Source organism: Liolophura sinensis, chromosome 6 (assembly GCF_032854445.1).
Source record: "Liolophura sinensis isolate JHLJ2023 chromosome 6, CUHK_Ljap_v2, whole genome shotgun sequence".
NCBI lineage: Eukaryota > Metazoa > Mollusca > Polyplacophora > Chitonida > Chitonidae > Liolophura > Liolophura sinensis.
In genome coordinates this window covers 59,596,765-59,740,943 of record NC_088300.1, presented here as the reverse complement: position 1 = coordinate 59,740,943, position 144,179 = coordinate 59,596,765, and the positions used below count along the sequence as shown (strand labels likewise).

General features: G+C 39.7%; 5 protein-coding genes and 1 long non-coding RNA gene across 6 annotated transcripts; 2 read left to right on the top strand and 4 right to left on the bottom strand.

The window, feature by feature from the left end:
- Window positions 1-41,231: 41,231 nt before the first annotated feature.
- On the bottom strand, window positions 41,232-45,512 carry LOC135468703 (lysozyme-like). The gene is made up of 5 exons (XM_064747098.1): window positions 45,453-45,512; window positions 44,999-45,054; window positions 44,662-44,696; window positions 42,109-42,220; window positions 41,232-41,533 (listed from the first exon to the last, which is right to left on the bottom strand). The coding sequence occupies exons 2-5, from the start codon at window positions 45,048-45,050 to the stop codon at window positions 41,322-41,324; spliced, it is 411 nt and encodes a 136-aa protein (XP_064603168.1). The 5' UTR covers window positions 45,051-45,054; window positions 45,453-45,512; the 3' UTR covers window positions 41,232-41,321.
- Window positions 45,513-48,285: 2,773 nt separating this feature from the next.
- On the bottom strand, window positions 48,286-51,285 carry LOC135467399 (lysozyme 3-like). The gene is given in 5 exon segments (XM_064745173.1): window positions 48,286-48,393; window positions 48,396-48,477; window positions 48,896-49,014; window positions 49,904-49,933; window positions 51,244-51,285. Coding segments are annotated over 5 exon segments (381 nt in total).
- Window positions 51,286-54,768: 3,483 nt separating this feature from the next.
- LOC135467658 (zinc finger protein Helios-like) lies at window positions 54,769-61,003 on the top strand. Its single transcript, XM_064745450.1, has 3 exons — window positions 54,769-54,894; window positions 55,882-56,257; window positions 56,398-61,003. The coding sequence occupies exons 2-3, from the start codon at window positions 55,885-55,887 to the stop codon at window positions 57,753-57,755; spliced, it is 1,731 nt and encodes a 576-aa protein (XP_064601520.1). The 5' UTR covers window positions 54,769-54,894; window positions 55,882-55,884; the 3' UTR covers window positions 57,756-61,003.
- A 2,959-nt stretch (window positions 61,004-63,962) lies between these two features.
- Window positions 63,963-71,215, bottom strand: LOC135468722 (uncharacterized). Its single transcript, XM_064747120.1, has 2 exons — window positions 70,687-71,215; window positions 63,963-66,128 (listed from the first exon to the last, which is right to left on the bottom strand). The coding sequence occupies exons 1-2, from the start codon at window positions 71,074-71,076 to the stop codon at window positions 65,838-65,840; spliced, it is 681 nt and encodes a 226-aa protein (XP_064603190.1). The 5' UTR covers window positions 71,077-71,215; the 3' UTR covers window positions 63,963-65,837.
- A 6,399-nt stretch (window positions 71,216-77,614) lies between these two features.
- Window positions 77,615-107,245, bottom strand: LOC135469191 (atrial natriuretic peptide receptor 1-like). Its single transcript, XM_064747735.1, is given in 6 exon segments — window positions 77,615-77,699; window positions 80,991-81,082; window positions 81,895-81,979; window positions 81,981-81,994; window positions 83,560-83,774; window positions 106,877-107,245. Coding segments are annotated over 6 exon segments (804 nt in total). The 5' UTR covers window positions 107,221-107,245; the 3' UTR covers window positions 77,615-77,645.
- Window positions 107,246-128,262: 21,017 nt separating this feature from the next.
- Window positions 128,263-129,745, top strand: LOC135468434 (uncharacterized). Its single transcript, XR_010444224.1, has 3 exons — window positions 128,263-128,301; window positions 128,780-128,880; window positions 129,715-129,745. It is a non-coding gene; the product is annotated as an uncharacterized LOC135468434 (long non-coding RNA).
- Window positions 129,746-144,179: the final 14,434 nt, after the last annotated feature.

Sequence of the window (144,179 nt, the reverse complement as noted above, 5' to 3'; positions counted from 1 at the left end):
CTTGACAGAATTAGAGCCGTGTATAACATCAATAAAGAGGTTTTATCTGCCCGCTCCCCCCCCCCCCCCCACCCAATGAAGTTCCAGAAATGGATCGCATTAAATAAAAGGCCTTAGTACATTTAACAACTATTTGATCAATATGGTTAGACCAGGTCAGAAACTTGTCTAACCACACTCCTAAGCACTTAAATGCAGGTGATAAGTTCCAGAAATGGATCGCATTAAATAAAAGGCCTTAGTACATTTAACAACTATTTGATCAATATGGTTAGACCAGGTCAGAAACTTGTCTAACCACACTCCTAAGCACTTAAATGCAGGTGATATTTTTATGGCATCATTACCCAACACAAGTGGAGAGTTCGAAATTATGCGTTTACGAGTAAATATCATACCTTTGGATTTAACAGGAGAAAATTTAAACCCCCACTTTTTCCCCCAGAGAAAAATAGAGTTTAGGCTCTTTTGGAGGTACTTATGAGCCAGTTTAAAACTTTTGGACGATGCCCATACGGCTTTGTCATCTGCAAAAAGACCACATTTAGTTTAAGGATGAACAACACTAGGAAGATCATTTATCATGACATTGAACAATAACGGTAAAATGACACTTCCCTGAGGGGTACCATTCTCCGTAGTAATAGGGTCTGAAAATTCTTTACCTACACGAACAGATATTTGTGTATTAGACAAAAACTTTCTCAGCCATGCCAATATCTTTCCCCCAAACCCATGTCTGCCATTTTCTTCAGCACCCCTCTTCTCCACACCATATCGTACGCCTTCTCGACATCTAAAAAAACTGCTAAAAGATATTCCTTATTTAACAACCCATTCTTAATATCAAATTCTAGCCTAACAACATGTTTTGTTGTCTGTCGGTTACGTCTAAACCCACTCTGTAATGAGGAAAGAAGGCCTTTACTTTCAAGATGCCACCTTAGGCGAGCATTGACCATACGCTCCATCAATTTACAGAAATTACTGGTGAGTGAGATGGGTCTATACGATAATGGATTAGATGGGGGCTTCCGGGCTTGAGAACAGGCGCCACAATCGCTTTACCCCAGGCCAGGAGTAGTGTACGTTTTGCACTGTTTTTAGCTTTCTTGCGAGCTTTGATGGCTTCCTCACATTCTTCATTCCACCAGGGTACAGGAGGTTTTGGGCAAGGTCTTCCTGATGATTTCGGCATACTGCTTTCGGCAGCTCTGGAAATGTAACCTAAAACTGCATCATTAAACTCATCCAAATTTTCACTAAGTACATCAGTTTCCGAAACTTTGCTTACTGAATGCTTAAAAGAGCTCCAGTCTGCATCTTCAGTTTTCCATCTTGATAGCCTACCAGTGGAGTTGTTACATAACGGCTTACCAATGCGAACATGCACGAGATAATGGTCGCTGGCACAAGGTGACAGCTGATCCACAGACCAAGAAAAGCCAGCACTTATATTAGCAGAACAAAATGTAAGATGCAGGCATGATATATTACCAGTACGAATATCAATTCGTGTCCGCGCGCCAGTATTCAAAAAAACAAAACCATTCGTATCAATAAAATCTGGAACAATTCTACATTTACATCAGAATCAACACTACCCCATATGCGATTATGAGCATTAAAGTCACCACAAATAACTTTTGGTCAACTTACAGACTCCAACACAGTTGTTAGTCCGTTATCAATTAAGCAAGGGTTGTAAATGTTTATAACATTAACACACTTACCAAACTTAAGAGCTAAACACACACATTGACATTCAAATGAGGTTACATTAGGCAACTTAATTTCAGAGTACGAGACATTATCTCGGATTAATGTAAGCAGGCCACCCCCTCGGCCTTCCCGATCCTTCCTAACTGCCGTGAATTCGGACAGCTTGAACTGATAAGGCTCATTGAGAAAGGTCTCCTGCAAACATATAATATCTGGTAATTCGGGTAAGTTAAAGACATACTTTTTCAATTCTGGACCATGTGCATACAAAATTTTGATGAAGTAGATAAAAAGTCACGATAGTAAATAAATAGTACACACCATTATCCATGAGTAGCGGTTGGGCTACTGGATCTTAATACTGCCATTAGTTTGGGTAAAGAAATTCCATCTTCTCCAAGATAGCGACTTGCAGAAGAAATTATTTGCTGCAGGTTATCCCCCTTTTCTCTACTTTCAGAAACACAAAAACAATTTCTGTTATAAAAGCGATCAGCTTTACCAGTAAGTCACCTGACTCAATAGAAGTTACTTGACTGTCTTTGTTTTCACCTCTAGCCTCCAGTGTAGGTCTCCTAATAGCTTGGCTAATAGGTCGCGAGGTCCTCGGAGATGGGGCGGGGTAGGGGGAGGTAGGGGCAATTGGTTCAGTGGGGTAAGGCACAGCTGTTTGTGTTACAGGACGGCTATACTGGGCTGTCGCCTCTCTAACTGCAGGTTCTGAAATGTTTTGTGCTTTCCTGGAATCTGTTTTGACAATACTTAAAACTTCGTGCAAAGGAACCGACAGTGAGCCATTAGTTAGCCTACGGACTATTAGTTTTGCCGTGAAGCGACTCACAGCCAAAGGCGTGGGCGACAGAAGCCCGTGTTAGTAGTGCTGAAAACACAGTGCATGTACAATCAAAACAGCCTGCCTCTTTTTAACCCCTACGCTAACAAATACAATGTAAATTTAAAAAAAAAAACAAACTCCGAATTATGACAGAGGAAATTACAACTTCCTCTTTTAAGGTCTTGGGTGTGACTCGACCCAGGATTGACCCTGAATCTACCGCTCCCGGGGCGGACGCTCTACTAACTGTACTATCGGGGCCGGTCCCATGTTGCCGAAAATCATGAAAACGAAAAACAAATATTACTTTATCCAAACGGAGATGTGGAATGCCACTCCCAAAAACTGAAATGTTGGTTCTTTATATAATGCAACTTAGACTAAACGAAATGAAAATAGTCAGGTTTCTTGTTCTTGTCTCTGTATGTCTGTATGTAAATTGATCTTGATGTAACACGGCCTTACGAGATGTGTTACTGTGTTAGGAGTCATTTTGCATTCATCATATATGTCGACCCTCAGTGACATGCAAACAATGCAAACTTTTACATATTAGGACCTGAAAAAGAAATTTTATTTGGGTATATATTGTCGATAGTGTGGGTTGAGTCAAAACTAATGGTGTCGATATAACGCCAGAAGGCCTCTGTTTTAACTAAGTGATTTGCCTCGAAGAGCCATTAGGCGAATATTCTTTATTTCATGATTAGAGTTGAGTAAACTCCCAGTTACATCTATCCATTACGGTTAATTGCTCTTAAATATTCTCTGGGTGTTTTCCAAACCACATGTTGACTCTGGTTTGCAATTATGGACATCCACTCAACATTATTCTTACCCACGCATTTTATGTATTTACACAGGCAACTTCTCACATTTACACATCATTTCTACAAAGCAGAATGTAGTTAACTACAGAGAAACAGCTAAACGGGTTTCACAAAGGAATTATTGCACAGCGGATAAGATTTGGATGTTTGCCAGTTTCAGCTTTCCACTCTTTTAATCGTAGTTTATGTAGTGACAACTACAACCTCATTATTTGGTTTGGTGACTAACGCCTTGCTGATTTACTCCGTCTTACACCAGCCCAGTTTCGAAAGAGAGAGATAAACAAAATGGCTTGTTTAAACAGTAAGGCTCCATAAAATTTTTTGAAGAAAAATGTGAGGCAACTTTTGTTGCCAATAATTTACCGATCACCTGTCCCACTTTGTCCCAGAGGCAGGAGTGACACCTCTTCCCTTTTTGGGAACTTGCAAGTTTGCAAATATTCAGCTCCTCAATTTTCGTCTTCGCTAAGAGACAGTTGCCTAAGATTCTCGACAGACATTTTTACAGCGATGAAAGCTCGAACTCGAAACTTCCCTATTATCGTTGTTTACTGGACAAGTCGCCTACTGATCCTATTCTGTATCTTAGTCAAGCCATTAGTCGCAATGAAGCATTTGGCCGGTAAAATCCCCATGATTACTTGCGTTATAATATGGACCATTGCTCTGAATTTCAGTTTACCGCTAATCCTTCAGTTAAGAATGCTGTTTTTCAACACGAGTTTCAACTCTACAATACCAATATATATCTTTAATACGCTCTTATCAACTCAATGGCTGGTGGCATTCATAGTAAAAAACTGGATTTTTAACCCAATAACCATTATTCCAGCATTCCATATAGCTATGGAGTGTCAGCTACGTAACCGTATTGTCAAGTCAAATGATGGATGTCGCACCAAGCAAGTGTCTGTTAGAATCATTGCCAGTATTTGGACAACGTTTGTTGTTACTTGCCTCCCACATTTTATTCTTTTTGGTATGTTTTTATTCATAATTCCAGTTCTCGAAGTAACAAGGATAATGCACCACAAGTCCCAAGGGAATCGAAGTCATTTTTTTAGCATAAATGTATATACTCTACGGCGAAACACACGATGTCGTTCCTGAAAGAAAACAAAGACACGCTTCTATATACTTTAAGTATTGAGTGACAATCTTGCCATTCTACGCAGGGCGAAAAGGTTACGTAGATACATATAAGTGAAGTACCTCGATTACTTGGTATTATTGTGAAGGGGCCTCCTTGGCTCAGTTGATTAGCGCGCTAGCGCAGCGTAATGACCCAGGAGTCTCTCACCAATGCGGTCGCTGTGAGTTCAAGTCCAGCTCATGCTGGTTTCCTCTCCGGCCGTACGTGGGAAGGTCTGCCAGCAACCTGCGGATGGTCGTGGGTTTTCCCCGGGCTGTGCCCGGTTTCCACCTACCATAATGCTGGCCGCCGTCGTATAAGTGAAATATTCTTGAGTACGGCGTAAAACACCAATCAAAAAATCAAAAATATTGTTGTGATGACTGTGATCCCAGTCAAACAGTGTTAAATGCGACGCTTAGCAATAAGTGAGCACTAAATTTATTTTTTTATTTGATTGGTGCTTTACGCCGTACTCAAGAATATTTCACTTATACGACGGTGGCCAGCATTATGGTGGGAGGACATCGGGCAGAGCCCGGGGGAAACCCACGACCATCCGCAGGTTGCTGCCAGACCGTGAGCACTAAATGATTTATATTTAGAAACTGTATCACAAATTCAAAAGTACAATAGATAATGTTAAAACTGCTAAAATGTGATAATTCCATTATGAAACGAGGAAATTAGACACATTCACCTGAGAACGTTTACAATTTTTAGAACGGCATGGTTTAGCTAGAGAGCAAAGTGCCTGGATCTATATTTGTACAAAGACCGAAACGTATTCCTCTCTTGTAGACGCGAATGGCGTGTAGCATTTGTTAGATCCTGCGTGTTATGTGACGATTTCATTCAACGTCACAAGGTATTATTGCAAAAACTATTGTCTCAAGATATTCTTCAAGTTTCTTAAGCCTTACAATGAGAATAATTCTCTTGTAAGTAAATATGAACAGAATGTCCAGATTCTCCGGCGCTCTGCTTGATGATTGTGTCTAATTCCTCTTCAAACGGGGCTAGGGGAGGTATATTCGTCGTCATGAATAATACCGCCACGTTGGATATCTGGACAATTGCAATCAAAGCGCAATTAAGATACATATTTTGTTATCGATAATTGATATTTTAGTATGGTACACGATTTGAATACTGATTTCACTCAGTCGCCTAGAGCATACTGTGCGTCCATCCAACATCAGTGAAAACTGTTGACTGCTTCTCTTTGCATGATTTCGTCTTAATTTCGAACTTGATATACTTTCTTAGTTCTTTGGTGGTTTCTGTCTTACTTCGTTTTGGTAATTGCCCTTGCGATTATTGTTTCTACGCATAGATTTGTAGCACATAAGCAGAATCATCCCTGGACTCATTTTTGTGCAAAAAGTAAACTCGGCGTGTATCAATAAACCCTCTATTGCTTGGTATTTCTACACACAGATTATTCGTTAGACGAAGAGAGAGTGAGTGGTGGCCTTCCCTTCCAATCGCTAGTACAATGCTTGCTAATCTTACCTGGGAGATGGGACCAAATGCTTTAAATTATGCGAGTATATAGCATCTTCTGTTTCTGAAATTACCAGGATACCATCCGTAGAACGTAATGTTTTAAGGACGAGTTAAAAAGATGTGCTTTTCCTGAAGAACAAAAGGAATGCAACATTGCAGATGGAACAGGATGCTTTTAATGTTGATATATACAAGGTCTAATGATTTATCACAAGTCTCCAAGAATATTTCACTTATACGATGGCGTGATAAATATAGTTTTCTCGAAAATACTGGAAAAAGACATACTGGAAGAATATTTCTTCCACTGCTTGAACTGTTGATACAGTAGACCCACTATATCATTTACAAGGAACTCCAGCGGTTGTGACACCCTAATAAATGTTTACACAATTACAAGAGGATTGTAGTAGAACTAGATTCATGTTCAGTTCTGAAACAAATTGAATTAAGTCTAAGCACCACTGAGGCTGATCTAGGTATTCGACTGTCGCTGGATTTTATACTTCAATATTGTACCGGTGGCGTCTAAGAGGAAAGGAGTGCTGACCTAGTCATCGCGGACGTCATCTCGGTTTGAACATGGCGTTTTAATAATTTTACTGCATTTTATAAAAGAAAACAGAAAAAAAACTATCCCTTGTATGCTAGAAAGACGATGGAGCAAAATTCAAATTCTTCCGTTGGACCGTCATAATTCTTCAGTCGAACCGAAAGAAATTGTATGATAAGATTTAACCTGTCTGGTGAGATGTCGTTTTCTCATTCCTGTAAACCTTCCTCACCCCTAATGAATTTTGTACTGACCTGATATTTGTTATTTACAAAGTGCTGACTAAATGTTAAAATGTAGCAAATGTATTTGGAGAGATGAATGTAGTTTGGACGAGACGGCGTGCTACTCTCTGACATAATTTGTGATACGGTCGTTGAATATTACACGGCTTGTAAATCAACTGACTTTACATCTGTGGGTGTCTGTAAATGATAAAGACCTGCCCACAACATTTTGTGAAATGGCCCTTCGACTACATGTAACTAAATCGTTGTAAACGATCTCAAAATGATGTCTTATGCAGCAGTTCTGTGTTATCATATGTCACTGCATGGAATGACTGGGCAAAGGCTACGTCACAGCTTAGGCCGCGCAATCTGATATCAACGTGTTTGATTGGATAAAATTCTCAAGATGGCTACCTTGACTCACACCAGCCATTTGTGCAGTATTGTCATTTTGTTCTTCATGTTATTCGGTGAAATCTTATTACAATAATGAGGTATCATATTTTTTAGAAAGTTTGAGAGTCTTGCTTTCGATTGAAATATGTTTTAATCAGGTGCTGTCTTGTCCTTTAAAATATATATGCTAGTGTATGTACTACAGTATATGCCACTGTATGTACTAAAGTCTTGAACAATAATATTTATCTACAGTGGGAGGAAACCCACGAATATCCGCAGCTTGCTGACATACCTTCCTACGTAAGACAAATTGTATTCAAATGATACATTCAAATATATGCACATTATTTAAAAAACCTGGTGTACTGTTGACAGCAAACACGTTGTGGCACGAACATGTCCATTCAATGTATAACAAATCTTTGCTCAGCAGTTTTTGCTTGCAGTCCATTAGTGCACCCGGGTGTTCAAAAGTATATGAACGCGGGACTTGACGCTTACATTTTAATAGTTAACATTTAATCGATCCCAATATCGTAATACACGATTGAAAACCAAATAGTCCTTATCCCGAACTAACACCAGTAGCTGTATAGATTTATCTTGTATTCACCATTACACAACTGGGGCATTAGACAACTGGGGCATCACAAAACTAGGACATTACATAAATGAGGCATTACACAACTGGGACATTACACAACTGGGGCATCACAAAACTAGGACATTACATAAATGAGGCATTACACAACCGGGACATTATATAACTGAGGCATCACATAACTGGGACATTATATAACTGAGGCATCACACAACTGGGGCATTATACAACTGGGGCATTACACAACTGGGGCATTACACAACTGGGGCATTATACAACTGGGGCATTACACAACTGGGGCATTACACAAGTGGGCCATCACATAACTGGGACATTACATAAATGAGCATTACACAACTGAGACATTACACAACTGGGCCATCACACAACTGGGGCTTCACACAACTGGGGCATTACACAACTGGGCCATTATACAACTGGGGCATTATACAACTGGGGCGTTACACAACTGGGGCATCACAAAACTAGGACATTACATAAATGAGGCATTACACAACTGAGGCATTACACAACTGGGCCATCACATAACTGGGACATTATATAACTGAGGCATCACACAACTGGGGCATTACACAACTGGGGCATTATACAACTGGGGCATTACACAACTGTGGCATTACACGAGTGGGCCATCACATAACTGGGACATTACATAAATGAGGCATTACACAACTGGGGCATTACACAACTGGGGCATTATAAAACTGGGGCATTACACAACTGGGCCATCACATAACTGGGACATTATATAACTGAGGCATCACACAGCTGGGGCATTACACAACTGGGGCATTACACAACTGGGGCATTACACAACTGGGCCTTCACATAACTGGGACATTATATAACTGAGGCATCACACAGCTGGGGCATTACACAACTGGGGCATTATAAAACTGGGGCATTATACAACTTGGGCATTACGCAAGTGGGCCATCACATAACTGGGACATTACATAAATGAGGCATTACACAACTGGGACATTACACAACTGGGCCATCACACAACTGGGGCATCACACAACTGGGGCATTACACAACTGGGGAATTATACAACTGGGGCATTACACAACTGGGGCATTACACAACTGTGGCATTATACAACTGGGGCATTACACAACTGGGGCATTATACAACTGAGGCATTACACAACTGGGGCATTACACAACTGGGACATCACAAAACTGGGACATTACATAACTGAGGCATTGCACGACTGAGGCATTGCACAACTGAAGTATAACATAGCTGGGGCATTATACAACTGGGGCATTACACAACTGAGGCATTACACAACTGGGGCATCACAAAACTGGGACATTACATAACTGAGGCATTGCACAACTGAGGCATTGCACAACTGAAATATAGCATAGCTGGGGCATTATACAACTTGGGCATTACACAACTGGGACATTGCCGTAATTGTCGTATTACTGGGTACTGTCCTGCCCAGGTTAAATACCGCACGCGTCCTCTGAATATGATATTACTGAGGTGCATTCGTTATACAGAAAATTTTGCACATTTTAAATGCTTGTATGTTCCGGGCGAAGTCAAACAGGTCGCTGGTTTTGAGGATGGTTATTTTTGTAGTGAGATTTATCAGTTAATTCAGTATCTGGGAGATTGACATCACCATATTGACACCGGCAACAACAAACGTTTCTCCGAAGACGGTTCGAAAAGAAAAAGTAAAGCAACGGGTCTATGGCATTGTTCATGTAGGTGAAGGATCCTAGAACATATCCCAGTGCTAACATATCCAGTGACAATTCATTCGTGTGCATATAACATAGCCAATATATCCAGTTAGGAAGGGACGTAACTCCCAATGATATAAGAATTCCCACCACAACTTTTATTGATACCTGACTTCCTTGACTTTCCAGTGGTCTGACAATGCGTTTTCTCAGTTGACACACTTTGGCTATGTGGAAAAAGGCTACCAAAGCCATCGGAATAAATCCAACAAGGACTACCATGGACACAAAAAATGGCCATGCACTGTGCGTGAGCGAACATAGCGACACTGTTGTGTTGTTAGTTACATTGAATAACATCATTTCAACATTAGGAACGACAAATGAACCGACAGCCAAAGATTCCATCCATATCAGCGCACAGGCGATCATGACAGTTTTCGTCTTAGTGAGGTGCTTCAATGAGAAGACAGGTTTCACCAAAACCATGTATCGTAACACAGAAAACGCTGTTAGATGATGAGCACAAGAACAGACAGCAGTAACCCCTGTATACATAAACAACGTGCAGGACAATTGGCTTGGTCCTGTCGTATAGAGCATTGTGAGCAACACCGATGATGTTATCAGCGAAAAGCTGTCTGATGTGGCCAAACTGACGAGGGTTACATAGGTAGGAGAACGCCGCAGACTGGGTTGACGCAAGACGGAGTAAATCATTAGTCCATTGGCCACCAACCCAAATACTGACAGAAACATTACTGCTACAGAGGTAAAGATAAGGACATTTCCCATGACGGAGTGGTTAAAACGCAGTATATACATCATGATTGTTACTATGCTCACGAGGGTATCAATGTTCTGTTCAATGTTAAGTGTCCTAATAGTGTCTGAAATCTAGATTTAGAGGCGTTTGTTCTGTTTAAACACTAGTCCATGGGCCGTCACAACATGCGATCTGTGTAAATATGCATGCTGTAAATATTGGCTTATTGGTAATGGCGTCCACACCTTTGCTTCCTAATGGACAGGAATAACCGATCAATGGCCCTCTATAAAAATGACATCTATATGCCCAAAAGGTCGAAAAGCAAACATGATTTGGTAGGTAGAAAATGCTGTGAGGAGCTCATATTAGTGTGATACAGTCCCTGGAGGCCAAAGCTCGAAAAAAGTTTTCCGTCTTTCAGTTTAATATTTTCTACTGAAAAGTTCCACTTAAAGTGTTTATAAACTGATTAAACTCAAAATGTGCCACAGTAATGATTTGCGTATACAGGGATTTTGGCACATTTAACTGGTTGCTCGTACTGGCACCGCCTGGCTCCGTAGATAAATGTACCAGTCACAGCGGGAAAATCAATGCGTGATAGCTCGTTGAGGTCGTGGCGACGGCGTCTCAGAACAAAGTCGTCCATAGCACCAGACATTTCCTCTAAGACGATAGGAAAAGAAGAAGTAGAAAAACGGGCTGATGGCGTGGTTAAAGTAGGTAAATCATCCCAGCACGATGTTAACAGCAATCTCCTTGACGGACACGTTATCTTCCCAAAGGACAACTGCAGAAAATATACTGTGGGGAACGGAGGTAACAGCTAATGATATTGGGATGCTTATCACAAGTTAAATTTCAACCTGGTTTCCATGGTTTTCTTTCTGTAGAAAGCAACGCCTACGGAGTTGACACACTTTGGCTATGTGAATCCCAGATATCAGAATCATGGATGTAAAGACAGGTAAAGGCGCTGGAGTGCAGTGCCTTGATCAGAAACACGGAATTTTAATGTGATTCGGTTATGATGCGTAACAACGTGTTGCAGCTTTAATAAAGAACAATGTACATGTGTCACAGCTTTCTTCGATCATTGTATCTGTGTAAATATACATAAATGCACATATTTACACATACTTTATTTCATTAAATGTAACTATAGCTACCTATCCGCAATCAATTTCAGTGAATATAATTTTCATAGATGACTGGAATATGTGGTTACACGTGATGAAATTGCACGTGACATAGGCATTACTTCGATGTTTTATATTGAAGCGTGTTGGATAACAATATGTCCTCTAAGAAATGGTGCGGGTTTTCACGCAATAGTGCCTGAAAAAGTAAGGTAAAATATTTGATGTAAATGGACTATTTTACGGTTCGATAATGATGAAATATTATTAATATCATTCCAAACGCAAAATATCAAAGGATGGTAATGGATAAACGGTTATAACGGTAGTAGAAAGTAATCGGGTATAATCATACGGCGATGTAGTCATTTACATAAATTTTCATCAAAAAATTCACAGGTGTGTATCACAGAATCAAAATATGTTATTGTGGAACATGGACTAATCCTTAGGGAGAATAGTGTGGCCGTAAGTCTGCTCAACCTCTGAAATGCCTGCACATGTGGCATACGGTGACGTAAATATAGATACTTAAAATTATTCTGGGCGACCAGTGGAGACGATCGTACTATCTGTGGCGGGAAGTCGTAAACTGTAAATTACAGTTAACATATGCAGATATTTATAGCTTACGACAATGATGCGATTCAATGGCCACACAAAAAGGAAATGAAAATATTCTGTCGATTTCACGGTATACTGTAAAAGACCACCTCTCTTCCATCAATGTGGAATGCAAGTCTGAAAGTAAGCTAGCAACTTGTCTCAGTTTTCCTGCTCATTTCCTCAAATTCGTGTTCTTTATACGTCATATTACTTTCGCCAGTTCTGGGTTGATGATGAATATTAATGAAGACACACACCCATTTCAACCAATGAAAATTTGTAGTCTTTTTCTCTTACGGAGCGTTCATTGGCTAACACTGATTACATTACCGTCTACTTGTATCAGAATATGCGGGTATTTCGACAGAGCGAACAACTGTCAGTGGATTAGGACGATATGGCGTGGAGAAAGTAAACACAGTCGTGCTTATTGACACTGATTAGGGTCCAGAGTGTAACTGTCACTTGGGAAATTAGTTCATTGCCAACTAACCATTAATCCTTGTTTATTTTATGACCAGTATACATGAACGCAGTCTTGTGATATATGTATCTGTACTTGAATCGTAATAAAAGTACCAGGCACTCGGATGCTGTCAACGGACAAAGTTAACACACACACACACACACAGGGAATGTGATACCCTGAGCAGTGTCTGTGCCATTGGAAGTCCAACGTGCATGCCCTGAAAAAGATGGCTTCATGTGTTGACTTGAAAATGAACCGAACGACGGAACACTAGGCGTTCATTTTGGAGCTTACTGGATGATGGTTTTCCACAAACATGAGTTACACTGAGATGTTTGGCCAATCACCATTGACTACTGTATTCACGGCAACCACAATCGTATTTTTCTGTCTCGGATTTTTGGGATTGCTGGCCAACGCCTTGCTGATTTACTCCGTCTTACGTCAGTCCAGTCTCCGGTGTTCTCCCACTTACGTGACTCTTGTTAGTTTGGCTTCATCCGACTGCCTTTCTTTAATGGCGCTACTGTTATACCTTCTCATTGTCAATACCACAGCACTTCACCCAGTTTTGTGCACATTTCTGATGTATACAGGATTAGCCGCCATTTGCTCCAGTACTAATCACCTCGTGCTCTTTTCCGTGTTGCGTTACATTATTCTAGTCAAACCGTTGTTTGCTATGAAGCATCTGACTGTTAAAACCAGCGTACTGTCGTGTGTTACAGTATGGATATTGTCTTTGGCATTTGGGGTATCCACCATATTTGAAATAGACCTGCTGCCTTTCAACACAAGCTCTAATACAACGGTGCACTTATGCCTATATGATATGTCTTCTAATTTGTTCATTGTGTCTTCCATGGCTGTGGTTGTATTCATACCATACCTCCTTATTTTGGCGTTCCACATAGCCAAGGTGTGTCAACTGCGTAAACGTTTGATCCAACCCGAGAATGGGTTACATGGAGCTCAAGTTTCAGTGAAAATAGTCACAGGTATATTGATAGCTTTTGGTGTTTCTTCTCTTCCCAATATCATATACTGGTCAATCCTCCCGGCGCCACAAGATCTTTCGTTGGATGAAGTTGCCCTTGGATATTCATTTGCTACGGTCTGCTTCATTAACAATGTGATCAACCCATTTTTCTACTTTTTCTTTTCCAAAAATGCTGGAAAGAATATTCTCTGTTGTAAACGAAACTTAGGCAATAATCACAATAAACAACCACCTCAGCGGCTCCAAGGTGGTGTGCGACTTACACAGATATCGTAGATTGAAGAGCCAACTCATTAGACTTCCAGTCTGATTGTATAGCGTTTGTTGTAATTCCCTAACTTTCGGTCGTTTTCTGTGATTTCCTATAATTAGAAACACCATCTTTGTCCTAATTATAGACGAAGAGTTTTAATGAAGTCATCCACTTTCCTCGCTACCACGGAGAAAGTTAGGAGAACAGACATGCGTAGAGAGTACTGATGACAGCCATTAGCGCGAGGAATGAAACGCTGGTGGAAATGGCCGAGACACCGTCACAGATTTCTTCAAAACTGCATTCTTCCGCAAAATCTTCAATCATTTTCATGAGATTGTCCATTGAACAGAAAGTGGCATAACCCCTATATTTAGATACACTATCTTTGTCCTAATTACATGTTTGCTCCATCTTTTGGTCCGGTTAGATACTCGATCATTGTGTGCTGCAGCGTGCTGTTCAATCAATGAAGTTAATACTTGAGAGAACAGCGTGTGTCTCCATGCGTACTTGGGAAATATTCTGACCTACAGTGTAACGCTAAGAGAGATGTTGAGATTCAGCTTTTATGAATATTAAAAGACACCCAGTGACAGTCCATCATTCGAGTGCAGTTGATAAAGTTTATTCTTTTTTTAACAACATCGTGTGTCTCCTTGCGCACATGAGAGGCATTCAATCTCGACCGAAAGTCTGGAGGTGGACGATGTGTTTCTTTAACTCGCAACACTGTACCGAATCTGAGCACAATTTTTCTGTTCTGTTTCGAAATGTACTGGTGGCTTTGTACCCGTGCAATTGCATATTATCTCTTTGTGATATCCAGGCGTTTTCTATTTATTCTAGAGAAATTAAAGTATTTTATTCAGGAAGACTGAAAATAACTTTACCATATGACAGCACTCTGAGTAGGGCTGAATTCACCTGTCTCTTTTCTAGATTGTCCATATAATATAAATATATACATATAGATATATGCTCACGTAAATATATTTCTATCCTCGGTATTTTTATTACTATATGTATCTCTCTATTATTGCTTGTATGTACCGATAAATCACTGCATTTGTCCTTATTTTAATACATTGTTTGATCTGAGCCGTCTGGTGATGCTGTGCTTTTGTCTGACTATTTCTTAAACCAACCACCTCATTTGTACGTCTTACTCCTATACCTGGTTATTATCAGCGGGTGTTTTTGTACATTCGCTATTACCAATGTTGTTGCCGTTTTGGAACAGAATCCGTGGACCACGAAGTTGAAATCATTTTGGATATTGTGCTTTATGCAGAATATCACTTTGCTTTTAGCGCCATCATTCAGATTCATCATTTCTCTCCCACGTGACACCAAGATATTTCACAAAAACTTCTCTTTACGCTTCTTTTGAAAATAGTTACATCCGGTACGTTGGTTATAAATGCTCCTGTTCGGTTGACTGTCTGCGTACGGATATGCAGATTCCCCACCGTTTCACCTCAGTTGGCATGAAAAGATAAGATAACAGAAACATCTAGTAAGTTATTTGTTAAATATGATTTTAATAGTTATCAACTTCAAGGGGATAAACTTTGTATGCGTACAGCAACATGCCATAAGCACTAAAAGTGACAAAAACCGTTTGTTGCAAATTTCGAGTTTCGAACCTAACAGTTCAGGCAACCACTAAAGAGTTACTTCCACTGAAAATACGTACTCCTTACATCATATGTGCCACACCTACGCTTATTTTGCGTCACTGCTTCTAAACTAGACAAGCTCGCCCTATGTAGCCTTTGCGACAAATGTAGGCTTGCTATTTAATCATCAGTCATCAATTTTATAAACTTGTCTGAGGTGTTCGTTGGAATCACGGTTGTCATACTTTAGATAACGCGAATGGGTATGTTTAAAATATTATTGAAAGCAATGTCTGAAACAGAGTTTTTATGTTTTTTTTGACGTCACTTCCTGCCTCATCACCGTGACGCCAGTCTTTGTTCAAGTACAAAATTTGCTCTAGTGGTGAAAGAGATGTAAAGCGAACGAGAGCGGTGCCTCTGCTGTAAGGGGTAAGCCAATATTAGTGAATATTAGAAACTGTGAGGCCTGGAAAGTAAACTTGAATTGTGTGTGTATTGTTCATAGCGGTGGTTCGGCCGGAGTTAATGGTTAGTTTCGATATAACGCCAGAAAGCCTTTGTTGATCTTGACAAAACGATTTGCCTCGAGCCATTACGCGAATATGCTCTATTATATTTTAAGAGTAAAGTAAACCCCAAGTCACATGTATGCATTACAGTTAATCATTAATAAATGTTCTCTGTGTGTGTTTCCTAATCACGTGTTGACTCGGGCTTACGATCATGGAGATTCTCCGAATATCATTCTCACCCACAAGAACTAGAGAAACGAGAAAGGCATTAACGGGCTTCATATTGGAATTATTGCAAGAACAGCGGCAAGGATGGATTTTTTTGGAATGCTTTCCAGTTTTCCGCTTTCCACTCTTTTAATCGTAGTTTATGTAGTGACAACTACAACCTCATTATTTGGTTTGGTGGCTAACGTCTTGCTGATTTACTCCGTCTTACGTCAGCCCAGTCTCCGGCGTTCCCCCACTTACATGACTCTTGTCAGTTTGGCTACGTCAGACGCGCTGTGTCTTCTCTCTCTCTTGCTGTTCGAATGGTTTGTATATACAGTGGGAATCAATCAACCTTTGTGCCAATTTTTGATGTTTACCGGACAAGCTGCCCTGAGCTCCAGTACTTACCATCTTGTGGGATTTTCCATTTTAAGGTACCTCATCTTAGTCAAGCCATTAGTCTCAATGAAGCATTTGACCGCTAAAATCACCATGATTATGTGCGCTGTAATATGGACCATTGCTCTGACTTTCAGTTTACCGCTAACATTCCAGATGAGACTGGTATTTTTTAACACAAGTTTCAACTCTACAGTGCCAATATGTGTCTTTAATCCGTCTTCTTCAACTCCTTGGCTGGTGACATCCATGATAACAACTGGATTTGTCCCAATATTCATCATTCCAGCTTTCCATGTGGCTAAGGTGTGCCAACTACGTAACCGTCCTGCTCTGTCAAACACGGAATGTCGCACCAAGCAAGTTTCTGTCAGAATCATTGCCAGTATTTCGATAACGTTTGTTGTTACATGCCTTCCGAATTTGATCTACTGGTCTCTCTTCTTAAATAACTCCAAGCCCACACCCGAAGTATTTTCACTTGGATCTGCTTTCACTGCTTTTTGCTTTGTTAATAACTCTGTGGACCCACTATTTTACTTTTTCTTTTCGGAGAATGCCCGCAAAAGTATTCCGTGTTGTGGGAAACGCAGTTATTCCACCGAAGTGAGACAATAGCCAGTTGAGTTGACAGGTTTGAGGGTAACTGAAGGGGCGAACATTGATGATGGGGGACAAGTGCTCGAGGAATCGAAGCAAATTTTTCCACCAATGAATATACCCTAGGGCGGAGCACACATTATGCACTTATTGGGAGAGGTGCCTTGACCGCTGTCAATTGTGGTGATTGTGATCCCACTGTGACGATTTTGAAAGCGAAGACGAAGACTATGTAAACACTAAATGATTCATTTTTGGAGACTTTGTACATAGTACAAATGTGCAATAGATTATGTTGAAACTTTAATAAACTGTGATAATTCTATTGTGAGACAAGAAAATTAAACACATTCGACCGGGAAATGTAACGTTTAGAGTTCCAGTAAATTTCATTTTCGACATTTTTCACCTTAAAATGAAAGAAAATGCTCAGCTTAGTATAATAATTGAAACCCCGTTGTTTAGCTATTATTCATGTAGCAACAAGTTTATATCTTTTGCAATACCTTGTTAAAACACTAACTACATGGCTTCAAAGATTTATTTATTTATTTATTTATTTATTTAATTGGTGTTGTACGCCACACTCAAGAATATTTCACTTATACGACGGCGGCCAGCATTATGGTGGGAGGAAACCGGGCACAGCCCGGAGATAACCCAGGACCATCCGCAGGTTGCTGCCAGACCTTCCCACTTACGGCGGGAGAGAAAGTTAATAGAATATAAATATTCCGATGCGTACGAAATGTATTCTCCGTCTGCCATCTGTTCTCTTAGGAATATGTCACGTAAATAAATACATAAATCATGATTATGACTGTATGCAGATATCATCTTTATACATGATCTGCGATCATACATGTTACATGATCTATAAACCGCTAGTAGGCCTAGCATGCGGGCTTTATTCAGTGTCACACAATTCCAAATTTCCAGGCCATAATGTAGGTAATTTAACGCATGGAAATTTTAACTAAATATCCTCATATATGAACTGGTGGGACCATGGTTATACATTTACCTTTCTGAACGCATTAGGAAACATGTATGTTGTCGAAATGTTTTCGAGAAACGATAAAACGCTGGACTCTTAGGGATTGCCGCTGTAGACACCCCCAACACATAATGTGGAATTTACGAGCAATGGAGTAATGGCCAGTAATCACCAAGAGGCTTTTCATGCTTTGAGATACTCATTCGGTTAAATGGACGGTCAGTCAATTGATCACCAGCAGAACATACTAAGTGTGCAAATTTTCCAGATGTCCAAGGCCATTAAGCTAGCAAATCAGCCAATATAGATCATATTTGCTTTGCTCCATATCTTGAAGACTGCAAACGTTGTACAAACGTGAAATAATTTTTCAAAAGTCTTGATTGCTTGAGACCGCTTTTGTAGATTTTTTGAAGGCGTAGTGTAATGAAAAATTTACGGCCTTTGTAAATTAAACCATAAGAAATGAAAATATGTTTAAGCGGATATATGAGGAATAGCCAGAGCAGTAGTCACTCAGCAATCGAACGGCCCCTAACCATCTGTCGTATACTAGAATCCAGCCCATGCTTGTGCTGTTGGGCTCTGTTGCTGTGTAACCTCTGCACCTTACTGGACATATACTGAATTATTCTTAGTCGCAATGACTGGATGCTCCCAATGGTGATATATACATCTAACGTTTTTCCAAAAACCGTGATTGAGCGGAACGTTCCTAATGATAAAACACACAGTAGCGAACAATAAGGCAGTTTCTAAGAAAGGAGACACAAGTGAAGAAGCGTGTGAGGATTGGATAAGTGTCAGTTATTTTCATCATCTGCTCGATTAGTCAGTCTTAAACAATACTGTATCCAAGTTCCCTGGATCAAACAAAGAAGAACACATTAGAGGTGTTATTTATTCGTCATCCACTATTTACATTGTACTACAGCAGAGACCACCATTAAGCTAATGTGTTGAAAGGTTTGTGAGAACCAATATAATTTAATGTACGGCTCTATAGGGGAAACGACTGACAGAAACTGTATAGACTTCGGATCAGTATCGGATCACTCATTGATGGCGCACTTGGATCTAGGTGGGAAGTCTGGCCCAGGTATAACATTCATCGCTGTGTATGCTTTACTTACTTGTGTTGTCGTCTGCGGTTTTCTGGCTAACGCCTTGCTCATTTACTCCGTCTTACGTCTGCCCAGTCTCCGGCGTTCCCCGACCTACCTGACTCTCGTCAGTTTGGCCGTATCGGACATTTTCTCGCTACTAACCGGATTATTAAATTTCTGGAATTTTTACACATTGCAGTCTAACCGATATTTCTGTGCTTTTATTTGTTTTTCAGTGAGTGTAGGAATTTCTTCGAGCACCTATCATCTCATGACTTTTTCCGTGTTACGGTACATTATTTTGGTCAAACCGCTGTTCGCCATGAAACACTTGACTGTGAAAACCAGCGTTCTCGTTTGTATAGTTGTATGGATTGTGGCTGGGATTCTAAGTTTGCCGTCAGCTTTTTTCAGTCGTGTTGTTCCTCTGAACACAACCCAAAATTCCAGCTCCTCCATATGTATTGAGGAAAGTAGTTCTAACGCCCACGCGATTTCTACGGTGACTTCAATGGTGTTTCTTCCCATGGTTTTGACAATGGGATTCCATCTGAGCAAAGTTTGCCACCTGCGCAGGCGTCTACAGCACGGTAACGGACGCCATATTTCGTCCAAAATTGTCATCAGCATATTGATAACTTTTTGGGTTACGAACGTTCCAGGTTGTATTTACTGGATTATTTCTTACAACTTGGAAACGGAGGACGATGCTCTACAAAAATATACAGTACCAGCAATTTTGTTTGGTTTGTGTAACATAAACAGTGCGGTAGATCCACTGTTTTACTTTTATTTTTCTAAACGCATTCGGAAAGACATATGTTGTTGTCGAAATGGTTTCGACGAGCGACAAATGCCAATAAATGTGACACCAGGTAACAATCCGGCAATTATCAAGAACGATCATTCATTAGAGCAGGTTTTGGGACATCAATCTCCACGTGAAAAGATATCAGCAAAAAACAATGGTCTGGTGAGTTCTGAGAAACAGCAGGAAGATAAGTCACTTAGTGTCAGCTCGAGCCCATATCATGTTAAGGTGACACAAATGTGAGAGTTCTTATTACTGGAGTTTGCCATACTTGTTCTCATTACCAACGTTTACAATTAACTTTTGCAAGAAACAAGAGTGAAGAGTTGGGTAAAACGGCGGACATGAATTTGAGAATCAAGTTGCCATTGCTACAAAAACTGTATACTGTGTGTATTTCACGGTAATTTCGTGTACATGTAGGTAGGATATTATTATACCCTGTAGGGTTTGTAGATTTAATTATTGTCAACATCTTAACATGCAGTTTAAATCAAACAAACAGTATGTTTGAGAGCCCTCATTTCTTGAATATGAATAAAAACTCACATGACAAATGAAACAAATTTGCAACATTGTATTCTTTCTGCTAGCTACTAAACTGTCAGCAGTAGATGAAACGTACTATACAATTAGCACCGGTAATAGGCCGATTGCACGTTCTACCCAGCAGTCTCAGGTTCAAATCCAGTTTATATTCATTCTTTCTATTTTTTTTTTTTATTTTTTTTTTGTGCCAGAGTACCAGAAATGATAACACATTAATAGGGTGGGCCCAAGCATGCTGTTAGTTATCAGCTTAATTTTTTGATGAACCGGTAGCCACAAGCTATGACTGATGCTGCGATTGAGGCAACATCCGCTCCAAGTCGTTTCTTTCGTCCTAGTTAACAGACCTAGTTAACAGTTAACAGATATTGAGATCACGTACAAAAATCAGGACACGACAAACGTTTGTAGTTGTCGTATTCACTTTTGGTCTAGGACCGACGTCCCTGATGGTAAGGACTGCTGAATCTATGGGGTCTTCAGCTTAGTATACTAAGACTGGTTTGTGGAAGCATTCTACACAAAACGGAGCCGTGTCTGTGACAACTGCACAGAAAAAAAAAAAAATATATATATATATATATATATATATATATATATATATATATATATATATATATATATATATATATATATATATATATATATATATATATATATATATGCTTGGGGTTTAACGTTATACCAGGACTAATATACACAACAGTGCGTGGTTGGTCATGAGATTAACGGACCCTTTTGCTGATTCTTACTCGGGATCTGTCTTATTTATCGCTCAGGTTTCCGTCCTCTGCACCATAACCTGTGGTTTGGTGGCTAACATTTATTCCGTTCTACGTCAGTTCCGTCCCCAACACTCGCCCTCTTACTTGATCCTGGTGCGTCTGGCCGCCTCAGACGTTTTCGGACTGGGAAGAGGACTCCTGTTTATGGGTTTTCTATACACCTCGGAACCAAATCGTGCTTTGTGCTTGCCACTTGTCTACACTGGAACGGCTGCACTCTGCACCAGCACTTACAATCTTATGGCTTTTTCTGTATTAGGATATATTATCCTCGTCAAACCGCTCTTTAGAATGAAATATCTGACAACTAAAACCAGCGCAGTAATATGCTTTGGCCTTGACAATCAGTTGCCCATTTCTCATGATTGCGCATCTGGCATCCTTCAACACAACAACCAATGAAACGGGCTACTTCAACGATATGTATGATCTCTGCAGGAATTCTAATGGCATTTTCCCCCATGACGGCTATGGCTGGGTTTCATATAGTAAAGATTTGGGCAACTGCACAAGTCTACAGTTGAATCCAAAGACGCTAAATGACGCCATGTTTCAGCGAAAATTACCGTTAGTGTATTGACGACCTTCGCAGTGATTTCCCTTCCCAAGGTGGTATTTTGGTCGATTCCACTGACGATACCGGACATATCATTAGGTATGCCCTCGGATACATACTGTCCGATATCAGCAAAATAAACTTTGCTGTGTATCCACTGTTTTACTTTGTCTTCTTCACGCGTGCACGGGTGGGTATTTTCTGTTGCCTTCGACTTTGCGATGATGGAAAGTTGGCTAATACTGAGATTAAAAACATAAGCAGCTTGACAGATATCAACAGTCAAGACTCACGTAATAAAACTCATGGTTTATGAAGAGAAACAAGTCACATTATTATCGTTATATTTGAAAACAGGAGGATATTGCATCTGTTAATGAAATATAGTTCGGAAGGGAGATATAATTTATTCGTTTGTTCCAGATTTGATGTCTTGTAAAAGTACGAATGAGTATTATTTCTGCACGAGTGGTTCAAAGGCCTTTAACGTTTGGAACAAAGCAGAAATCAAACAAAATAATTAAAGTAGAAGCTTACTAATCATTTTCAATGGAATTAAAAGTGAAGAAAAGTTCATTCACCAACCAAACTTTGCCCTTAAAGAGCATTAAGAGTTAAATGATATACACGAGAAAATGCTGATTGTGTAATGTAACGTGTTATACGTCACGACATCACGTGACGGGCCTGGAAAATAAAGAATCAAGGCTCCAGCGCGAACACTTGTTGTTAGTTAATCTATTTATTTATTTGATTGGTGTTTTACGTCGTACTCAAGAACATGTCACTTATACGACGACGGCCAGCATTATCGTGGGAGGAAACCGGGCAGAGCCCGGGGGAAACCCACGACCATCCGCAGGTTGCTAGAAGACCTTCCCGCGTACTCGTTGTCTGTAGATAATAACATAACATGGTGCTTTTAGTTTAACTGCAAGATATGCATTTTTTTCTTTCCTCTTTCGGTAAAAATATTTTCTACCGCTTCCATTTTTTCTGACCGAACGACACGCATCAACTCATGACGTTACAAATGGGGCCACCACTGTCAGTTAACTAGGTTTTATTTTGTGAATAGCTGTTATATTACACGAGAGTCTCCCCAGCGACAAGACATAATACATACTAATTCCTGCTTAGAACTGTAGTTTTATGCAGTGGGGAGGGATACTGTTATGTTATTCATCTGTTGTCATAATGTACAATAATCGGTATGAAGATGTCATAGTGACCCTCATCATCAAAATCAACATTTGACAATATACGTAATGTTGTTATTGTTTTCGTTGTATAATTAAGTTGTTTCATCGTTTGATTTGAATTAGTTTTGTTGATACAACCACCTTCAGAGTCACCACATAAATTAAGTATTGGGGAATATTGAATCTATTGGTCAATTTCCACAATAGCATACCAGTCGTAGGCCTTGCACGGTTATGCCGTTCAATATATGCCTGGTTACAATGTTCACTATGTACATGTTAACTGGATTTGGACAGACAACTAGTCGATGAGAGTGTATCCTGACTGACTTTAATCTGGAAAAACGGTACAATGTTCCTTGGAGTCATCATATGTGTTCTCACTTATTAGGCCCTAATGGATCAGTAATAATCAAAATTACACATGCACGTACGACAGGTAATGTTTATTTGAAGTTCTAGAGATGTATGTTTATGATGATTATTACGGATTAATATATTTGCTAAGTTGCTGCTGGATGTGTGCACATTGTTTAGTTACGCGCAGGATTCCTTTGAGTTGATGTTTATAAAGATCTACATAATGGGCGTGTCAGCACCGTCTATGCCTTTACTCCTGTTCTGTTCACTGTAAGTTTAATTCTGATTGCGTATATTTGCTGAGAACCTGAATTCTGCATCCACATCATTCCCATTAAAAGAACTGAAAGAATCAATGAAGCTGTAAAATCATTCCCACTAAATCTCCAGAATAAAATTGCCATATAATTAACCTAAAGGAGATGAAAAACTAAAAACATGACACTATAGGCTGAAAAGAGCACATTTTTTTCTATCTTGTGGTGCCTGCTGCATAATTTTGCCATTTTTCCTTCCCATACACGTAAAGCCTGAAAACGGCAAAGCTGGCATAAATCGCTGAGTCCATCGCGTCCTCCATCTTTAACACCCAGTAATTTATGCTGGGGGTGTGTTGCCTCCAACATTCCGGTTTCTCGATCGTCAAGCGGAAAACAAACTGTGCTGTTCGTTACCTTCTGGGAAGAAGAGTTCTACCGGAAATGTACGAACTGCACTTCGGTGGTTTCCGACGGCAATTCTTCTCTTAACACAGAAGACTTCAGGACTAGTTCGTAGGCAAAATGGAGTTGCCCACAGCGGATTTTGGCACTGACTTTAATTATATTTTATCAACTTGAGGCACATATTGGAATTTTTTATGGCATGCACCTGCGAGGAAAAACATACTCTTTTCAATGGTATTTGATTGACATTTAAATTTTCTTCTCCTTTAACCTTTCTGTTTGATTCAGCCGCTTCAGGCATTTCTGGATCGTCTATAACGATACTTTGAAAACCAACAGAAGTGTTAAACCCAGCAAACCACAAATGCAGAGCCAGCATGGCTTTTGCATATGTTTCACAATTGGCTTCGTACGCGTTTATACTACTGTCTTGTAATTTGATGAGGTTTTTGTCTTGTTTATGCTGTTAACGCCACAGTCAAGAATTTCTCACTTTTTACATAGCAGTCAGGTTTGTATGGTGCAAACCGAAGAGAGTCCTACAAAAGATGAGAGCGGCGAAGATAAAGAAATGTCCAGTCCAAGACCGGTATTGATCCCAAACCTCGTGTGCCAAGTACTTGGGAGTCGTGCATACAAGATGCACAGGACATACCCCACACATAATTTAATTATTCTTCATGCAAGTTTTGTCATGGCAACAAGGCATACTTTTTAGCACTATTTGTACCTCTTGATAAATAAAAATGTCAGCCAGTTATTATGATAAGCGCCAGAAATTGAAAGCAAATTACTAATTAAAGGATTCAAACATTGTGTTCAAACTGAGAAATGGTGTAGAAATATAGGTGTAGAAATATACATCTATCAGAATTCAACACTGCGGTGGAGAAAGAATGTAAGATATAATGACTCAAAAATTTCCACACAGTGATGAATGGGGCGGAAATTGAGTAAAAAAAAACATCTGAAAAAATACACCAATCAACATATACAAAGTATATTCGAGAAATATATGTTTATGTAGTTTCTTACTATTCAAGCCGATACCAGCGTGAAACCAGGAACCTCACCGAACAAGTATACATGTTCCGGCGTACAGGAACTAACGCGAAATCTTGGGTGACTTTCCCAAACCGCTCTATAAGTTCCAAATACCCGGACATCAATCGCTGGAAAGCGGTAAACGCAACCCCCTGCAGGGGGCTGTTTCTCAGAGTGGTCTTAAGTAACAGCATCGTAGGCTTTACATCCAAACTTTCCGAGACGGATCACAAATAAAACTCCAGACCAAGTACCGCCAGGCAATACGACGCAACGCGACGTATGACGCAACAAGGAGAGATTATAGGAATAGTAATCTTAGGGGGATTTCTAAGGAAATGTACCGTAAACGTTCTCAAAGAATAATCGGACAAGAGTTTGTTGTTGAAAACCAGTTAACTTTGTTAACTTCGGCTGTCTTTCAGATATTTTGACTTCGAAACAGGTTGTCAACGAGTTAGCAAGTCAACAATTATTATGTCCCTTCAGAATGCTTTCACAGTTTCAGAACAGCCCTAACTTGCATACATGAGGATATCGGTACGCAATTGACACACAAGCATCCATGTTTATTCTCGGGATATAGGCAGGTCTTGCAAGACCAGAATGTTTATAGTCACAGAGCGACCGCATTGTTGAGAGACGCCGTGCTCACTACTCGCGCTGGCATGCTATAACCACCTCGACTAAGGAGGTACCCAGATCTTTCAAGCAAACTGGGCTCAGTACTATTGCTGACCAATTTAATTATGTTGGTGCCTCACTGGAACGCCATTCTGAGGACAGCAGATGGGAGAAGGACCCAGCAGCGATCTCCCGCTTAAAAAGCGAACACTATAACCAGTGAGTAATTGATGAGCGGCTTCTGTTGATTTTAATTCGGTAATAACTAGTGTACCCATATAACCCGGGATATTCCAGCTGAAAGATGTGTGTAAATTAGCGAAGCGTACAGTCTAATGTATATTTGCACAGATCTCTTCCTGCAGGAGATAATGGGTTCATATCTGGTCTGACAGCCCATGATGAAATACAAAGCTGGATTTAACACCTTTGTTTATACAGTCAAACAGCGATGGCTTTGATTATAAAAGTTAATCATCACCAAACACATACATGATTTTACCACAGATAAAGTAGGAGCTGTTCCTGTAGCTGAAATCCATCATCAGTAAAATTGTGAATCACTGGAGGATTTGGGAGATGTCAACGCTTGTCCGCGCGATAGTGACCCTTGTTACTGTTCTCTCTGGAGCTGTGGCGGCTTTTGGTCTAGTCGCTAACGCCTTGCTGATTTACTCCGTCTTACGTCAGCCCAATCTCCGGCGTTCTCCCACCTATGTTACTCTCGTCAGTTTGGCCATATCTGATTTTCTTGCCTTACTTTTCTCTGGATTCTTTATAGAGATGGTGTATACTGAAAGAGTGTATTCTATCTTCTGTTCGTTATTTATGTACACGACACAGTTGGCTGTAAGTTCCAGCGCTCATCACTTGATGGCGTTTTCTGTTTTACGATACATTATTCTTGTCAAACCATTGTTCTCCATGAGACACCTCAATGTTAGGACTACCATTATGATGTGTGGGGTGATTTGGGCTGTGAATGTAACATTGGCCGTGTATTCCGCGTTTGAAGTAGGCGTCGTTTCATATAACTCCAGTTACAATTCCACCATTTCAATATGTATGATTGAGCCTTCCTCTCTGGGCTATTTGTTTTGTATGTTGACCGTCATTGGATTTATTCCCATGACAACCATGATAATATTCCACGTGGCCAAAGTGTATCAACTGCGTCGGCGTTCTGCGCAGCTTGAAGAGATGCCAGGGATACAAGTCTCAATCAAAGTGGTCGCTGGTATACTGATAGCTTTCTTCGTGAACTCAATTCCACCAAGCATCTACTGGATGAGCCTCTCTCTAGTACAGGAACTCTCTTTGGACATGCTTTCCTTTGCATACCTGTTTTCAGCTTGGGGTTATCTTAACCATGCGATTAATCCCCTGTTTTACTTTTTCTTCTCTGATCGTGTTCGTAATGATATTTGGTGTTGCCGACGACTTGGGGATGGTGGTAACTGTCAGACCCGCCCACAACAAAGAGTTTCCAACGTTGGTAAGGTAAATGAAAACGTCTGCTGAACTTATCATAGTGAATGAAAAAGAAGAGCTGGTAAATGTTGTTGTAACAGCTGAATTCACTTCAATCATATTATTACCATAATACAAGTCATCGAGTGTCAAATATTCTTGAATTTGGCTTGAAACAAGAATTATGTAAGTAATGAAGTAAGTTCAAATAGATTATTAGATTACATCACGGCTATAGGATAATGCAGTTGACTTAAGCTTAGAACGCAGATCAAGTCTTAACTTTAGAACTGTCTTGTTGTGTGAAATTTGTGACCTGTTAAATGTGTCCTTTTGACAAACAAGCTGCTAAGCTGAAGCTGCAAAAAATTTTTGCATTAAAATGAAAAAGTTGTTTGTGAAGGAGTAGGAAAACTTAGCCTACAATAGACAAAATGTTGTATGGGTCATTTGGCCATCTAGAAATTCTTTACAGAAAAATAACATTGGTTAACATCATGTGTAGTATAAATGAAAAAAGTCTCTTATGGTGCACTCTGAAGATGTTAATTCATTCCATGCAGGCGATGTTTTTAATTTGTAATACCTGATCTTGGAATATACACTGAATCAAGCAATGGCATTGCTCTACATAGGACAAGAAATCAGCTGAAAGGACCTAGTATGTTAAGGCGGGGAATCGGCCAGATAGCAGGAATGTGCACCTCAAGAAACGAAACTGACTATAGCCGTGAGTGACAGCCGTTGACTCACTCGTAAGGCCACTTCTTTTTTCAGTTCTGTTTTACTCTTCTTTCCCTTTATATGACAAGCATGCGACTTCTTAGGCCCAAAAAAGCACTGTAGCGGTCAAAGAATCGAAAACTGGTATTCTGCTCCAGTCACATTGAAATAAATTTTTTTGCGTTAGACACTGCAGAGTGGGGAAAATCCTTGCATGACAATGGTAACTTTCTGAAAAATTCCTGAGTTATGCACCAATCAATTATAAAATATATATATAAATATAAATGTAACTGCTAGCCCTATAGTTCCGCTACACGACCACAAGTGCTCTCAACAAGGATTCGCGTGCGATTTCACTATTTGTTGCCACACGTTACGTAATATCATGACATATATTTGTACTCACAAAAAGTGTGCTTCCAAACAAACAAAGAAATATTTATTTATTTATTTATTTGATTGGTGTTTTACGCCGTACTCAAGAATATTTCACTTATACGACGGCGGCCAGCATTATGGTGGGAGGAAACTGTGCAGAGCCTGGGGGAAACCCACGACCATCCGCAGGTTGCTGGCAGACCTTCCCGACCGCATTGGTGAGAGGCTTCTGGGTCATTACGCTGCGCTAGCGCGCTAACCGACTGAGCCACGGAGGCCCCTACAAAGAAATATAAAGAACCACAAAGATTCTAAATATACCTAGAGGTGCAAACTATTCTCCATAGTGATTTCGTTCGTTCACTGTGCTATAAAGGATGCCTGACAGACTAGGGCAGATCCATGGATTTTAAACTGATCAAAGTATGACAAAACTGATCACATTATTAAGTTTATGTTTTACATATGAAGACGAATGTCAACCAAAGCGAAACTTTGACAATATCTGGAAGTACACACATGAAAGTTTCAATAAAAATATTTTCTGGTTTCCATAACCATCTCTTTTATGATCATATAAGTTTTATGGGTGCTTCGACCAAGTTTTATACTTCTAATTCGTAAATTCACAGAATTGGGCTGGGATTTTGAAATTTGCACTTTCCTATCGTACCTATCTGGTTTCGATTCTTTGCCTTACCGTACCAGGTCCTTTTTCTATTTGATTAGTGTTTTTCGTCGTACTCAAGAATATTTCACTTATGCGACGGCGGCCACCATTATGGTGGGAGGAAACCAGGCAGAGCGTGGGGGAAACCCACGACCATGAAATGAATATTTAACAATGGCTAACCTTCGGAGATCAGAAATCACTTAATGTAACTTTACTCTAGTTCAAGGAGTGAGATTTATTGATCACAGTTTTCAATTTTATTATGGATTAATGAATGCACTGGTTAACATTTTGCTATAAAAAGGATTAATTCGTTCATCACCGTATTAATGGAATCTAGATTTTAGCTTGAGAGCACATTAAACACATTCATACGGGAATCATTTGTCAGCAAGCCTTTATTTTGAACTCACCCAGGACAATTTGCGCATGGGCTCGTCGGGTATATGTGCTCTCCTAGACTTGGTTGCAGCAGAATATAGTGACATCATTTGTTTAAAAAAAAAATAAAACATCAATCATTTATACACCAAGCATGGCTTGTTGACTTGGTTGTATTGAGCTCTTTGTCAACGGTTCGAATTTAGACATGTAGTCGGGAAAACCATCCCTGACAATCAGATAGCCTCTGGCCTCGCTTCGTTACTCTTTACACTATACAATAAAGAGAAAACGCGTCCGAGCACTTAGTGACAGAGAGACCACTGTCGCGTTTTGATTAATAGAGAAACAACAATGATGCAAACTCAGGTTTGACAAATAAAAAAAAGCACGAAGCGTGTCAACAGGGAATGGGACATTAATTTTAGACACTCAAGCTGGAGATAATCGACTCTTCTTAACAATGCTATCCTAAAATGTTTTGAGATCATCACCAGGAAAACTGGTGTAATCAATATGGAAGCTTACCACAGACGTCTGATCAGTCAAATCAGTAATTTCGGAAACATGGGATGAGAGTTAAATTTATTGTACCATGTGGAAAGCGAACCTATACCGACAAGGATACTTGCCAGGGAAGCCGTCTTGCAGCCGTAAATCCAGCGTTACCATCATTTAAAATTAGAGGAAACTGTGTACTCGTTGGTGTAATCAAGCGGATCACCAGTTGTGTCAGCCCAGTAAGAGGGACATTTCTGAGGAGAAAAGGTTGAAAGTGGGAACAACAAAATCATTTGACAGTCAAGTTCGCACCCTTCGAATTATGTGTAACGTATGGAAGAAGAAAAAAATCTACAGCTGTCGCCTAGGGGTTATACTCGTGTTTTCAGCGCTTCATGATTCATCAAAAAATACCGGACAGAAGTGATAAATCCTAGTGGTATCTGTACTACTTCAACCAGTGGACATTTTAAATGGAACACATAACTTTGCCTGGTTTTTCTCGTCACATAGGGGACATTTTGGTCAAAAGTGTTATTGTTGTCTTCGCTTGCATTGGGTTATTTGGATTAGGGGCAAACGTGTTATTAATTACCTCAATTCTTCGCCGTTCCGAGCTAAGAACCTCACCCACATATCTTACACTGGCCAGTTTGGGGGCTGCAGATTTTGCAGTTTTACTTTTTCTGCCATATTTCTTGTACGTCTTTTACACGGCGAACATTGATGATTTTTACTGTACCTTACTCTTATATGGTATTTTCGCTTCTCAAGGAATAAGCACCTATCACCTTGTATTATTCTCCATATTACGTTACATCATTTTGATCAAACCTTTATGTGCTGTCAAATATGTGACAGTGAAGTCGATTGCCGTGGCGTGCGTGTCTGTATGGTTGTTTACCCTTTGTGTAAGTGCACTGGCTATTCCCATTACCGGCCTTCGACAGTTTACCTCAAGTTTCAGCAATCACACTGTTTCTCTGTGTGTTGTCAACACTTCGTCTAACCCCTACCTCATTACCACGTTTGGTCTAATTGGACTTTTTCCGTGCATTCTGGTAATATCATTCCACGTTACCAAGGCATGTAAACTTCAAAGATCAACACAGGTGTTGACGAACACAGAAAACCGCCGCCATGTCGCCACCAGTGTGATTCTGGGTATTGTAATATCTTTCACTCTCTCCACAATCCCGGCAGGAATTGGCTGGTTTATTGTGCTGAACAGCGACAAGGATCCTGACCTAGAGACTGTCATTGGTGTGTACTCTCTTACATCGTTCACGTTTATCAACAGCGTGACTGATCCTCTCTTGTATTTTTTCTTCTCTAATCAGGGTAAATGTCTCCGCGTAGTTTCATGCTGGAAGGTAACGCCTTAGACAGGATAACATTCCTTATGTTATGTCTTGGAAAAAACTGGAAAAAGACTGTTCCTTGCGGTATTAACACAGTAATTTTCAATAATTCTCGTGATTTATGTATTAAATTCGTCTAGTTTTCATCAAGTGGTTATGAATTTCATCAAGTTTGGAAGAAGTGCTGCTGTTCTAGCTCTCTTCCTGACCCAGCAATGACTACTTTTTAGGCCATGACTGTCATTCCCTTGCGTTAGTGTTCGCCTGACAAATAATACCTCACAAAAAAGGGCGTTTTCCGGCATTTATCTCTAAACAACATTTTACTGCAAAATTGCATAAATTTCACCAAAATTGTATTAATTTGTTGCGTTTTTAATTCACTCCTTTTCAAAACGAACAAGCGTTCATCCTTACACTCATAAACATACCCAACCAAGTCGGGGTGTGGATGAGGGCGATTTCGATGTGAAACACGAGCGTGGAAGGCATGTTTTGAGAGATGAGAATGTCTTACTTAAATCTTCGAACCGTACCTTTCTGTTAAACGCTTTATTGCGGACTCTACTTTGACAACTAAGTGTGAGTCGTCTAACATGGATATGATGTCCCAGGAGCAAGTTTGGGCAAAATGTTAACAAGCGTAAAACGCTTTGTCAAATGCTATCTGTCTGTCTGTCGTATATTTTCTATGCTAAAGAATGAAAAGTTATGTTAGAATGCAAAATAAATTTCACGACCTGGATTTCACGACAGAACTGCTTAGGTCCATATATATGTTTACCAGCTTATATTTTTATCAGGAACTGTACGTTTTCTCTTTCTGATACAAACTGCTATTGACAGGAAGTCAAATATATCACTGTATATACAACTATATACAATTACAAAGAAAGCATTAGATCAAATACACTAGGGACAAACTAATATGCATGGATTGAGTGATTTATTCATCAACCGTTGATTAACATCATATCGGAGAGTTTTTTTATATACAGTGACGGTCAGTGGGTGAGGAAAATCCAAATGCTTAAACCAAACCACCAGTTTTTAAGCATTTGCTTAAAGCAAGTTACTTAACGACTTTACCACGTGTGATACGCAATCAAACATGCCATATTCCTAAAAGACAAGTGATCTTGAACGAACATTGAATAGCGCCTACCAGCGCCGTCGATCGGCTTACGGTCAATAGGGCTTGTATGAACAGTATGAGGGGGGTGAATGTACAAATTTTCCGCTCAGCGAAAGGACCCCCCCCCCCCACAGAGCTGTTGTGCCTCGTGGCTAAAAGTCAAGCACCTTACATCCTAATCCTAACATACAGAGAATTTAGAAGTGAAATCTGGGATTGCCTCGCTCCTCCTATACAATAAGAGTTACTACACATAGTCTATCACTTGAGTAACAGATCTCGGATGATATGTCATGTGTCAGTAACCAATGGTGACAATAGCCTTATGTACAAATACCGAGTGATAAAGCAGATGTATCTAGACACGTGTCTATTAGATACACCGATGCCTTAATAAAAAGCCTGCTAATACTTCATTTCTATTGGATCTTTACAAGGCTTCAGCGAGATTTATTTGCTAGCCTGGTCTCCTCCTCAATATATATATATGTTAACGTGAAGCTGTTCTCTCACCTGAAACAACCACTGGCAGCCAATTACAACTCCGACCTCTGCAGAACATATACTGAAAGATGGGATACGATAGATTTGTTGAAAACTCGGATATGTTGCGAATTCTCATCCCTACATCTGCTGTTTTCACCATTGCCATAACCACCTTGGGGTTGGCCGCCAACATTCTGCTGATAGTGTCTATTCTACGCAAGGTAACTCTGAGAGTATCGCCCACCTACCTCATGTTACTGAGCCTGGCTGGATCAGATACCCTCGTGCTTGGATGCAAGCCGCTTTTTGTCTACTTTCTGTACACTGGAGGCATTTACAAAGCCCTGTGCCAAATATTTCTCTATTTCGATTTGGCTTCCGTTACCTTAAGTACATACCACCTAGTCGCCTTCGCCGTTATGAGATACCTGATGCTAACGAAGCCTTTGTCAGCCACCAAGTACATCACAACAAAATCAACAATAATGACATGTGTGCTTATCTGGGCCTTCTCACTCGGTATTCCGGTTTCTTCAGTTTTCTTCACGGGCGTAACAACCTTCAACGTCAGCAAAAACCACACGGTTGGCATCTGTCTTGTAAACTTTGACGCCAAACCATTTTCCGCGTTTTTACTTATAGTACTAACAATTGTTCCGATTATGTTCCTGGCAGTGTTTCACACCGTCAAATTTTTCCAGGTAAAGAAGAACACTCTTTCATCTCTGACTGGAACACGACGTCGACAAGTTTCTATGAAGGTTGTAATTGGGATCATTATGGCTTTTGCTGTCAGCTCATTACCGTCTGGGATATTTTGGACAATTATACTGATGAATCCTGACATAGCCACGATAAAATTAGTCATAATAGCCTACATCTTAACGCTGTTAAACTACCTCAACAGCGCCATCAACCCATTGATGTATTTCTTTTTTTCACAGCAAGCGAAAACGATTATTTGTTGTAACCACAAACCTAAAGCGCCTATAGTGGTGTCTAAAATTGCTGAACGTCAAACAGGTTGTGCTAAATCTGTGACTCGATCAGGACCAAAATCTGCTTGTGTGTGAAAAATTAGCTTAAACGGAAAAAAATATTACCTACCCTATTTCTTCTAAAATTTGGGACACCTGGACTTTTCATTTTAGCCAATATATATGTAATTCTAACAAGAATATTGAGTTTCTTTTTTTCTCAGATGGTTAGATCATCTAATGAACAACACACTCATATCTTTACTTTTTCAAAAAGCTGGTAAAGAAATCTAGAAATCTCAACACTACTAATATCTACCCCAAAATTCCTGTTCAAGCAGGAGGTTGAAGTCTGTATTAGAAGTTTCCCATTTTCTTATTTCAATGACTTCTTTAAATGCAGAGAAAAATCGTGCTGAATTAGTGTGTATAATCGTCTGGATTTTGTGTATGAACGTCAAGCCTGATGCAGACGAAATGAATGGTGTGAAACCAACCGACGTGGTGTAACCACAAGAAATGATAATAAATGAAAAATGATAACCGTGCAAGGTTACGTGTTAGAGTGCTGTGTATTGTAATAGCCTAAAGCGGTGGGGGATGGGAACTATTAAGTGGTTACGGAGTTCGTTGCCTGTTTCAGAAAAGGCATGTTTCATGAACTATATCATCAGCAAACAATCACCTTGCAGACTTCGATGCACATATCTGGATACGTACAAAAGTAATGTAAAATACGTGGCGCATATTAAAGCATGCGAAAGGATCCTCAAACACGAACGAGTTGCTAAATAATCGTAAGAAGCCTATAGAAAATGTAGTTGGTGATAACCACCGAAACCAGCGATTGACAAGGGCAGCCATTTCATCCGGTGTACTATTTTTATTTCTAGGTTAATACAGCGCAATACGTCTTGATTTATTAACATGCTCTACGCTGATGTTTTAACCTATGCTCTTTTATATCACGGAAGTCGAGTTCTCGGCTTGAAGAAGCAGGGCACCAGAAGGACACCGCTGGCAAAACTTCACTGACCGCAAACTCTCGTTGTTCAAGGGTTTGGCAGGTAACTGACAAACTGTGCTGGTTTTCCAAGGAGTCCATCTGGTTTTCACCACATACCAAATACAGTTAGCACAGTGTTAACGCCAAAAATAAATAAATGAATAAAATCCTAAAATTTTTACGAACAGCTATCTATTCTTTCATTTAGACAATTCAGACAATTAAGACAATTTTAAGTAATTCAATAAAAAATCATGAAAAAATTGAGGTGAAAAAATTCCCGAAAACATGAATGATTTTGTAACTCACTCAGTCATAAAATCAAAATACAATGTTCAACCCATTGTCTTCTACATAGCCAAACATTTTGGGCTTGATTTTTGTCTTTCTCAGCATTTTCACACATTTGAGGCTTATTTGCAGAAGGATGGTTTTCTGAGCATGATTTCTTGGCATCTGTTTGTAGAGTGTTTTAAGTAAAGCTGCTATACATTAAGTACTGGTTGATGGCAAAAGCGTTTAAAACTGAGAGCATTTCGCCCCATGCTATTATCCCTGACGCGTTATTAATTCAGGATGCAAACTTGAATAAACATCTGTACAGCTGATTGCGCACCACTCAGCGCAGGTCTAAATCTATGACTGATATCTCCCTGCATAAATATATAACGAAACAGTGAGCTGGGTGCATCTGTTTGTGGCTAACCATTGGCAGTCATATCTTGTTTCACCTCACCGTCTACACTCGTTCCTCAAAGAATCACGACAATGGGTTATGAACGGTTTGTACAGAGTTCTGACCTGTTGCGGACGCTAATTCCACTTCTAACGACAGTAATCATTGGCTTTGTCATATTCGGGTTGGTTGCGAACGCGCTCTTGATGACGTCCATTTTGAGGCAGAGAGCGTTACGAGAATCTCCAACCTACCTAATGCTACTGAGTCTTGCTGGATCCGATGTATTTGTTCTGTTATGTATGCCGTTGTATACATACTTTATATATACAGGCGGTTTGTATAAGTCACTTTGTCAAGTGTTTTTGTACACTTCTTTTGCCTCGATAACTTCAAGTACTTACCATCTTGTGGCATTCGCCATTCTCAGGTTTATCCTGTTGACAAAGCCTCTGTTCGCCGCCAAGCATGTCACTACAAAATGTATCATAATTCAGTGTATGGTGATCTGGATATTGTCACTTGGCGTCCCGACGACATCTGTTATATTCACAGGCTTAACAACGTTCAACATCAGTGAAAACAATACGGTGGACATTTGCCTTGTTAACTTGGACGCCCGTCCATTTACCATGACCCTGTTGGTTGTCATGACAATCCTGCCTATTGTGTGCATGCTGGTGTTTCACGTGATCAAGGCTGTTCGTGTGAAGGCCACCATGTCCCCATCCGTGACTAGAACACATCGTCGCCAGTTGTCCATCAAAGTTATAATTGGGATTTTGATGGTATTTAGCATCACTACCTTACCATCAGGAATACTTTGGAATTTTGTTCTCCTCAACAAAAACCTAACCACACTTAAAATGGTCATAATTGCCTACGCATTAACTTCGCTGGGTTATCTTAACAGCGCCGTTAATCCACTCATGTACTTCTTCTTCTCTAACAAAGCCAAAGGAACCCTTTGTGTGTGTACTGAAGCCAACAACGACGGTTACAGCGACTGGGCCCACAAGAATACAGAAGAGGGCAGTGCCTCTACTACGTCGGTGGGAGGGTCGGTGCAGAATAGCGTGTAATTTCGCTAAATATGGACAAATTAATGTTATTTCCTAAACATACAATATTTTTTAAAACTGTTATGGTTTGTTTTAAGTGCTATTATCAAATTAATATTGTGTTGTGTATTTAAACTTTGAAATTTAAGACTGGTTCCTTAGTTGCTTAACCGAGATATGGCAGTTCAAAGTAAGCAAAATTTTGGCTTTGTGCCATTTGTCGCATGTGATTATACGATACGAGTGACGCGACAGTGTTTCCAGTGTCTTTAACATGACATATCCTATGGCTTGTCACAAAAACTGCCTCTGCTCGTTTAGGTCTGTTTACATCCCTCTTCTTATATAGCTAACTAATGGTTATGTTATTTTTGTCTTTTCTGTTAACGATTTAGTGCTTTTCGCGTGTTGCTGGTGGACATGTTTTCCTGGTGCTTTAGTATTGGTAAAACAAATACAATTTATGATTCCAAGGTTCACATTGTTTGCCACGATAGAAGACAAGTTTACTTAACGAATACAGATGTGTTAAGCTGAAAACCACAGTCGTCAAATAATTAGGTCTAATATCCAACGAACTATTATATAACTACTTTATTGATTAATTAACTATAAACTATGACGTACAAGGCACATTTCTTCCTGCGAACATTGCAACTGTAAAAACCTCACGAGAAGAAACCTAGTAAAAGCTATATAATTCCAACTCACCTTTAAAATATCTGCTATTTGGTTATTTGTTTTACTGCCTTTGGGATCTCTGCTAGTATATCATCACTAGAGTATATCAATGTTTATATGTACCTTCATGTGTAAACCTATATAACAATTAAATGTACACATTCACTCACTACCGCAATATTATGCATGTCTTTCCTGCCCGTGAATTGTAAAGGATCGTGTACAACTTCAAACTGGGTCCGATCCTGTTCGGTTGCACCACTAAAGATCAACGTGCACTAAAGATCAACTAGTGCACAAAATTCATCAAAAGTCGCTGACACAAAGATAGACCAAAAGACCGTCATTTTTATGACAGGCAAGGCAAGCAGCCAATCAAAACAAAACTTTCAAAGTAGCGAAGTAATATTCTGACGTAGATTATGCCTTCAATCCCACAAAGCAATGGTAATTGGCTAACGTCATAAAGTCTTAACGTAACCACGTTTAATATCTGGGGCTAGTTTTATGCAAAGTAGCAGGCCTTGACTTTTCCAGTCAGTCCCAACTTCGGCAATCCCTTTACACGCTGTATTCCTCATTAGGCGACGAGCTTTCGCTTAAAACTTGAACATAGTTAGTGTTTTCCCCACTGATTCGAGGACTGAAAACACTACTTTATCTGAAATTTGCGGATTTTAGAAGGAAAATTCAAAAGTTCAAGATGGTCATAGTGAATCAGTGATGTACTGTTTTCAAAACCACAGATCTGAGTTCACAAAAAAACCCAAAAAAACAGACACATGAAAAACAACTTTTTGTGTTAGTAGCTAGTGTGTTATTCATTGACAGTGTTTAAAACCATTTTCAACCGAAAAAATCTTTTAAAATAGAAAATGTAAAAATACTGTTTGAAGGGTTCTTCTTTCATAAAAAATGCATTACATTTGTATTGGTATTCATGTTTCTTTAGATATATCGGGGTAACTCAGATGTTGGAAGTTCCATCACCTATAAACATACATTTTAACTTAGAACCTGTATGCGAGATTTTTTGGGAGATAACTAGTAATGAATCCTTTAAAGCTAATTGAATTGTAGAGATACTACATTACAGAAAATGTGATTTTTATCTTGGCCCCCTATACATACATGTACATGCTTGAGTGTCCATACAGCAGATATGGTGTTATTTATATGGTGTTATTTTTGGATGCTTTCGCTGTGTGCTACTTTAGTAGGCCTTTTGTGCTGAATTTTGGTGTCTTTATAGCCTCTGGCTTTGTTATATCCTATCTCCACCGAGCACTTGTTCAGTCTGAACTTGTATATTTAATTTGTGCTCTTGTGCACACAGTGCTTATTAGTACACGGACCCTGTCTGTGGAATTTTGTGTATATTTCGTCATACACTCAGTTATACTGTGGATTTTCCCTCTTATGAATATTGCCTCTGTGCAATTTTTAAGCATTGTGGAATATATGTGTCCGTTTGGACTTGGCACCGTTGTACATGTAAGTACTTTAGTATTTGTATAGATACTGCTATCCTTTCTTGTTAAACTTAAGTACTTTAGTATTTGTCTTGTTATCTTTTCTTGTTAAACCTAATAAATTGTTGTAAAATAAAATCTGCTGGTTTTGGTTACTTTGTTGTGCGGCTATGTGTTTCGAACAAGCCATCTCTTAATAATACAGACAGTTTGGGTCGTAACAGTGTCAAGAAATCTACAAAGTTTACAATCACACACAGTTTCGGTAAGTAAAGCACTGCTGTTGTTACTCGCAGTTTTGACCGCGCATCTTTTCAAACAAGTCTTAAGCCATTTTGGTCTAGTGATAACTTTCTGCGTGTGAATGTTTTAACGTGTGGTTATTTCCTTTCACTGTCTTTACGGCTGCTCGCCGTTATTGCCATTGTGTTTGTAAAACTAATGATATGCACTCGACAAGAACTTGCTTTCGCTAACTCCGACTTATACTGCTACCGATTACCGGTGCAAGCCAGCTCAGCGAGTGCGCATGTACACAACTGCGTGAATGATCTTCCAAGAAATTGAAAAGCTACTTTTTAAAGCAGTCTATAGGTATAAATAATGTTACGGTCAACCTCTAGTCAAAATATATGTTTCAAGAGATAGAATAGAAACAGTTGATCGGTCAGGACGCCGAAAGACAAATATTTCGAGTTAGAATAAAATTTTAACGTCTCAGTTTTATTACTGAGAAATAGTACTCATGCTCCTTTTATACCCGAATTCACGCGCCAAAACGTTCCCTCTTACGTATGCTAGCCAGATACTCTCTAGTGCAAACGAGGTTGGCTGTTTACAAAAGCTTCTATCATTTACAGAAATGTCAACACACAGTTTATTAATATATAACCTACAGAGGAAAATGGTAATATAATACTTGCAAAGAATTCTCTGTAGCGGGTCTCGAAATCATTGAAACATTTGTTAACCAGAGCATGGCCTGTTGGTGCAATTCAAAATGGCCGCCTTCGTAAAATTCTACTGCTTCAAAATGCGAATAAGTAGAAGACAAAACGAGATCGATGTAAGTACAATATGCTGAACGTTTCAAATTAGTTAAATACTTCAGGTTTATTACATTAAATTACAAAACAACAAAGAAATGGCAAATAACACAGCTGAAAATTATTTCTGGGTGTAGGCTCGTCTCAATAATATGCTTTCGAATAAAACGGCACATTTCTTTTACTTTTCAGCTATAACTATTAGTCATCGAGAGGCTTGTTTTGTGTGGCCTATGTTAAGTTTCGTAATGTTTATGTCTTTTCAAACGATAAAAAGGCCTCTGATGTCATGATATTCATGACTTTGCCACTCTTACCATGGGGCTTAAGTGCCACATTTACTTTATACGGAGAGTGCCACACTTAGCACACGGTAAGTAAATGAAAAACTGTGGAACCAATAAAGGTCCAAACTTTGTGAAACGCCCTAAATAACACTATATATATATAGGGTGCAGTGAGGACGTGTGCATGCGTGTGCTTGTTTGTATACTGTTTCAGCAACAACATTTATAATATAGTCGAATATATTAATATTCGATTGGTGATTATAAGATTACTGGGCTAATTATCTCACGGAATAGATTGGCTAGTCATCCATGATGTGTATTTTGACTTGTGGTGGAATAAGTAAGCTTAATATTCCCGTCTGATCAACACTAATGTCTTTCACGACAAATAGTGTGGTACAGGTGCCTACAGAACAGATTGTTTTTTACGCGGTACTCAAGAATATTTAACTTACACGACGGCGGCCAGCATTACGGTGGGAGGAAACCCGGCACTTCCCGAGGAAAACCCACGATCATCCGCAGGTTACTGGAAGACCTTCTCCTGTACGGCCCCAGAGGAAGCTGGCATGAACCATGGCTAGAAATTATCAGTAGGACGACACTAGCGTGTCATTAGCGTGCCTTGAGCAGGCTTCGACTTGTCCTCTGCTATTTCACCAGCTTCCCTCTGCTGAGTTACTGCAGTGAACTGTTGAGATGCTGAGTGCACAACTTGCGACAACCAGTCTACTACTTTCCCACTAAAGTACTCTGCATTTCTGTCTTTCTTGTCAGAAACTTAAAACAATATTCTTGGACCCGGAATCCGCACCAACACAAAATTGAATGGATTGATCCTTACAGCCCAAAGCCATACCTTTTTCAGAAAACTTGCTCATAAAGAGGCAGGTAAATAAACACCTGGATACCCCTTGGCGGGTGTAACTAGTAAATGTTATCCGAGAGAACTTATGCTTTTTTTTTCTCTTTTCAGTCGGTCACCCAGTTATTATGTGTTGCATTATTGAGCGATGTAAAGGGCTGGTAAGAATAAAGGAACATCAACAATTTATGATATATTGTCAAAAAGACTAGATGCCACAAGAGTGACGTTAACCTCACTTGCTTTATTTTCTTTGAACATAGTTACACGCGAAGACCATGACATACACCGATGTGGTATAACAACAAACCAGCTTACTTCTTGCCTCTGCTCAGGCAAGCCTGCACCTTCTGCCAGTAGCCAAGAGTGTTAGAGTGTCTACAGCCGTATGGTCCGCCATTGTGAACTCTGGCGTAGTCCTCGCATGTGGGAGTCCGGCCTCCAGTACAGTACGTCCCATATCGGGCCATGTAGTTCCTCACACACTGGTCAGCGCAAGACTTGCTAGAGGAACATGACTGCCAGCCTAGAAATAACCAGGAAATCATAACTGTACCAACCCTCAACGCTTAGTTTAATATGTATAGAGATCACCGTCACAAAACTTCAAATGACATGGCCTTACAGCATTTTGATTTATTTATTTTATCGTATATGTTAACAGAACATTTAATACTGCTCCATCGCCACGATATGGCTCCAATATTAGAGACCTGTAGTTAAAAGTTAGAAGTTCAACTTGTAACTTCAAACTAGAACAAGGACACTAACTCTAATCTGAAGTTGCAAGTTAGAAGTTGAGACCTTATTACAAGGAGTGTAGGTCTCTACTGACGCATTAGTACTAAACTCTAATCTCTCATTCTTAAATGTTTACCTAAGGTATTAAAGCTAATTCTTGAAGCTGTTTAAGACTCTGGTTCTTCTGAGAAATCAAAAAAAAACATTACAAATAAAGCAGATATTAATTTTATTTAGTGAGTTTTCTGAAATGCTTAGGGAGGTAAGAACACCTTGACTGATAATGTGATCCAGATGACTACAGTCAGTGAACCCACCGGGTACCATGGTGTTTGGAATGCCGTGGGGGAGGGTACTTACCGGAACCAGGGGAGTGGCAGTCGCTGTAGTACGCTGATTTGATCTGGTAATATCCACAGGACAAAGATCCCACATCCATACGACACGACAACGCCCTACAGTTGGACTCCACCTGTTCGACACACCAAAGCGGGCAACAATGTGTATATTGTCTCACTGAAGTAACTTTTCTCACAAATAAATCATAATTTACATAAAAAGAATGCACGTGAATGACATCTTGATATATTTGTGGTTACATAACAGCCTATTTCTTACACAGACATTAGAACCACTAGCCTATTGTGTTGCTACTGGCTTGCTTCCAGCTTCTAAGCCACAATATAAAGACGAAAATGCATATGTTACAACATATTATTTCTATATGAGTGTGAAGTAAATGAAATAAATCACTTTGAATGTGATCGAATTTCAAACAATGTTTGTAGTCAAATAGCTCTTCTTCGAGTTTCGTCTTTGGTAAGTTTATTCAAACGACAGACAATAAACCGTGTTAACACTGACGGCCATGTTGTCTACCTTACGTAGACATCTGTCAAAATTGTGTTGATGACTTGATTGCAAAATACATAAATGTTTCAATTTATTCTTGAAAACTTTTTTCCTAAAATTGACGATTTGAAGAGTTTTCCAAATTTCGAGTTGATTTTGGCATATATGTACAGCTCTAATTGACATGAAGAAACGTGTTTGTCTTTAAGAAATTATTGCAAATTGTTAGGAAATACCCTAGCAAACTGGGAAATACCTTACACGTTGAACTTTAGCCCTCTATTTAAATCCTTCCTCTTCATTTTCTAATGTTTCCCCCTTCCCCAGCTACAAACCGTGACCGATAAAACAAGATAATCAGGTGCCATGTGATATATGATATATATTTTTTTCTCCTTGTCTTTTTTTTTTATGCGTGCGCGCGCGCGCGTGTGTATGTGTGTTTGTTCCTTTTTTCTTTTTTTTTTCGAAAGACAGAATTACCTGTTGTTGGCTTTTGCTGTCACATGGAGCTTTGGAGAGTAGTTAGATTTGTAATAGCATGTACAGGGACTGCTGTACGCCTATGAGCTCTCATAAACTGTCACTGTGAGGAGTGTGGAAACATCCTTAGTCATGACCTACTGCTGATAAAGGTTCTGTTGTGTTTTTCCCACAGGCATTTCTGTTTTAGTATCAACTTTGAGAAAGTGTATGCATGACGAGATTCCGGCCGTGCAAAAGGGATCGGTTCCTGTGAACTAAACGCGTCAGCTTATCAGAGCACAGATGTTTGCAGATGACATGTCAAGGTCAGAGTCGCCCAAGGCCTGATTGGCAGGTGCCATTTTCTAAGCATGAGTACTTCAAAAAATATCAAGGACGACATAAAATAAATAATTTAAATTTAATGTCATCTGTGGCCCTATAAAACTAAACATTTAAAGTTATTCTTTTATTTGACAGTTGTTTCAGGAATATTTCACTTATACGACGGCAAGCATTACTGCGAGAGAAAACCGTGACAAAGATCTAAATATTCTGTGGTTCATTATAGTTTTCTGTTAAACAAGATTAAACCTCATGCGAACAATAACTGTTTCACATCAGTTTTTCACTGATATAAGTGAACAATCACAAACCTGTTTTGTCTACGCGTGGGTATAACTGAAGAAAACAAAATGTATACGCAGACAGACCAAAAAGAAAAACTCCAACTATTTGTCCAATCCGATTTTCAGTTAAATGTGCTTAAATTTCACATAAACAACCCTATACATTTAAATCAGAAAAGTGGACAGGCCTTCACTGTGGAATAACACAGGTTCTTGGCTTTAGGATATGACGCCTTATAGAACGGGTGGAATTCAAATTCCTCTATACAGGTCGCGTTGGCGCGTTTGGCTTCATGAAAATGTTATTTTATAAATGATTTCCTGGAATCCACCACAGTATAAAGTTAATCATTCACGGATTGTGCCATATGATACAAAGTCTAATAAAAAAAATTTTCAATGTAAAAATGTCCCCAAGGATTTTTTTAATTTATTTACTACATTTTGATCAATCCATTACAGATTAATTCTCTTTCTTATTTCTGATGATTTTCAAACGACAAAAACTGTTGTAAAAAGCATGGTGATAAATCATTATCATTACAAACAAGGTTTTTAAATATGTTGTTCATTATATCAGAGCTATATTTGTTTTCATGAACGAGGTTATTTAATTTTAACGCAGATCTTGCGGGCGAGTTTTAATCCTATGCACTACTATATTAAATATCCATGTTCAAGACAGATTTTGTGAAGTTCTATGTTCAAAGCATGCGTAAGTATTACATATCACACGCAATCAATGCAAATGTATTGTTGGAAAACAAGTGGTCTTCATATAACGTCAGATTAATTATTGTCTCCAAATCCCCCATAAGCAGTGAGAGCCAGGAATGCACAAATTACGTCGAACTCTCACCACCTGTGGCCCATGCGTGCGACTGAAAGGCAAGAATACCGTTAACCAGGAGATCACGGATCGTTGTCTGTCGTAATGCAAAACTTATCAAGTTCTTTTTGTACTCACCTCGCAGATGCAGGCAAGACAAGAAGAGCTGATGGCTGTGGAAAAGAATGAAGTGTGATATATTTAAACAAGGAACCTTAAAAAACAGTTTATACAAAAAATGAGAAAATGGAAAAACTGTTTAATCTGAAGCGAGATGAGAGTCTTTGTGGGCACTTTGATATTTAAGGACCAGGAATGTGAACCTGACCTAGACTTTCACGATTTAGGCTACATGGTTATACCCTGCAGTAGTTTAAGACATCATTGCTGGAGTTATAGTGAACACAGATAAGACCATTTGTGCATGATACATAGGTCGTTAATGATAAATAGGTACAGAGGAGCTTCAACCTACCAGCCGATGCGTAGGCCACGCAAGCAAACAGAGCTACAAGTTTCAGAATCATAGTGCTGCCAAAATAAAACATTAATCAATTTTATTGATACCGTCACTATGACAAATTTTCAAGGAATTATGTCCAGCTAACAATAAACGCATTAAAAAGACCCTGAAAATTGTGTTTGGCGGCGCTCATTTAAGAAGGAACAATTAGGAAGTATGAGGTGAATCTTACGTCATTCACATTATGTGTCATATACGTTAAATAAAAACTGTTTAATGAAATTAATTAAATTTCAAAATATTTCTATCCAGATACCAATATTTCAGTCAAGATCCAAATATTTCAACCAAGACATGCCTTACATTTTTAAGTTTTACTATCCATCAACTAACACTTTTAGAATAATTTTAGAAAAAAGTTAGACTTGCGAAATAAACAAGAGAAATGGCAGTCGTTCAAAAGTACCTGCTTAGAATGTGCTCTGTCCTGTGATAACCCGCCTATATCAAATCAGCAAATAAATACCTGGTAGTGTATCTGTGACGACAGTAAACCACCTGGTGGCCCTCCCATGGCGACTTATCTTATCTCTGTGGCCTTTTCATGATCAAAAAAAATGGTGTAAAGAACTTAAATTTATCGTCTTGACTCCTTGTGATTAGAAACTTTTACTGAAACAGATATGAGACAGAACTCCCACGCGTGTGTATATATGTGCAGTCAATACCCTTTGATGCGGGGTCGTTGACCTTAAAACTAAATTTTAGCGAAATATACAAACACTCTGTTCATTTGTTATGTCCCGTTTTAATCTAGATGCCAATCAACTTTTTTTATTTTATGTATTCCGAAAACCGTGGTTCACATTATTTGCTGGAAAACTGAAACTGTATACGTCGATAATTGGTTATACCTGCTTTTGGGAGCTACATCCCGTTGTACAGATTTCTGTCCTATAAACTCTCGTTCATAAACCTTGGAAAACATGCTAAAAAGTCGTTATTATCAAGAAGAAAATTCTATCCAAACAGTATTAAAAAAAAATCTTTGAAGCCAGCGGCGACGAAAAGTCTTCCCAATGATGTTTAGCAGCGTTATCGTGTGGGGTAGGTGCACTTCCGCTTGAAGAACAGTTCTCAGTATAGGACAGTAGTACATAAAATATGGTCCGATGAATTTAAATAGTGCAAAGAATGCATCAAGTCGTTCAATGACATGACTTCTTCGTTTGATATTTCACACAGTTGCTTTGAATATTTCACCTCTTGGTGGATAACATGCGCATGGATAAATCAAATTTTGCACAGTTTTAGAAAGAGTAAGGTGAATGAATATTTTGTCATTGGCCTTTCCATTTGATATTATGTATAATTTTTTAAAATGCCTAAAATGCTATCTTGTTCCTTGTCATAGCATCTGGTTATCAGAAAATTTGATAATCTGCTATAAACTTCGTAATCCAGCTTGCTTGACGATACAAAAGCTACTCTTTCGACAGCCAATGACATGTCGTCCTATGTACTTCAGTCAGGGAATTTTCAGCCGGTCTCGTATGTTATAAGTGTGTAATTCAGTCCAGTACGGGGATCCTTGTTACCTCCCCTGTTCATACACTTTCATGCCAATCTGATCGAGTGTCCGGACAACCCCAGACGGGATTAGACTTTAAAAGACATGCATGTTGATTGGGAATTTCGCCCTTGACACTACACCCGACAACAATAAGCAGCTGTAGCGATAGTGAAGGAGGCCAACCATCCAATGGCACTGATGTTATTTTGCTGCTAATACACCTCAGAAATACCACCTATGTATGCAGTGAGTAATTTTTGGTACTTAAGCATTTTCTCTAATTTTTTCCATACACCTCATACTTGTCACTAGCGCCACTATCCAGTACCCTGTTTTGCATCTCTTTGCTGTTCAGGCCAACACTAACCCCCACATTCCCGTCCAACCAGTGTTTGTGCGTGATTGCCTTTGTCGGCTAACGATCGTCGGCACATATGAGAGGTTAATCCGACCTTCTGTGACCGAGAGGATTAGCACGCTAGCACGACGCAATGACCCAGAAGCCTCACAACAATGCGGTTGCTGTAAGTTCAAGCTCAGCTCATGCTGGCTTCCACTCCGGCCACATGTGGGAAGATCTTTCAGCAACCTGCGGATGGTCGTGGGTTTCCTCCCACCGTAATGCTGACCGTCGTCGTATAAGTGAAATATTCTTGAGTAGGCCCCTCGACAAACACCGGTCTAAAAAATAAATAAATAAATAAGATATTAATGTAAGACGATCAGTTATATGACAAGTGAAGCATCGAATACGCACATATTTTTTTATGATTTAAACTAATGCTGTAAACATTTCGTTAATATGTCAAAAAATATTGTGTTAAAACTAACGCCTCACATTTTCAACTTCATATACAATGAAATTTAAGTCTGATTTGACGTAAAAGGGCAAAAACTCGATTTATATAATAAAGCCCTGCTTGGTCACAGTTGGACTGGAATGGCATGGGATTTACTGACCCCACAAAACATGACTTAGCTCAAGTCTGGGACCTCTGTGACAACAGCGACGCTTTAAGCACCTAACACACCTACGGTCGTTCAAGTAAGGTAAACTACGACACCAGTGTTATTTATTTAATTTACCACTACTATTTATTTGATTTACTTGATTGTTACATTACTCCATACCCGAGAGTTCTTCACTTTATATACGATATAGGTCAGCTTTAGGGGTGGAGGAAAACTTGAGTTTAAGGGTAAACCACGGATTTCTTGCAATGAACGTTTGACGAACATGCTTCATAAAGAGTGGCACGCCATGCTGGTGGGAGACAAATTGTCTTGAATAGACTGCGCAAAATGCAATATGAACGTTTTCAGCTCTTAAATCGTAACCAAGCTCCACGAACACTGACAGCGAGGGAATCTATAAATCCGCTAGCCAAGGTCGGACTTGAAAACTCGTGTGGTCCAGTTCTTCACATCGGAATTACACGTCTTATATTTTCCCATTCAACCTTCATCAAATTGTTCTTCTCTTGAAATAAGTGACACATCAGACACATAGGCCTTAATAGATGCAGAGAGTTTGTTAGTCTTCTTTACAGTCTTAAAATAATTTTGATAATGTTTACTATATTGTTGCCTAATTTAGCACGTACTGTATGCTATTCGTATTGCAGTTTTGATATAGAATGGAGAGATTTAGCTTATCCGAGAAGTGTTATGTTGAAGTGCTTGTGCAAATGTTTCAAGCGACTGGTGGTAGCGGTCTTCACATACTTCACAACGAGGCAAGACAAGCCTTGACCTTTGACCAGTAGGAGAGAGTTGCAGATGACTGACAGCCTCCCGGTCCTCCGTTGTAGATCCTGGCGTAGGGGCATGTCCTCCAGTGCAGTACTTACTATACCGGCCCATGTACTTCCTCACACACGTTTCGGCACAAGCCAAATTGGAGGCGCAAGGCTTCCAGCTTGATTGATAAAGTAAACAGATGCATTTACATATTTGCATTCCAGAAAAATGATACATGGTTATTGTGATTTGTGATGGAACATGGCATATAGTAGTGTAAGTTCAGGCCAAAATGTTGGCCTGTCAGGTGCCAATACACTGTATCGGGGTAGAGCGTGTGGTGTCTTCAGCACAGTGTTCCACTGAGGCAGCACTGTAAATATGTGTGCACTGGCTTGTTCTAAGAAAGAACTTTGCAATATCACCGAAACAATAATGGAAGTGTCCTTATGCCAATAAAAAACAAAAGCAAGCAAATGGTGAGAAAGAATTTTTTTCCATTACCGAGTTATTCCTAGTTTTTTGTTGAAAACTGCAAGTGATATCCATTGTCAAGACCAGTGATTTGTAGCTATTTACGGATACACATTTAGTACCACTTACCACTGCCTGGCTTCCCACAATCTGTGTAATACGGATTCTTAATTTGATAGTATCCACAAGACAGTGAGTTCACGTCGAATGTACATCCGACATCCTTGTAATTAGATTCCACCTGCAAATTATGCACATATATAAAAAAATATTGTACTATCAGTAATATTCAGCAAATCAAAACTGAAGAGATTTAGCGCAAATCCTGGTGGGGATTTGAACCCGCAAACTGACCAACGGCCATCTTGTTACTGATATCTGAGCCCATATTTATCAAGCGTCTTAAAACTTAAATCTATCTGGGCCCATATTTATCAAGCGTCTTAAAACTCAAATCTAAAGCTGAAAACAGCTACGAATGAAATGTTTTGTTGTAGGAAGTTCAAAATTTATACGCTGGCTCTTAAGAGCAGAAGAATGCATTAACCACAATTTGAATGACTTCTCCCTTTTCACTTTGGTTTTATAACCACTTGTAATTTCTGACCTTATAGTCTTAAGTAGCTCAGTAAATACGTGCCCAGGGTATCAGTGACGCTGAGCTCGATATTTTTGCATTATAGCGGTGGCCTTTATGCTTCTAATTTTCTTCATCAATATCCAAAATTTTATTATACACCAAATTGACCGCTTCGGTGTCCTAAGGGTTAGAGCTTACGCCTCACAGTAGGCAGACTACGAGATCAAACCCACATCGGGCCATACTAAAGACTTTAAAGATGATACTTATCAACTCCTCTCTTGGCGCTCAGCACTGAGAGGTTAGAGTAAGGAAACATGGCTGGTCGGTCGGCCCGGTGTCAGTATAATGTGACTGGGTGGGGTGTTTTAGGTTTACTACTTTCGGTGGCGACAGCACTTTGGCGGCATGGACTTGCAGTGCCACAGAAGACTAATTGTATGTACACACACGCTATAACTCCTCGTCGTCATATGACTGAAAGTACGACGTTGAACTCCAAGCATACATATTAAATATACACCAAACAAAAATCATGTTTATTACTCACCTGACAAATGCACATTAAGCACTTCGATGCCTGTGGACAGAAAATTGAACATTGAAACAGGATATAAGGAATACAGAAGGCCGAGTGGAATTTAATGCCCTAAAATGATTCATGATGTGTGAAAATTGCATTTGTACATTGCGAATACTCTTAATGACAACACCTAATCGATGATTTAGGTTGGCCCGTGACTGTGTATTATAGTTTGAACATATTACTACTTCGCAATGGGACTGCCATGACCGAGGTGGTAAGGGGAAAACGACCCACGGGCCTCTCACTAATGCGGTCGCTGTGAGTTCAAGTGGGAAGGTCTTGCAGCAATATACGGATGTTCGTCGGTTCTCTCCGGCCTCCGCCCGGCTTCCTCGGAACATAATATTGGCAGACGCCGTATAAGTGATATACTTACTCTCCACACACAACGCTCTATCTTTTATAAGTATTCGCCTGTTTATTAATTATTATTTTAGCCTTGTATCTGTTTGTTTATTTAGAGACACAGAACTCAATTGAGAAACAGGTGGTTGTATATCTACCTTGTCGATTTTTTAGTTTTAGTACAGCCAAGGTTAAATATCAAAGGACATGCGTTGCAGCATTGGTAATAAATAGTTTTTAGCTAAATTTTAATAAGCAGGTAACCGTTTGATATAAAGGCGTGATTAATAGAAATTATCCATTTACATAAACCAAAGAATTTGAAGGCAAAACATGTCTAGATTTTGTTTTTTTAAAATTATATCATACTTTGTTTGGCATTGGTAATATTTATCCAAAATAAGTGCATCGTCCTTTTTTAATGCAAAAATATCCGTTTGGGGCACCATTTTCGCAAAATTTCTGACGTGTAACGAATCCGACCTACGGTCCAGCAGACGGCATAGCCTCCAGGTTCTGAGCTGACCACTTATTTGAATGAAATGGAATGAAGCAAACATATTCAGTTCGCCAGCCAGGCGAACTAGACATGGTAGTAATTCTAGACAATACCAATGCCACAACGGCAATATGGGATAAAATGTGGAGAACACCAACGACAATTTGGTCATAATGACCATGCTTGGTTATACATAGTTGGCTGATGGATTATTTATTTATTTGATTGGTGTTTTACGCCGTACAAGAATATTTCACTTATGCGACGGCGGCCAGCATTATGGTGGGTGGGTGGGTGGAAACCGGGCACAGCCCGGGGGGAAACCCACGACCATCCGCAGGTTGCTGGAGGACCTTCCCATTTACGGCCGGAAAGGAAGCCAGCATGAGCTGGACTTGAACTCACAGCGACCGCATTGTTGAGAGACTCCTGGGTCATTACGCTGCGCTAGCGCGCTAACCAACTGAGCCACGGAGGCCCCGCATGATGGATTAAGGTCCATCACTAGACAGGTTTACATGTCAGGTAATTTCAGGGGTCACGTAAATCGATTATGATATGATCTGGATGAAATGAGATTCAAAAGAAACATCCTCAATCAAAGCGCCGGTTGGTATCAGACTGGCGATAGCATTACAAAATGTAATTGTTGATAGGGTTCATGGTGGTTTCCAGAAGCACAAGCTATATAGATAATGTGATATGAGAGGGTGAATGAGGCAGTAACATCTGCAATCAAATCGATATGTGGGGGGTCTCCATAGCAGAGGGGGGGTCCACTCCAGCCCGGTGTGAATTCAAGTCCAGCTCTGCTGGCTTCCCGTCCTGCTGTAAGTACGGATGGTCGCAGCCTTGCGGATGGTTGTGGTTTTCCCCCGGGCTCTGCCCTGTTTGATAATGTTGGCCTCCGCCGTACATAAGTGAAATGTGCTTGAGTACGGCGCAAAACATCAATCAAATAAATAAAAAAATCAAACTGATATATTGTGACCTACGCTTATGTTTTGGAAAATGTTTTTCAGAAACATACAGATTTAGATTCAGAATACTTTCAAAAACAGTTATTAAAACCCTAACTGAGGTAAGTTGACTAGAGGCCGTATTTCATCGGTTGTTTGGGACAGTTTTGCCAACTATCACGCTGCAGTCGCTGCTGTGGTGCTCTGGGTTTACTCTCCCTGCAGTCTTTTATATTATATTGTCCTTGTTAATACATGTTGGGATTCTTTGCCTGACATAGTGTAGCTTCCATCCCACCAGGTGTGTGTCCGGACACTAGCCTGCGTGCATTTGAACCGTATATAGGCTCTATAAAAAATTCCCAGCCTAGTGACACGCTCATAGTGGACACTGTGACAACAAATCTGATTTCATTTAAATTTAACGCTTAAAGAAATTTTACTTATACTGCAGCGAGGCATTAACTTAGTCGGTGGAGCGAACTTAAGTGCCCGGAGAAATACTACCTATATAACTTTACCCATTACGGTGAAATACATATCTCTGAGATCGGTTGGTCAGTTTCATAGCCCAGTTTTTATCCGATCTGAATCGTTACATTCACTGACTTGGATCTCGCCTGCCCTGTCCTCAAAATGTCAAAGCTGTTCGCGACGAAAACATATTTTCCGTGATCTTAAAGTACCTGTAATTCTGAATTCACATTACACCTCACTGTGCGGGAATAATGAAGCTTACAATTAAAATAAACATATAAGGTGATCTTAGACTGGAAACAACAGGTTAATCCTCCTGTATTCATTAAAGGCAAAAATGGATTGAGAGAATCCTCAAACTGTTCACACCAGTCATCAGCTGAGACAGAAAGACATTGAGTTTGTGTCCTCGCAGGTAGTCCTGCGGGACATCTATTGTTTTGTTTTGGATTATTATCATTATTCCACTAATTTTGTGTTACACCTACAACTCAAACTGTTCGACCGATTAACCTGACATTTTTTTTCTACTTCACGTGGTTTGGTGGCCATATTGGATCTTATATGAAATCGTTTAAACATCTTCTGCTCAAGAACCAGCTAACGGATTTTTCTGAAATTTGATATGTAGGTAGACCGTTGATAGTTACAATACATTTGAAAAAATCGTTGACTCCCAGTAAAAACTGTGGAAGCTCGCTATTGGTCGAAGTTATGACGTAACTAGTTTTGAAATTTCATTTTTTTTCACGCATAAATGGTGTATTTCGTAGCGCTGATTCCGAATCTAATGTCAAAATAGTTGCACCAAGTCGTGCGCTTAGATATAGCTATGGCGTGTCCCATTTGACAGTATAAATGGTAACTCCGACATCAAACGACGTTTGCCCGGGCCGAAACTGCTTTGCAGCTCTAATTTAACGTAATTTGGTATCAGTACTTATGATCAGGTTAAAATGAATTATTTCTCAATGCAAAGTTATGACCACAACCATACCTTGGCAGGTTAGAAACCGTCACTGATAGGCTTAGGCCTATAGCGAAAATGATAATAGCGGAGAGTACAAGTACATTGAGTATAACGAACATCACTGTCCCGAGATAGGCCGACCACTGTTATCATTTTGGTAGCATGATCTCGGCCATCAGTGTATTAAGCAGTGTAGTTTCCCCAAATGTCAATAACTGGATCTAACGAAGCATGTGTATGTGGTGCTCATACAAAAAAAAAAAACAATCTTCAGCTGGGTTGGACATAAGACACTTACAATATTATAGCGCGGATACATAGAAAAATTAAAATAAGACGCCAAATGTTGTCAGAAAAGAATACATGGATGTATAGTGCAGTGATTTTAGTTGAGAACTGAAGACGCACGTACATGTATCTGGCAATGGTTGTATAAGATTATGGATGGCCTTTAAACTTTTAATATATGTTCATTAGGCCTACCGATATTCCAAAGACTAAGAAACCAAGTTGATATATCAGCATAATATCACTGCATGCTAAGAAGACACTTGTGATTCAGGCAAATTTACGTGGGAAGGTCTGCCAACAACCAGCGGATGGTCGTGGGTTTGCCCCGGGCTCTGCCCGGTTTCCTCCAACCGTGCTGGCTGCCGTCGTATAAGTGAAATATTCTTGAGTACGGCGTAAAACACCAATCAAATAAATAAATTAATAAATTCAGGCAAATTTGGAAAAATACAGTCATACTTAAACCTCGAATACCTTCCAGAAATTGAATTTATTAATTTTCAACCCAGTGCAACATATCTTGAAGCACGAATAAATGTCTGAAGTACTATTCTAACTTTAAACTGCGTCTTGTGTAGGCCTACAGTAAGTAGTGTTAATTTGTTTATTTCTCTCCACTAATCAATCGCATAAACATCCAACCTCCCCCGCATCCTGACCCCAGCCCCCCCCCCCCCCCCCCACGCTCCTTTAGGCCTACATAGCCACATACAGTGTTCCTAAAACTTGTGATTATACTTCAAGTTCGCTTTCACCAAAATCAAAGTCTCAGTCGCCAGGTTACAGATAAGGCTAGGGTTCAAAATAAAAGGTTAAATTAAACCCTCGATGTCTGCTATAGCCCTCCATTTTCGTAGAAAGGACCCCCGGCGTGAATATAATCATGGTCGTTCCATGGATAGGTTCCCCTATTGCACTGGATAATTTAACACATGTCTTTTTGGAAATCGATCCTATGTCTCTATGAGTTAAATTTTCCTTCAGTCAGTTTTGCTCACATTTTGCGTATATTTCCGTGCCCATGTTATCTGTACCTTGGGGCTGTGGTTCGTCTTACGATTTTAGGCTATGTAGGCCAACGTCCATGGAAAGATAGCCAGTACAGCCTGTGCGCAGAACGTTGATTTTTATTTTATTTTAAAACGAAGCAAATTAGGCTGCCACAGTAAAGATGAAGGTCCTTTGTACTGGCATTCTACCACACAAAAAGAGGTATAACAAGAGCAGATAACTCTGAATTTCCTGTAACTCTCTAGTACTCGAAGGTAAAAAGAATGTATAAAAGGACGTACGCCATAATGCCAGAAGATTTTGATGACGATAATTTTTCTTTCAGAAATGAGAATAATCTGTCGCTGTTCGCCTTCTTGATAGATGTGTCATAGCGACCGTTGGGGGAGAATCAAACCTGAAGGTAACTATCGCTGTAATATGTGTGTTAAACGTCAAAATGTTGCTGTGTGGAAACCAGGTCACGCTGTCTGCATTCGTTTGGTGTTTCGCATTTTTTATGAATGTCACTTCTGCATCTTTTGTGTGTATTTGTTGGAGCCATTTAGCCGTGAAATTATGTTTGCTGTTGCTTTTAGTCGAATTTTATTTCGGAACGCGTTTATATGGTCACATTTTCTTTCAGAATACTGATGAGCTTCGGTGAGTTTCACGTGTCGTCAGTTTGGGTATAATGAACCAAGGGCAGATAATTTGTTAGAGCAGCCTGGTTTTCTCCCTTTTAGTTTTGGTTGTTGCAGAACTTAACGAACGATGAAACAGAAACCTCAACAGTAATCGATGCTTTACATCACATTCCAAGTCTCTTAGGGTAAATGTATGTACAACTAATTAATTGCTCTTTTTGGAAAAAAGAAGTACTGGTAAACCAGGTTAAAAAAATCGAAGATGTATAACCCACCACGAAAATGGAATATAGGTTGTTGAGATAGACAACAACCTATGAGTCTCTTATCAGAACACTGCTTACTGCAGATAGCACATCAACAATCATACCAGGTTAGGGTGTTAGCAAAACAACATTAAGACTTCATTTATTTATGTATTTATTTGATTGGTGTTTTACGCCGTACTCAAGAATATTTTGTACGATGTCGGCTATTATTATGGTGGGAGGAAACCTGGCACAGCCTGGCGGAAACAGTCTGTGCCCCTATGTGGAACTCCTGAGAGCTTGTATCTCTCATAGATCCTATTACCATTTATTTCTCATGCAAAGCCAGGTCTGTATAATTAAGATGTAGGCTAATTGTGCAAATTTAAAGATAAAAGGAACTGCAAACTTAATATAAACCAATGTTTTGTAGTTTTACAAAATAGTTTTTATCAGTCAAACTACATATGGATTCAAAGTTCTGTTTTAATGCTGCTATTGTCTTATACTTGTCAGGAGATGTCAGAAGAAGACGGTAGTAAATCTCCGTCACATGATAAGGATGGTGAAGAAGAGACTATTGACGTTGGTACAACAGCCGAGCCACATGTTTTGGTATCTGACTCGCTGGAGCAGACAATTGACTCATCTGGGAGCAGTGAAGAATCCAGCTCACGGGACATGTCTGTCAGCCAGTCTCTGCCAGCCGATACCGACCCAGTAGATGGCTCTGATGGCCTAATGTGTGTGTCTGTGGCCAACACCAATGTCTCCATGCACAACCTAGCTGACAAGTCACCTAACACACATCAAGAATTAAGCTCACCTCTTCCTGATGATTTTGTCAGTTCACCCACAGATGCCTCAAATCCCCTCTCTGACTCCTACCAAGGTAACTTTTGTCATTAAATAAATGAAATATTTTTGAGTACAGTTTAAAACACCAATGAAATAAATCAAATTAAACATTTTTGTATGAAATGACCATTATATTCATTAATTCCCAATGATATCTTATCTATTTTATTATAGGTCAGAAGTCATTAATTTGCACCTTGTGCGATTATTCAACTAATGATCGGAGCAACTTCAAACGTCACAAAAGACTTCATATTCGCTCCAACCCTGTGAATGTCCTTAAGTGTGGAAAGTGTTCCTACACAACAATTTTACCTCGGAAGATCCGAGAACATTATCGGCAGCAACACAACATTGTGTATACTTGTAGGCAGTCGGAGTGTTTGGATGCTCCAGCTTCACTGTACAGTGGACATAGACCGCCAGACATGCCTGTCACTTTTCAGAATTTAGAGATGACTTCAAGGCAGCCCCCTGGAAATAGAACTGTGTCTGTAGCCCCGAGTGCCCTACACTCCCTACTGACCTCAGTTGGTCCAGAAAGGCTGGAGTATGGGAGGATTCATAACCCAAACCTGCCTCAGTATGAACCGTACGAGTCCCACTCACAACCCCTGCCCCGGGTCCAGGAACCACACATGGCATCAAATTATTTGCGGTCCATTGTTTCTACAGTGCTACCACCCAATCCCCTTCATCGTGTGGCAGCAACTAGTACCATCACATCATCCAGTTACTATTTAAATACAGCAGATGTATCAAATCATCGTCACGTATCGGGCAGTGCCCTTCAAAACCCCAGCCTGGCTGGCATGCAGGCCATGGACTTGCAGCTTGATCCGGCGGTGAAGGTAAAACAGGAACCAGTGGACATGGTCATGGACACTGTGTCCAGTTCTGGAGTGGGTTCCCGTACCCCTGAACCCAGCAGGCAGTACGAAAACCACCCTGTCCGCCTGCAGAGGCATATGGATCCTCCAGACAGCATCTCCTACATGCCCATGGACAGAGGCAATGAGGCTGTGCCTCTCACCTTCCCCAGTCAACCTGGCCCCTCCGACGAGCGGAGACGAGAAAGTAGGCGAGAAAGTCGATACCAAGAGGAACCTTGTGGCTCACAGCCTCACATTAAAATGGAAACTTCTAGTATTGGGGTCCAGTGTGCCATGCCTGTGGTGAAAGCAGAACCAGTGGAACGCACTGTTTCTGAGAACAAGCGTCGGATGAGGGGAACACTGTTGATGATTGAGCGTGGTACTCAGTGTGAACTGATCCAGTGCAGCAGGGGTAGCTCACAACAGGGCATCCAGTCGTACGGCAGTGACTCAGAAGGCAGTGACCAACAGGCACCCTCTCATAGGCAATGCTCAAAGTGTCTTCACTGTGGAGTCACATTTGATGATGAAGTTCTCTATTCCATCCACATTGGCTGCCACAGCCATACTGATCCTTATGTGTGCAATGTGTGTGGCAAACACTGTCATAATAAGTACGGCTTTTATTCACATATCATGAGAGGCCACCAGTGCTGAAAGAACAGACATTTTTGCTGTACATGTATATCATTGCTTTCATGTAGAGAGAATAATATCATTGAAAACATGACATAATTTGGACTTGTGATCTGAGGTGTACTGTACTGAAGCCAGCACACCTCAGATCAAGAGGTCTAGAGTTTACTATTTATATATTAATAACCATGTGCTCAATATTAAGAGAGGACATTTTCTCCCAATTCTTGGGGATTATTTTTGATTAAGTATATATTATTGTAGTGTAAATGATATCTGTTAGAGGTTAATCAAGTTACGAAATGATGATGGTATACAAGTTTATATTTGTGTGCCGTAAGCCCCATTTTGTGATAGTCTCTGTGTAAAGTGTAGTATTTTTAGTGTAAATTAGATATAACATGTTATATTGAACCAGTCAAGAGCTCTACCACCTATTATTTCGAATTAATAAATGTTGGATCTGGTGTTTCTTCTTAAATGTTTTTGACTTTAAGACAGAACAACTTTAAGACAGATACAAATACTAACTACATATGTAATATACAAGCAGGGCGAGATACTTCTACTATACCATTAAAGTACTGCTTGTAAATGTGATAAAGTAGTAACAGAAAAATACCGGTAAGACCTAGATAGCATCTTGTAATGGCATTTATTAGGGTTAAAGTTATTGCAGTTGCATGAGTGGGATAGATTGTCAAATGGTTCAGTTTCTGTTTTCTTGTACAGTGTGTTATTTTTTGGGCATTAGGAACTGTAAATCAGTTTGTGAATAATTTTGGGAAAGTGAAATTCTGCTTTTTTATGTATTTTGACCATCACATCAGTTTTGCTTGTTGTTGCTGTGGAATGTTGAGTGCTTCGACTACTCCTTTAGGCTGATTTGTTTACACAATTTTTGTCGTGTCACTTAGTTTATATCATAAAGCTTTACTTTTGTTACTTTGTTACTTGTGTATTATCTTCTGGTATTACACTATTTAATGTAAACATGAGCATTGGTTTTCCTTCCATTCTCTTAATAGGGCTTTGCGAAATTGCTGTGCAAAGGTTTTTGATTTTCTAGTCAATTGAGTCAGTGCCTTTAATTCATGTTTCAACTTGCTCATTTAACTTATTACAACTTCATTTGAGCTCTTCTGGTGCTTTACATTTTGCAGTGTAATAGGCAGCAATTTTGTCAACATACCATTTGTTGTGTACATCCTAATTTATTTCACTGTTATTTTTTGTGGTGAAATCTCAATCCCTTTTTACTAGGAGTATGTCTCTCTTCCTACAGTGGAATACACATATTTCAGTTTTTACTACATTGTTTATGGTGATTGGTACAAGATATGCAATATAATTATTTTGTTATTTATTTTACTCATGCAATTTCATTAATTTTAAAGTGCAGCACCTCACACTAACACATGTACATCGGTACAATTTTCTACTAATGTTGTACTTGTACATAAGACCTATTAAGTTTCTGTTTTACTTTTTCTTCCCAAATGTTATATTTGTTGCTATATTATCTCGTTGTCCTGTCTGAAAACATGCTCCCATCTTACTGGTGTCATAAAGTCAAATGGTTATAACATTACACGGGAAATAACCCTTTACTGTCTCTCTCTTTCTCCTTCGTCTGCATCGGGATACAAATATTTTGTCCTGCATTCTTTCTTCCAATTACTGTGTCCTCCCTTTGTTATATAATTTTCATTCCTAATTCATTTCCGTTCTCCCTCTAGGTTAACAACTTTGCCAACTGTGTCACTCTATTCCTTATCATTATCGTCTTCCCTATGTATCCAAACAGTATCTCTATCTATCCCCTCACACTTCCTTGCCAGTCCCTCCATACCTTACTCTATTCCTCTTCCCTCCATTTATATGGTTCATCGTTTCCCATACTGTCTATGCATTATTGCTTTCCAGTATCACCGGTCTTCACTTATTATATCTCCATTTGAGCCTGTCACAGTTTCTTTTCCTTTCTTAGTGCCTATCCTGTACTCCATTGTTGTGATCACCTTCTTCCCTTATCATCTCTCCATTTGAGCTTTCCACAATTTCTTTTCCTCCTTTCAATATACTGTTGTCCATTATTGTGATTCCTTTCTTTCCCTATCTCTCCATTTGAGCCTTCCACTCTTTCTTGTCCTTCCTTAATGTCTTTCCTTTTTTTACATCGCTGTGACTCCATTCTTCCATTTCGGTCATGTATTTCTCTTCCTGGCACATTTTATTTTCCTTCCATTCTTTTATGACCTCTCACTGTTCCTGCCTTGACGCATCCCTCTTCAATTCTGTCTTTTTTTTTCGTCGACTTTATGACTGGTATATAGCTCACATCCAGATAGGGTTTGCATTCTTGTGATGACATCATCAGGCTTTTCATTCAGAATCGGAGGTCAGAGTTCAAAACTAGGCGGCTGAATTGAAAATAATTATGTCACAATTACTATTGACTCAGATAGTAAGAATATTCAAAGTAGACGACTACGGGGACGGCAGCCACTCATTTAGCTGTATGTCTGCTGCTTGCACTTTTTCAACACCCTGCATCATAACAGGGTGTTTGTAGAAGCAGATTTTATCGCATAAACATAAAGTTACTGGATTTACGAGAAAAATTATGAAAAGCAGGATTTGGCGGGCACACAGGAAATACAGTATGGGGCAGTTGTATAGGGAATAGTTAGAAGTCTATGTATATTTTTAGCTGAATTAACATGGATGTATGTCTCCTTTCCCTTTAAATGGATTTGCTGCGTTTAAAGGTTGTAGCACGACAAAAATGATGTTGCACATCGCTATTCTCAATTTTGTTTAGGTCCGCTTTATAAAGACATTTACAATAGAAATTCTGAAAAGACTGCTGAGGTATATATGCTGTTGGTTTGTCGGATGACCCCGGTGCAGTCAACCATAAAGGAGTTGGGAAGTGCATCGTGTAAATTTACCGGACATAATGTTCTGTTTCTCTCATGATCAGACACGTCTTTTCACAACAATTCTTTGTTTTACAATTAAACTGAAGCGATGTCTGTAATATATGCAAGTCTCGGTGTTGCTGATATGTTTTTTTTTTTTTTTTTTTACCATTGGTTAGTAATTATCTATCGCTTGCAGTCTGATTTTACTCCAATGGCGTTGATCCGGAAGCAAAACGCACAAAAAGCGAAATTAATAAAGCGCCTTCGTGTCTATTTTTGTATGTAGCATTTGCTGTCTTCATCTCACCTAACTCTTGTACTACCCTGCTGCCAATGGTCGTGTTGTATGTCATAACAGCTTCATGCGATAGATTATATGTGTCTGTATGTAACTTTATATGTATATACTTCTGCACATAACTAAATCATTGAAATAGTATGTATCTTTACGTATATATATATATATATATATATATATATATATATATATATATATAAATTCACAATTTTTGCTTTCTGTTGGTTTGTGTGAGCGATAGTAGGAGTTAGACTGTAATTGTTAAATCGTTTTTAGTTATATATAAATGTGTTACGAAATACATCAAAAGCGTGTTCAACCTAAGTTATTTGTCCTTTCTTCGTTTCCATCAAAAATCGAGTGCACTAGGCAATCATGTTTTAATCTTAAAGTGAACATAAAGTAAACCACTAAAGCTGAATGAATTATTAAAGTAGTATTCCAGAAATGTTTTAAAATTCTCCACTGCTTATCAACAAAATAAAAGCAAACAATCGTCAGTACCTAGCCACTCATTTAGTGACGCCATTTTGTCATGTTGTAATGCAAAGAGTGAGAAAATACAAGCAAAAACATGTGATACACAACCAAATATATCAACTCTGTTCCGTGTTCAAAGGGCCGCTGTTTCTTTTAGTTTGACGCTTGGTTGGGACTATTTGTGTACACAAGCGTCGTGTTTTAGCGGCCCTGCTCTTCCTCGTCCTGCATGGGTGTCAGCATTTGGCCTAGCTGGCTGTACCGACTTCAGGAAGTTTACCGAACATAGCAGGACCTTCTGACTGATAACAGACTCTTTCATTCAGATTTTGGGTAGATATTTTCGTAATAAATCTAACTCTGCTAAAGAAAAATAATCTCCGGAGGCGGTTTTCTCGCCAGCTCATTCTGACAAGTCACTGCAGTATCCTGCCCGTCACGTGAGCTTTGTGACATGGTCAGCCGTTCTCATTTCCCTGCTCAAAAATATGTGGTCCAAAATAGCCACAGACCCCCATTAGTTTTCCATAAGCGACAATGTTAACGTTTAGCGCTGTAGCTCAGTCCCAAACATTCCGAGGCCAATAAGCTTTGGTGCATACCTGGCCCAGCCTGTGAGAAAGAAGCTGTAAAAATCTTGACATAGGTTGACCGTCAAAATCTGGACCTTTCCATGCCGGCAGCTGGGCGGGGTGCCTAGCAACGCCAAGGGGACGTCACTCGCAGCCTCATCACCACCTGTCTCCTTGTGTCCTCTCGCCCAGAATTTCAAACTTTCACCATTAAAACTCATACCTGCCCAAAGCTTAGACAATTTCCATCATTTTGATACCAAGCATGCACCTGTACACCAAAAACGGCAGGCTGGCAGCAAAAAAAGACTTTACACCCTAAAATACACAGAACTGCAATCGGAAGTTGTAATGGGGGTCTGTGTCCAAATGCATCAGTTTAACACTTAAGATAACCGCAAAATCCAATTTATTGCATCAGTATCTGTCTATCCACTATTAGAAACCACAGTGACAATCGAGTGCTACTAGGTCTATTGACGTGACAGCAAGTTATGGCATCACGCTTTCAGCGCTTGTGATTGGCCAAGTTCATAAGGGCTTCTGCAACATGGCTGTTTGGAGTGAATTGTCCGTCAGTGCCATATCCCCAATGCTGAACTTGCCTTATCGGCTTTATAGAATTTTTTACATATTTTTCTCTGATAACTGTGTCCTATATAATTTATATAGTGGCAGACTTCATGTTCACTTTACAGTTTCTCAGTTTAAAATGAACAGATATTTGCACGTATGCAAGAACAATATCCAGCTGTTTGTTTGTTAACACACTGACACAGTAACTGTCTCAGTGGTAACTAAAACTTTTGTGGCCAACAGATACAAATTTTTTTCCTTGGAAATTCCTTGTTTCCGTGCGTGACACCTGTTCGATCACAACTCTCTGAAGCCTTGATTTAAATTAAGATGCACTTACTTTTGCTGTTAAACAACCATTGTATTGTCTCGAAAGGGCAAGTCAACGATACCCTAATTATCATAATGTCCATCCAGACGGCGCTCCTGACTGGTTTAATAGGCCTTTAGTGCAGTGTCCAAGACTACACATTCTGGAGCCATGCAAGTACAAACTTATTTTATGCCCACTGCAGGATTTATTCCAGACATTTTGTAAAAATCATCTAATGGGTTTCGCTTGCAAACTCTCAACTTTGCAGACCTTGACAAATGCGGCCACGACAAAACGCTTTCCAGATGCATATCCATAGGACGTGATGTTCCTGTCTCTGTAACCGGCCTCCCTCACTTCTTGTCCCAAAAAGGAACAGGACGGTATTTGAACACAATTATACACCAATCGAATTAATAAATACTATGAATCTTGGGGAAATTCTGAGCTTAATTATTTTGATTTCAATCTGAACCTTCATCAAATGTCGCTCTTTTTATGTGATTTAGAAATAAGTTTTCCTTATTGACCTTACAAATTAACTGAATACAAAAAAAGTACTTTTCCAAAGTTGTCCCTATTGCTAAAAGAGTAAATGCGGAGACCTATTAGTCAAAGGCGGGGGGCCTCTGTGACTCAGTTGGTTAGCTCGGGAGCGCACCGTGATGACCCAGCAGCCTCTCACGAATACGGTCGCTGTGAGTTCAAGTCCAGCTCGAGCTAACTTCCTCTCCGGCCGTAAGTAGGGAGGTCTGCCGGCAATCTGTGGATGGTCGTGGGTTTCCTCCGGGCTCTGCCCGGTTTCCTCCCACCATAATACTGGCCGCCGTCGTATAAGTGAAATATTCTTGAGTACGGCGTAAAACACAAATCAAATAAATCAATCAATCAATCAAACGCGATTTATCCATTCGCGACTAAACCATGTATTTGAAGGTTCTTCTTGCGCTTTGAAGTTCTCGGTATAATTAGGAACCTGGAAAACATTTCTGCTTTTTTGTCGTTCCGTACAGATTGTAATCACATAACAAAGGCTACACACAACACCAGTTTTGACACGAATTCGTTATATTTTTTAATAAACATTTCCTCAAGGCTGTATTATTTAAGCCGGTGAACTCATCTATACTCCTATTGCACATTTGACTTGAGAAAGAGTTCATATAATTTAATAAACATATCAAGTGTACCAATTAAGTATTGTGCAATTAAAAACCAAAACATAAATTGTGTCCAGCTACATGAAGTCTTATGTGTACTTAACAACTCCAAGACCATACAGGTGACGAAAAATCCTGGGCTGGGACCCACATTGATTAATTCGTCCATTCTTAACGAAACAGCCCTTTTGCGAAAATCACGGTGCGCTCTTCTCATTACAGCAGTAACCTTCTTATAATAGTAGAGACTAATTTCAATGCAGTGTTTAATGAGGATTGCAAAACAGCTGATACCGGACCGGACTGCCTTTCATATGGTCACATGTACCATATTCTCTTAGTACCCCATGCGAAAGTTTCCACGAAAGACCTGGGTGCCATAAGACTGGTATGCTTGTATGAAGACCCCATAATAAACTCAGAAAGTTTATATCTTTGTCTGTCTTTTAGTGTATGGCCAAGGCGACTTTTGAGCTCTTCACTCTCGTGTAGACCACATGGCTCCACGTGCATAGACACATGGTAATAAACGACAGAAGAACAAATGGCAGTTGAACTCATAGTTCATAGTCCATATAAAAGCGAGCTTAACATTCACCGGCACCATATAAATCACCCGAATCACTATATCTGCAACTTAAACAGTTTTCACCTTGAAAGTAACGTCTAAACTGAATTACATATACATACATGAACTGACACAGTATATCAGCCAAATGGCACCTATACATTCCCAGGTGCAGATACACTCCCCCTGAAAGCGACATGCTATTCTAGAATTATAATAAAATCATCATAAAACTTTACAAACACCGCGGCCAATTCTCAGATATAAAATTAACAACGTCTTACAGCAATATTTGGAGGCGTCTTACTGGTGATGAATATCTCTGGCAATCAAACTTACACTTTTGTGTAACATCACAGATTTAGATTTACTTATTAAATAATATTAAATATATTACTTATTTACTTATTACTTATTAAATAATATTAAAATATATTTATGAACAGTTTATCATTCTATATTAATTGTTCACAATGTCATAATCCTTGTCTTCGTACACATAACAATATGATCACAGATTTCTCACCCTAAAATACTCCGTACAGCGGGTGTTAAGGATTGGTGCACTTACCTATGACGTACTGGCGCTGTAAGCGTTTCAAGATTCAAATTTACAGGGTGCAGTTCATTACAGGCAAGATGGCCATCTGTGAGTGTGTATAGCGCATTGGCGAAAAAATTACTATGAATGTCAGTTCAACAAAACCTGGCAGTTCTGTTTATAGTTACCGATTAAAAGTTAGGCCTACGTCGCTGAGAGAAACCAGTGAGTGCCGAATGTAAATAACGCAGATTAAGCCAGTATTGATCCTGGCCATGCAGGAACAGGCTTGGTCAGTAACAGCAAAGTGATACTGTATTTAAATGACATGTGGTTATCTTGATCTTTACTGCAAAAATGGAAATCTTAAGCGCATGAGGTTACAAAACCGTTACAGAGCAGACATGACTTGTCTCCCATAGATTGTTCCTGTTGGATGGGGTAAGTGAACGTGAGACCCAGAACCAGTTATTACTGCCTGATTGAATTAGACTAGATCCAGCTCCATAAAATTCTACCACATCAGAATCAACTGACGCAAACCCACCCTACAAGCCTCAAACGAACACGGGTAATGTACCTGTTTGTTAATCATGTGTCTGCTATGTTGGATTTTGTATGTTCTGGACTGGGAACAGTTTTGTTCAGATGGCCACACTGTTTGGAAATCATAGTCGGATAAGTTGCTCGAGGATGTTTGCGCCTAACAGCGCCACGCAAGATTTCCACGACCTGACTCCCGTCGGCACGTACGTCTGATTGAGGCTGTCCATGCTGAACGCCCTCTGCAGGATCTTGCCGACGGTGACTGAGTGATCCACCTCTGCGGGCGTTTCTCCGCCATTATCCACACAGTCTTTCGCTTTCATGGTGGACGATCTGGCCAGGGTTGGGATCAGGCTCCTGGGGATAGCGACGAGAGCCGAGTCCAAACCGATGTCCGTTTGCGTTGAGAATTCCTTTTAGAGAAAAAAAAATAAAGGCTCTGCTAAGTGGGTTGAATAAGGTTGCGACATGCAGCACAGCATGTGGCGTAATGCCTAGTAATTCGCCACTTGCTGTGTCCCATGAAAATATACGACTTATTGCCACAAACCTAACGGAGAAGAAAAGGGCTTCATATTGCCATGGCCTTTTATATTAGAGTTACCTTTGTTGAAACTCCCTTGATGATTTGTCGAATGGCTGTAGGCAATCTTCATCCCACAGAAGTATTTATTTGTAAATGTATCGCCACAGTAACAGAGGTTTTCGTGACACCTTTAGACCATACTCATTATGTCAGCGATATTACATTCGTGAATCGACTTTAGCAATTTACCTAAATATAGGTAACTGCTGACAGACGTGGTATTCAGTATATTGTGTGTGGAGGTAAAATACATACAAACACTTGGTCCATCCAGCCAACAGCTGTGTTACATTATCACAAATAAGATCGATTTCCAATGTCGGCACAAAGTCTAGTTATGTGTATGAGACGATCCCAGACTGGAGATACAGACCATGGTGTCGTGGACACGTAGTCTAGCCAGATCTGAACAACCTGTATCTTCCTAGATAGCTGATCTGTTGCACGTACTTCGTCTGCGATAATAGATCGCACTAACTGCTTAAATTTGTCACCGCGGTGAAACATTTCCACAAAGATCCTTGCCGTGACAATGTTGCTAAGACTACATACATCAAATGTCCCCTTAAGTTATGTGTTTGCTGTTCATGGCGTTTTCAGATGACTGTGCTTTAACTGTTTCAAGACAGACTGATTCACTATAGTATTTTGGGGCAAACTAATAAAACTGAATGTGTATGAAACATTTGAATGTTGAATTGATTGCTTAACTGACTGATTGATTGGTGTTAATCTATGCATCAGTTTGTGCACTTAGTGACACAGGTGAATCATACATGATTTGACGTTCTCTGTCATTAACATATACCAAGTATTTTATAAGATTTATACATCGCTAAAGGGAAAGACAAACATCAAGTTTAATTGATGTCGGCGAGACGTATTACTAAGTAACCATCTCTTTTATTGCCATGTGACTTTTATGGGTGTTTCAACCATGTCATATACTTTTGATTCCAAAGTTTACAGAATTGTGCTGGGATTTTGAAATTTGCACTTTCTTATCGTACCTCTCTGGGACCGATTCCCCGGCTTACCTTACCAGGCCCTTTGACATGGGGAGACTAATGATAGTCTTCGGATTTGTCAGTCATTCATTAATCACAGATATTTAGACAATTCTTCAATAGAGGTCTAAAGTCATCATCAGAATAGGAAGTACGTATGTAAGTATGCATTCGCTTTTACGTCGTACTTAACAATTTTCCAGCCATATGACAACAAAGAATCATTAGGTGTATGCGCATATACTATCTCTCTTCAGTACCATTCAAGTCCAGCTCATGCTGGCTTCCTCTCCGGCCGTACGTGGGAAGGTCCTCCAGCAACCTGCGGATGGTCCTGGGTTCCCTCGGGCTCTGCCCAGTTTTCTCCCACCATAATAATGGCCGCCGTCGTATAAGTGAAATATTCTTGAGTACGGCGTAAAACACAAATCAAATAAATAAATAGATAAATATATTGAGACCGGGCCAACCAGTCTTGTTTTCATGCTTTAACCTCTCAGTGCTGAGCGCCAAGGGAGACAGCATTATGTACCATTTTTAAAGTCTTTGGTATGAGCCGACCCGGATTTGGCCAGGGTCACCCTACGTCGAGGTGGACGCTCTCACCATCAGGCCACCAAAGCGGCGGAATAGGAAAGAGTTTAAAACTTAGACGTTTTTAACAGTGTGTAAGATACAAGTTTTCAAAATGTGACAGACGTGTATTTCAAGCCAAATATGAGAACATGTTTTGGGGAACCGGAGGACGATTTATACCGTACACTTGTTGATAAATGCACTAGCTGCTGCTAATACGCTTGATTTATTTATTTGATTGGTGTTTTACGCCGTGCTCAAGAATATTTCACTTATACGACGGCGGCCAGCATTATGGTGTGAGGAAACCGGGCAGAGCCCGGGGGAAACCCACGACCATCCGCAGGTTGCTGAAAGACCTTCCCATGTACGGCCGGAGAGGAAGCCAGCATGACATGGACTTGAACTCACAGCGGCTAATACGCTTCAGTTTTTATGTCTGAAGCTTTGTTGTGCATGGCAAAGGGTAATGAATTCCGGTCGGGTTTCACCCATCCATAAAACTAACCGCTGCCCTTAATCAGTAAGTTAGATTTAACTTTACGTATTCCTATAATCGTGTCACATTCGCCATGGGATGTTTCTGTTCCTCAAGTGATTACAACTTAATCGGTTTAAATTTCCTGATAACCAGCGTTTGGAAATTCCTTTGTGTGAATGTTTTACATTTCATTAGGATTCTCCTTTAAATTTCACGATATGGAGAATGTTAATAAAATAACGACCCCAAAACGTTCTGACGCTGAAATAACAGGTGACATTAATTGTTAATGAAGATCTGCAATAGCAGGTTATTAGTATCAGTTATTTGTTGTCTGACAGTTGCTCGCAAGCACCTGTATCTAAATTATTTTTTTGAGATATGCCTTAATGATAGACGAGACAAAGCCCTTCCGTCGAACAACAAACGTTAATGTCGCTTCAGCATGGGACATGAAGAGTCATTGGAGAGCAGGTGATTGAATATCAGGGCTATACAGATAAGAAACCGTTATCCGGTAATGGGAAAGAATTAATGCCATAAGCACATCGCTTGCTGCATGTACATGTGTTATCCTGTCCTCTGCACTGAATATTGATCTGGGTGGTAATGAACTGTTAATATGCATAGTGTAGATCTGTAAGTGTGTACAACAACACAGCCTGCAGCAGATGGCGCCTAATCCTGTCTGTGGCACAGGGCACCTACGATCAGCTATATGACGAGTAGCTTTGCACTGTACTCGGCTGCATGGGCGACTTATAAATACAATGAAATTATACTGTGGACTGACGTGTGCTATGTATTCGTAATAACTGGGTTATGTTTATGTATATATGGACTGTAATCAGTTATGCCATGTAATCAGTCTCCGCAGTTATGTTTATTTATTTATTTATTTATTTATTTAATTGGCATTTTACGTCGTTCTCAAAAATATTTCACTTATATGATGGCGGCCAGCATTATGGTGGGAAGAAACCGGGAAGAGCCCGGGGGAAATCCATGGCCATCCGCAAGACCCCGCAGTTATAAACAACGCCGCAGCGATTTGTAGACCTGTTGCCTGAACATAGTGCCAAGAATCGAAACACCAGTCTGTTGAAATATGTCCACTACAGACTACATGTCTGAAATCGATCTTAAGCACAGCCAGAAGTCATACTTGGTAATCCATCTTTATGCACCAAATGTGGCTCTATTACAATATATACATGGATTTAGTTTCCGTGATTCTGAACACGGCGGTACATTGTTTGGCCGGTATACGTGAACAACTGTGGGCCATTTAATAAATGGTGAAAGGAAAGTGTCAATGGTTAAATTTAGGGGCTTTATACGGACACTACAGACGTTATAACATATAAACAAACATACGTAACGGTGGTTGTTGAGGTACGAAGACAGCTTTGTTTCCATATAATGGCAAAACACTGTGGGAAATCTAACCATGAAAGCAAAAATAAAAGCGTTACAGCGGGCTGTAAATTGGAAGAAATAAAACAATAGGTGATGAAAATGTGTATGGAAATGTAAACTGCGTATATATAAATAAGCAATAAATGTCAAGACGACAATATTTTGTACACAAGGGTGTTTGGACAAGATTTATTTATTTATTTATTTGATCGGTGTTTTACGCCGTACTCAAAAATAATTCACTTATAAGACGGCGGCCAGTATTATGATGGGAGAAAACCGGGCAGAGCCTAGGGAAAACCCACGACCATCCGCAGGTTGCTGCCAGACCTTCCCACGTACGGCCGGAGAGGAAGCCAGTGTGAGCTGGACTTGAACTCACAGCGACCGCATTGGTGAGAGGCTCCTGGGTCATTACGCTGCGCTAGCGCACTAACAAACTGAGCCACGGATGCCCCGGTTTGGGCAAGAGGTTTGACAGGATCAACAAAAGTATCCGCGGTAAAAAAAAACCGAAATGAAATCATTAATTCGATTAATGATCAACTTATATAATGTGCCTATATCAAGACCATGCCTGATTTGGTAGCCAATATATGTGTCCGAAGACGTGAGCACTATATATACGTGTAGATGCATTCTACAAATGACGTCAAAGTTGTCTATGTTTACAGGAAAAACATGACAAAAAATCAATGTGTTTAATCGGTGATCTAGACAACATGGAGCGCATGCGCTGCAACCAGTCTGTACTTTATAATATACTCTATTAGCACCGCTTTGGACGTTGTCATGAGATTTTATGCTTCAAAACAACCGATTACCATGACAAAGCAGGAAATCTGATATTGGACGTAGTACTGTATGCATAATTGATTTGTTAGAGAATGACAGCGACCTACCCTCTGCTCCCGGCCGTGGCGTTTGAAGGCGGCCACCAGGTCTTGGACAGTACGGTTCCTCAGTGCCCAGCGGGACAGGTTCATCAGCTTCATACTGTATTGACAGTCCAGATCTGGGCACTCAAACGTGATGCCGGTGCCATAAGCGCCGTTAGGGTCAGGAAAACTACTATTGTAGACAGGCTTGAAGAGAGGCGATTGTCTACCGGTTCTAATTAAGTTGTCTCTCAGCTCGTTAAGACAGTCGCCACAGAAAGTATGCCCACACGGTAAGATGCGAGGCTTTCGGAACAGTTCCTGACATAAACCACAGCGGAGAGGGAGCAGCCATTCTGAGCAACACACCTGAGTGACTGACGCCATTTTGGTACCAGGTGTAGTACAGGGCATTTTGACCGAGCTGGTTAAAGTACCGTTATGTCACAGTCATACCAAACCTTCGCTTGTAAGATTAAACCGCTTAAAACCGTGTTCATTTATCCCGTCGGTCGTGTTGTACTGCACGCCGAGTTAGGCTTCAGATTCGATCCGTTTGAATTAGGACGGTCGCGTATACAAGAACGGACTCAGCAGCAGTGCTCCGCCATTACCAGTAGAGAGCCGTAAAGCTGCGGGTCACAGTGACGTGAATTATTGATAGTCAACAGGTGATTTGTTTACGGTGAACAGCTCCCTAGAGAGATCGATACCGGTTTACAGCACAAATGTAAACTCCTCTCCAGGGGCCTCTGGGAATTCTCCAGCTAATTAACGATTCACAGACGACTGTACTGATTAGCACATCGAGTCAGAACAGATTGTTTCCTTTGTCACTGGCTTTGTCAAATTACTACATAGCTGGGTTAAACCAAAACCATGTAAGATTATAATAGACTCTGCTTGACATGTAACAGGACAAATTATATAATTTCACATATCACTGATAAGGGAAATTACAGTCGGTATGGTCATTTTCCTAAAGTGAAGTTTTAATGCAAACCCAAAGACCGTAATGCTTCTCTATCATAGACCGACAGTTGTTTAATATTCAAGAAAATTGCTTTGGCATCCGCGCTAATTCTTCTTTTATGAATTCCAAACTAAAAATGTTTTACTATACATGGCCATAAACGTAATCCCGGTTTTCGTTTTTTACATCATACATTGTTCACTCACTGTTTTATGTTTACCACAGTTTACCTGTCTACCACAGTTTGCCTGAAATCAATCGAACTCTAGGAGCGAATGAATGAATGCATGGGCGTGTGATTAGGCTTTTACGCTACATTTGGCTGCTTTTCAACCATGTCGTCGTTAGAACCGGGGAATAGTTTGAGTTATTCAAATAAAGATCGTAAAATAGCGTGCATGTGCTGACTGGGTTGTTTGTCGTCAGCTCAGCAAGGTCAGATCAATTTAGCCAGAGTCATGTACCGTGCGATACACTTAAAATGGCTTTCATCAATGATGCCTGTAGGATGTTGATTTGCATCTTGCGTTTTAAGCTTCTATCTACGACATGAGAACAGAGAGTGGTATATAACTGTGTATATGTAGGATGAGAAAAGGGGTGGCTTTGTTGATCCTGTCCATATTGAACATTATATGTCGTTTGTTCATATTTTGCTTCAAAGGAACATAACTAAAGAGTATTGCCTGTGGTTGTTTTGTCTGTTTTCTGTGCATGGGAGTAGGTATCATACGGTAATTTGTTTAAAGAACAGAGGAAAAATATTAAAAAATACCAACCCTTACTGGACTAAAATGATTTTTCCAAACTACTAATTAGACTAATCACATTCTGCCACCGTTTAATCTTCAGTAAAATTTCCGTTTCCCGCCTTGGAGACATGCGCCAAATTGCTTTCTTCCTCATTCCGAGAAATCCACACTCCAGCAGATCGGCAATATTGAAGAACCTTTCCTGCTTAAAGTAATTCGGACTAAAGTAAAATCTGTGTAGTTTCTTGTTCCTTCCCAAATTTCAGATGACGATTTGTGGGTAAATTCGTAACATAGTGCTTATGTGTAGTACAAGAGAATTTTATGGCCAATCCAGTTTTGACCAGAGTTGCCACTGTGCTGGATTATATGCCTTAATCTAGGGTAGTTTTGGGTATGGATCGATTTTACAATGTTAGTTATAAACAATAAGAGAAAAAGCACCTTGTACTTGGTTGTTTTACTAACAAAAATAAAATCATTAATAATAAAACAATTCAAAGTGTTTTCGTCGTGTTGTTTACGGTATCTCGTTCGCGGGTAATTTAATTAGTGACGGGAATGTATAGCAACACAACGTTTCATAAACACGATCAACAACTAATTAAGCCACTAATTACAGTATAGTGTCTATAATATATCCTTGTCATTTGAAACAGTTATAATAGATGTCCAAATCATCGGATATTTAAAGCCTCAAGATTGATTCCATACTGGTGAACTACATTCTGGACAAAGCCGACAACTCTGTCCTAACGTTTTGCCCCATGGCTGAGCTAAGGTAATATTTCACGCTAGTGTCACCTGAGACATAGTGTATTTATTGAAACCTGAAGACATCAAAAAAGCTATCATCAATTCATTTGAGTCATAAAAAGATCCTGTGATTGCTCATTCATGATATGTGTATCACATTAACTAAAAATACAGCATAACAGATTTCCCAGGAATTCTAAATTTAACCCACACGTAAAATTAACACAGCTGTAAACAAGACTATCAGGTCTATCGGTTATAGGATACTTATTATGTGCGCAGATTGTTGGCTTCTCTTGTCTGCTTTGATTAGTCTGAATGTAAGTTTCGCATTACGCCTATGCTCCATGACACCGTACACCAACTTAATAACTTATCAGTCGTTATTCAAGCCTCCCTTGTCAAACTGTATGAAATGTTGTTCACGTGTGTGGTATTTCCCACTTGTCAGACTTCATGAAATGTTGTTCACGTGTGTGATATTTGACACTTGTCAGAATATGTGTCATATTGTTCACCTGTGTGCTATTTGCCGCTTTTCAGACTATATGAAATGGTGTTCACATGTGTGATGTTTGCCGCTGGTCAGACAACGTGAAATATTGTTCACCTGTGTGATGTGATATATGCCTCTTGTCAAACTATATGAAATGTTGTTCACGTGTGTGATATTTGTCGCTTGTCAGAATATGTTACATAATGTTCACCTGTGTGATATTTGCCGCTTGTCAGGCAACATGAAATGTTGTTCACCTGTGTGATGTGATATATGCCGCTTGTCGACCTATATGAAATGTTGTTCACGTGTGTGATATTTGCCGCTTGTCAGATTATATGAAATGTTCTTCACGTGTGCATAGCCGCTTGTCACACTATATTAAATGTCGTTTATTTTCATATATTTAATTTCTGCAGGTCACGCTGAATAAAGCTTTAATCTATGTCTGATATTTCTCACGCCCAGAGCCGTTTTACTGGACACGCGAAACCGTGAAGATAAATTTGTTTCATTTGCCTCCCTTTTTTCTCTTTAGTTCAGGAAAACATTTGTGGTTTCCTGAAGACAGAATCCGGAAGACGGAACCTGGAGGAAGGATTGTGTGACTCTCGTAACATGCTGTCATTTCAGCCATCCCATGCAAGGTTGATTCCCGATGTTAGCTTCTATAATATACACCGGGCAGTACAGATAGCATATTGGTCTGAGCCCTTCAAATTATGGAATTGTAGGATGTTGAGTTTCTACATTTCATTCAAAGCATTTCGTGAAACGAACACTGAGAGAATCTTTGTGCTTCCCGTTACTATGACAACTGTTTCGTAAATAAGTCAGTTTAATGCGCACTTAACTTAATGCGTCATAAAAAAAATATCTAGCTTTTCATGCATTGAATGGTCATTTTTTTCCACAATTTTGATTAGCAAAACACAATGCTAGTTTGTCAAGGAACGTTAAGTCTATAGATATACATGTCTGCGATATTGGTTCCAACTTCAACAAAGAAGCGAAGCTGTCAGTTATCATTAAAGTTAACAAAAATATATAACTGGTGTCAAAAATCAATCTACCAACCACACAAACAAACACGCCCAGGATTCAAGCGCTAAAATATATTAATTCAGCCAGTGAGCTATCCCAGAGGAAATCCTATTCAGGTTTCATAGATACATCGTCAAGGACTGCATGATGGGATACCAAATTGTCCGTGCCACTATTGAGTATATAATACATATCCTGTAATTAATATCTGTTTTTGATAAATCAGTGACTACAGTGATTCTGTTCAGGTTCAACAAACGGTTTGTTTCCTATGAAACAACACTTATAATTGAGTCACTTTCATAAAAGACATTTTTGGCCCACATATTTAATCTTTTTAAAATATCAGAATCTCAGTGCTAAAACTTTGCCGAAATTTTACTTATACAACATAGAATTAGGAGTTCAAATCTATTGTCTATTTCGTGAATATATTTAAGTTTGATTTGGATTACAATTTTTTGCTAAATCCCGAAATCTGTGGAACGCCCAGGTATAGTCCGGTACAGAAATATTTAAGTATTGGGCGAGATCGCTCAACATTTCCCACCTACACAAACCGATTCCAAGTTGTGTAAAAACACATTATTCTCCGCCATTACGTTGCAGTGCTGGCTAATTACTTCTTTGCTTTACGAGCAGAGCTACACAAAAAATGTGACGTACTGCAGAAAAGAACAATCGAGTACACAGTTTGAACCGACATGTTTTAGGCGGACAATGTTCCAGTTAGGTTTATTTACCAAAAAAAAATGATTAACCACAAACTATTTCTAAACATATAGAAATGTTAGAAATGCCTTCCCACCTGTAAGCAATAACTATTCCCTGGTATCACGGCATAATGATCAACTGCACACATCCACAATTACATATTTTATTCTTTATTCTTTTAAGGCACATGCTGACGGGACAGGAAGCATATACTTCTTACAAAGCACAAATGATGATTTATTTATATATTTGGGACACCCTTGGACATTCACGACCATCTGCAGATTGCTGGCAGACCTTCCCACATACAACTGGGAGGAAGCAAGCATGAGCAGGACTTTCGGTTATGGGTTTGAACATGACTGAGAGGTAATGTTTTGTGGGCTCTCTTGTACGCATATGTAAGCACGAATGATACTGTGGTAATAATGTGCATACGGATGGACATCAGTCATGAATAATGTTTGGAGGTAACATGTGAGTGGCCATGACTCGGGACACGACTAGACTCATAAATTATTGATTGAACGCGTGAAACTTACTCATGATGATGGCACATGTGGACATCAGGCATGAGCAATGGTTTGGTGACAGGAGTGGGCACGATTTATGATAGTACGTGTGGACATTGATGGTGATATGGACATAAGGTATAAACAATGTTTTGACGCTATAAATACCAGGGCTTATGATAGGGATAAACTGTGGATATGGAAGATGGTTATCTGATGGTTTACCACATCAGCGACTAGAAGAATAAGCCATGTTTTAATAGATAAGCCATAAGAAATGATTTCGTAAGGCCTTTGAGTGAGTGAGTGAGTGAGTGAGTGCTTGGGGTTTAACGTCGTACTCAACAATTTTTCAGTCACATGACAACGAAGGAATCCTTAGAGTGTATGTAATGTGCCTCCTTGTCGCAGGGCGGATTTCCACCGCTCTTTTATCTAGTGCTACTTCACTGAGACAACTTACCGAAGGCAAGTAAGCAGCCCCGCCCCAGCCATTACACTGATAAGGGTCAACCAGTCGATGCCCTATCCCGTTCATGCTGAATGCCCAGCGAGGCAGGCCTTTGAAATATGAATAAAAGAAGAGCAATACATCTTTGCCTTCTCTTAGTTTCTAATATGACTCATTGATAAATACGCTAAAAATAAAGTAATAGTCATGATTTGGACGTTTCTTTTTGGTCCTGGATATAAACAGAATGTTGATAAAGTCCTCAGAACTGAAGCATTTCTAGCAACAGCATGAACACCTGTTTGCCATGTTGGCCTTCAACTCTTCTCCATGGTCTCAGGCAATTACAAGCAACAGCATGAACACCTATTTGCGATGTTGCCTTCAACTCTTCTGCACGTCTCAGGCTTTACAAGCAACAACATGAACACCTATTTGCGATGTTGCCTTCAACTCTTCTCCACGTCTCAGGCATTACAAGCAACAACATGAACACATATATGAAATGCTGCGTGTTGAAAACGTCTTCAGGACTGAGGCATTACTAGCAACAGCATCAACCTAGCTGTGATGTTGTTTGTCGAACACGTCTCCAGGACCAACTCATTATTAGCAAAGCGACGAAAACCTTTTTGTTATATTGCCTCTTGAACACGTCTCCAGGGACCAATGCATTATTAGCAACAGCATTAACACTTATCTAAGTTGTTGCCTTCAACTTGTGTCCACGTCTCAGGCATTACCAGCAACAACATGAACACCTACCTGTGAGGTTGCTTCCTGAATACGTCCTCCGGACTGAGGTAATATTAGCAAACAGTATGAACACCTATTTGAGACGTTGCCAGTGGTTTAGTAATCCTTGTGAATATCAAATCCTGGTCATTAGTCTGAGTCATTTATCGGTCATTTCTCTATAGTTCAAAAAGGATTTGGGCAGAATTGTTCGGGGAATGATGAGCGATGTTCCCGTCGTTCGTTGTACCTGTTTTCCACAGGGAGTCGGTCTAATGAGCCTGACGGAGCGTATTTTCCATTTGATATGTGTTCAATTTAAGCGCTGATGAGTAGACAGTCTACAATGGAGTTAATTTATTGCCTTTCCGATGATGTTTCGTAGGGTTTCCTTCCAAAAATTCAGCGCTTTAACCGTCTGTGCTTCTTGTATGCATGCTGTTCACTGATTCGATTCATGAGCGGTGAAATTCACACACCTAATCCTGCGTCATTCCATCAACCTGCCGTCAGGTCAAGCGAGACATGCCCGGGAATCTTCACTGAGCCGTCAACCGTTTGCGCAACGGCCAGTAAGCCAGTATGTGCGCATGATGCCTTTACCCTGATGAGGAAAACAACATGAAATGTAGTACAGTAAGTACAATAAAAAGTTAGATGAACTATCACCATTAATCCACTTATCTGCTTCATCGATCGTCAGTAAAGAAGTTCAATCCGCCCATTAAGGCTAATGCTCATTCCATGCCAAATGCACCAACAGTTTTATGGTGATAGCGCAACGCTGTGTTGGGTATCCTGTTTTTGCTTGATAAACGAATACCACTTTTGATCAAAGTGGTATTCTGAATAAAGATTCCACACTAATGCATTGGTAGTATGTACTGAAAAAAAAACACATCATAACCTAAATCTGACGCAAAGGATTTATCTAACCAACTGAATTAGACTAGGAAATCTTATAAATCAGGACGGTCTCCGATAGTCGGGCATACCAGGAAGACAACTAGGGCTACAGAATGACGAGCGCAGTTCTAAATGCGCGAAGATTCACGACAGTTATTTCCTACCGCGTTGTTCACTAAACACATGAACCATATCACAAGCCACCATTAATCAGTAGTATATACTAGTGTAAATTGCTACTTTTACCAAAAGTAGCTTTCCCTCAACACACATTCACCAGCCACCAAAACCCCTACCCCCCACCTCCGCTTTTCGCCCCCAGGGAGACTTCCTCAAAAAAATATAATTAAGAAAACTACCCCATTTTGGCCCCGAGGATGATGAGATCAATAGATCATAGAAAAGAGCCTTTCGTCAATCATCTTGTGATGCTTTGCTTCTCGAAGGGTCAAGGAATCACAGTTTGCTCCGAACGTTTATGTGAGAACCAATATTCCTCCTGGCACAAAGATATGTACTATTCGAGACTGATAGCATTCACTCATTGGCTACTGCTGCTTTTGAATTGGATTGAATTTAACAAAAAGTCTCGCTTGAATGGAAAATGTTCCACAAAACAAAACCTTTGGTCTTTTTGTTTAGCCAGCGGATTAAACATTAAAATTACCCAGCTTAGTTGCTAGATTACAATTTTTGTAGCAATACCACAATATTCCTCCTGAGTACGTCTCTTGTAAATAATCCACAATGCTTCAGTGAAAAAACCGTGTTTAATATGCGTATATTTGTCTATATTTTTTTATATTTTATGCGTTTTAGAAATTCCTAGACCGTCTGCTTCTGCAGTCAGACTTTTTGATTATGTTTTGAACATGTTTGGCATTCTGACCTGAAAAAGAGGGATTACTCGTACAGCTTGAAAAATGTTAATGCACAATGGGAAAATTGTGTTTTGTTTTGTTTTTTTTTATTTTTTTTGTTTTTTTTTTGCATTTACGTTATAAATACAAAATAATCTCCTCGACTAAAGTCGATCAGTTGCAGTTAAATATCATACTTAGGAGAGATCTTTAGGCTTTGGGGAACGTGCGTCAAAATGCGTTCACGGCATGAGAGATGTTATGGTTGGCCCACTAAAGTCCAACCAAAAGACATTTATTGTGGGCAGTGACAAAGCTATTTAAAAATAGAACACTATTTACGTTATGGCAAACATAAATAGTATCAAGACACAAGAGTATAACTGCAAGACGGTCATCAGTGCTACGAATGCGGATGGGGTCTAATATTAATGCAAATCCCCTCTGATGTCAAAAAGTGCTAAGGACGATGAAAATGTCTTCACCGACGATCATACTGAGTTATTACCGAGTGGTAATAATGATGGGAATCTCCAGGGCTTCAGATGCTAATAGTGAGGCAAATCCCTTCAAATGCTATGGCAAGCTAAGAATGACGCAAATCCCTTCAGATGCTATGGCATGCAAATAATTACGAGAGGGCCTCCGTGGCTCAGTTGGTTAGCGCGCTAGCGCAGCGTAATGACCCAGGAGTCTCTCACCCAATGCGGTCGCTGTGAGTTCAAATCCAACTCATGCTGGCTTCCTCTCCGGCCGCACGTGGGAAGGTCTGACAGCAACCTGCGGATGGTCGTGGGATTCCACCGGGCTCTGCCCGGTTTCCTCACACCATAATGCTGGCCGCCGTCGTATAAGTGAAATATTCTTGAGTACGGCGTAAAACACCAATCAAATAAATAAATAAATAATAATTACGAAAATCTCCTCAGATTGCTATGGCATGCTAATAATGATGAAAATCCTCTCAAGAGTGTTTCAGATGATGAAACACTAATAATGGTGGATATCCAATCGGTAGTGGTTCAGATTAAAGGCGGGCCAATAATGATGAAAAGTTCCTTACTAGCGCACCCGTGCTTTAGATGCGAAGGAGTGCTGACGGAGATGCGAATCCCCTGAAAAATACTAGAAATCCCCGTACCATTGCCTCTGATGCTAAATCGTGCTTGCCAGAGCTTCATATGGCACTGTGCGCAGATGATCATGGAGATGTAAAAAAGAGTGGTCACCTTAGGCCTACGTGTAATTTACAAGGAACTGAATACATCAACAGTTTATCTACAATGGTTTGTCGTAACATATCAGGATCATTGTGACAGTATGGTATCAGTATGCATCATTAGACTTGTGCTAAGCCACCAGAAAGTTGTATCAAATACAAATTGTTTTACTTTGACGCCGATATACCGTTGATTCAATTGATTTTTTTTTTTTGTTTTTTTTTTTTGGATTGTTGTTTTACGCCGTACTCAAGAATATTTCACTTATGCGATGGCGGCCAGCCCACGGTGGTGGGTGGAAACCGGGCAGATCCCGGGGAAACCCACGGCCACCCGCAGGTTGCTGACAGACCTTCCTAGGGACGGCCGGAGAGGTAGACTGCATAAGCTGGTCTTGAACTCACAGCGACCGCATTGATGAGAGGCTTCTGGGTCACTACGCTGCGCTAGCGCGCTAACCGACTGAGCCACGGAGTGATTCAGTTGATCCATATACGGTATGTAATAGCAATAACTGCACATTCCGTATGTCTGACCACTGTGTCACACAATTTAGACACCGTATTTCAACAGAATATTTCTCAGAGCGTACAGTTACGGGGGTTTTGTTTGTTTTGTTTCTTTTTGGGGGGGGGGGGTATTTTAGTTTGTGTCATTTTCAAGAACATTTCACTTAAATGACGGCGACCAGCAATAAGGAGAGAGGAAACCGGACAGAGGCAGGTCACTGGCAGACCTTACCACACATGACCGGAGAGGAAGCCAGCATGAGCTGGCCTTGAACTTGCAGCAACCGCATTGGTGAAAGCCTCCTAGGTCGTTGTACTCTAGTAGCAAGTTAATCACTCGGCCTCGTAGACCCCCGAAGGTACAGTTACTTATCGCACAGATCCTACTGAGAACACTTACCTTTATATTTACATCCCCTCTTAATACACACTGATATCCACCCACACTATCCAACAACGTCTTCGTTGCTTCACTTATATGAATCTGCTGAGCTATGTCAAAGAGAATGTTTTATAACGTATGTAAAATTCATTCAGAACTTTAAGCAGTATTACAACAAGTGATCATGAGAACAGAAGAAACTGTTCCCTGGAAATCCCGTAATCCTTCCATTATTAAAATGAATGGAGATACAAATAAACAACTTAGGTTAGTCTTATTCACGGGTAAATCATTATTTCATCACAAGAACACCTCGGGTGGATCACTTTCACCTATGGCAAAGATATAGTCGTAAATATTGCATGATATAGCACAAATATTCGTTCATAATTATGAGATCCACCATTGCCATTAGGCATCAGAGATCTACCTTTGAAAAATGATGTTCCCGCTGAATTTTGATTTATACATTCATCACACATTTCTCCTGGAGAAATTAGTTAATGATTTGGTCAAAAATGTCTGTGTTTTTGTTTCACGCAGTTCATTAAATTGTTTAAGTCGCCTTTTTATTTTATTTTATTTTTCTCTTTTTATTATTATCCAGTTTGAAGTGTTTCTCGAAAAACAAAAATAGCCAAACACAAGTGTGGTATACCGATTCACATATCCATTTCTCATTTACCGTCAGTCAAAATTTCAAGCTTATTTTTGGGCTTTCGAAATAATGCTCACTTCATCAATGGTTATCTCCACACCAACATTTCCAAATTTCCACCAATTTTGACTTAAATCAGAAACTACTTTGTGGAATCGGCCTATGTTGCTTATCCAAAACACTTAAGAAGTTTCCTTACACTGGGCTATGTTTTTTTCTCGTTTTTCAGCCATACGCACTTGCTTTTTGTTTCTACCTACTTACCGACACCTGAGGATTCCATTCTGGAGGCCGTGTTCACAGTATCACCAAACAAACAGTATCTAGGCATCTTCACCCCAACAACCCCCAGCCACACACGGACCTGCAAGAGACGATTGAGATGAAAGGCTCATTAACAGAGAGACGACGGGTGGCACTGCCCTGGAGGTCCGATAAATGGCATGTATAGGTGCTGAGGATTGGTTTGATTAACATTTCGTTTGTCAATTAAGATATCGTTTGCTCTTCAGGGTAGATGGGGAAAAATACCGGCATATTCCAGCAAACTAAATGTATTAAATTGGATACATTTCCGGGTGTCTACCTCCAAACAGCGCAAACACATCCATTAGACAGTCAGGCAACGTACCAATAATGCATGTAGATATGACATGGTCAACAAGTTAATCCGGATGGAGTACAATGTATTTATATATGATACCCTTCTTTGTTTTATATTTGGTTATTCAAGTACCTAGCTTATTCTGTTTACAATATTTACAGCAGTGCAAACATACTTTTCGAGAAGTTGATTTCCATGAAAATAAAATTTGATGAATACAAATGGTACAAATGCAAACGGCTTATCGGGGAGCACATCTATATGCACAAATGGGTAGATTGAGAGTTAATCAGTCGATTTTTGTTATATTCTCAGATCTAGTTCCATTCCAAAATTATGGAAGCGGATGTGAGAATGAGAAATATAAATTTTCATTATGACGTCAATTAGGTTCCGTGTTTTTTTGTTTTTTTTTTGATCAGCTTGTGGAGATCTTTTTAGAGAGAAAAAATTAGTTTAAACCACAGTTTTTTTAGGTTCTAGCAGTCAGTCAGAAATTAAATAGCCTGCTTTGGTAACGTTAACGGTGACAGCTGTAAAAACAACGCTGCGTGTGTGGAGAAGAGGAGCCCGAATTGGGGCGCTAAACTTGTCCTGCGTTCCCAATATATTCATCGTTAAAGTCATCTCCGAGTACTTCCGATCATTGACGTTAATATGCATAAAACAATGGGGTGATTAGGAAATAAGAAATATACCTCAAATTTTTTTTCTCATACTTTTGACATATCTTTCTTGTAATTATCTAGAAGCAAGAGTTTTTCATAACATTTGCAGTAATTCAATTTTATGGGTGTTTTACGCCGCACTCACGAATACTTCAGTTGCACGACATCGGCCACCATTAAGGTGAAAGGAAACGTGGCAGTGTCTGGAAGAAAATCTGGACCATTCGCAGGTTGCTGAAAGACCGTCCCAAGTATGGATATATTAAATACCAAAAGCTATATCACATCAAAAGACAATAAAGGAGAAATTAACTACAGCTTATCTAAGGAAACGAAACGTAAGCAAGCCAGGTGACAATAGTGAGCGTAATAATGTAACAATTTTATCGCGAGATCTGCAATATCTGTCGAGTTCGCGACGGATATCATCAAAAGTTACGCAATCATGGCGAGTGTCAGTAGGTAGTATAAGCAGGTAGTAATTAAATCACAAGATCTCCAGACAACAAACGACGAGTTCACCATTGTTACAACCCATAGGAACAGAACGTAATCATATAGGGTGACAATACTACAGGCCTAAGCGCATTACAAAATATTGATTAAATCACATGCAAGATCAACAGACTAATAAACCAGAAATCCACCACAGCTCACCTGAATGAATGCCTATCCTAATCCTTAACTTTTGCTGTGGCAGGTGAGGTATAGTAAAGTGTTGCACAGACTGTACAATGTCTAGCGACATGGAGCAGATCTCGATCACGTGACGTTCTCCGTTTCTCTCCGGTAGTCCGCTGACCACCATGTAAGCGTCCCCGATTGTCTCTACTTTGTACACGTCATACTGGTCAATCCAAGAGTCAAACAGACTGAAGTAAAACACAAAGACAATAACTAAACAACAACATTCCTGATTATGAAAAGACGGTGACTGATTAATTGTCAGAAAATTCTTACATTCAAATTTTCCTGTGCCGAGATTTGATTGATGGAAAACAAAAATATTATTAATTGATCGCCCGATTTGAAATTAATTTTTCAATACCTGATCAGTGATCCGGAAGAATAAGATTGAAACCAGACTGATCCAGCGGAATGGCTTCATCCTGAATACGATTTGTTGATTGGATAAAATTTTGATCTAAACAATTGTTTCATTACTTTTCAAAGGATTTCTGCTTTTCTAAAGTCTGTTTAAACAGAGCCTGCGAATTATTTTGGCCGCCATATAGAGTCACTGTGACGATTTAATCAATTCTAACCAACAAAACATTATACGAACAATCAAAAGCTAGCAGCCATAAAGTATAACCTCACGTGATATCGGTAATCAGACATGATGGACTTAATTACTGGCCAAAAGTGGGTCAAATATCCTTATACATCCATATACATATGCACAAAAATCGAAGTACTAGATTTTGCTCTTACTGAGTTATCACATAACAGCAAATCTTAAATATGTATATTATTGAGACATATAACAGAATACTTTGGCTGCTTGGGCCCGTTTCACCAAACTTATGTAGCCGTCTAAGATCTGTCAGTAGGCTAAGGGTTATTAGGCGACTATCGTAAGACGCCTAAGAAAAAACTTGACTGGGTAGTTTCACAAACGTAAAACTGTCTAAAGCTTGGAAGGAATGCCGTAACCGGCTATGTGGGCGCCTGGAAGCAATCTGATTGGTAGATTTCCTGATGATTGTTTCTTCTTCATATTAGTTTCTAGTAAAGTCTGCCAAGGAAGGGATAAAATGCAAAAAAGAACAAAAACATTTTCATTTGCTGACAGAAGCTGATTTATTCTTATTTTTCTCCAATCAATAAATAAACCTTCAAGAAAGGCACTCATAACACTTGAAATGCCGAATTTGATTCCTTCGGGCGTGAATGAGGGTTTGGGGCTCTCTTTCTACATTTAAGACAAAAGAATTTAGTCCATAAGCAAAAAGTTTTTTTCTGAAACAGGTTAGACAAAATTGTTAGTCCAAATTAGCCGTCTAAGCCAACCCTTTAGGCTTTTTACGAAACGGGCTCCAAAATACATAAACATTCGGAACCAAACCGACAACACAAGGAAAGTGCTACAAGCCTGATAACAGGTTTGTATGAACACAAAATAATGAGGAATATGAAATTATATGAACAGCAGGCCTCGTCAATCTCGTAATAAGAGCTCTTAACCGCTGATTATACACACCGCCCGTGTAAATGTTTATTTTCATAGTAAAATCCTTCCTGAGTATGATAATACCGCAATCCCGACTGGAATGAGCTGCGGACAAGCTCTTCTAAACACACAGGAAGGAAAGCTATCGTATCCTCGTTGGTAAAAGGGAGCTGTGCATTACGCCATCGCTAAGAAGTGATGTGTGTTTGCAGTGCAAACAAAAACAGAGTTCTGAAAGCCACTTATAGACATGTTTGTCCATTTTCTAAGACACACGTCATATTATATAGATGTTATTAAGAGCACTGCCATGGAAACTGTGTTCTTAAGTGGAATCAGGGACGATCGTTAAATCGGAAAAATGGGAATTTTCCGAAAATCGAACGTCGAAATTTTTAAATTCTTGATGACGGACACAGACAAATAAACTTCCGACAAGGTCCTAATATATTAGTAGCCCCACGAAATTTCGACGACTGTGTGTCTTCTGTGACTGTTTAGTCTTCTAAACTCTTTACAAGAGATAAGCTAAACCCATTCAGCTCTTTATGGTATATTCATGATAGTATAGGCCATTTCTGTTTTCCATGCTGACAAAACATTCTTCAACTGTTCAGCCAGAAATTTCTGGCTCCAAATATTGATCTTTAATGCTTATGTGACAATTTGTGAATCTATACCTCGAAGAATACCGGCAGTCTAATAAAATAGGCGTTCCAGGTCAATAATTGCAAGGCCAATTTCCAAAACGATGTTCGACACAACTAACCACAGAACTGAAAAAGTTTATAAAGTACGATACTAAGGTGGAATCGGGCAAAGATAAGCAGTCAGTAGTTTTTTAGTGATGTTGGAAAGACACAAAGAATGTCTGGGCGACTGTGTGAAATCAGTAGTCAAATCGTGTACCATGATAGTATATAAGTTGTCGATAATCAGATATGTATCTCAACTGATTTATTTATTTGATTATTTGATTGGTGTTTTACGCCGTACTCAAGAATATTTCACTTATACGACGGCGGCCAGAATTGTGGTGGGAGGAAACCGGGCAGAGCCTGGGGGAAACCCACGACCATCCGCAGGTTGCTGGTAGACCTTCCCACGTGCGGCCGGAGGGGAAGCCAGCATGAGCTGGACTTGAACTCACAGCGACCGCATTGGTGAGAGACTCCTGGGCCATTACGCTGCGCTAGCGCGCTAACAGACTGAGCCACGGAGGCCCCATCTCAACCGAGCTTTCATTCCTACCGTTCATATATCCAACGTGCAGGAACTTTTCATTTGACAGCAACGGTCATGTGTATAATTTCGTATCCTTCAGCTACGTCATATGTGTCTGTTGAGCCTTTGTTTGTTTGATCACATCACTAAAGCGAGTTGCATATATATCAGTCTTTTGCGCTGAACTGATGGATCTTTTGCAGGATAAATTCGTTACATTTTCACTCAGTGGTAGGATATGGAAATATATGGCGCCAATAGCCTTCATATTGTGCGAGGCATCAGCCTCATTTGTTATTAACTAATAATGTCACAACTGAAACTATCACTCTTATCGCAAAGTCAGCTAGGGAGGAAATCGTTTTGATCTTTGAATAGGCCCAGAAAAGATGTACCATCTAGGGTCTGCGGTTTTCTATAAATCCAGGAAATGTGGATATATATTGTTTAAAGTTAGGAGATCATCAATGTGCGGTTTAGTGACTGAGAAAGATCTGCCTTGGAGAGGATTACTGTTTAATGGTTTCTGCATATTGTCGTATTCAGACGAGAAAAGGTGTAGGTCAAGGGAGGGAGGGACAATTTATGATACTAATGATTATAACAGGGTGAGCTAACTTTAGGCAATACGGTTTCCTCTATCCATAAAACTAACCGGCTGTATATTAATAAAATACTCTTGAATGCAGACTTAAACACCAATCAATCAACCAGATTAAAAACTAAATTAAATGTCCAGAATTTCATGATGTTTGCTGGTAAACAAAGTACTTATATAAACAAATTTAATTACTTTCTGAGACTAGAAACTCACAATGGCTTAAGAACCGACACTTACATATTGGTTTTGTGACGCCTATGCACTGTTGGTAAGTGTGTGTCACTAAGGTGTGGCGTGCTTTCGTTAACTACTCTTTTTCATGATTTATACAATTGTGTCGAACCAATTACGTCCAGGACCATTATTGTTCTTTTGCATCTCCACACGGCTTCAGTCATTTATGAGCATGGGGTAATTAGTCATTGAAACAGACAGAGGACCAATGTCTGACGCCTAGCCTTTGCTGAAACCAGACAAGGTACATTACTGACTGACAAGAATACATTCAAAACATCTTTTTATGGCAGACGTCAACTAGGGTCTGACTGAATATTTTAACGGCAGAAAATGACAAAAAACCCTGGAGGGATAAATGAGGAGGAAGACAACGCTGACTAGACGGAAAATCATCAAAACATTAATGTACTATGGGACAAAGGATGGTCAGTGTGAGTAAATTTGACAATCTGTATCCGGTTAGACATTATAGACTCTACCACATAAACAAGCTATCCATTGTAGAAACCACCACCCACTTACACCCTAATTTTTTCTTCAATCCCACTTATTTTAAATAGAAACATTTCAAAACTACACAAGAGGAGATCAAAGGCAGGAAGGTCACACAAATCTAGTTACTGTCACGGCAAAATTAATGAATGATTACAAATTGTGATGCCTTCCTCCATATTAGCACATCAGAGTAAATATATCCGCAGATTAAACATTCTAATATCATCAATACGTCTTGTTTACCGATGAAAGCATTCATCATAGCCAAAGGCCGTTGACTCACAAATCTTTTTCTATGTACAGCGTAAGATCCTTGAGTTTGAGATCATAGGACCTGTGTCACAAAGCGGGCCCGTAACTACCATAGCAACCAGTAGCAACGGCGTCACCACGGTGGTAACCTGCACGTAATTACTAAAGCAACAAATAGTGAAGACGTGCCCGTAACTAGCACACTACTAGCTGTAGTGAAGACTTGGCGTCGCTATGATGGTAACGTACATGTAGCTGGCATAGCAACAAGTATATGCAAGACATGTGGACGTAGCCACCATAGTTACGAGTAGTGAAGACACGGCGTTGCCATGACAGAAGGTCTTGATGCAATGCTCACCTCACACGGGAATTTTCATTTCCCCACTGGTGTTGAAATCTTGGTGGCGATATGCGACTGTGTAGCTGGTCCTACATGAAATTTATGAGAAATTTCGTGCTTTCCACGAATGTGGCATAAATACTGTGCTCGGCCTTCGAGTGAACGTCTTTCGAGTCACACGTGGGCACGTTCATCAGTTACTCGTCGAATACTCTTCGGACACTCCGTTTTGCCTACTCATGAAACTAACCGCCGTCGTGTAAGTGAAATACTCTTTTGATGCGGCGTTGAACACCAATCTGGCAGTATATGCCCAAATGCCTGGCCTTACGCATCCAGATATATCACACAATAGTATAACAGCTCAACCAATCATAGTTCTACAGGCAGTGCGATTTGATTTTTGGTTTTTACATCAGCTAAATAGATCAATATATTAAGCTGACGTTGGTCGCTAATGACTGGAGCAAAAACGTACTGCGCAAATAATGATTTTGTATATAACGGTAGTTTGCCAGATGGGCATAATTGATGGTGAACCGTTTTGTACTAAAAACAACCCAGATGAGGAGTAATCAAACAATATGCAAATGTTTTAAGATAAAAAATCAACCTTTTTTACATGTGTCCAGATATAGGCTGTATGAAAACTCACTTAGTCGCAGTATATATGTACAAGCAGCGCAAGATCAACTTACTGTTTACGGTCAAGGTTATTAGTTGCAAAAGTAATTAAACCCAAAGGCACTTGTATCTACCTGTGCCTTTACTTTGTAAATCTGCAGAATTAAATCCATGTAAATTTCATTAAAGCTATGTGCATTCAGCTTATGGCACTGTTCAATTCACGGATGTTTTAAGATTTACCACATTCATTTGCGCTAAGCTGCAGCTCTGGATTTGTCGGCGAAGTTTAGACCGAAAATTGCTATTAAATGCAACATAGATATAGCGCAACATTGGCTCACATTGATATTCAAAGAAATGCTCGCCATTCTCAATAGAAACCCCACCCTAAATCATGAACCCAAAACTTTTAAAGGAAAAGACAACAACAGACCAAATGTATAAATGCATCCATAAAGTATCCCACATGAAAGTTTTAAAAGTAAGTAACTTTTTTTTCATATTTTAATATAATTCTAACCAATCAGGTACGCGTTTTTTTCTACAACCTGAGCGGGAGACTATTTCCGCTGGCGTTACCCCAGCTTTCGTCTGCATTTTAACAATATGAGCGTGGGGTACGAGTGACGCTCAATCGTGTCTCTCGTTTATCTAACATGGCCTCATTAAAATTCCAAATTAAAAATTAATTTATAGTTATCAACTCACGTCACAACAAAGTATTTGTCTTTGAAAGAACCCGCAGGATTAACTAATGAAAACATTTCATGTGATATTCTTTATAGTGTTTAATAATACTACATTGCTTTCGTGTTTTGAAGCTGCTTTTATCTTGCACACTAATGTGCTTGTGCCCCAAGTAATTGTTCTATTATCTATTATTGCTGGTAGATACCACCGGCTAACCGAGATAACGCAAACACATCTATGCTTACTTCCCTCCTAATGGCTAATAAACGCGTCGAAACAATGTCAAAAAAGATTTTTTTTAAATTCGAGTTATCCGACGCCCTCATGTTATCCCATTTACTAGCCCCCTCATGTTATCCCACTATAACTGACGCCCTCATGCTATCTCACTATAACTGACGCCCTAATCTTATCCCACTATAACTCACGCCCTCATGTTATTCCACTATAAATGACCCCTCATGTTATCCCATTATAATTTACCCCCTCATGTTATCCCACTATAACTGACGCCCTCATGTTATCCCACTATAACTGACGCCCTCATGTTATCCTACTATAACTGACGCCCTCATGTTATTCCACTATAACTGACCCTCATGTTATCCCATTATAATTTACCACCTCATGTTTTCACACTTTATCACAATTCACAAAAAATTCCAGGCTTCTGATTAGTCAATCTGTCTTTCATAAGTTACCACATTCGTCGACAAGACGAGGAATACAGCATCAAGCGTTAGTTATTTTTTTCTGTATGCCTGGGAGTCAGGGACGCGCGTGCAGGCCGATAGCAACGCTGGTTGACAATGTACGGGTGTTTCACTGAGAATGGTGTTTCAAAGATACAACGATGCCTGCGTCTAGGATTGTGTTTGTGTATCAAGTAAAGATGGTGTTTACAAAAACACTGGGATAAAATTCCATGTCTTGAAAAGCTATAAATGAATGAATGAAAGATTATGGTTTTACGTCACATCGGTAGTATTTCAGCCACATCGTGGCGAAGGGAAGTTATCAGAGCAGCCGTTGTGTAATTTGGATATCGCCCGTGGGCCAGAGCTCTATAGCTCCGGTAAAATCAAATGAGCGATGTTTATATCAGATTGGAGGTTTCTTTCTCCTTAGCGTCTGTTTCAATATTATTTCAGAGATAACACGAGGGGTGTGTCCTATAATTGAGTACAAAAACAGCAAAATTTAGATCAAACCGTCCTGTTAAAAATGAGTCGACAAATATATATTCAACAGTATATGGAGAGGCTTTATCAAGCAGTCGAGGGATACACTCAGTAAACACTAAGCATCAACCAAGGAAGTCATATACGTAATAAAACATACGTAAAGTATTTGTCAACAGCGAAAATGAACCGCTCGGCAACAATACCGACGCTCAAGTCACGGTAGCACGATTTCAACGTTGCCCACAGCTAAGGGAATCCGAATCAATGCTAACTGACGGCATGAGTTTGCAGCAACATAACTGTAAATAATTGTAAACCGATGCACAGTAAAACATTAGCAGCTGGATTGCTTCTCTTTAAACAAACCTATCAGCAGAAACGGTCGATTATCTTCATCGTCGTACAGAAACCATTGCAATGTTATCTTTCTGTTACCTTAAGCCACATGCATGACATGGAATAATAAGAATCAGTTGTTTCAGTTTACTTGCAGATGTATACATGCGGCTAAATATATGGACATATCGAACAACATGCACGGTAATGCATCTTATGAATGTTTTGATTAGAATGAGTTTTTTGTCGACTGCTTTAATGGATTTGTCGCCTGAGCACGTGTGATAACCCTCTGGTTTGAAATGATGTCGTTCTAGCTAGAGTTTGTGACGCGAGTCGTGGCACAGGTATGTTCCGAAGAGTGCGTCCCTGATTTTAGACCCGTTGACGTTCCACGTTGTATGCAGTACGAAAATACAAAGTATAATAGAATGCCCATTAAATGGCACATTAATTAAACACTAGTAAAGTTTACATCCGTTTTTTGATCCCTTGAAGCAATAGTTTCCAAAAATCGAGCTCCGTGCATTAATTTGGCTAATTTTGTCACAAACTCATCATCAAAATTCAGACTGATATGAAACTGAATACGCAGATAATGGTAATGTTATGAATAATGTTATTAGCAGATCTAAGTCGTAGTCAATCTACAGACAGAGCCCGCGAAGGTTCCAAGGCTGTGGAAGAACCGTCTAGTGGTATATCTCCAGACAGAGCCCATGAAGTTTCCAAGGCCGTGGAAGAACCGTGTTATAGTATATCTACAGACAGAGCCCGCGAAGGTTCCAAGCCTGTGGAAGAACCGTCTTGTGATATATCTCCAGACAGAGCCCATGAAGTTTCCAAGCCCGTGGAAGAACCATGTTGTAGTATATCTACAGACAGAGCCAGTAACCTTTCCAGGGTTCTGAAACAACCGTCTAGTGGTATATCTACAGACAGAGCCCATGAAGTTCCCAAGGCCGTGGTAGAACCGTCTTATTATCTATCAACAAACAGAGCCCGTGAAGGTTTCAAAGCTGTAAAATAACCGCCTCGTAATCTATCTATAGACAGAGCCCGTGAAGGTTCCAAGGCTTGGAAGAACCGTCTCGTAATCCATCTACAGGTAAAGCCCGTGAAGGTTTCAAGGCTGTAGAAGAACCGTCTTGAAATCGATCTACAAACAGAGCAATTGAAACTTCCAAGGCTGTGGAAGAGCCGTCTCGTAATATATTTACAAAAAGAGGCCGTCAAGGACCCAAGGCCGTTGGAGAACGATCCTAAAGCAAGAGCTTAAATTCTGTTGGTGTAAAAGCGACATAAAGCGAGAATTGTTCTCATAGGCCCATCAGATAATTTACAATTTAATTCCATTTACGAATTACACAGGAAATCAGTCTATAAGTCGCTTTATCATTTTGACAGAGGAGAACTGTAATCTGGTTCTTCGGTTGATTTAGACACTCAGACATTTAATATCAAATTTTCATTCGACCATCTCTCTTTATTACATGAAATATGAGCGTGATGTGGCTATGTATTATCAACTAAGTCTTCTTGAAGAAGTGCCAATTCTGAAAAACTTAGGCTGCCAAATCCATTTAATTTTTTTCCTTTTTGTCTGACCTCCAACACACGAATTGGTAAACTAATGAAGCCATTTAGTCGTCAAGCCTTGACGTTTTCCAACAAAACTGTCATAATTACGAGGCATCTTGGGGAGAACATTGATCATAACTTTGAGAAAAACCAAATAAAACCGTGATGAATTTGGTTCTGATTGTTTGCGGACAAAATCCTGTCCGGACTTTCTCTTTTTCACCCTCCATTACGTTGTGCACCTGTTACAATATCGCTAAGCACGAAACTTGTCAAGTATCAAAAGCAGATTGTGTAAATACTGTTTCAGTAAAGTAAGAGATATTATATACAAAAGAGTAAATATATACAAAAGTCACAGTTATTAAATATTCAGTATAAATAAATACTCGCTAATTCAACATAAATATTTGTCCCTATATAATTTTCGTCATCCGATATTTCATCAGTAAACAGTTCATCAAAAACAATGAAACATCCGATGCAAACAAACGATATACGAACAAGATTTTATTGTTGTTTTATTGATGATGGCATGAAAACTGGCTGATAAGTTAGTATGCAATTTTCGGAATCCGTCCCTACCTGATTCTTGTCATATCCTGAACGATATTAGTATGCGTTGAGAATTATCAATACACGTGATTAACAACCCAAATGTATTTTGTATTCATTCGCATTTATATAAATGTATTTTCGATTATCAATATTAAAAGTATCAAAAGGAGGTGGAAATGTTCTTGTAAAATAACATGTAATAATATATAACACTATCAAGTCCAAATTCACAACTTTCAAGTCCAAATCCACCATTATCAAGTTCAAATCTACCACTATCATGTATAAATTCCCTATCATGTCAAATCCCCCACTATCAATTCCAAATAGTTGACTATCATGTCCAAATCCTCCACTATTAAGTCCAAATCCGCCACTATCATGTCCAAATCCCCCACTAAGTCCAAATCCCCCACTAAGTCCAAATCCCCCACTACCATGTCCAAATCTTCACTATCAAGTCCAAATCCATCTTTAATTAAGTCTTTGGTCTTTTGGATTCGCCCATTTAAGAACAACTTCTGAATAGCTGTGCGACAAAGAAACGTATAGCGCCTTTTGAGAACCAAATATAGACTGGAACTTCGCTAGTGAAAAGTGTCGGTTCTCCATAAAAAAAAAAGAAAAAAGAAAACAAGTGTCCCGTTATAAATCACCAGCCTGAGTTCCCGCTGCTGAAACCATGGTCGGAGATCTTGGTCTGCAGAACAGAGAAGGACCGGAAAGAGCAGGATTTATCCTCATTTACTCAATGAAGTATAACAGCATTAAAAGGATTATTTGCCGTATATCTCGTTCTTAGATATATTAACGATTATTAACGGAGAAAATATTCGCATCAACAATGTGGCCCGAAAAACCTTGTAGCATATAATGACGTCACATCCACGGCTTATGGGAATTCTAAGGGAAAAGAATAGACATATTGATTTTCCAGCTGTAAACGGTAATGGGGAAAGACCTAGAAGTGTCTGCTTCAAATGGATATCACACATATATCAGATAAATCGCTTTCGTTTTAATTCGCTTTGGTAACTAGACGGCAAAAGTCGGAAAAGGAACAATAAATGTTACTTGGCATAAACATAATTACAGAGCGACATCAAGAAATAAAAGTTGAACCGTCCTTTTATCAAGGGCAACACGTGCATCCGCATTGGTTAGTGAAAGTCCATGACAGTTTAACCTCCTTCCGCGTTCATATTGTCCAACGTGTCTCCCACGAACTGTGCCCTAAATTAATGTCACCTTCTCAGTCTAGTGCCAGTCATATTGTCAAGTTTCAATCATATCATATCCAACTCTTTATAGACTATTCCGTGATACCTTATTGATAGACAGGCTGTCGTCATTACACAATGTATCTGTATGGAAAAGGCCAATGGAAAATTCCATTACCGCCACGGTCAGAACAAATGTCCAGTTATCCAAATATGTTTACAGAGGATTTGTCAACAAGGCATTCAGAGAATACCGGAAGCTCGCCCGATTAAGCAGTTCGTAAAACTGCATAATCTTCAAGGCATGTGATACGCTCAAATATTGACTTCTCAACCAAAGCAAAGCAGAATGATTGACACCGTCATACACACATATTATTCTATAATAAGATAGAGCTAAGATCATGCCATTACACAGTGCCATGGTGTCTGGCGAGGAATGAACCATTTCTTGGCACTGACTGCTTGTCAAAGATGTTTCTCCGGAATAAACGAGATCATATATCTATCATTTAGTATTTCACAATCACCAAAGCCCTCCCCGTGGACGTCATTATATGTGACGGTTAAGTTTACTTTGTTATATTTAATATGCACCTTACCTTCATTTACTGGTCTAATGCCAGGGGCATATAACCCACGGCGATACATGTACCACGTATGTTGTAAATATGCCTGGCGACTTGAGTTGATTATCAAAACGCAAACATTCCTGCCCAGTAGAGCCTCTGAGCAAAAACAAATAAGTATTACAGGTAGAAGAAAAACAATTAAGTGAATCATGCTGAACAAATGACATTGGCATATTTGTGTAGGGACTGGGGATGGTCATGCCTTTACATTGAAAATATCTGACAAACCATATGTGTATGATAACATGAAAAACATCCAAAATGAAACTGCGCAATAATTTAACACTTAGTTAATGATGCCGTTCATTTATTTATTTGTTTATTTATTTATTTACTTGACTGGTGTTGCTTGTCATACTCAGGAATTTCCCACTGTAGCACAGCGATCAGTTTTGTGGGTGGAGGAAACCGGAGTGTCCGGAATGACCCACCGCCGTTCGCAAGGTGTCTTAAAAATCTCATGACTGAAAGCCGCAATTAAACCAGCAAGAGCTGGATTTGAACACGACCCCATTGGACAGGGCAGGGAAAAAATGCAGCGAGCTAGCGCTTTAACCGTTTGAGCTAAAGAGGTCAATGATGCTTAATTTTACTTGTGTTAGCAATGTTGAGACAACTATCACCTTATACATGTACACGCTTTCATCATTTTATATAGCTCTTTACCTGAATGTCCTGCCTGGCATGTCCCTACTTGACAAAACCCAGATATACAACGTAGTCAACCGGTATGCATGCATGTATGATGTTTTAGCCCAATTGTTCAAATCGGAGTGGTAGATTAGTTAGATTTTATTCGAACTTGTCTATGTATATATGAGAAATGACTTCAGGGGTTATTTCTCACCGGTTTATCTTGTGGCTTTCACCCACATATCGATTTGATACAGCCATTGTCTAATTTATTGTGTGATTATTCAAAATTGAAATAAACACGCTATGCATTGAATGACATTTGTTTGTTACAACTGACGATTCACGTCGCCGTATGCAACATGCCGCATTGTCCAAAACTAAAGACAGAACATTATGGTAGAGACAGCTCAGACAGACACTGGTATTATTCTGCTTTGATCCAACATGCCCGAAAATAACTACATGTAGAACCACACAAACTCGGTGAAGTCGAGTAGATAAGGTGACAGGGTGCAAGGCACCAATTGTAGTCAAGCCCATGGCCGGGTTTTGCAAAACTGTCTTTCAGACCAAACACCAGATTTAACATTAAGCCAAGGCTTCAAGTTTACACTTTGCCCAAAAATATTTGTGTATATTAAATATTACGTTATATTAAATATGAACTAAATCTGCTGTTGTTATATTTGGCCTGTGGACAACTGCATTGGCTATTTGGTCCGCTAACACATTTTTCAACAAACCCTGGTACACGTGAATTTTTGACCGTTTTCATTTGTCCAAATCACTATCTGACCATCTCATCGAGAGCCACATATACGTCTACGAATTGTATAACCTCTGTAAGGGTATAACCCGAGATCAAACACCTCAAGCGAATGCGATAACCTACTTACATAATGACGCTGTTGTTCTACCACGGTCTTCGCAGGTACACTGTTGTGTGTTGAATCGTGTTGAGCTGTTTTTTTTTTTTTTTTTTTTTTTTCGTTTTTTTTACCAAACTTTCGATAAATTGGAGGGAAATTTCCATCTTTATCTCCAATACATGAGACACAGTCACGAGCAGCCGGAAAGCATCGTCTCGTGGGTTTGTCGGCTGCGTTAAATTGCCGTGGCTATACTCCTGTATCAACGGCACTGTCTCATCGTGAGAGTAGTTTCTCTCTTTCGCCTTTGACGTCGCCATTTTACCCGGGTCACGTGCCTTAAGACGGTCACGTTATTTCTACACGCCTGCTGATTGGCTTCATTCACTCAACTTGTCTCAACTTGTTGACAAAAAATACACATGCACATTTCCGTTTCAACAAAGTTGGATGGTACAGAAAACAGAACACTCACGGGCAACAAAAGCGCCCGTATTTAATTGAAAATACCACATGACTAGAAATGCAATAATTCTACGGCGCGATTGCTCAAAATCTAAAATAGTGTCTTATCAGTGCCTGTGTCCATGTAGAAGAGAGGTATATACTGACAGTTGTGTGTTAGCTACAGAATTCTATGTTAAATGAACGACTGCTTTGGTCATTGATACTTCGAGGGAACGTTACACGATCCAGCGAGGAAGATTCAGGTAGCCACTGTGGTTGTCTCGTTGGTTACGTTTGAATAATACGCTAGCTGTGACTCACGTTGAGATGTGTTTCTGTTACTTTTTACAAAAGCTATCGCTTAGCAACACATTCATTGCGCCCCGCGTTTGACGTGCTTTGTTCAATAAAATTCTATGAACTGACTTCATGATCTTCAACACGGCAACTTCTGCTACAACAGCCCTATTGCTGTGCTTGTTATTCAGTTTTAGAACCCATATACTTTTATGAACAGCGGCTTTGTATCGGTGTTTACGCTTGAGACATGCGGAACAACAACAATCAGTTATTCAACACATCCGTTTATGCTTTGTATGGTAATTAAAAAACAGCTATAGCCATAAATATGCCAACGAGTACTATTACTGTGTATATCTATAGGCGTTAAACAGACTTTCAAATCCCAACCGTCAACAAACATGGAAGTTCCGGTCATTTACCACAAGACCAATTTCCAAAACAGCTCTCAACACAAACCACCGAAAAACTAAGAAATTAGCCCTAAGAAATACAGCTGTTAAACAGAATAGCACAGATGATAACCGTTCTGTCAGCATCTTCCAAGATTTGTTCAAAAGTGGACACAAGTTAAATCCAACTGAAATTATAATACTGTTCTCATCAAAACATTATATACCATATAGAAGTTAATATCAGCCTTAAATCCTAATGAACGTTTGAATAACATCTGGGCACTGGTTGTAAACTGCAAGAAACCTGGAACAAAGACATACTGGAAGAACTAATATCCTAAATCTTTAGTATTTGGCCCCAGAGAAAAGGAACGAGACGTTTTGTACCACGAGCATTTTCACCTGGATGGAAAATGTTATGACCAAGGTGATAACGTTTCCATCGATGTCAAAAACTGTTTACCATCGTTCGACTGTGCAGTTCTTTGCATTACGGTCACCCAGCCATAAAGACTGAATACGCTATTGCCCAGCATACTGTTAATTCTGGAGATACTGCGTTTATTCGAGCTAGAGCTAAATATAAATTTATCACCTACGAAAGTGAATGATGGTCTAAGGTTAAACGCATTGATTCTAATGTGAATCCTTGTGCGAAGTTCCGTTGCTTTTGTCTCATCAGATGATATATAGCAAGCCAACTATGAACTCTGAGTGAAGAAAGCTGGCCAAGAGATCACTCATCGTGATCATAAAACATGATCTGGGGGATCTACAAGTCATTAAGTGTATGAAGATTTCATTGAATTTGGCTGAGTACTTTTGGAACTACAGCGTAACAAGTAAAATATAAACTTTAACGTAATAATGTACGTCAAAGGTCATTTGCGCCGAGCAAACAAGCCAAATATGAATTTTGTCCAAACAAAATTGAAGTAGGCCGGGGGATAAAAACGTTTGAGTATGGCATTGAACAGCAATCAAATACCTATGCAAAAATATATATATATATACTTTAGTTTAAGAAAAGGTTCTGGAAAACAGAACCCAAAGCCTACCAACCATTCTTTAGCAAACTACATCTGAGGTAACCTATATTTCATTGCTCAAAATATAATACAAGACAACGATGACCTAGAACTCGACAGGAGACACACCAATAACACATAAGTACTGAAGAGCTAGCTGAGAAACATAAAAACATATTTAGATGTTGAGGAAAAAACAAACCTATTTATATGTATACCACAAAGGATAAAAAATGTGTCTTTCTTTATTAGGAGCGTATTTAGTTAATGCAAGATCAAAGAATCGACCCTTAGTAAAATGTTTACCACTGTTTTCAAAATACCACCTACAAGGTTATTTTTTAATTCCTCTGTTACCAACATATATTCCAAAGAGCCAAAGGGAACGGAAATTTGTGCAATGATTCACAGCAGAAACAGTTTTAGAAAACTACAGAATCCTCGCCAGGCTAACAGCAGGCCTTGATAAAATTACCTCTGGAATAAGGCGGCATCCAATAATTATCCTTTGTTGCAGCTTTCCTTGTGGCTCTAAACACTGTACTTTCATACAGATCTACTCATGATTTGTTCATTTGATAATCCAAAGCGCACCTCCCAGGGGACTACTTTAAGCAATTTCCAACAAAGTGAAGTTTTGTTAGATGTGGTCAAGGCTCAAACGTCATCGGATGGTCATTAATCGTGATACCTCCACCTGGGATCTACTAGCTGAATCCAACCGCCGTCGTTGCTATGACAACCACGCAAGAATAGTCACCCACAATTACCTTTATCTCCATAAACAATAAGTCAATGAATCCTACCAACAGGGTTTTACTTTTTTTTACATTCATCACTCGCCCTTAACTCTTCAGCTCCTCACTGAAGACGAAGCTTTTAGAAAAAACAGTCAACTATGAACTCTGACATACAAGTCTACGTCATACAGAATCGACAATGGTTGGCTGATATCGAGACAACAGATCGTGTCTTAAAGTACTGACATGGTTGTGATTACAAGTAAAGTCTTGTCATTTGCTAAATATTTTCATATGTACAACATGCTATAAACTTGCAGAATGTGGCACATCCATAGAAAGTCTGTTGAAATATAGGGGATTTGGGGTTATTTCTAAAAAAAAAAAAATTTGGGCCGTTCGCATGAAAGGATAAGCCTAAGTTGACTGTAAATAACTAAGGTCATAATCGTAGCCCTAAATAAACTCGGCTCCCTTTTGTACAAAGGCATTGTACGGTATGATACATTTGATAGTCGTTGGCCAGCTTACAATCAGAAATTACAATCGGGTCGACACTTGTAAATATGTACAATCGCCCAAAAATTAACGTGAAGTAGGCCTACAAATACTAGGCTTAGGTATACAGTTAGTTATTAATTATTGACTCTGTTTGGAAAGAGTGCTATTTATTTTTTTAAAAAAGATGTTACATGAATTTTTTCCTTATCTGCTGAACCATTATGATGTAGAACTTTTGAAAATGAAGGCAAGAAAAGTTATTGAGCGCTAAATTTTCCATTTATAGAGACCACTATTGTGTGACGTACTATCACCACTCCAAAAAGTTACCTTACCAGTGTTTACAATCCATATTAGGGGTTACAATCGGTACGTACGATATCTTTGCCCAAGTGGGCACTGGGCTTTCTCTGTTAAAAGTTTAATAAGAGAAAAGGTAACAGCATATCGGTCATAAATATAATACTACGGACCTCCAAACCAGCCATATGCATGCGTACATGTAAGTCATTTCATTTCCGTCCATTAATTGCTACACCGTTCCTGATATTTTGGAACAAATGAGTACCAAAATGTTACTTTCAGGACACAGTCACTGCTATGGTGAATGCACTCCTTCAACTCTATATGACCAACCCCGGTGACCCCGCTGGTGGAGCGTCGGCTTCGGGGGCGGTAGATCCAGGGTCACCCCTAGGTCGGGTCACACCTTTGACCTTAAAAGAGGAAGTTATAGCTTCCTTGCTTGGTGTTCAGCATTCAAGAGATAGTGCAGTGACTGGTTGACCTATATCAGCATAATTTCTCGGGCGGGGCGGCTTACTTGCCTTCGGTAAGTCGTCTCAGTGAAGTAGCACTACATAAAAGAGCGGTGGAAATCCGTCATGCAACAATGAGGCACATTAGCATTACATGCACTGTAAGGATTCCTTCGTTGTCATATGACTGAAAAATTGTTAAGTACGACGTTAAACCCTAAGCACTCACTCACTCAACTCTATATGATTTTTATACCATGAAGCTGTATCCAGTATATAGTTTTGACATATCCAACCTGATGTCCGTACCTATGTGTGTCGGTATTTTTCAACAGTTTTCATTTTTATTGTTGACTAGCATACGTGGGCTTATAAGAGACTACCGTAGACGTCAGTGCTATGTGCCAAATGGTGAATATAGTGAAAATTCATTACTCATATCAGCAGAGTTGAAACATATTATTCTCTTTGATCTTAAGAATGGCGGCACCGCGCATTTAATTGAACAGTGACTGAACATTGCACGCAAACCATTGTGTTATGGAACAATCAAATAAATAAATAAATCATTATGCCAGGGCTCACATATAGCGGTAAATTTGTTGTCATTAACCAAACACACGATTTATTAATAAGTTGTAATCAATGAACAACACACACCTTCCTGGTTGCTTCAAAGGAACAATTTCGCTTATGTTATGAATAAGTTATTCCATATTAAGATTCTCTGTGTTGTATATAGCCTATCTCCATCCGTTATCAACGTGGCAGTCCTTCCCGCTCGCACATAACCTGTTTGTTCAAGGCAAATGAGTAGCTTTTTTGGGATATCCACTCACACAAGATTTCCCAGGTCCTCACACTGCTAAACATATAGACATGTGTACATCATTTAGGATCCGTCACAGTTTCCAAATACTTCAGAAAAAAAAAATATGTTAGTATTTGCATACCTTGGAATAACAGCGAAAACCCGCAACTGTCTATTATTCCGATTTCACCGAGGTTGATAATTAATGCTGCTTGTTTACGTCACGCCATGAAGTCAAATAGTCTTCAAAAGGCAATTGCTTTGACTTAAAAAAAAAGCATTGATCAAAGCACACAGCTGTGCGTCCGATACCATAATCTGTAAGGTATTGAGCCCATACCCTATAAATAACACAGTAAAACTGCGGTATACAAACAAGGCCGTGTTTCATCAGTTAAGTGTGACCATTTGCCGACTGTCCCACTGTCGTCACTGTTCTGGTTTTACTTTTTGTGCTATTCTCTGCATTTATATCACAATGTGCAGGAAGCTGATCATATCACAGTCTACAAGGTATTGATCATATCACAATCTACAGGGCATTGATCATATTACAATCTGAAGGGTGCTGATCATATCACAATCTACAAGGTATTGATCATATCGCAATCTACAGGGTATTGATCATATCACAATATACAGGGTATTGATCATATCACAATCTACACGGTGTTGATCATATCACAATGTACAGGGTGCTGATAATATTACAATCTACAGGGTGCTGATCATATCACAACCTGCAGACTGTTGATCATACCGCAAACTACATGGTGCTGATCATATCAGAATCTATAGGATATCGATCTTATCGCAATCTAGGCTGTTGATCATATAACAATGTAGAGGGCACTGATCATATCACAATATGTAAAATGCTTATCATAAAACGATGTGCAGGATGCTGATTATATCACACTCTACAAGGTATTGATCATAGTTTTATCTGAAATGGATGACAATTATACAAGTCTTAACCCCACCCGTAGCTTCTTTATTGTAAAGTTAGTATTACCACTGTATCACGCACTACCTGACACGGGCCAAGTAAATCTTTATACTGCTGCTAATCACGCTAATAGTAAATGACTTGTCACTAACTGACTGGTTCTCAGAATGCCGAGAGAGACAGTATCAGCTTATATAGTGAACAAACAGAGTAGGGGTAGCGAAATAGCCATTCCATCTTGGTTAAGAATGGGCAGAGTATACAAAAAACTGATTATTTTTAAAATCAGTCAATATCAAAACCTATCAATATCCTGTGTGGCCACCCCTTGCTTCAATGAATGCAAAAACTCTCCGACGTACAGAAAAAGTCAGTCGTCTGATGAGATGACGTGGGATTCGTTGCGATTTATCTTGTAGAGCGAACGCCAGTTCTTGTCATTTGGCTGCAAAGTGTGGCCGTTGTCTTACTCGACGACCCATGATGTCCCAAAGGGATTCTATAGGGGGCATATCTGGGGAACGTGCAGGCCACGGCAAGATGTTGACGTCGTTGGCGTCTAAAAAGTTCTGCACAAGTCGAGCTGAATGGGATCTGGCGTTGTCATGCTGGTTCAGGACACCACATGGCTGCTGTTGAAGGAACGGCAGGACAACAGGACGCAGAATTTCATCCACGTAACGTTTAGCTGTTAGGTTCCCTTAGATGATGACAAGTGGTGTCCGTTCCTCTCCACAAATCCCACCCCACACCATCACGCTGCCGCCATCAAACGGTACCACCTCCTGGACGCATGATGCAGCCGTTCGTTCGCCTCTGCGACGATAAACTCGCTGTGCGTCATCGGCTCGGAACAGGCAGAAGTGGCTTTCATCCGTGAAAACAACACGTTGCCAATCACGTCGCTGCCTACGGCGTACAATTCAAGCACATCGAAACCTCTGGCGACGATGTTTGGCTGTCAACAAATGCCATCTGATTGGTCAATAGGCCCTAATTCCGTGAGCCAGGAGTCTCCTGGACATGGTCTGCCGACTGACCCGGTGACCTAAGGCATTTGATTGACGATGACGCCACTATCAGGAAGCGGCTTCACAGGTGTAAAGTGAGCTGGTACCCGTCTCCTCTGGGCGTAGTTACCCTAGGCCTGCCTGTTTTTGGCCTGTCTGATGTCTGCCCTGTGTGTCTGTAACGTTGCATCAAGTTTGACACAGTTACACGAGAGCAGCCGAAGGTCCTGGCAATCTGGGCATGGGTCACAGGGCCCTCTCGCGTTGTTCTGGAGTCAATCGAGGAATTACTTTGGTGGTTTTTAGTCAGTGCAAGTCCAGCACACTGTGTGTAACGTTTTTATACACTCACTACATGTGCAGTTGCGGCCATCCATGGGTCACGTGATTTTTCAACTTTCTTCGTTGTCTCAAAACAAATTCGTGTGGGTGTATCTGACACTTGTCGCACATGGGAATATGCTTCGGACAATATTTTCCTACAATAATGTGGTATTAACCAGCCTTCCAATCAAACAAATAAATCAATAGAATTCCATGAATTCTGTTATCCAATTAGAAAAAGATATCTCATATCTCAAACAATCTTTTTTTTATAATTCAACTGTATATACCCTTAAAGTGGAACTTTCCCATGCTTCGTTTAAAAACATTAGAAAGTGTTATGACTTCAGAAAAATATATTACAAAATAATAATCTTGCGACAGCTGCTCTAATGTTCACTTTCTTTCATAAAAAATTGGGTGATTGTACCTTTCGGGAGGAGCTATCCGCAACTTTCTGAATTGACTCTATTTATTTAGCTATTTAGCTTTTATTTAAGCTATTTACTTTGCAGTTTCACATCTTTGATGACATGTTTTATACGTTCCTGGCGCCAAAGTGGTCATTGATTGCTTAGACATACAGGTGGCACGCCATCTACAGACATTCCTCGCTGCTTGTACTGTAAAGACTCTATTTAGATCACATAGTCTCGCAGAGTTTGTTCTACCCCACGTAACGCGAGGAGCATGGAGGCTATCATGCTTTCGTGACTGCTCTGGTTTCATCTCTATGCTGTAAGTCTTTTATGTTATATTTCCCCTATGAAGAAAAAGGACCACAGCCATCTCTATTGCTCCTAAACGGGTTTATACTGACTTTATCTAATTTATGAACTTTCAACAAACTGAGATAAGTGAATGACAGACTTAATCTCGTCTGCTATGTCGGCCGGAAGCCAAGGTGCGCAATAGCGCTGCGCACGGTTCTGGCGCCCAAGTAAACGAAGATGTTCCCTCTGAAGAAAACTAGGAAATGGATACATTTTACTCTCTCTGTGGTACCCTGAAATTACCCCGATCGGAACAAAGAGAAAAACGAAACGGATGTGTTGAAAGCGGTGGAAGAAATGGGCTGCATTTTTCAATTTGAAAGACGATATGGGGTTCGATAATTTCTAAAGAATAAGCGCAGGCAGTTAAACGACGCCTTGCTCTGAAGGGGTGAGTTCCATTTGTGGATACGTTCGCCGCTGGTGGCAGATTTAGTGGCCTTCGGGCGACACAGTGTCACAGCCAATTTTCAGGAAGTCGTACTAAGTAGCATGCGCTAAGACGCTACAACACACGCCACCGACTCAACCGATGTAGGATTCGGTGAAGGCAGGGGCGCCATCACCTGCGTTGTACACCGGAAATGGAACTCAGGTGTGTTTTGGTGAGTATTAGTGGACATTTGGGCGATCCTGCATGCGTCAAACTGTGTGGATTAGGTACTATTGATAATTTATAAGGCTCACAATTTGTCCACCAAACCAAGAGTATCCTGTATATGACAATCTCACTGAATTATAGTCTATTTCTTTTAATGAGTCGAATATATTCAGCTCTTTGTAAAATTAGTCATACCTGCTGCAAAAATGTGCTTTTAATCAATGACACGTAACAACACAAGCTCTACGCCTCGATATGTGGAAAATTTATATCCTGGAAAAAAAAAGAAATTATAACACTTTTTCTAATTCATTTTCTAATAATCACAGTTTCGACGGCAAGAACTGATTGCCTCGAGTGACGTCATAATTATTAAAAAACGAGTGACATGCTGGGGAACGGGCGGACACACCAGTTACCTAAACTCCTATCGACTTCACTTTAAACCCTGTTTCTAACACGGCCATATTTGAATTATTTACAGGTTTTAGTTACTCTTCACGTCCATTGTCCAGCATACCACTTGTTTCTGAATAATTATCACATCACCCGAGGTAATAACTTCAAGGGCCCAATTTCACGAAGCTCTCTTAACATTACGAACTCGCAGCTACCATGATGACGTAATGCCTACAGTACTCCTTGGCGTGATAGTTCAGTGAATGTAACGTTAGGAGTGCTACGTGAAACCGGGCCCAGGTGCCGAAGCAAGGCTTCTGGAGTTTAACATTACAAATTAGAAAAAGTGCTCTAATTTCATTTTTTTCACACGAACCTCCAAAATATGGATGTGTAGACCTTGGGTTGTTAGGTGTCACTCACTAAAGGCAATTTTGGTAGCGAGTATGACTGATTTTACAGACAGCTGAATGTAGGCGAGTCTCTAAAAGAAATAGACAAGGGGTGCTATTCATATTTTGCCAAGGCCTATTGCCACTGCATTTTTTTACCTTAAGCATTGGTGCTAGGGGCGTGTAATCTGCTACTATTTAACCATTTACGTAAACAGTTAGAATAAAACCCTAAACTTGACAAGAGGCTGTATTTCATCGGTTGCGTGTGACCATTTTGAACTATCTGTCGTCTGTGCTCTGGTTTTGCTCTCTAAGCTGTACGTCTTTCATTACATTTTATCCATTGGTTGATTAACTCTTGGTTATCTAGTGGAATGGAATCATGGAGCACACCCCGTGGAAGTTTATTTTTATCTCGGCGTGGCAATTGAGTGGGCATTGGTGACGGCCAGAGCAAGGTCGTGTAATCGCGGAAATGGTCAGAACTATATTTACCCTCTAAAATACACCCAAGACTGCTGTAGACATTTACTCAGTATTCTCATTTTATTCATCGTCTTACTGGGAGTATTGAAGGAGTTGTAGTTTACACTTCTGGTTACTTTCCACCAGAACCAACCAGCACAGCCATAATTACAAACGGCCACGTCATTTAACAAGACCGTTAATTTACTCAATACAGAGCAGTTTCCACGCATTGAAAGACAGCGTAATTATAGCATTTTAGTTTTGAAGACGTGATTGTCACATTTATTGGAAATTGGCCTTTAGCCTTTTCTGAGAGAGTTACAACGAACGTTTGTATAGAATTGAGGTTTAGTCACAAAATACAGTTCGTTAAGTTTTGGAATAAAACTGGTAGCGACTTCCTGAGAAATGACTTACCTGTAGAGGTTATTGAGCAGATCGACCACCTGGAGCGGCGTGCTCACACTGGACAGATCTGTGAAACCAACTACATCACTAAAGAAAATGGTCACCTGGTCGAAATGTTCCGCTTGGACACAGTTGTTCACTCGTAACTGGTCCACCACTTGACGAGGTAACATTTGATACAGAAGTTTTTCGGACTTCTTCTTTTCAGCGTCTAGTTGAAGGGTTTTCTGAGACACAGACCACGCATAATTCCGTATTCTGGACGTCAGCGAATAAATACAAGAGGCATACCAAATACTAAGCGTGATGCATGCCACGATGATAACAAGCATGACTACCACATAGATAATCATCTCTTGTCTGGCGTCAGACGTTACATTATTCAATTCCTCTGCTATTCTGTCACTTAACCTGGCACGGACATGACCTATAGCATCAACCAGCATAGTTATATTACCAAACCACTGGGAACTCCTCTCAAATCTTTCCTCCGTAGTCAAGACACTACATGATTCCTTACAGGACACATTCCACATGCAGCTTTTGATGCCTTCGAAAACTGTATCAAAAGCGTTAATTTCTTTGGCAATTTGATGACCGGACAGAGCGTCGTAGGTATTGACAAAGGCAACGAGGGCGGTAGATTGACCTGTAAGACTTGTGTACCATTCGTACTCCGATAACTGCATATCACAGTTTATGTAAAAAGACGATCCAAGGGCCCTTTGTATTCCGTACACGTCTGTGGTACGCAGGATGGAATTAGCAGCAACAAACATCTGCTGTAACGAGTTAATGGTGGAGAATCCTGGCCCGGAAGCCAGTTCAGCGACCACTGCCGCTATTATACGAGTGTATGTTTGGATCGCTTCTTGAAATGTCACACTACAGTTATCAACCTTTTCCCTCTCGTCTGTGAGATATTTGATAAAGTCTATCGTTTCGCCAGCTGCGCCTGTACTGATGATATCAGCAAATAGACTTGGTTGGAAAGTTTTCACGATGTTGTCTGTGGCTATGCGGATATTCTGGACTGCTTCCAGTGCCCCGCTGTTCACCCCTCCGGAACTGAGGTACATGGCGGACCTGCCCCGCTCCTGCTGAAGGGAGGTGACAAGATGGTCCATTCGTAGACTCAGAAGAACGGTCTGGCGGGCCAACTCGGCGTTGTTAAACGTCTGCAGGGAACGCGATAGATTCATGGCCGAGAAGACGACCACGGCAGAAATCGGCAGAAACATCACAGAAATCAACTTCACCATCTGCACTCTCTGTTGTAGTTTAGCCTGAAAGCCTGACCCCTCCCTGACACCATACATTTTCAGTCGTAAATCAAACGACATGGCTGAAAAGAGGCGTCGTGAGCGGTTTGCCGGGGAATCTTTAGGCCGCGTTGACATCGGCATTTTCTGTGTCAAGATTTACCCTGTTGCTTCAATAATGGTAGTGCCAATCACCTGACGAGTGGATTGATTTCTCGGCTGTGCAAGTTTGATGCTATTTCATTTTGGTTCATCAACACAGTCGTTGAAACCGCATAGAAACCCAATTTCTGTGATCAATTCTGGTACTACTCCACGTCCGCGCGGGCACAGAGAGTGAAAGTGATAGAGAGGAGGGTACCCCTGCCAGCAGTCACAGTATAAGGCAGCGCTGTGATTGGTGCGCCGGTCATTCGTCAGCTGCTCTGACCAGTGCCTTCAGATACAGGACAAATCAATACCAGGTTCGCAAAGGTTCTTATATCTGAACAACTGTAATTTAAGAATAGTTACATCCTATGGTAAATACTATCTTATATATCGTGTACGATATAAGATGCTCATCAGTGGATAACCTGAATATAATAGAAGTTCATGTATATGATATAAGTTGATCAGCAATAGTCAACACACGTTGACTAGATATAATAGAGGTGGGCATCAACTGTATGTCGTAGAGGTTTGCTGAAATAAACATCACCTGTATATAACAGATGCTGATTAGCGAAATACATCAGTTGTATTGGGCAGAGTTTGATTAATAATATTCATCAGCTGTATTTAATAGATGTTGATTAGCAAAACACATCATGCAGCTGAATTTGATAGGCGTTGATTAGCAAAACACATCATGCAGCTGTATTTGCTAGGCGTTGATTAGCAAAACACATCATGCAGCTGTATTTGCTAGGCGTTGATTAGCAAAACACATCATGCAGCTGTATTTGCTGGACGTTTGTTAGCAAAACACATCATGCAGCTGTATTTGCTAGGCGTTGATTAGCAAAACACATCATGCAGCTGTATTTGCTGGACGTTTGTTAGCAAAACACATCATGCAGCTGTATTTGCTAGGCGTTGATTAGCAAAACACATCATGCAGCTGTATTTGATGGACGTTTGTTAGCAAAACACACCATGCAGCTGTATTTGCTAGGCGTTGATTAGCAAAACACATCATGCAGCTGTATTTGCTAGGCGTTGATTAGCAAAACACATCATGCAGCTGTATTTGCTAGGCGTTGATTAGCAAAACACATCATGCAGCTGTATTTGATGGACGTTTGTTAGCAAAACACATCATGCAGCTGTATTTGCTAGGCGTTGATTAGCAAAACACATCATGCAGCTGTATTTGATGGACGTTTGTTAGCAAAACACATCATGCAGCTGTATTTGCTAGGCGTTGATTAGCAAAACACATCATGCAGCTGTATTTGATGGACGTTTGTTAGCAAAACACATCATGCAGCTGTATTTGCTAGGCGTTGATTAGCAAAACACATCATGCAGCTGTATTTGCTAGGCGTTGATTAGCAAAACACATCATGCAGCTGTATTTGATGGACGTTTGTTAGCAAAACACATCATGCAGCTGTATTTGCTAGGCGTTGATTAGCAAAACACATCATGCAGCTGTATTTGATGGACGTTTGTTAGCAAAACACATCATGCAGCTGTATTTGCTAGGCGTTGATTAGCAAAACACATCATGCAGCTGTATTTGATGGACGTTTGTTAGCAAAACACATCATGCAGCTGTATTTGATGGACGTTTGTTAGCAAAACACATCATGCAGCTGAATTTGCTAGGCGTTGATTAGCGAAGCACATCATGGAGCCGTATTTGACAGATCTCATGTCCAGCTCATACTTGTATGACCAGCTATGTACTGATCATCCTAATAATTCGTGTACACTCCTAGTAAACTAGTTACAGACTAGCTGTTTACACACATGTAGTCGTCAAGTGTAATGTATATGTAAAATAGTTGTAAAGGACATGTGTCATACGAATAGTTACATCAAACTATAAACTGGGTAGTCAGCTGTGTCCAGCTTGTTAACATGTATAGTTAAGTAGATTAAGTGTGGGGATTAACTTTCCACACGTGCATTTGACTAATCAGTAAGTGTTTGTAATTAAAGAACAAGTTTATACCTGAAACCAGCAACTGTTACTAATAGTTAAGTAAATAAACAATTGTAAGTATAAATAAATTTTTTCTCAAGCAGAGTGAGGAAGGAAAAAGGGTTTGGGGGTTGACCTGTAAGGGTACCTCAGAGTCTGGTCACTCCCATGTTGTTATGTATGATAAATGCCCGTTGTTAACTGAGAACGCTTTGGAGAGTTTTCCTATCTACCTTAGACATGGAAGGAAGATAAATGACGCTGACCATCCCGGTGGCCTTTTTAGTTAAGACCCTAACCCGGTCTCACTTGCATCCTTTCCAGTCGTATCTGAGTAGGTCTTCCAGCAACCTGTGCACGGTCGTGAATTTTCCACGAGTTCTGTCGAGTTTCCTCCCATCATAATGCTGGCAGCCGTCGCATGTGAAATACTACATTGCGTGAAGCGTAAAGCACCAGTCAAATGAATAAAATAAATGTATATGATACACGTTGATTAGCAGTATATATCAATTGTATGTGATAAGAGGTTGATTGGCAATAGACATTAGCTATGTATCACACACGTTGATTAGCAATAGATATCATCTGTGTGTGGTTGGAGGTAGATTAGCAATAGACCTCAGCTGTGAGTGATTAGGGGTAGATTATCAAAAGACATCTGAGCTGTGCACAATTGGAGGTAGGTTGGCAATAGATGGATGTCCTTATCCAATAACACTATGACAAGAATGAAATAAGTTGTTAATTAGAACCTGACTGTATGGTCTGAAACACAAAAAAAAGATTTGAATCATTATCGATTATGTGATTTATTTATTTATTTGATTGGTGTTTTGCACCGTACTCAAGTATATTTCACTTATATGACGGCGGCCAGCAATATCGTGGGAGGAAAACCAGAGCCCTGGGGAAACCCAAAACCATCCGCAGGGTGCGAATGATTGTAGCAATCATTCTTAAAAATCCTTAAAATTGAGTATTGACTTTAACGGTATTTAGATTTTAAAAATCTATCCACTATCGACTACTGATTAGCAACACAGCCAAAAGGACCCCTTGCAACTAAATATGAAATCGTGCACTTCGGTGCAGCAGGGAGGTATAATTTTTGGTCATGCAGGCAAGCAATTAAAACTTACTTGAATATGAAGTACAATTACTGAAGACCATGTATGTGTAAACTTCATGTGATTTATACTATTTGTTTTATCAAAAGAAAAAAGTTTTATCAAAAGCAGATAGCCTTGCTATTTGAAAGCGTTTTTCCTGCGGGAATGGTGTCTAGTTAGGTTGTAGCAAGGTATACTGAAGTATTCTCAGTGTTGGTTCACGCAATCATATTTTTATAAGATTAAAAAAATATAATATGCAAGTTCAGAGGAACTCTACATTCACCATAATATTTCATGCCTTCTAACGCATTCTCCACAATATGCTTGCCTTGAAACCGTTTTATCAAATAGGATATCGAGTTAGATGCCTATAATTGCATACCTTTTTTTAGTCCTTTTGTGAGGGCTGCTACTCGGTAGTTCAAACGAAACATATTATGCTCCTTTCCGTAATTTTTGTGCAAAGTCCATTTAGGCTTATGTACTGATTTTAGTATCAACCCGACATTTCATACTCTGCAAGAATTGCTTTCAAGCATATATTTTTCTTCGTTCGTAATTTGTATTCTGACCTATAATTAATTAGGAGTTTCTTAATTGCATATTGACATATTTTAAATTTTGGATGAAACGTAAGGAAACTGTTATGTGGCGCGTGAGCCTTCTTGTGGAACGGAAACCGCCATTTTAGCTATGTCACACAGATCTTGCAGATACCGATGAGCTATCTCATTTCAGAGATTTTTGATTCTTTGGACGATTCATCATGTGAGTTACTTTGCTGTTTTCTTTGTAAGGTATTATAGAACACAGTAATTGTGGTACACAGTACGGATTGAAAGTCACACATATATGGTTAGGGATTCCTCCTGTCCATGATAAGTTCATTACTGAGATGGCTATACCACTTGTTACAGATGGTGCGCTAGTTAGCCAACAAGAATTACTATATGATGTTAACACCCACCCAGTTGGCAGATCAGGGTAGGGTGGCATACCATTATTGTTATAGATAAATTTGTTCTAACTCCTGTAGTTCTATTCGAACTTCTGTAGTCCTATTTTCATAGTTTTTGTGTTCAAACGTGTTCTTAAAATAGGAGAATGGGTTATTCCCCCTGATTAACTTTATCCTGAAATGTTATATCATACATGTGTAATGATGTGTGTATATGTATAAGCAGTAAAAGCTTGAGGTATGTGTGTTATATCATTCCTGCCATGAAAACCCAGGATATGAAAATAACATATGAAAAAGAGTAAACATATGATTGCCATTTTGGTGTAAAACTGATGACATACATGAGTAAAAGGGTAACTATAAATCAGTGTAAAACTGACGATAGGAATATATGTGTGTAAAGAGAAGAAATAATTATTGTTATATCACAGAATGTGTAAAAGTAGTGATATGCAGGTGTAAGATGCTAAAAGCATATGTTGTATCACAGAACGTGTTAAACTGGTGATATGCAGGCGTAAGATGCTAAAAGCATATGTTGTATCACAGAACGTATAAAACTGGTGATATGCAGGCGTAAGATGCTAAAAGCATATGTTGTATCACAGAACGTATAAAACTGGTGATATGCAGGCGTAAGATGCTAAAAGCATATGTTGTATCACAGAACATGTAAAACTGGTGATATGCAGGTGTAAGATGCTAAAAGCATATGTTGTATCACAGAACGTATAAAACTGGTGATATGCAGGCGTAAGATGCTAAAAGCATATGTTGTATCACAGAACGTGTTAAACTGGTGATATGCAGGTGTAAGATGCTAAACGTTTATGTTATATCACAGAACATGTAAAACTGGTGATAGCATGATGCCATAGTGAATTTACATACTTTCTAACAGAGGAGTAATTTTGTCAAAGGTTATTTCTGGGTGTATTTGTTGGTTCTCACTGGACAATAAAGGGCTCTCAGGTTGATTCCAATTGATGGGTTCTTCACTCATTTATATTCCTACCTCGTTTACATGGTGGCACCGGTGGGATTTCCCAAGACGAGTACCAGACAAAATCTGTTATGGGAAGACGGCCCCCCAGGCCCCAGGATGTTTTTGCTGAGGCAGGTGGTACAATTTTCAGTTGTTGAAACGGAGATGAAGTAATTAAAACATGCTTATAACAGTACAGTGTTTACCTTTGTGTTTATAACTGGATCCACTATAAGTATGTTATGTTACTGGAATGGTAATTAGCACTACGTTATACTCTAAGCACTCACGGAAATTGTAATGTGCATATCTCTCATTAATTATCAAATGTAAATCCACAAAATGGCTGAAGGTGACTCCAGTGCCATGGCAAAGCTATGTGAAGAACTTGAGAGGTTGAAGGCATGGATACAGGAACAGAACGCTATTCTAAGTGAAAGAACTGCAGTAATTGATCGGAAACATGTTTTGATTCTTCCCGAACAAAAGGTTGAGAAGTTTAGAGACCATCCAGAAAAATCAAGAAGCCAGGAAACTTTCCCGGTCTGAATTCTCTTCCCGGATTCTCAGTAATCGTGGTGCAAACACCAGAAGATCTTCTCACTTGCTCTCTGGAACTTGTGGACATTTAGGACAGGATTACTAAGAAGGACCCTGCAGCAGGGCGTGTCGGGAGCCATGGCTGAAAGGACGATTTACCACTGAATGAAGAGCTTCACGGTTGTCTTTCTTTGAACTTCGTGATTCGCTGGACCGGCAGAAATCCAGTAGCGTGCCATGAGACAATGGCCCAGTTGCGAAAGCCATCGATGTTCAAGGTCAGCAACTGAAACAACAATAGCAGCAGACAAATGAATTATTGAAAGTCATCAAGCAGTCTCGCGGATCTTCAGGCATATTGGCATTGCCATTCACCTGACCACCTGAAAAGAAACTGTCCAAAGTTAAGTCAAAAAGAGAAAGCTTTAAACAAGTAGAGACTCTTGTGGACAGCCACACAATAGGTGCACACAATGTTCACTCACTTATGCGTAAAGTAGTTGGCGATTGTCCAGAGTCATTGGTTGTGTTATATGATGTCGAAGTTCCATGTCTTCTTGACAAGCGGGCTCAAGTTTCGACAGTGACAGAATCGTTTTTCAAGAGACACTTGGTATATAAAGACTCGATGAATGTGGAGTCATGTATCCGTATCTATGGAGCAAAGGGACAGGATATTCCTTTTGTGGGCTGCATTGAGACTGACATAAAGCTTTTCGATCATGTGTTTGATGGCATGGGTTTTCTTGTGGCTAAAGACGTTCAAAGTGACATGGTAAAGAGAAAGCAGGATGTACCTGTGATTATTGGACCAAACATTTTTAGGATTATAAAAGACTGTAAGCTTAGCCTTCAGAAACCTGCACAGTGGGAAGTCATTCTTGCTCTTTATAAGGAACCCGAGTGTCTAGGCTCTAGTAGAAAAATACAGTGCACATGGTGGAAGTGGCAAATGATAAACCAGTGTTGGTTCCAGCCCTCAGGATCACAACACTCACTTGTTCGGCACGGCCTGCAGATGATTTTTCAGGATTGGTGGAACCTGTCACTTTGAGCACTTCATTATCGCACATTATCGTCTTCGACCATCACTGGTGACTGTTGAGTCCACCGGTAGAATACTTCTGCAAGACCAATTTCTCTTTAGCTGATGCGTTACATACAGCCTCGCACCCCCATCGGTTTGTTCAGGTGTGCAGAATGGACGTAGGCAAATTGACTGAAACACAGCGAGAATCGTTGCTGCAGGCCTGAAGTGAAGGAGTGTCTGAGGAAGGCTTTAGATAGGGGTGTCAAACGAGAAAGCTCAAGATAACTACAGAGGTCTGAATATTAAAACGAAAACTCCCGCACACTCCTTACCCACAATAGAAGAGGCATTGGATGCTCTCCAGGGTCCGAAGTGTTTCAGTAGCTTGAATCTCACTCATGGGTTTAACCAGATTCCCGTTGCTAAAACAGATATGGAGAAGACAGCTTTTAGGGTTGGAATTTGGTGTGTGTGTGTGTGTGGGGGGGGGGGGGGGGGTTACGAGTATACCCGCCTGCCCTTCGGGTTAACTGGAGCTCTATGAAAAATTCCAGAGGCGAGTTTCTCTTGAGGAAGAAAAGACGCAGTTCGAGACTGTCCAACACCGATCACAGAGGCTGATTTGTGTAGGTTCCTGGGGCTGGCAACTCTATTAAATGCAATACTCCCTGGAACACGTTACTGTAAGACCAGGAAGACAAAGACATTGGGGATGGGTGCGTGAAATGCAGAGTGTGATAAGGCCTTTTAGGAACTGAAATATAAACTCACAGAAGCTCCAGTTCTTGAATACCAACATTACAGAAGACCTTATATTTTGGAGGTGGAAGCTAGCTACCGTCACCTTGGTGCAGTTATACCTCAAGATCAATCAGGGGGTCGTGTTGTACTGAGCTACGCCAGCAGGTCGCTATGGAAGAGCGAGAGAAACATTGACACCTATTCTAGCAGGAAACTTGAATTGGTTGCATTGAAGTGGGCACTGACTGAAAAGTACAGTCTTACTTCTGGGAGCTCAGTGTGCAGTGTATATAGACAATGACTCATTGACATGGATAAAGTTCAGGAAAACTCGGAGCTGCAGAAATGCGCTGGATAGCGGAATTGGCCCAGTTTAACTATGAAAAATTTTAACTTATAAAATATCTGACTAAACAGTAAAATGGACGACAAAAATGTATTTGTACAGTCTGAACAGCGTTTTCTTAGTAGGTCTAGGGTCTAGTGGGGAGATTAATGCGATTTGGGGCCGAGACGTCGTTGAATATTACACGGCTTGTTCATCAACTAATTTTACATCTGTGGTGGTCCGTAAATGATATAGACCTGTCCCACAACACTGTCAGAAAATACGCCTCAGCTATACGTAACTAAATCGTTGTAAACTATCTCAGAATGATGCCTTATACAGTACTTCTGTGTTATCATATGTCAATTCATGGAGTGAATGGGTAATGGCTACGTCACAGGTTGCGCTGCGCAATCTGGTAGCAGCGTGTTTGAATGGATAAAATTCTCAGGGTGTCTGCCTCGATTCACACAAGCCATTTGTGCAGTATTGACATTTTGTTCGGTGATTCGGTGAAATCTATTGCTAAAAACGAAACGTTTCCGACCACAATTCTCCATGGATGATCTGTTCCGCATATTAACAGGTCTTCTTTAGACGCTTGAGTTTTAACACCGTTAGCTGTTGTGTTCTTCTAACCATGATAATACGTTCCAATTGTCGTTAGAATTGCTTAAATTAGCAATTATATGATAATTAAATTTCACTGCATTGTACTTCACATAAATATATATAAATATATGGCTCTACAAGAATATCTTCGCATTTATTTCAGTATTGAAACCAGCCCTATCCCATGCAGTAAAGTGCGGTGAAATCATTTTATTTGATATAAAGTGAAATCACTTGATATATGTGATACTTTAAGAAACGCTACAGATAGGATCAAACGAAGCTTTAGCAGCGGTTCCATGGCGAGAAAACACAATTGATGCATTATTTTAGGAAGGAGACAGTCTGGCTTCCGTCTCAAAACACACAGTATTTTGTTGACGGTGCCGAAATACTGGCATGTGTAAACATTAAAGCTATAAACCGGTACATAAGTTGTATTCTCAATAAATAATCCCTGTTGGTATGAAGCGAGGCAGAACTTCGGTGGCTTACCTCAATTCATGAGTACAGTATTCTAGACTTATATATGGTGGAAAGGCTCAAGCTGTAAAAAAAAAATATTAACAGGTCGATCCCTGATCTGTTGATATAACTGGATGACATAACAGCATAATATTCATTTCTACTGACTTCGCACACAAAGTCACGTTTCAACACTTCCATAAACCTCGTGTGAGGCTCTCAAATCACAAATATGTTTAAACTATATAAGCTCGGGCGGTTAAAGCGCTGCTTTGCTCAAACTGTCGGGTCTTTGATCGCTGACGTCGCGTGCTCGAATCCACTTTTTGCTTCCGCTGAACTCTGGTTTCCTCAACCCTCAAACTGAGGATGTCATGTAAGTTAAATGTCTTCAGTACGACTTAAAACTATTAAATTCGATGCTATATTTTTTTATTATTATTTTTGACAGTATATTGTTTGCAATACAATAAATAAGACATATATTGTAAACGTCCAGTGTAAACCGGCCGTGTAATAAAAAACGTAGAATTACAAAATCATGTCATGTTAAATAGTTTAAAATACCACTTTTATCGGTGAAAAGAAACAAGATTTTTAACAATTGTATTAAATTAAACGCGTATATAAATATTAAAATGACATTTTTCTTCTTTGATTTGATGAAGGCAATATCCATAATAATGCATGTGTGACGTCATATAAAACAAAAAAATTTCTTCTGGTGGAAAAAAAAAATATCAAAATTATACGGAGGACAGAATGGAAACAAATTGTGACAATCTACAGAAAGAAGACCGACATTACAGATGCTAAAATGCCCTTGATTACGCTAGTTTCTGTCTGAATTTCGGTCAGCCATACTGCGTCTGTTCGTGCTGGTGATGTGATGGTAGCACCGTTCTTATCATGCCTGAAGCCTACTTTATATAGTCTAGCTGCAAATCGTAGTTCTTCTACGAATAGCTTTCCAATGTGGGATATACAATGCATTATATTTTATTATGGTGTTCAAAGTTCAACACTATAGTGCTCGAACAGCAAAATATGTGAAGACTGACTGTTCATCAGTCTCAGAACGACTGGTTGTGGCTTACCTCTAATACAGCGGCGACAGACTTAACAGCATATAGCGAGTACAAACAGGAAAAAGAAACCATCGGGCTTTATTCTGCCCTCGTAAAGACTTGAATAGTATGATGAATATATTGAATATATGATGAGGTTGATTAGCAGTAGACATCAGATGTATGTGACACAGCAGGGCCTCCGTGGCCTAGTAGTTAGAGTACTATTGCAGCACAATGACTCACAAGCCTCTCACCAATGTGGTCGCTACCAGTTCAAGTCCAGCTCATGTTGACTTCATCGTATGTGATGAAGCGTTGCGTTGGTTTCTCCTCGGGCTCTGTCGCTTTTCCTCCCACCATCTATATAAGAGAACGACTACGCGGACTGTAGTGTAAAACACCAATCAAATAAATAAAATAAATGTACATAAGACACGATGATTAGCAATATATATCAGCTGTATGTGATAATATTTTATTTATTTATTTGATTGATGTTTTACGCCGTACTCAAGAATATGTGATAATAGGTCATACCTGATACACAGCTAACGTGAATTGCTAATCAACCTATGTGATAATAGGGTTGATTAGCAATTCACGCTAGCTGTGTATCAGCCATGTTGATAAACAATAGACGTCAGCTGTGAATCAGCCTATGGTGACAAGCAATAGACGTCAGCTGTGAATCAGCTATGGTGATAAACAATAGATGTCAGCTGTTGTGCTTTATCTTGCTGACGTTAAGGCTTGAATACTAGAATAGTAGCAATTAATTTACACTCGACCCCCTTACGTCATGACATGAGGCAATCAGATTTTGAAAACATGGACTGATGTTAATACCAATTTATTAGCCGTCACTGGTGACCACAGTATCACAGTACGCAAACCACACCAGCTGTACTAAATAACACACCTCGTGGTCTCTTAATACCATCAACCCAGGAGCCTTCGATGGTCTGCGTTAAAATGCTAAGCTAATTGTTAGTTAAGCTGATTGGTTTTACTAATTTCTTCCTCCCTTGGTCTAATCCGTGTTAAATAACTCGTAATTAAAAGCGTGTTACCACAACTGTTATGGCCGTCGTCGCTGTTTTGCTTTCATCCCCTTCTTAGTAATATGTTTTCGACCTGGACTCAAAACAAACCATCTATACGGTACGATTCGCCACGATCTACGTATATTTCCACCCCCTGTGCAGTGGAGGCATGTGTTTCATATATCAACAGATACAGTTTCGACTTTATAGGTTTTAAAAAGTGGTCTGAAAATATTTGAATGTATGAAAATTTTAATTTGATTCAATTGTTGCTTTAAACCGTACTCAGGAAATATTCAGCTCTACCATGGTAGTCAGTTTTATGGGTACCAGAAGCGGAAGTAATCTTTTGCTGTTGCTGACGAACTTTCCCACGTGTGTACCTATATACAAACATACATAGATTGTCCACCACCACAAAGCTGCATATGACAAGTTGTCGTAATTACATTTCAGAGCTACTCAGTTGATTGAATGAAATGCTTCAGGTTAACAGTACATGTAAATTAACACACACGCCGAAATGACGTAAAAATCCATACAGGTGACATGACTGAGATCTCATTATTCCTAAAATAAAACTCAGTTAACTATTTCTTTCATACATTTACATATAAGCTGTGGTACGATCAGTGGTTTCAGAGGAAGGTCTTAAAAAAAGGTTTCTAAACAGCACGGTAAATACTGGACGACACTAAACAAGTCTCACTAAAAAGGAAAACAGTGAAAATTGTGATCAGTACATTGTGTTCTTTCCAAACAGAAATCTTGTCATATTTGAACAGCTCTGTCTTGTGTTGAATTAACACAAGATCTCATTTGTGCTTTATTTTTTTATAACACAAACATATGTACTTCACATTTATTTAACACATCTTTGTGTTGGGTTAACACATTTCTGCATTGAAACAACACAAGTGGTTGCTTTAGATTTCAACCCAAGTGTTTTTGTGTGTATTTTTAAATTTTCCAGCACTACAATTGCTAGATTATTGGAACAAGATGAAGGGCATATATCTTCATAACAATTTATATATATAGAACAAATAAAGAGCCATTAGTCTACATGAAGCGATTTGATTGCTCAAAAATAACCGTACCATATATCAAGAGAGTCAAGGTCACAATTTTCTCTCGCTGAAGGTAATCAACCGCCCTAAAGTCTGTTTAAAAAGAAATCGGTATGGTGGTGAAAATAATTTCCAATTCGTACAAAGCAGACTGACTTTGATCTTGCTCGTATTATCGACCGCCGACTATGAATAATAATGGAGTCCTAGAAAAAGGACACGCCCAACTGTGACCCAAGTAAAAGTAATATAACGTTCAATCTCCACCGCTGGACACGCTGCGCGCAGAACTAAAGTATATGATGGTGCAGATGGAGATGGTGCAGATGGAGATGGTGCAGATCCCTCCACAGCTCTTTCAGAGGGCGCTATTATAGTTTTGCCTGGAAATATAATAACCTTTTCAGTAAACCTATTGTATTAATTGTCTCACATTCTCTGCATTGGTCTATCTGTGCGACATATCTAGACGCCACAATAGTCTTTTGCTTTATGACATCATACAGCAGAGTTTGCGACGTCACATAAACGTCACGAAATATAACCTCACACGAATCATCCTAAAAATGACAATCGCATCATCTCTTACCTCTCTCATTCCTTTGAACAGTTATGCTTTGAATGTAAAATACACCCTGAAATTAAGACACATTTCTTACACCTCAATATAGGTCGTCTTGACACCTAGCACTGCATGCTCCAATATCTCACAGACAAAAAGGTATAAACCACTTGGCAAAAACATTGGTCGACATGTGTGGTCAGGTCTCACGGGTCCAGTTTTGAACTCCTTCATAAAGACGCCAAAAGCTGTACAGCTGTATACCTAATAATTATGCCAGTGATCTGCCTGACAAGATGATAAGGCGATGGGGCTAGCTATGGGACGACGTTCAGAGTAATTACCCTTACATAAGAAGGTCTAATATTACAAGTGTTAAAATATTTATATAATTTCACAACTTTTACGATATTTCGCAGGTTTTGGCTAATGTTCTCTTTTATCACTGCATTCATTCAAGCATGAAATCCCTATAGACTCGTGGCAACGCCCTCTTTACTTCACTGAATTACTGTAATATTGCCACAGAGGCGTGAAACCACGATCGTTGATTCATCCATTATGACTGACTTCCAACGATCGCGTAATCATTGCAGACGCGTCATTTCTTGATTGCCTCATTGCATATTTCCTCTATATTTCAACCGCATTGCACATTTGCACATTCGCTCCTTTGCATCTCTCAATCATTTTAATGCTCCACGGTTCCTTCCCATTGCTCTCTCTCACATGCCTCCATAGTCCCATTGCATTGCCCAAAGGTTCCTTTCCATTGTTCTCTCTCGCATTCCTCCTTGGTTCCATTGCATTGCCCAACGGTTCCTTTCCATTCCTCCATCGAACACTCCCATAATTTCATCGCATTGCTCCAACGTATCTTTCTATGGCTGCATCATTCATTCGCTCCATAGCGTTACTCCATTGCATCCCTCCATCGTTCCTTTCCACAGCTCCATTGTACCCTTCCATCGTTCCATCGCTCCTTCGCATTCCTCCACTTCGTCGCAATGCTCGAAGGTGGTTTATGTTAATAGGCCCGGAGAGTCCTTCTCGACCTTTTTCACGAGCGCCTTCAACCCTTTTCAGATGAATACTACAGAATGTGATTATTTCAGATTATTGGGCCATAACGAGGGCCTGGCCACGTCCTAACCATGGCTGTTTGCTTAATCATTCAGATACAAATGTCTTCAAAAAAAACAATCGTCATCTTGTTGATTTGCGAATATGCACCCGTATTTTTCGTGTATTAATCTGAGGTGCAGTAGACTCCGGTTGTTCTCTCTTCCCTGTATGTACAAGGGTGCAGGCTAATCTCGTGATGGGTTGACTGGCACTTTCCTTCTCTGATGGTTTTATTTCAATTCCATTATCACTGTCTGAGTGCCTTTCTTCTGTCACACCTTACTTTGTTCACATTTGGCAGCGAGACGGGGGCAACGTTTTACTTCATGTGTCCGTTTCTCTGAAATACCTATCTTGAAGTTGTCTGAGCATAAATACAAAATGGTAAATTTTATTTTAAAAGAGGCTTTAAGTAACCCCCTTTCGCACTCTACAACGCGTACCTACGTGGTGAGTGTATTCTTGAGAACTCTACACACATTTACATCCTTTCCGTTTTTTATTGTCGCCATCATGCATAACGGTCATGATTTATTAGAGATAATTACCTGATGTCCGTATAGGCGGGGGTGTGGGGGCCTCCGTGGCCTAGTGGCTATCGCGCTAGTGCAGCACAGTACCCAGGAGCCTCCCACTGTGGTATGTGGTAAGTTCAGTCAGCAACCTGAGGATGGTCCCCCCAGGCTATGCCCGGTTTCCTACTATCATAATACTGGCCGCTGTCGTACAAGTGAAATATTCTTGAGTTTGCCGTAAAACATCAGTCCAATAAATAAATAAATATTAGAGGGGTCAACCCAGAATGTTATGTATGTTATCTTTGAGGTAATTCAATAAATTAGAGTCATCTTTATTGGATAATTTCATATTGCACATACCCATCTATAAAAAAATGCGCTGAAAGCCCTTTCGTGTTGTAAAGCAAAAGCGTCACAAAAGGACGTCATCGTGATATCCTAACGTCGAATGTAGAATCTCCCGTGTCAGGTAGAAGGTATTCAGGCTCTTGCCAGTTTTTAACATGACATTCTGTATTCTGTGGAAAACTCTCCGTTGATCTGTAGTTTGGAAACTGTTTGAACTACCGCCCTTGCCGTTACTCAACTCACTATAGTATGCTGTGTTTAGTCACTATAGCTAGACTATCACTACATCTTCCACATGCGTTCTAATACGCCGCTATATGCTTATATTTGCCTTCCCATGATTCTTCCAAGCTAATCTAAACCTTATAGCAATTTACCTATATTAAGTCTAGTTAATATTAAGAAAGAAAGAGCTGTACCCGACTTTTTTTTCTTAAGCAAGGGTGATTTGTGCAAGCAACATCTATACCATGCATAAGCAATTGTGTAGTGTTTAACTTATGAGTTTTCCAGAAGCACTCCTTGTTGGGCTTTGGTAAAAAAAAAACTATCTTGTTAAACAACTTACTGGACTGAAGAAGTTTCATGAAAACGGGAACTTTTTTGTACTTCTTCTTCTTGATGTTATGACAGTGTTGAAGGGCATGGAGATTTACGAAACGGTTGCAGAGAATTGTTTTGAAAGAGTCGTGAGAAGGTGTTCAATGAGCCAGGAGCCGTGATCAGGAAGCAGTCTGAGACTTAAGTCAGGTTAATGTTAACTACGAAACAATCTATTTCTTTAAAATTGTTAGTTACCTTTGGAACGTTAAATTAATACTTAGAGTTGTCTCAAACTTCCATGACAAAAATGAAAAACAACGCTAAAGCTCAAAAATAAATCCCGGAATTATACCAATAAATTGGACTTGATTCCCAGTTTTCTAAGCAATGTGTTTAATTTCTACTCACGTTACCTTATATTCTATTTCGCCTTAACCGCAAATGTGATCTACTATTCTGCTGTTTTTGTGACGTCAACAAACAACAAACGTTGTTGCTTATAGCGTCACCATGCCAACAGAATCTCTAACGTCATCAACATACAAAAGGCGAAAGGAGAAAGGATTGAAGATTGTGACGTCATTTAAGAATCCATTTGTGACATAACCCTACCAAACTTCTTGCTGTTTGAATTAGAACATTCTGTTTTGAGATAACGTCTTGCTCATCGAGAATCGTTTTAAAATGACTGAGATAAAAACTGAACCGAAATCCCCAGTCATTCCCGTTGACGGAGATTGTGTAGCCAGTACATCGGATAAGAGTACCGAGTTAAAGGATCTGGATTCAGAGAAACAATGCTGGTCAAATCTTGATCAGAGAATCGTCACGGTCAAGAGTCAGTCACCATCGGGTTGTCACGATTCACAGGATACAGTGAAACCATCGACACTAACAGCAGTAGTAAAATCAGAAGCAAAGCCAGATGGCCACTTAAATGACGGAGTTGTAAAATATGAGCCCGGTGTCAACCAGGAAAATTGGGAAAGGATTGTCAAATCCGAATTACCACAGTCCAGAGAGGAAACGAAGATTCCACCCCCAGTTGTCCCGAACAGTAGATCTATTCAGTATGTGATCGTGCCTAGTCCAAGCGGCACGATATCTAAAGAGGAATTTCAGCGGTTTGCTCTGATCTGTAAGCAGGAAATGGATGGGAATAAAGTCAGTGTCGCTATTGCTGGTCCCAGGGCGTCCCTGGTGTCCGCCGACGGCAAGACACTGGGTATTGTAAGCAACACAAATGAACCGCTAAACCCTAGGACTAAGACACCATTGGGTGCAAATCCGGTGAAGATGGAGCGACCCGAAGGTTCGCCCGCGGCACTTGACGCTTCACTGATCCAGAGCAGCCTTTCGGCGTACGCCACCATCCTGCCAGGAAATCAATCCACAACACCTGAGCCGGAAAACCGCCTGCCAGGTATATATTAGATAGGAGATGTCGTTTTGATGAGCGACACGTCCTAGGGTTTAGCGGTTATCGTAATTGATGCGAACATCACTTCTCACATAAAAAGTCATATGTTACAACAGTTTTATAACTATTTGTACTAGTTATTTGACCTTGGCAGGTTTATTTATTTATTTATTTAATGAGTGTTTTAAGCTGTAGTCCTACCGTTTGCAGAAGTTGTTTGGTCAGACAAAATATATTTGTTTATTTGACCGGTGTTTTACGCCGTACTCAAGAATATTTCACTTATACGACGGCGACCAGCATTATATTGGGAGGAAAGCGGGCTGAGCCCGAGGTAAACCCATGAAAATCTTCCCGTCTACGACCGGAGAGGAAGAGATCTGGGGCTGAACTCAAGCAATCGCATTGGTGCGTTGTTTTAATACGCTAGCGCTCTAACTGTTCGGTCACAAACGCCCTTGGCAAGTTTGAATTCATGCAAATATTAGTACATTGCTCAAAGCTTTACCTAATTTCGAAACTAGTGTTGAGGTGGTGTATTAATAACAAAAGTTAGCATAGTCAATGTCACTTACCAGGCGCTGTACACATGAGCTATAGATGTTTTAGTCAGTAAGTATGCTTGTTGTTGTTTATCTGTTGTGTTGTGTCTTGATGTCCTGCTTGACTGTTCAGTTTGCGCCAAAAATGCATAGCCATAATTAAACGTAGATCTGATCGTTAAGTGTGCCCATCAAACAGGAACGAGTCTGGTATACAGAACACCTGGTGCGAACAACATGAACAAAAACGGAAAGATCAAGCGTCCAATGAACGCATTCATGGTCTGGGCTAGAACGTATCGGGCCAAAATGGCGGAAGCGTTTCCTAACACCACCAACTCTGATGTCAGTGTTCGGCTGGGTCAGGTATGGCACGAGATGACGGATGAGCAGAAGAGGCCGTACTACAGAGAGGCTGAAAGAATCAAGCAGCGACACAAAATGCTATATCCCGGTATGTATTGTCTGCAAATCTGCAATGTTCTATTATAGATGTTCAATCATCGCAACGCTTAAAACTGGCGCGAAAAGGCACAGTGCACGTACTTTTCTCTGCGTGAACCACGGCGTTTACCATTCTTTTCTCTGCGTGAACCACGGCGTTTACAATTCTATTTGCACTTCCATATAAATTTGACGTTTTTTTAACATCATCCAGTCACTAATTACTCAGAATGAAAATGCATACAGGCTGGTTTTCTTTATATACATTAGTCTTTGCTTTCTTGAACAGAGTGGAGTTACACGCCTTCTCCTGCCCGGAAAAAGCCGGAGGAACCTCCCGTAGAGACAGCCGAGAGCGTGGCCCACAGTGTCTATTGGGCCAGGTACGGGGGCGGCAGCATCCAAGCAGTTCAGCAAGCAGCAAACCAGCTCCTAACAGAGGACTGCTCACTGAGTCCTGGGTCAACTCTTCCTCTGTCAACCAACGATCAGACCATCCCGTCCAGCGGAACAGTGTCCAGTATTACCAACGTCTATAAACCTGTGCCTTTAAAAAGTGTAGCAATTACTGAAAAAGGTTTGAATTCCCACGGTCCCAAGGCTAATATTAGTTTGCAAATGACATCCACAAGCAAAACTAAAAGCATTTCCATTTAACATTTTGCCGTTCCAAATGTCGTCTTCTTTAAGGATGATATTTGTGGTAAAAGAGCGCTTGATTTCTCTTACTTTTTGCAATTCAGATGCAGGTTGTCGAAAAACATTGCAACTGAATACGTCAGGGTAATCAGACATTTCACAGTATTTAAGCACTTCATTGTTTGAAGGTACTTCATGGCATTTAGGTGCTACCAATCTGTGACATCTGAGTTAATACCTGTAAGCTACATGTATAACCACCTTACCAGCTCAGTGTAGAGCCAAAAATCCAAAATTCTTCTTAATAACCATGACTTAGTTGCTTCACGATTTGCGTCGAACGATGAATATTTTACTTCTTTACAAGGGTCAGATTTCTGCCTGGAAACCACAGCCCTTTGTCAAGTATTTTATAAATTTTGTATTTATTATTGTAGTTTCTTGTCCTTCGTGTAGTTTATTGTCCACCTTGTCATCCGTTTTTAATCCTGTGATCTATTGCTCGTCCTGTGATCGTTCATCCTTTAGTCATTACTCATCCTGTATTCCTTGTACATCCTGAGGCCCCTTCTTCACCCTGTAAAACCTGTAGCCCTTTTCCATCATTTAGTCTGTTCTTCATCCTGCAGACGCCCGTTCATTCTGTAGTGTATTGTCCATCGTGTAGTCCTTTATTCGCCATTTAGTCCTTTGTTCATCCTGTAGTAGGCCCTTCTTCCTGTCTGTAGTCTCTTGCTCGTCCTGTGGTCTCTTACTCACCATTCCGTTGTTCAGTTGTTCGTCCTGTAGTCCCTTGTTCGTTTTGCAGTGTACTTTCTGTCCTGTAGTACCTTGTTCATCTTGCAGTGTATTGTCCATCCTGTAGTACCTTGTTCACCATTTAATCCCTTGCTATACCCATAGACTATCGTTCATCCATTAGTTCCTAGTTCATCCTTTAGTCCTTGTTAACCCTGTAGTCTCTTGTTCGTGTAATCCCTTGTTGACCATTTAGTTCTTTGTTCACCATTTAGTCTCTTGTTCACCCCATAGACTCTCGTTAATCCTGTAGTTCCTTGTTCATCGTATAGTATCAGTTAAGATAACGGAATATGTAGTATTTATAGCCATGCAATCAATGTGTTTGACCACACGAAAACATCAATCTAATACCAATCTTGACCACAGATATTGGGCTTTATCTTCATCAGGTCCCACTGAAATCAAACAAGAACCTGACGCTACAAACACCTCCATGGTCAAAGTGAAAACCGAGAAGGTGCAAAAGCTTACAAAGCATGCTAAAGGATGTCCTCTGAGCACCGGTAAGAGAGACACGCGCTATGCAAAGATTAGCTCTTTGTTTCACTATACTTAATTCATGTAATCCAACGATTTCACGGATGTTTTGGAAACAGTCGATAAATACTACTCTTCCTAGAAACAATGGCTAACAGGGTTATTGTGGAAGGCGCTTATAGATATATGAAAAGATAAGAAAGTGTTACATCCACTAGACCAATAGAGCAAACACATACAGGCAGAAACACAGTGAATTGCAGATACCCTAATTCCTCAACCTTTTGGCATACGAAAGGGCAAATTTCAGTGCAATTTATGCAGATTTTTAATTTGATTTTCGAGACAAAACAACATTGGTTTGATTAGCCAGTTTCGGGGCTTTACAAAAAGAATGCTTTTTGTAGTTAACACAGAATAATGCTTTCGGCATATGCTTGAATAAACACCTTGTAAACATGCGTAAAGGTGTGAGAATTACACTAAACAAAAATGGCCAGTTTGAATATGTAGATATACTGATGATCATCATTTGCACCTGCCTGATCGTTTACAGAGCCCACAAATAGTAGTGAGAGTGCACAGACGAACGTAACATGTGTATGTGCAGAGAAAGGCCAAAACAAACGTCAGAGAAAATCACGTGTTCGAGAAAAAGACAGGTGAGGCGAATGAATGAATGTTTACAGGTTAACGCCATGTGACAGGCGAAGAGTCTGAAAATACACGCTAATAGAAATTCATGACTTTCTTTTACGGGATGTATTCAAGGAATTTTAAGGTGAAAAAAATGTCATGCTGCAAATGTTGATTGAACTTAGAGGCCGATGACAGACAGCGTCATTTACCATAAATGCTTGAAAATCACTCCGGTTGCTGGCTAAAACGCCTTGGCTCAAGAGACTTTATGGAACTATATAGGGGCGTTAAACCAAAACTATCGACCCGACAACTATAACCAAACGGTACCGAGAGGCCATGCCTTTGTCCCGTCTCTTTGAACACGACAGACACCCTGATTGCGTTTATTCCCTAATTGAGTTTAGTCTGGGAAGTGCATTAGGCACTTCGGCTGGTGGTAGAAATTTATGGAAACCCCGTTGTGTTTTAGGATTACATTCACATATCTGTGTTTTGTAGGGGCAATTCCGGTGAGAGTGTCCCTGGAGGTCCACATGCTGATATTCGTCGTCAGCGGATGTCTGGTAAATACCTAACCTGCACACTCCCATCTACTGATGGTAAGTATATAAGGGGTTTGACCGGCCCGGATAGCACAGTTGGTAGAGCGTCCGCTTCGGGACCGGTAGATCCAGGATCAATCCTTGATCGAGTCACACCTAAGACTTTAAAGGAGGAAGTTGTAACTTCCTCGCTTGGCGTTCAGCATAAAGGGGATAGTGCAACGACTGGTTGACCCGTATCAGTATAATGGCTCGGGCGGTGCGGCTTACTTGCCTTCGGTAAGTCGTCTCAGTGAAGCAGCACTAAATAAAAGAGCGGTGGAAATCCGTCCTGCATCAAGGAGGCACATTACTACATGCACCCTAATGATTCCTTCGTCGTCATATGACTGAAAAATTGTTGAGTACGACGTTAAACCCCAAGCACTCACTCACTCTATATAAGGGGTTCAGTCTGTGTCATTGCTCAGTATATCACTCACAGTGCTATGTATAATTGATGGCTCTATCAATGGCTAGAATAAACCTCCTGCTCCTACATGTGGGCAAGCTCGTGAGTAATAATTTGTCACAGATCAGTGGTTTACCGCGTGCAGTCCCGATTTCCTCCACCAATAAAGTTGACCGTCATCGTGTAACTGAAACCGAACTCTTGGGTACGGCATTAAACAACAATAAGCTTACTCTGCCTTCCTCTACAGTGGTACATGGGAATGTCTGTCAGCAAGTGCCGTCGTATATAAGTAAAGCATTCTCCAGTACGGCTTAAAACACCAATCAATAAATTAACAAATAAATAAACAAACAAAAAAAGAACAATCAAATAAATAAACAAATATTATCACTGTTATCCATTGAAAATATAATGACAGCGTTGTTTTTGTCCATCAGGAACGCCGTGTCCAGAGAACGACTTCCCGTCCGATCCATATAACCCTTTCTACTTCCTGAACCTGGGCAGGGAATATGTGGAAAAGGCAGACCCGGATGACGTTGACGTCGACAGGTAAACAAAATCCTGCTCTCTTTTTACTGTGTCGGAAGAAAGTGTTCTGAAAATAAAATGTGTGTTTTAGTACATTATAGCAGAACATACGCCGTGACCACTTTTCTTCCTAACCAACTTTTCCCAAGGTGAGTGCTTTACTCCTGGCACACAACTTGCCATCATCGTATAAGTGAAAATTTAATCAGTATGTCGTTGAAGAACAATCAAATAAATATACAATCAAATAAAAATTGTTAAAATGAACTAAGCTGTATTTGCCCCTAGGTTCTTCTCAGCATCCTCAAGTCATTTTTCAGCAGCGCGTTGTACCAGTCATCTTAGTATGGATTGGTTTTCAAATCGTATTAAACGTTATTCATCTTTGCTTTATTTAGACAAGTGTTTATGTTTACGAACGTTCCAAAGTATATCATGAGAAAATGGTGAACATTTTCGGCTAGATGACATTCTTGTCTTCCATTCCAGTTGGAGGACGTATCTTGGAGAGAACACCGAACAAATGCACCCATATCTCCACGAACCGGACTACAACCTGGACGTTTTTCTCAGCGAGGCCAGAGTCAGTAGCAGTACGACTTCTCTAGCCTCCAGTGACATTGACATCGTTCCGACGCCACTAGCGTCAACGCTAGATCGCCTACAAAAGCCTGCCAACGGAAAGCCGAAGACGAAGTCCACCAGGAACAGATCATCCGGCAGTGCCGCTAAGACGAAGACACGGGAGAGCCGATCCAAGAAAACCAACAGCAACCGTTCAGATGGGAGTGTATCGAAGTCTAAGATCGTTAGTGACAGGTCAGGCGTTAGTAGACTAGACACACCAAGGCCAAAGAGCTCCAAAAATATGTCTCCTCCTGCAGATCTGCCTCCAGTTGCGAGTGATTTATTCGTCATCAAGGAAGAGGTGATTGTAACAACCTACGAAGGAGATGAACCTTCGTTACTATCTGGTCAGCTAACCGACGCAGGCGGGGCAGGAGACTCGATGGCTACCTCTTTCACACCCAAACCTTCATCAGCTAATTTTAGCATATTTTCTAACGGAGAAAGTTTCTTTGAAGATGTTCCAACGATCTCACCACCAGGCAAGAAACCATGTGTTCAATAATTGTGCATGTCCTTGGGATTCTTGTGACCTTGAAACACTACCAGCGAACTTACCTGGAGATAATCCTTAATCATGGGAAATAAGCATTACTCGCCAAAACAACGTTTTGCTCTCGTGATCAAAAATATAAACTAGGATATACTGTTTGTGAATTGCATGTATAGCAGTCTTATAACTGGTCATCGAAACGTGCGCAATGACAACAGCACACCAAAGAGCAAAACAGATTCCGGTTGTAACAGAGATAGAATGTGGAAAATTATATAAAAAATAAGAAGAAAAAAAAGAAATGACATTACAGCAGCAGTACATTAACTTCGAAGCAAAAGAATTTTACAACGAACCTCTGCAGAACTCGCCCAAACTCATTTTGATCAGAACCACGCGGGAAAATCTCACAGCCTGAAGAATTGGGTTAATATTAAACCAGCGAACAAATCAAACGGTAAACAAAATTTCACGGTCCCAAGGTAATCACAGAGCAATCACCTTTGCATCTTACTGGTTCACGGTAATAACAGGCCAATTACTTTTCCATCTCACTGATTTAACACGATTTTCAGGGCAATGACCTCTGGGGATACATCAATTATTGTTACAAGGTAAAGAAACTCCCAAGATACGATTCGAGGAAATAAATTCCGTATGTAATGCATTCAACTGAACCCAAAGAGGCTTATATTTAGAATCTGAATAATATGCCATGTAATTACTATGTTTGTAAAATTTAGTGTACATTAGAACGATATGTATGGCTAACTTTTAATAGCGTCTGCTGGACAGAGTTCAGTAAGATATTCTTAAGAAAATAAACCAAATATTATTTTTAATTAAAAGCGTTCTTGTGTGTGTGTGTGTGCGTGTGTGTGTGTGTGTGTGGAAAGTTATTTATTGGAAAGTTATTTAAACTTTGAATATTTAAACTCTAAATATAAAATAGTATATTTTCAGGGGTTTTTTCCATTGCAAATTGTACGGTACGATACTACAGTAAACAATGTTGAGAACTCTGTGGAGGCACTAAATCAAGACATTGTAGAAATCCAGCAGCACGACAGACCGGAATTAGAAAAGGCCTTAATGAAGGAAAGAAACGAGCGGCTGAAACTGGACATATGGGGACAAAAATGGAGTTTAATTGTCAAAGAAATTTTAGGTAAACAGTATGGGGATACTTGCGAATCAGGAGAGTTAAGTGTTCATGCAGCATTTATTGTAAAACTCAAACTTTCAGAGAACACCGTAACAGCAATGCTATACCAAACTATCTATCGTTTGCCCGGGGGCCCGCAGAGTAAGAAGAATATAATAGTTGGCTTTGTTCAACTGCACGACAGGTATACTGTGCTCGCGGATGCCCGCGGACTATCTCGTGGCTCTCTGGGTTTAGTGCAGTTCCAGACCTACCCCAAGTCGTGGCCCATAGATGTTACAAATTAGTCCAGAACCCTCTTTTCGTCATCCAAAAGCTTAGGTAAGTGTACACAACATCCGTGACCCCCTGTTGGCGATCCTGATATTGGCCAGAAGTAAGTGGAATAATATTAACAATCTCAATATCAATTTGCAGTGAATTGACAACATTTGGCACACACAGAACTTCATGTAACACGTATGAGAACTGAAGTACCACAAAACTCTTTGGTTTCGTTAAAAGGCTGTATCTGTGTGAGATCAAATGCTAGCATGGAACAGTTTATGTTGACATTCTGGAACATCCAAGAGAACGCTAAAAGAGTGAAAAGAAATGTAGAAATATGAAATTACTCTGCTTTTGTACAGACTTTTCTTCTTAATTACCCACATCTATGTGCACTTGGAAGACTTAATTACACGAGATTGTTGTGTAAATAAACTGTTATGTCAACCTGTGTTCTGAAAGAATGTATCCCTGGAAGATATTTCTACTCACTTTTATGTGGGAAGGTCTGCGGGCAACCTACGGATGTACGCCTTGGTAGTAGTCAGGTTTATATCTCGACTCCCCCTTTAAGAATATCTCTAAAAAAAAAAACCTGCCAATCAAATTTAATTTACCATACATTTGCACCCATTACAATCACAGTTCTTTGTGTAAACTGCTCTAAGCTCACGCACACACATCTGTTATAATATATATAACTGTGAATATGGGTTTGTATTTACCTTTAATTGGTAATTTTTTTTTCTCGTCTGTCAGAATGTTGTAAACATATGCTGTCTATCTAAATATGTTCTTTCTTTAGTTTATACATCGTTATCTGTGCATAGCCCACATTCATATCTTAAACTCTCACTGGTCTAATTATTTAATTGATAATATCTTTACAAACTTTCATAATGACCATCTTCTCTCTGGAATTCTGTTAACTGATATCACTGACCACTTTGCAATATTACATATTCTTAAAACCTCCTTCCCACTTAAACCATCAATAAACACTGTAAATATCAGAAAGTTTACAAAAACCGAACAAGAATTATTCAAACAACAAATACAAGAAACTAATTGGGATATGATCCTAGCAGAAACTTCAGATGTCATTGTCACTATTGATACTTTCTGTGATAAGTTTTTAGACATTCATAACAGATCATTCCCAGTCACAACTTTCACTAATCTTAAAACTGACAATATTAAACCATGGGTTATGACCTGTATACTTATATCTTTCCACGAAAAGAACAGGATTTATCGATTACAACTATTAAACAAAGACTAAGAAACAAGGAAACAAGACAGGGTATACCGTAACAAACTCAACTCACTTTTATGCAATGCTCGCAAGACCTATTTTGGCAACAAACTCAACACATACAATGCAGACCTACAGAAAATGTGGAAAATGCTGAATGAACTTATGAACGGAACAAAAAACAAGAAGTGCCGCCTAGTTTCAACGTTGATGGTATTATTACTGAAGATAAAAATATAATTGCAAACAAGTTCAACGACTATTTAAGTACTGATGCATCCAAACTGGAGGCAAGAATACCTCATGTTAACAAAATTTTTGCAGACTATCTCATTACTCCCTATGGAACCATCTTTAAATTTCCTTTTGTCACTAATAATATTGTGGAGACGACTATATCTAATCTTAAGTCCTCCTCCGCTGCTGGATTAGATGTCATCGGTACATCGATATTAAAACTAGTTTCTCCTCTCATATCTTTACCATTAGCAAGTACAATTCATCTTTCTTTTAGATCTGGAACTGTTCCCAGATGCCTTAAAGCCTATAAAGTTTCTCCAATTTACAACACTGGTATAGCCAACGTTTTTGGACTTAAACTCAGAAACAAACAATATGATCTACCCCAATCAGTATGGTTTTATAGATCTAATCACTCCACATTATTTGCTGCTTGTTCACTCAACCATAAACTGATGAGTCCATCGCATCATCCATCTTTAATACCCTGTAATTTATGCTGGGGGTGTGTTGCCTCTCAGCCAATGAGAGTCGCTAAAACTGCCGGCTTGTTCGTGTAAACTCGGAACCTACGTCCAAGATTCCGGATTCCCCACTGACAAGCGGAAATCACTGAAGCAACGCAAAGTACCGGCGGTTGGCAGGTCACGAACATTTTCTACGGGAAATGTACGAATTGCACTTCGGCGGTTTCAGACAGAGATTCTCCTCCTAACACAGGACTAGTTCTTAGGCAAAATGCAGACGCCCACAGCGGATTTATTTATAATTTATCAACTTGAGGTACATATTAGAATTTTTTATGGCATGCACATACAAGAAATGCATACTATTTTCAATGGTATTTGTTTGATATTTACATTTTCTTCTCCTTTAAACATAGACAAAAACTAAGTTCATGCTGTTTCTATCTGTCCTTAGCACATCCGGGAACGTGATTCTAAATAATATTCTATTCCATTCTAAATAATATCAAAGATGCAATCAACAAAAACTCACTGTTTATCCTTTATTATTCATTGATAAATCCCTACTTGTCTTATGGGGATGCACTTTGGGCAAATACTTATCAGTCACACCCCAGGCCACTTCAGATTCTACACACTCCGCCACATATCTCTTTCAAAACGTTTAGATCATACTGCCCCAATGTTTCGGCAATTAGAAAAACTTACATTATTGGAACTTAGCCAATTCTCAATTCTTACTCTCGTTCTTACGCATACATTTTTCCACAATCCAGATCTAATCCCAGCCACATTTAATACCCATCTTGTTCCACAAACTGATGTACACCACTACAATACCTGGGGAAGATCTCTTAATTTAAATAGGCCATTCTACAGAAGTAACTTATCATACTGTTCATTTCAAGTATGCGCGCCTCGGGAATGGAATAAATTGTCAATATGAGTCTCACTTCTGCATCTCTTTAAATCCAATCTAAAATCTGAACTCGTGTAACAAATGCTTATTGTATAGTGTTCTCTCAGTAGCGTACATGGATCATGCAGATGGATTTCGTGTTGTTTCATATTTTTTTAAAGATAAAAGAAACAGTCGTCTGTTACCTGTACTATGTGATTCGGCATTGACGTCATCATTATTATTTAATAACAACGTTGGGATAGAGCCAGCTCTTATTCTCGCCAATATTGTCACATACCCTTACACCTCTGTATGATATATATGGTGTATTGGTGAATAAAAAAAAGATATATGAGCCTCTGGGCGCTGTTCACTAGTTACATAAGCCACACCGGAAAACTTGTTCGTGCGCATGACACCAATTATTTCTCACTGTCTAGCGGACTGTCTTGCAAATAGAAAAAAAACTCGAGGATAATTATTTCCAGCCTTTCCATAAAGGCAAGCTCCAAACATTACGTCGCTAGATATGTTTACGTGATGGGTCCAAAAGGACACATTGCATCCGTAGTCAGTGTGGTGCACAGATGGATAGTTATGACACTGGACTGTACACTGTATTATGGAGCTAAGAATCATGTAATCAGGCTTCAGAATTTAATGGACTTCGTGAACAATATAAGACGGATATAGTGTATGTCTGTCCTTGACTGATGCCAACAAGAACGTTGTTTTGAAACTATTTTGTAATTCATTTCCCGGTATTATCAAAGTCTTCTTCATTACAACTCTTGTCTTTACATGGACCTAAGATCAAGGCAGACTTAATCCTATCATATACATTTGAACATTGGAAAGCATTGTCTTTTGTGTGACCGTTGGTATTCAGGAAGGGATAGTCTCTGATGTGTTGCCTTTGTTCACGTTCACGTGACGAGGTGGTTGGTTGTCGGTACTGTCACCTCACACAGAGCTTTTCCCTTTTTCCACCGCGTTTAAAGTACATGTATCCTAATTACTACAGGCTGTATTTTGATTAGATCAAAAATAAAGCTGGATTAGGATACATTCATTTTACAATACTACCAAACACAGCTTTAGTTGTCATGACTATTTCCTGTTACACATGTCTATTATCCCTTCCGGAAATAACCTAAATGTTAAATACTAGTATGAAAACCGTTCCTGTGTAGAGTGTAACGATGTTTAGCTTCACTGAGTGTTATCCAGGTACAGAACAGACGAAGGCGGAGTAAGGTTAATTTGTGAAAACAAAGACCAAATGGAAACTGTTACAATATACTTCAGTGTACTATAGCAAAATAAGACAAATATAGCTGATGACGTGAAGCCAGGACCCTGAGGTTAACCATGTCGGCCTACTTGCCGATATACCAGTATCCGTAAAGCCAAACACAGTGAATAAACAAACCGACATTAATTTTCGTTACGGACATGGATGTAGGGAGTTATTTTTCCACTTGCATTATGACCGAGAAGGGTCATCGTTTTGTCCGCCACATTATTGCGGAGGGCGCTATTCAACGTTCTCCGCGAGTCGATCAGAGGTTAAATTAAAATCGCGGTTTCTATTATTCCCTCTATTCATGTACATGCACAATCAAAAATTAATCTGTTAATTTTAACATAAAGTCTGTTGTCTGAGTGATGCTAGAAGTATTGTTATTGTAACACATTTTCTGTAATATTCAACGTAATGTCCTGTTAATCTAATAGAATCTTTATGCTGAAATAAAAAGAATATGAGTTATATTCAACAGAACAATCAGCAGCAATAACAGAATACATTCTAGCATCACTCAAACAACAGACTTTCTGTTAAAATTAGCGCATTCATTTTAGTGTACCTGGAGACAGTGTGTTGTGAAACTTATAACGTGTCTTAGCAGCACTTCAACGTAGCACACGAGCACATTAACCTAAATGAATTTCACCCACAAAAGTGATTTTTAAGAGGCAAATAAATGTCACAAACTATTATTTTTGGTGTTGAAACTTTTCCAGGATAACATCATCCCATGTTCCAAACAAAGCTCAAAACACCTTTCTAAAAATCAATAGGACTCTCAGAATCAGGAAACATGGGAAAGTCAGTCATGGACGAAATTTACGGTCATTTTAATGGTGTTTATTCTGTTAATGCTTTATCTTGACTCGATATTTTGCCGCCGTCAGGAGAGTTCCAGTCACCACAGTCCCCTACTCAAAGAAGCCATTAAAGAGTTATCAGAATTTTCACTTCTGAAATAAAACTGCCACAGTTAAGAATTTGATTGAAAATCACTGCAGTCAAACATCATGTCTGACCGACAGATGGACGAAGTAAAGATAAGGCACCAAGGAAAACTCAACCTATCACATGGCAGAATATTCACTGTAGTTACCAACCTCACTGTTTGCGATGTCTTCATGACAGTATGCTCGTGCATGTGGCCATTTGCGCAGTGTGATGACATTCGTTGAAGGTCACTTGTCTTCCACTAATATGGTGAGTATAACTGTATGACATGTGACTGTGGGAAGTTCGTCAGTACCTTGCCAATGCTGAGTGGCTTACCCCCGAGCACTTCCGGTTTCCCCTACCAGGCCACAGACTCCCATTAATTTTCCATACGCGAAAATGTTAACATTTAGCGCTGTAGCTCAGAACCAAACATTCTGCGGCCAATAAGCTTTGGTGCATACCTGACCCAGCCTGTGAAAACGAAGCCATTAAAATCTTGACACAGGCTGACTGTCAAAATCTGGACCTTTCTATGCCTGCAACTGAGAGGGGTGCCTATCAACACCAAGGAGACGTCACTCGCAGCCTCATCGCCACCTTGTGTCCTCTGGCCCAGAATTTCAAACTTTCATCAGTAAAACTCACACGTGCCCAAAGCTTAGACAATTTCCAGCATTTTGATACCAAGCATCCACTTGTACACCAAAAACGGCAGGCTGGCAGCAAAAAAAGACTTTACACCCTAAAATACACAGAATTAAATTCCTAATTTTTATGTCCCGCCGTAAAACTGGTCGCCATCGTATAACTGAAAAATTCTTGACTAAAAACAACAATCACACAGGCGAACTACTTTCTTCTACACAAACCTTCCTCCTTATTGTGGATTGACATCCGAGCGAAAGACTCCAATATGATTGTTATTGCCTAACTATATGAATGCTTTCCCATGCATCTGGTTAGATCTAAACAAGGAAGAGAACCTTATCCGTTCTAAGGCAATGAGAACTCAACATTGTCGGTTCGGGAGTCATAGTATTGATTCCGTGACGCATTAGTAAGTTTTTATATGACAGAGTTTGTTTTATGTGTAGATTTTGTTAGAACATGTCACGCAGGTATATTTGTGGTTGAATGTCGGCGCCAAAAGTTTGGAAGTCTAGTCTTGACGCCTGAGTGGAAAAGGGAACATATAGGGCCTAAATATTGTATGCGCTCATCATTTATCCCGTAGGGTCCTAACAAATACGCATAACTAGCCCATGGGCCAAGGTCCAACATTTCAAATATTGGTACCACCCAGGGTGGCCAAATCTCCTTGCTATTTTTGAGTTGGTACATGTCTATAGTTCATGTTTTGATATGATACCCCTAGCAGATGGGTAGTTTTGTATGGGTTATGTCCCCTTTAATAGACATACTTATTGTTCAGTGTGCTAACTCATGTATTACAATACAGCCATGCAATAACAGCGCCATTTGAACCACCGATCAACTCAAGAACAGAGTGTTTACCTTTAGGAATACTTCATTAACTAATAAAAACGAATCTCTTCAAACATTATGGTAGATTTGTTGACGAAAGACATTTGTTGACATTTATGTCCCCTCGGGGTTGGGAAATGGGTGAGCTACAGGGGCGAGAAGGACTGCATCAGCAGTTTTCTTTGCAGCCAGAAAACTACAGAAGACATAAAGTTTATTAAACATTTTAGGGTATTCTATGGTGGTTGTGTTAACAATTAACTGTTGACTTCAGGTCTAAATATCCAAGTGGTAAATTCCAAATGGCACACTGCAGGGGGTCTTTCCATGACCCCCAAACACCACAAGAAACTACAAGACTTTTGATTCTTTCAGAGGGACATTCACTCTCATTTATCTGTCAGCATGTGCTATGGATGTTTAATCAACATCTTGCTCCTTATTTTGATGTCTTAATTGCATAGTGGTTTTAATTACAGAATCCTGGGTGTTGGAAGTCATTGGTTCGTTGTAGGGTCAAGCTTTCTGGATAAGGGAGAAGATTTCTCGTCTCATCCGAAAAACAAAGTAAAGTGATTCATCCACCTCCTCTGAAACACGATTGTTTGTTGACGTTTCGACCTTGATGTTAAATCTGTCGAGCCTAGCACTTTTTGATTTAGAAGAACATTCCCTTATAGGAGGAGTTTTTCTTTGTACATTTTCATTAATTCCTAGTCAGTTTCTGTTCCTCCGCTTGACTACTTCTGGAGGAATAAATTAATGAATATACTAGCAGATTGACACTACTATTTCTGGAAAAGGATCCGTGTTTGTGTACAATCGAGAGCTTCCAAAGATAGGGCAAAGATTCTGTGGTCAAGTTTTTTAATTGCTGTTCTAAGTATGCTGCCATCTGCACCAAGCTAAGCACACTGGACAGGAGGCTCGTTTGTTCTTTTTTATCAGTATGACCGCTCTGGAAGTAGTTGGTGTATCCCTAGAAAATCTACAAGTGATAGTTACAGGTTAATCACAAGCACCTTTGGATAGCAGAGCCAAGTCTTTGTCATAGTGAAAATACGACGGAACTAGCAGTCATTTTACATTTGTGAGATTAGTCCGTGTTCAAGTACTGTTGCCTGATGACAACCGCTCGTTGTAGAATGTCCCTTGAACCTAATCTTCTTGCGATATCAAGAATTCAGAGTCATCATAAAAAAATGAATGATGCTTGGCTGCTCCATTTGCATAGTAGTGAATTCATCAACAAATGATATATCCATTAAGCAAATATATCCATGTGCTTTAGGGTCTATTAAGTGAATGCATTTATGGCTCTATACAAGTATGTCTGTGCATTTTAATATAGTAGTTTAGCAGACTGCTTTCATCAAGTGGTAAAAACCATATGTGACGTCACTGTTCATAGTAAGGTCAGAAACGGTCAATCAAGTATCCAGTGTTTTAAAGGGAATTTAATGGGTTGTAAAAGTTTGGAAACAAAAAAATATTTCATCTGACATACACTTCATAACAGTTTTTTTTTCTTTTCAAAGTAGACATTTACACTCTGCAAAGAGTAGGCCTATTGTGGAATAATTTAGTCATTAATCTTCGTCTTTGTCCGAACTTTAAATTACCAATATTCTTGATGGAAAGTCAAAAAATCTGATCAAAGGTTTGCCCTAACACTGTAGTTTTCAGACTTGTAGATCACAGGTAAGGAAATGACACGAACGTTTACTTACCTGAGCTAATCCACGTTAACTCACCGTAGTAATGAGTGTAAATAAAGGAACTGCACAGTTGGGTATATAAACTGTTATCAACCCATATGAAAACCTTACAAATCTTACATGTACATGTAAATATATAGGTCAACTAAATATTCACCATATAGCGTACATGAAATATAGACAAAATGTGGACTGCTAAATTTTCTTTGCTTCATAAACAATACAAACCGCACTTTTAAATCGGTCGTATTATATTATTAACTGAGAGTCCGTGATATATTGACGTTTCCCCTGCTTTTTTGTAATTTGCGCAACGCCTTATAAGGTGATTTTCATTGCATCAAAATGTGAGTGAGTGAGTGCTTGGGGTTTAACGTTGTACTTGACAAATTTTTCGGGCATATGACGACGAAGGAACCCTTAAAGTGCATATACTGTACCTCCTTGTTGCAGGACGGATTTCCACACAGGACTTCGTGTGCTGCTCACGTCGGATACTGACAATGGACTTCATGTGGCCAATGAAAAATCACCAATTTATCGCAAAACTTAAAAAGGTCAATGAAATTTCAAGACAGCCGTGTAAGGTCATGAAAAACTGTTGGTGGATCTACAAGTGTTCTATCACATGTCCTTCAAATTCCAGCCAACTATATGCGTATATATTTTTTTTTCATGGCAATTAGCAGTGATGACAGACAATTTGTAACACCCGATTTGTATTCAGTAGACCAGACTGCAGTGAGATTCCAAAAGAAACGTTTTTGTTTTCAAAAATCATAGTACTAGGTCACAACAGGCTATAAATAACATTTCTGTTATTGATAAATTCAACCGACTAAATAACAGTTGAAGACTTTGAAGCACCCTGCTTGTAATGTATCTAAAACTGTATCACCTCAACCATTTTCCCCTCAATGATCCAAAACAAATCTGGTAAAAAAATTATTTCATTGATGTTTTACGCCATACTCAAGAATGTTTCACTCATAAGACGACAGGCATTATAGTGGTAGGAAACAAGACAGAGCTCAGGGGAAACCCACGACCATCCACATGTTGCTGAAGCCTTTCTCACGTACCTCCAGCATGAGATGGACTCGACAAAAACCTAGCATATTCCCTCTACAGTTGCCAGTCATAGCTTTAAAGTTTTTCTGAAATGTTGCAAATTGGTCTGTCAACACAAAAGAAACAATCATCTTATTCAAAATAAAACTTGAACAATAACATTATGCTCTTTTCTCTTTTCAAATAAACTTTATTAACACACACAAAGCTGGCAGTCTACAGGTCATAATCCAAATACTGAGACATAAATCTTAAAGAACTGAATATAGAAAAAAGTTGAACTAATTAACACGTTATACAATGTACAATGTTAAAACCTCTATTGTCGAGAAAATAACATCAGGTTAAGCCATTCAATTACTTTTAACAGATTACTTTCTCTAAAAATTCTTTTTTTTTTGTTCCACTGTTACAACTTACAACATATGAAACTTCAAAACAGCTTGTATGCACGCAAAAAGTACTGTAAAGTTTAAACTACTTACACATGATGCCATTACTACATACTTACATAATTAAAGGCTTTTTAATTATCAAACTGAATAATAACATTTTAAGTACTAATCAGCTTTATAATATAAATACCAGTGATGTTTCTGATCAATAATGGCGTAATTGATTACCTCAAATGAAAGTAAACACCGAACAGACGTTTATAACGTTTGGATTTGTTAATTATAGATAATCAAAAACATTCATAAAGTTATTCTGAATTTGTAAGTTGCCAAGTTTATGATGACGCTATGGTTGCATGGTAGATCAAGACAGGGCGTAGAAATGCCGTAAAAACCTATTATTTTAAGTACATGAGCATGTAATTTACTTCCACATAGTTTGGGATAGGGAGTGGATGAGTCCGGGAGGAGTTGTGGCCCTTGATTCAGGGACTACGTAATGAGATCAGTGAGAGATAGGCACAAGTTAGAGTACAAACGAGATGACACCATGATTCAGACAATGTAAGACATATGAGCACAAAATGATTGCTGAGTACATGGATGAGATTCAAGATCAAATGAGATGACGGAGGCTGCAGAATGTAAATCAAAGAATGATATGCAATGAAAGCAATGTATGATCCTTGCAAATGAGTTTCATGAGATAACAGCAATAATGAGAGGTTGAAAAAGCATCAATGACTCCATGAACATGAAAGAAGACGCAGGTAAAACATTGGATGGCAAATGAGAAACCTGGGTGTGCAACAGCAATACGTTGATAGCAGTCTTTATTGTGATGCATCACATTACTTGGCAAGAGAATCAGTGCAATTTCTCAGAGAAGCATGTTACAAGTGAACTCATTTCAGGTGGTCAGGGTAATGACATTGTTCCTCCTAGCCATTTAACTACTCACTGATGACATGCGCAAATTTTCTGAAACCAGATGTGAAAGCAGAACACAACTGCATTGCAACTTGTGAAATGTTATCAGTGTAATGATGTAGGAGTGAAATAAACAATGATAAATAAAAGATGACAAAATGGTGATAATATGAAGCTAAATGGTAAATGATACATAAATGATGAATGATACATAAATAGCAGTAAAGTGATGAAAGATGGTAAACTGGTGATGATAATGAATGACGGTAAATGATTAATGATTTATATGAATGATGACAAAATGGTGAATGTAATATGAATGATGGTAAAACTGAGCACGATAACATAAATGATGGGAATATGATAATGAATAACAACATGTACAAATGTAACAATGAATGATAACATGACAGATAATATCATGAATGATAATATGAAAGCTGGCAATATGATGAATGATATATGAACAATGGTAAAATGATGAATATTAAATAACTATAGGAAAATGGTGATATATAAATGATCAAAAACTGACAAGTCATGTAAGAATGATGGCAAAGATATGAATGGCATGTAAGACCAATGGGCAATGATTAAATCTGTATTGTTTTGAGTAAACATTGTGTGAAAGAGAGACAAGATTTATGTCAATGAAAATGAGTAATAATCAATGAATCACAAATATACACAATGGCGTTAGTGGGTATCCATTACTGAATTAATGGAAGACATAATGGGTGAATGTAGGGACACATCACACCAAGAATGAAATGATTGATGTTAAGTACACAAAAATGAGTTTGTAGTTCTACGGAACACGGATGATGGCAATAATGTTAAACTAATTAATAAATCAGGGGAATGGTATATACATTTTGATCATAAATGCAGTTAGAAGGACTGATATTCACCAGTACAATGAGTGATGAGACAGAATGATATCCATGATTACAACAAATCGGGGTTAGAATGATATCCAGGATTACACTGAGTGGGGGTACGAATGATATCACTGATTACAATCATAGGGGTTAGGAATGATTCATGATTACAATGAGTGGGGGTAAGAATGATATCCATGATTAGAATGAGTTGGGGGGGGGGGGGGGGGG

What these genes read in the sequence shown, in the direction of transcription:
- LOC135468703 (XM_064747098.1), bottom strand. Translation starts at nt 45,050, where the DNA reads ATGATTCTGAAACTTGTAGCTCTGTTTGCTTGCGTGGCCTACGCATCG. An exon ending in CGTGGCCTACGCATCGGCTG is followed by an intron (nt 44,697 to 44,998) that starts GTAGGTTGAAGC and finishes TCTTTTCCACAG; the next exon opens with CCATCAGCTCTTCTTGTCTT. An exon ending in CTGCCACTCCCCTGGTTCCG is followed by an intron (nt 41,534 to 42,108) that starts GTAAGTACCCTC and finishes GGTTATTTCTAG; the next exon opens with GCTGGCAGTCATGTTCCTCT.
- LOC135467658 (XM_064745450.1), top strand. Translation starts at nt 55,885, where the DNA reads ATGTCAGAAGAAGACGGTAGTAAATCTCCGTCACATGATAAGGATGGT. An exon ending in CCTCTCTGACTCCTACCAAG is followed by an intron (nt 56,258 to 56,397) that starts GTAACTTTTGTC and finishes ATTTTATTATAG; the next exon opens with GTCAGAAGTCATTAATTTGC.
- LOC135468722 (XM_064747120.1), bottom strand. Translation starts at nt 71,076, where the DNA reads ATGCCCTGTACTACACCTGGTACCAAAATGGCGTCAGTCACTCAGGTG. An exon ending in GCCACGGCCGGGAGCAGAGG is followed by an intron (nt 66,129 to 70,686) that starts GTAGGTCGCTGT and finishes TTTCTCTAAAAG; the next exon opens with GAATTCTCAACGCAAACGGA.